Source organism: Stomoxys calcitrans, chromosome 3 (assembly GCF_963082655.1).
Source record: "Stomoxys calcitrans chromosome 3, idStoCalc2.1, whole genome shotgun sequence".
In the NCBI taxonomy this organism is placed as follows: Eukaryota; Metazoa; Arthropoda; class Insecta; order Diptera; family Muscidae; genus Stomoxys; species Stomoxys calcitrans.
The window spans coordinates 8,365,425-8,487,320 of NC_081554.1; the positions used below are offsets into that span (position 1 = coordinate 8,365,425).

At 37.7% G+C, this 121,896-nt stretch overlaps 6 protein-coding genes and 4 long non-coding RNA genes across 11 annotated transcripts; 5 read left to right on the forward strand and 5 right to left on the reverse strand.

Moving 5' to 3' along the window:
* Positions 1-34,844: 34,844 nt before the first annotated feature.
* Positions 34,845-73,915, forward strand: LOC106092207 (uncharacterized). The gene is made up of 3 exons (XM_013258998.2): positions 34,845-35,337; positions 64,321-64,392; positions 73,417-73,915. The coding sequence occupies exons 1-3, from the start codon at positions 35,056-35,058 to the stop codon at positions 73,906-73,908; spliced, it is 846 nt and encodes a 281-aa protein (XP_013114452.2). The 5' UTR covers positions 34,845-35,055; the 3' UTR covers positions 73,909-73,915.
* On the reverse strand, positions 38,687-40,806 carry LOC131996307 (uncharacterized). The gene is made up of 2 exons (XM_059365884.1): positions 40,257-40,806; positions 38,687-38,957 (listed from the first exon to the last, which is right to left on the reverse strand). Exons 1-2 carry the CDS (start codon positions 40,695-40,697, stop codon positions 38,949-38,951), a joined length of 450 nt encoding a protein of 149 aa, XP_059221867.1. The 5' UTR covers positions 40,698-40,806; the 3' UTR covers positions 38,687-38,948.
* LOC131996310 (uncharacterized) lies at positions 39,232-39,426 on the forward strand. Of its 2 annotated transcripts, none has more exons than XR_009397759.1 (2): positions 39,232-39,319; positions 39,378-39,426. It is a non-coding gene; the product is annotated as an uncharacterized LOC131996310 (long non-coding RNA). The 2 variants fall into 2 exon arrangements; XR_009397760.1 differs by having other exon boundaries at positions 39,234-39,319; positions 39,375-39,426.
* Positions 43,477-53,506, reverse strand: LOC131996306 (uncharacterized). The gene is made up of 2 exons (XM_059365883.1): positions 53,466-53,506; positions 43,477-44,322 (listed from the first exon to the last, which is right to left on the reverse strand). Exons 1-2 carry the CDS (start codon positions 53,491-53,493, stop codon positions 43,856-43,858), a joined length of 495 nt encoding a protein of 164 aa, XP_059221866.1. The 5' UTR covers positions 53,494-53,506; the 3' UTR covers positions 43,477-43,855.
* LOC131996308 (uncharacterized) lies at positions 55,943-60,953 on the reverse strand. Its single transcript, XR_009397757.1, has 6 exons — positions 60,865-60,953; positions 58,430-59,364; positions 57,951-58,273; positions 57,152-57,882; positions 56,752-56,870; positions 55,943-56,667 (listed from the first exon to the last, which is right to left on the reverse strand). It is a non-coding gene; the product is annotated as an uncharacterized LOC131996308 (long non-coding RNA).
* Positions 61,611-63,289, reverse strand: LOC131996309 (uncharacterized). Its single transcript, XR_009397758.1, has 3 exons — positions 62,820-63,289; positions 62,420-62,538; positions 61,611-62,335 (listed from the first exon to the last, which is right to left on the reverse strand). It is a non-coding gene; the product is annotated as an uncharacterized LOC131996309 (long non-coding RNA).
* Positions 64,598-65,241, forward strand: LOC131996311 (uncharacterized). The gene is made up of 3 exons (XR_009397761.1): positions 64,598-64,736; positions 64,814-64,905; positions 64,977-65,241. It is a non-coding gene; the product is annotated as an uncharacterized LOC131996311 (long non-coding RNA).
* A 59-nt stretch (positions 73,916-73,974) lies between the features above and the next one.
* LOC106092202 (carbohydrate sulfotransferase 13) lies at positions 73,975-110,950 on the forward strand. The gene is made up of 3 exons (XM_013258985.2): positions 73,975-74,753; positions 109,366-109,834; positions 109,899-110,950. The coding sequence occupies exons 1-3, from the start codon at positions 74,301-74,303 to the stop codon at positions 110,126-110,128; spliced, it is 1,152 nt and encodes a 383-aa protein (XP_013114439.2). The 5' UTR covers positions 73,975-74,300; the 3' UTR covers positions 110,129-110,950.
* A 2,660-nt stretch (positions 110,951-113,610) lies between these two features.
* On the forward strand, positions 113,611-114,137 carry LOC106091959 (NADH dehydrogenase [ubiquinone] 1 beta subcomplex subunit 2, mitochondrial-like). The gene has a single exon (XM_013258684.2). It carries the CDS (start codon positions 113,737-113,739, stop codon positions 114,025-114,027), a length of 291 nt encoding a protein of 96 aa, XP_013114138.1. The 5' UTR covers positions 113,611-113,736; the 3' UTR covers positions 114,028-114,137.
* Positions 114,138-117,407: 3,270 nt separating this feature from the next.
* LOC106091927 (electron transfer flavoprotein regulatory factor 1) lies at positions 117,408-118,222 on the reverse strand. The gene is made up of 2 exons (XM_013258636.2): positions 118,079-118,222; positions 117,408-117,934 (listed from the first exon to the last, which is right to left on the reverse strand). The coding sequence occupies exons 1-2, from the start codon at positions 118,118-118,120 to the stop codon at positions 117,722-117,724; spliced, it is 255 nt and encodes an 84-aa protein (XP_013114090.1). The 5' UTR covers positions 118,121-118,222; the 3' UTR covers positions 117,408-117,721.
* Between the last annotated feature and the right edge of the window lie 3,674 nt (positions 118,223-121,896).

The window sequence follows — 121,896 nt, forward strand, 5'->3', positions numbered from 1 at the left end:
TGTTTCAAATTTCAGTGAATTCGGTTGAAAAATAAAGCTTTTATGGTCTTCGGACACTTAATCGGCAGATCGGTCTATATGACAGCTATATCTAAATATAGTCCGATCTGTACCTTATTTTGGTCGGATATTGGGAGACTTAGAACTACTCACTGTTCCAAATTTCAGTGAAATCGGAACAGATCGGTCTACATGGCAGCTATATCTAAATATAGTCCGATCTGAACCATATTTAGGTCAGATGTCGGGAGGCTTAAAATGACACACCGTTGTAAATTTCAACGAAATCGGGTAATAAATAAAACTTTTATGGTCTTCAAACCCTTTATTGGGAGATCGGTCTATATGGTAGCTATATCTAAATATGGATCGATCTAATCCATATTTAGGCCAGATGTCGGGAGGCTTAAAATAACTCACTGTTTCTAATTTCAGCAAAATCGGATGAAAACTAAAGTTTTTATGGGCATTAGACCATTTATCGGAAAATCGGTCTATATAGCAGGTATATCAAAATATGGTCCAATTTGGCCCGTTCAAGCACTTAACAAGCGTGCATCAAAAAGACGTATCTGTGCCAAATTTCAGCTCAATATCTCAATTGTTGAAGGCTCTTGAGAGATTACAACAGACGGACGGACAGACAGACAGACACACGGACATCGTTAAATCGTCTTGGAATTTTACGACGATCCGAAATATATATTCTTTGTAGGGTCGGAAATTGATATTTCGAATGACTAAATGAATATACCCCCTATGCTACGGTAGTGGGTATAAAAAATATAACCTTGTCCGTCGATGGTGAGTAAAAAAATCTGCAAATTAGGCCGGGCCAAATCTTGGGTAACCAACGCCATAGATTTTGCAAAAGAAAAATACCCATATTTATGGTTTATATCTAATCAAATCTCGGGATAGTTTTATATAGGGGCGAAATCTACGTATAGACCAATTTGGACGAGATTTGGTAAATCTTTCTTCTCGCACAAAATTTAAGGCTTCTATGGCTAAGGCTTCATCTATTTATAGATGTTAACGGCATACCACCCAACCGATGTCATTGCTACCTGTATTACTCTACATTACTCTCATGCTTTGAATCAAAGAGCATATGGAGACCAAATATAGAGGGGGAAAATGATATCGGTTGGGTGGCATGCCATTAACTTAGACCTACCTGGATGGGAATTGGTGACCACCGTGGCGCAGAGGTTACCATGTCGGCCTAGGGCTCCGTAAGTCTGTGTTCGAATCCTGGCGCGAACATCCGAGGAAAATTTTCTGCGGTGATTGTTCCCTACTAATGCTGGCGACATTTGTGAGGTACTATGCCATGCATAGAACCCTTGTGTAAACTTCTCCCAAAGAGGTGTCGCACTGCGGTACTGTTGTTACAAATCTAATGACTATATTAGTATATATGGTGGCGGATATAAAAAGCTTTATTAAAAGTTTTTATTTCCCGTGCCTTTGGTATTATAACAACACTCAATACAAAGTTAATTGTAATTCTAAACATCGAAAGCAAGTAAAAAGTCACACACATTTTCTAAATTAATGCAGTTAAATAGATAACAAGGTTTTGCTACATGACCCCTTCAGCAAATTAACCACCTATGAGAGTCCACAATAACCACAACATAGCGAAAACAACGGGACTTGTAAACATTAGCAGCAATTCATAATTTTACAACGATTAAACACTACAAACCTATACCCACAGGCACTCTCTCTAAGCTTTTCTTGCATGAGTGTGTGTGTGTGAGTGGTCAAATGCAGTGCAGTTCCGTATGTCCTCTAAACAGAAAGCAAACCAAAACAATTTTTAAGTGATCACAAAAATCATACATACGCACATATGCTGGACGCCATACTATCGAGTAGAAATAACAACGGCGATAAAAACACAATTCTGTGGTTTTTTCGCTACAAAATTTATTGAAACAAAATACATTCAAAATAGATTTGTATAAGAGTGGGTAACTCAACTAAAATTAAAGTAAATATATTCAAGGTTATCCAATATGAACTCTTTGTTTCACCCTCAGCAGGAGATTCTACCTGTTCGATTTCAATGAATCAGAAAGTGATTCTGAGTCGATCGGTATACTTATCAATGGGCCTATCTCTCTTCCTTTTGGGTGTTACAAACTAATTAACTAAGTTATAATACCCTGTACCACAGTAGTGGTGTAGGGGAGATAAATAATCGGATTTTTTTTTAATAGTATGTATGCCGTTTATGATAAAGAACATCAGCCAAATGGCTACTTCGACTACAGAACCATACCGGGAGATTCAAAATAAAAGCAAAATGCAAATTTGCAAATTTTGCCCATGCACATTCCACTAAGGAATAGGGGCAAACTTCTAACATATCAATGAGTGCAATCCGATTCAAGTTTAATCTCAATGATAAGTGGCCATCTTTTTATAGCCGAGTCCGAACGGCGTGCCGCAGTGCGACACCTCTTTGAAGTAAAGTTTTACATGGTATAGTACCCCACAAATGTTGCCAGCATTGGTAGGGGAAAACTACCGCTGAAAATTTTTTCTGATGGTCTCGCTAGGATTCGAACCCAGGCGTTCAGCGTCATAGGAGGACATGCTTACCTCTGCGCTACGGTGGCCTCAAAATAAAACCTCTTTTTGAAAAACCCTATATGTGAATTTTGAGTATTTATAATAACGTGCTAGTTTTTACGGTTTTTACAAATATTTGTTATACCCACCACCATAGGATGGGGGTATAACCTAGTCATTCCGTTTGTAACACCTCGAAATAATGATCTGCGACCCAATAAAGTATATATATTGTGGATCGTCTCGACATTCTGATTCGATCTAGCCATGTCTGTCCGTCCATCTGTCTGTCGAACGCATAAGGCCACTAGCCGCTTGAAATTTTGCACAGACACTTAATATTAATGTAGGTCATTGGGGTTTGAAAATGGGCCATATCGGTTCAAATTTGGATATATCTCCCATATAAACCGATTTCCCAATTTGACTCAGGTCTCAATAGGCCCTGAAAACCGCAATTTTTGTCCGATTTAGCTGAAATTTTGCACTCTCTTATGACTTCCAATAACTATGCTAAGTACGGTCTACAAAGGTCTATAACCTGCTATAGCTCCCATATAAACCGATCTTCGGATTTGAATTCTTGAGCCCTTACAAGCCGCAATTTTTGTCCAATTTCGCTGAAATTTCGCAAATAGTGTCCTGTTATGACCTTCAACAACTGTGTAAAGTACGGTCCGAATCGGTCATGAACCTGATATTTCTCCCATATAAACCGATCTCCCGATTTGACTTCTTGAGCCCTGGAAGCCGCAATTTTCATCCGATCTGGCAGAAATTTTGTACGTAGTGTTCCGCTACAACTTTCAACAACTGTAGCAGATACGGTCCAAACCGTTCTATAACCTGATATAGCTCCCATGTAAACCGATCTCCCGATTTAATTTCTTGAGCACCTGGAAGCCACAAATTTCGTCCGATTTAACTGAAATTTTGCATGTAGTGCTCTGTTATGACCTCCAACCACAGTACCTAGTACGGTTCAAATCGGTGTATAACCTGATATAGCTCCCATATAAACCGATCTCCCGATTTGACTTCTTGAGCCCTTACAACCCGAAATTTTTTTCCAATTTAGCTACAAGTTTCCCTGTTTCGTAATGTAATAAATATTGGCAAATTTGTAATTCGTAGTAGAGTTAGATCAAAACCTCTGTTGGAAACCAAACCTATAACCTTGCATCGGTAATCCGAGTTGGCTAATAACTAAGCTACTGGAGCGCTTGTATTCCCAAATAACTTGAACTACAATAGAATTTTCCTTAGAGAGTTTTATTACCGTAGTTTTCTACCCATTTGGCATTGGTTTATTTTAGTTTTCCGATTATGTTTTTTCGATTCACCCTATCATTTATGAAAAATAACGCTTAAAGGTTTATAGGGTCTAGAAAAAATGCACACATATGAAATATTTTTTTCCACCACGTGACCTTTGTTAGCATGGCATTTGACTTTTATGGTGTTTTGACTTCAGCACCTCCCTCACATCAATAGAAAGCATGTGCACTTGTTTGGTTTGCCAACACCAAACGCTTTAATATCGAATATTTATTACTAAGCCCAATCATGCATAGAAAGCATGGATAATCTCTGCCTTTGGTATACGGTTTACGCTTTCCAATGAAAACAATCCAAGTAAAAATATTTGCCCTAAGGCAAATATTGACTTGTGGCTGGAAATTTATATATCTTTGTGACATCATGGTACATTGTAATATTTTTGCATTTATAGAAATCAACATCTCATTATCCTTTTTGTTTTCTTTTAGCAAAATATAAGTCATAAATTTTGTTCAACTGTTCCATGGTTGTCTTTTCAAATGCATTATTGTTTACTTAAGGACATATGAAGTAGACTTCATATGCACGCTTAGTAAATGTATCGTTACATATCTCCTTCTCTTCTTAGAAAACCCGTTTTGTTTCAGTGGGCTTTCTATTTGATACAATTGCTGCATGCTGTCATTGGGATAGTTGTGAATATTTATGTGGCGCCAAATGGCCCTGACAAGGATATCTTATGCAGCTAAAGGATTTTTGTTTAGAATCATAAAAGAATTATTTCACTGACACAACATAAATTGCTTAGCAGACACTTGGCTTCTACACAAGGGCTACTTTAATATAAAAAAATATATTAAAAAATAAAAAAACCGCAATAAGTTGGGCTTGGCCGAATTTTGGGAACTTATCACCATCGATTCTGCTAAAAATGTCCATAATTGAAATTGTTTTACGTACCAAGTTTCTGCTAATTCAGGCGCATATTCAAGATTCCTGGGAACTTAGAAGACAATTCGGGAAAAAGGTTTGTATTTGAACAATACCTACCACGGATTTTGAAAGACAAATCGGATAACTTTTTAGGCTTTCAGGAGCTCAAGAAGCTATGTCGAAGGACCACTTTATATGGGAGCGACATCCAAATCTCAACTATTATGGCCCGTTTGAAATCCCTAATGAACTACATCAGTAAAAGCTATCTCGTGATTTTGATAGACGGACATAGCTAGATCGACTTATAATGTCAAGACCACCAAGAATATAAAGGGTGATTTTTGAGAGTTATATGAGAGATTTTCAAAAAAAAAAACATAAAATTTTAATCTTTTTCGAATCGATAGTACGGTCCATATAATTTAATGTTTGAAGATTATTTCATGCAAATGTTGACCGTGACTGCGCCTCAAATGGTGCATCCGCTTAGTCCAATTATGGCATACTCTTTTCAACATTTCGGCCAGTATATCACGAATCAATGCTTCAATGTTGTCTTCCAATTCGTCAATTGAAGCGGGCTTATCTGTATAGACATGAGCTTTAATATAGCCCCACAAAGAATAGTCTAAAGGCATTAAATCGCACGATCTAGGCGGTCAATTGACCGGTTTCGAATGTGAAGTAAAATGTTCACCATTGTTACGCATGCCACAGGCAACGTCTTGTTGGAACCACATGTCATTCAAGTCAAGCTCTTGCATTTTGGGCAAAAAAAGTTGAATATCATCTCACGGTAGGGCTCACCATTTACAGTTAGGTTACGATTCGCATCATCTTTGAAGTAGTACGGTCCAATGATGCCACCAGCCCATAAACCACACCAAACTGCGACTTCTTCTGGATGCAAAGGTAGCTCTTGCAATGCTTCTGGCTGATCTTCACTCCAAAATCGACAATTCTGCTTATTTACGGACCCATTGAGCCAAAAATGAGCGCTGAAAAGAAGCGCGCGAAGAATTTTCTCAACAGAGCACGTATTTTGGTAAAAAAATTTTATAATTTGCAATAGTGGTTCGTTCGTAAGACGATTCATAGTTAATTTATTTACTTCACCGAAGATGTTTGACAGTGAAACAAAACACGAAACGTGATGTTTGACAGTGAAACAAAACACGAAACGTGCGTGAGAGGTTTAAACCAGTGTTGCCAAAAAGACATACTTGGGCTCACCGAACTTTGGACACCCACCATAATGAATATATTTATTGTTATACTATATTGTTATACTATATATTATATATATACTTATTGAGCCCCTAAAGGGCACAATTTTTATTCGAATTGGCTGAAACGACTTCTACTATGGTCTCCCACATTAATTTCAATTATGGTTAAAATCGGACGATAACTTGATATTGTAGTTCCAATATCATAGCAATTATTTCCTATTTTTTTATGTTTGCCTAAAAAGGGATACCGGGAAAAGAACTCGACAAATGCGATCCATGGTGGAGGGTATATAAGACTCGGCCCGACCGAACTTTTACTTTTACTCGTTTTATGTTAAAAAAAAATCAAGGAAATATTTTAAAGATCAAAATAAAAGAGCACAAACAGACAAATCAAACGAACCATCCCGTCGCTATACTGTAGGTCAATGGGACCTTCGCAGAAAAAAGCTCTTCCAGTGATAGTTGTTGTTGTTCTTAGCATTAATGATAAGTTTGTATCGGAATAGTACAAGGTAAGGCTTCCTTCTCTCTAGTTACGCAAAGCAGAGTTGGATGACTTATTGAGCCCTGTTTCAAAACAAAAGCGTGCTCTATACCTTACTCAATAGTCTTTGGTGCTGATGAAGTTACATGTCGTAACCGAAATCATGATACATTAGCCAGTTAGAGTGTTTTGAGTTACAATACACACTTGCTCAACTTTTATAATTTCTTTGCTATGCTATTCTTTGAATAGAAAGCATTGAATATGATCTCCAGCTGGAAGATGTTCAAAAAATCCCAAAAATACAAATTAAAAAAAAATCAATAAACGCAATTATTTTACGATTTCCTAAAACCTTTGAGAATTTTCTATAACGTAATATAATTTTAATTTTTATGAAAAAAACAAAAAACAAATTAAAATTCTTTGAAAAGTACAATTGGATATTGTCCGCCGGCAGGACACAGGGTGTTGTTGTTGTTGTAGTCATATTTTCATGTGGAGGTGATGATCCCCTTCAAGCTCCTCTAGGTGAGCAAGCTCGTTTCGTTCCAAAGGACCGAACGCCGTGGGAACAAGGTGGGTGTTGGTTATTTGAAGGTGCCAATAACTCGCCTTGTCATATCGAGCATCATAGCCACTCAGTATTTGTGAAAGTGTCGGTGCCCCCCGGCCTCTCACTGAGACTCTCCGCTCGATACCGACTTCGACCGGGGTGCCGCATAGCGACACCTCTTTGGGGCAAAGCTTTTACATGGCAAAGTAGCTCACAAATGTCGCCAGCATTAGGAGGGGATAACCACCGCTAAACAATTTTTTCTGATGTTCTCGCTAGGATTCGAACCCAGTACTTTTTATATGTAGAACTTATCTAGAAAACTAGTCAGACTTTAATTTGGATACCTCAGACTTTAATTTGTATACCCCAAATAAAACCTTGTAAGATTTTCCTACGATAGAACAACAAAATTTGGATTTCCACACATCCACAAAAAACTCACGCTAAATTTTGTAGAAATCGGGCCAAAATTGTGCCTACTATAGTTTTTAAAGTCCAAATCGGATAAAAGATATATATGGGAGATATATCTAAATCTGACCAATTTTTATGAAATTTTGCACACATATGAGGATGTTGAATAAAACACCCCATGCCAAATTTTGTAAAGATCGGACCAAAATTGTGGCTTCTACAGCCTTAAAAGGCCATATCGGTTGAAAGATATATATGGGAGATATATCTAAATCTGAACCGATTTTCATGAAATTTTGCACACATATGAAGACGTCAAATGAAACACATCACGGCAACTTTTGTAAAGATCGAACCAAAATTATGGCTTCTTCAGCCTTAAAAGGCCATATCGGATGATAGATATATATGAGAGCTATATTTAAATCTGAACCGATTTCGTTCCAAATCAAAAGCGTTCGTCCTTGAGCCGAAAAAGAGACTTGTGCAAAATACCGCAGTTTCTGCTTTGTAAACGAAAGGTTCTTAGTTCAATTCTCGGCTGCGATCAAAGGTAAACTGTAAACTTCATTTACATTTTGAATCATTCATATAAAATTAATCTGCTTCACAACAATAAAGCGATTGAGAATGTGGTAATGGGAAAGGTGCGGAGCTTTTAGAGACTAAGTAATTATTTTTTAACTTCGTTCAACTAAGATAATATCGGTCAGTATTTTTTGGAAAATTTTCTGCTTTGGCATAAGTACTTTTTGAGCTATTGGTATGTTTGTGCAGAAGTACTTTCTTCCAAGCACATCGACATGTAAAAGTAATTAGCAGCGAAGGCTAAAAATAAGTAGTTGAATATACTTACCAATCTGGTTATTAAGTAATGCGAGTTTTTGCTGCGTCCCATTACGATTACCAATATTTATGTATTAAATCGTATATGACTTCTTGAGAACATGCCTGCTGCAATTCTTACCCAGTGCAGTTCATAGAGGACTCAGTTATGGAAATTTAAATTTTTTAATGCCCCTCGCAATGGCTGATTGCTACAACAAACATTTGCATGTTCACACATCAACAATAAGCCATTATAAATAAAAGAAATAAATATTTTGGCAAACAAAAAGAAAATATTAACTAATGCCAAGATTAAAATGCCTTTTCATTCGTACGCCATTTATATGTCCGTCTTTCAATGGGTCTGTTTGTGTGTCCATCAGTCCGTCCGTCTCTATGAAATGCCAGCCAATAATTGTGAGTGAAAATTTGTAAACAAGCCCACTTTCACACTTATCATTCAATTGCCAACAACAAATGCGGTCAATGACCTCCTCTAAGGAGATGGAGGCGGAAAGGAAAGAGGCAAACCGAGGCTGCCCGCCCAGAGGAATAAAGACTTGCCAAACTAATCAAACTTGAAATTATCAAACAATAATTCTAGCATGTAATAAAAAGGAATCTCATCAGCTGTGCCATCCAAAACCACCTGTTCATTGAAGCAACTAACCAATGGCTGACCAGGCAGCCAAACATCGAGGATCATCATCATCATTAATGAACAAATGCAACAAGCTTAGGAGACGAAATCGAAAATATCCATTCATGAGCCAAGTGGGAAATACCCTCTGCAAAATGCTGGCCAAATATTTTGATGAGCCAATAACTTAGCCATAGCTATGTGCGATGGTGTTGCTGCCGCTGACGCTTTTGGCCACAGAAAAATCTGAAGATGTCGTTGTCCGCAAATAGTGGGCGCAGATTATGCCAAGAAATTTTCAAAGTGGTTGCAAAAAATGCTCGTACAAGCTAAACATCGAAATATCCCCAGACGGGGGAAGCACATCAAAAATGTGCGTCAGCAATTAAAGAGTGTTCATCACCCAAAAGAAACAACAACCAAATAATATGAGAGCTTTGATTGCCAGGCAATTGTGTCCAAGCCGTACACACCCCTCCTAACCATTGCCTCAGTGAGTAAGGCACACGAACATTATGGCACCAAGCCACATGTTTGCGAAGCTATTCAGAGACGTAGGAAGTATACAACCAACCATACTAGCAACGCATCATTGAGTTAAGTTGGTCCCTACCCCCTCCTACAAGCCATATTTTCGAGTTTTGTATATGTCTGTTGTTACATTCACACAATGCTACTCCTTTCATAATGTTTACATTAAATTTATGTTATATTATTTTGGCCAAAAGACAAAACCAAGTTAGCACAAAGCCGACAAAGTCTTTCAAATTGAAAATTTGCTATGTGCCGCATGCCATGGCCCACCATATCACAAGTCATGTCATGGCAGCAGACAAATAGGCGCTACAAATTGCAGATCTTTAATGCGGCATTGAGCAAGTGATGCATAAGGCTTTGGAAGGATGCAAAAACTTAGACGAATGGCAAAAGAATTTCCAGCCTCAAATATTTTCATGGAATTTAATCAATAAATATGACAACAAAACTATAAAGATATTATAAATATTTCAAGCAAAATTTAACGAAATTATAAATCGAATAAAAATTTACAAAAATAAAATAAAAAACAATAAAATAAAATAAATTAAAATAAAATAAAATAAAATAAAATAAAATAAAATAAAATAAAATAAAATAAAATAAAATAAAATAAAACAAAATAAAATAAAATAAAATAAAACTATTAAGGAAAGGCAAAAGCTACGAGGAGCCGAATATAATACCGAACTTTGGATACTCACCACCTCGGGTATATATATAAACCACCTTTCGTCATTATCTGGTGAAAAAATGCCCCATAGCAAAATGCAAATTTTGCCCATGAACATTCCACTAAGAAACAAGGCCAAACTTCTCACATATCAATGAGTGCAGTCCGATTCAAGTTTTAAGCTCAATAATAAGGGGCCTCCTTTTTATAGCCGAATCCGAAAGGCGTGCCGCAGTGCGACACCTCTTTTGGAGATAAGTTTTACATGGCATAGTTCCTTACAAATGTTGCCAGCATTAGGAGGGGAAAAACCACCGCCGAATATTTTTTCTCATGGTCTCGCCAGGTGTTCAGCGGACTCTGCGCCACAGTGGCCCCATAGCAGCTATATCGAAACATGTTCCGATATGGACCAAATACTAATAAGTACAAGTCATTGTTCAATTGTGTATAACAAAATATTGATCTTTTTATATCTAAAAATAAACCGATGTGAACCATATACAACACGGATGTCGAAGAACCTAACATACGTGAAATCAGATTATAAATGCGCTTCTTATGGGGCCAAGGCGTTAAATCGAGATATCGGTCTATATGGTAGCTATATCCAAATCTGGACTGATTTGGCCCACGTTGCAGAAAAATTTCGAATAGCCTAACACAACTCCATGTCCCAAATTTTGGCGAAATCGGACAATAAATGTGCCTTTTATGGGCTCAAAACCTTAAATCGAGAGATCGGTCTATATGACAGCTATATCCAAATCTTGATCGATCTACGCCAAATTAGAAAAATATGTCGAGGGGCTTAACTTAACTTACTGTCCCAAATTTCGGCGACATCGGACAATAAATGCGCTTTCATGGCCCAAAACCTTAAATTGAGAGATCATTCTATATAGCAGCTATGTTCAAATCTGGCCCAAATTGAAGAAGGATGTCGAGGGGCCTAACACATCTCACTATCGGATAATAATCGGATAATAATTGTGGCTTTTATGGGCCTAAGACCTTAAATCGGCGGGTCGGTCTATATGACAGCTATATCAAAATCTTTACCGATCTGTGCCATATTGCAGAACTATGACATCGACATCGGATAATAAATGTGCCTTTTATGGGTCTAAGACCCTAAATCGGCAGATCGGTCTATATGGCAGCTATATCCAAATCTCAACCGATCTGCGCCAAATCGAAGAAAGATGTCGAAGGGCCTAACTCAACTCTTTGTCCCATATTTCAGCAAAATCGGATAATAAATGTGGCTTTTATGGGCCTGGGAGCCTAAATCGGCGGATCGGTTTATATGGGGGCTAAATCAAAATGTAGTCCGATTTAGCCCATCTTCGAACGTAACCTGCTTATGGACAAAAAAAAGAATATGTGCAAAGTTTCAGCTCAATATCTCTATTTTTAAAGACTGTAGCGTGATTTCAACAGACGGACATGGCTAGATCGTCTAAGATTTTTACGCTGATCAAGAATATGTATATTTTATAAGGAAGGAAATGGATTTTTCGATGTGTTGCAAACGGAATAACAAAATGATTAATGGTCGGTGATGGTCATAAAATGAAGCGCTCTTTAATACTCTACAAATGGTAATTTTACTTTAATATTTTAAAAATTATTTAATTTACAAAATTGACGGCCTTATTCACTAAACTTTATGAAGCATTTAAATAGGTTTATTTGCAAAGGAAATCTGGCAAATGAACTTAAATTGCCAAATAAATATAAATTGCATTTATTCTGCGCATGTTGTTGATATAACAATGCCTCTTTCCGTACTATGTGTGGTATGAGTGATTTTCATATTTCAACAGTCATACGCTACCAAGGACAGTAATGCACCACAGTTACTGGACAGTAACGATGGTTTACTTTCTCTTTATGCTACTACTTCGACCCCCTTTTTCGATCATCGTTGTGTTTGCTTTTTAATTTATTTGTTTTTAATTCATCATCACCCACGAACGGGAGGAATAGAGATAGAGGAAGACTCATATTTTTTTGCAATTCTTTAGTTTTTATGGTCAAAATATGCAAATACGGTAAATCATTATATTTTTGTTTGTGTTTGTGTAAACTTTGGTGTCTTGGGCTACGCTGGTGAAACTTTTTAGGCGTCACAAAATTTTGCAGGCCATAAAGCAAATGTCCACAGCAATTATCACAAATTCCATTTTGACGGCGGCACAGAATTTTCAAAGAAAACCATTGGACTGCAAGTCCTTTCGACATTTACTTTGTCCATAACTTTAGCACTTGCTTTGTTTTCATGTTTTCAAGTGAATTCTGGTCAAAACAGAAAGCCATGCTTTAATGATTTACTAATGCAGTATTTAATGCCTTTTATATGTTAATCGATTGCTTTGTCATGCTGCTGTGAGAGAAAATATAAACAATGGCAGTACAAAGACTTGGAAGTTTGCAACAAATGGTCTGCAAACAATTATTATTGAAATTCTAACTCTCTCTCTCTCTCTCCACCTCCCCAATTATTGACATTGTCTGCCAAAATATAAATGTCAATTGAAGCAAACAAAACGCTGGCCTCTAGTTGTTTTTAAAATCAAAGGGAATATGCCACCACACACTTGAGAACACTCAATATGACCGCTCTGGCATATTCATATCCCAGAGACAAAGGCTAAGCATACAATTTCCAAATTTTCATCAACCAGAAAGTGGAACACTTCATTTGGTTTGGGTTATCTAGCAGTGATGGCTGTTGCAGCCCCCCATTGCAATATGCGAACTATAAGCGAACCGGCAGACATGCTTGCCCAGATGAATGTAGGATTTTAATTGCACCACCAGAACGGGAGCATTTTTATTTGATTTTGTGGTCGAGAGGAAATAGCTTCATTACATAAAAAGAAATATGGCAAAACAGATGCACATTTAAGAGCTTATGTATATATACGTTTTTTGCTTTTAATGAAGAAAAAAAAAGCAAGTACCAACTACAACTACAGCAATCATATTAATATAAAAGTCAAAATTTGAACAAATATGTACGTAACTAATTTCTCGTTCTTGTGATGATGTAGTGTAGATTTCCCCATAAGGCAGCAGAAAATAATTAAAACGAAAATATTTAAAATGTATCAAAGGCTACGATAGCTTTGTGTTTCCGTCTGTAACACTCTAAAATTTTTTGTATAAAGTAAAAATTCCAGGACGATCCATTGACTTCTAAAAACATTCTTATATAACCCCTAGCATCAGAGTATGGAGGCCACCGTGTCGCAGAGGTTAGCATGTCCGCATATGACGCCGAACGCCAGTGTTCGAATCCTGCCGGGAACATAATAAAATTTTCAGCGGTGGTTATCCCCTCCTAATGCAGGCGACATTTGGGAGGTACTGTACCATTTGGTATAACCATAGCCATGTAAAAACGTCTCCACAAAGAGGTGTCGCACGGCGGCACTCCGTTCGGACTCGGCCATAAACAGGAGGCCCCTTATCATCGAGCTTAAACTTGAATCGGACAGCATTCATTGATATGTGAGAAGTTTGCCCCTGTTTCATAATGGCGTGTTCATGGGCAAATTTGTGTTCGCATCGGGGAATAATGACTATGTCATTCCGTTTCGAACATTTTAAAAATTTTGTTCTAATCGTAACAACAATTAGAAGCTTGTTAAGTTCTGCTGGGCGGAATCTTAAATATATTCAAATCGAGAGTTCGGTTTATATAGAAGATGTATCTAGGTTTGGACTAATTCGGATTTTATATACTTGGATGAATGTTGGAAACCAAAACAGAAAACTTTGTGACAATTTTTAACCAAATCGGTGAAGAATTCCATACTCTAGAGGGACAGGCTATGGACTGATTAGGACCAAAACTGGTAAGGGAATTTTGGGTCATAGCAGAAATCGTCGAGCTTTATGAAGAAATCAAGAAACCGGTTCATATGGAAGCAATTAAGGTATTCGGATCATACTCGGCATAGAGGTTATTAAATTTCAACCAAAAATTGCGACCTATAGGGATTCAGCTTCTAGCTATGTACATTCGTTAGAAAGTTTGCGTACTAACAACAGACGAACAGACCAACGGGCATGGCTATATCGGTACAAAAATGTCATGACCATCAAGAATACATATATATTGGGTTGCCCAAAAAGTAATTGCGGATTTTTCACATAGTCGGCATTGACAAATTTTTTCACAGCTTGTGACTCTGTAATTGCATTCTTTCTTCTGTCAGTTATCAGCTGTTACTTTTAGCTTGCTTTAGAAAAAAAGTGTAAAAAAAGTATATTTGATTAAAGTTCATTCTAAGTTTTATTAAAAATGCATTTACTTTCTTTTAAAAAATCCGCAATTACTTTTTGGGCAACCCAATACTTATGGAGTCGAAGGGGATCGACAAAGTATTTACTCACCACCCCATGCTGTGATGGAAGATATAAAAATCGACATGTACAATTCTGTGTCTCCAATGTCTGCAATCATAGACTGGATATGAAAAAATTCCCCAAAGGATAAATGCGCTCTTTAGTGGAGGCTGACTACTTAAAGCAGCACCAAATAAAAAAACTTCTCTGATGTTCCCACCGGGATTTGAACCCATGCGTTCAGCGTCAAATGCTGACATTCTCACCTCTGAGCTACGATTATGCCGATATAAAGTTTTATAGATATAGTATCTTGAAAACAAGTCCCCCTATTTGGTTTCTTAATCCTTTGCAAAACCACTTTATTTCGCCACATTTTTTTTATGATTTTTTTAAGTATTCTAAATTATTTTTTTTTATATTATTTCATTATAATATCATTCACACTGTGACTGAACCTTTCATTTGACATTTCTAAATAAATCTTTCGAGATTGACACTTCAAACATGCTATAGAAATGTGTGTTTCTTGTCTCTAGACGTGTCATAAAAGACACCAGATACTTTAGTAAAGACACAAGGCAGATACCAAAAAAATACGACTCGGAAACATCAAGAATAACAATCCTTCAATGTTTGGTGATAATAGTGAAAATGAAAATAAAAACAATTTTTTGAAAGAAGAAAAAACATACAAATCTCAGAAAAAAAAACAAAAACCTACATTCGTTTGCGTAATAAAGTTTATTTCAATGGAAAAGTCTTTGAATTTGCAATAAAACTACGTATGAAGGGGTATGACACTTCCCGCCTATATGGTATTTTTAGCCCTTTATCGCTTATGTATCTCTTGATGGATAAAAGATTAAGAAGAGAGGAATTTTTCATTCATATAGACATCAGGGATGATAATTTTGATACTTTGGTACTTTTTAAACATCGAAAGTACCATGGTATCCCCACGAGTCATTTGGTACTTTTTGAAGAATAACCATTTTTCATTTTATATGTACATATATATCGAAGGCTCAAAAGATTTTGAATTCTCTAATTGGCACTTATCGGCATTGGCAAAAATAATTTCCTATTTCTAAAGTATTTCCTTAATATTAATGTTGCCGTCAAAATGTGGATCGATGGTCCCCCACGTTTGGAAGAGATATATTATTCCTAGTTTCAAAGCATGTTAATGGCCAATACGCTCTATGGGAGCTATGTTAAGCTATAGGCCGATTTCAGACTCGGCTGCTACAAGGAGGTCCCTTATCAATGAGCCGAAAATTTTAGCAGACTGCACTCATAGACATGAGAAAAGAATCCCCGGCGTTCTTTAGCGCATTAACGCCGAGTGGATAGAAAAATACCAAAAAATAAAGCAGCTTTAGATACATTTTTGTTCGAGTTTGATTAGAGGTAGCCCAATGCAGTTTAAACTGGCACAAAGTGGACGAATAAAACTAGTTTACTAAAAAGGTTTCCACCATATCAGGTCATGTTTTGGGGGAAATTGGTTTGTTTCTGGAAAATTCAATACAAAAATTTTCTTAAAATTCTTGGGAGTAACCTCTAGAAACCGTTTTAGCTTCTTGTAGCATTTGTGGAAGCCACCGTAGCGCAGAGATTAGCACGTCCGCCTGTGACGAATTCTGGCGAGAGCAACAGAAAAATTGTCTGCGGTGGTCTTACCCTCCAAATGCTGCCGATATTTGTGAGGTACTATACCATTTGGTATGGCAGCCATGAAAAAACTTTTCCGCAAGGTGTCTCCGTTTGGACCCGGCTATAAAAAGCTATCAATAAGCTTATATTTGAATCGGACAGCAATCATTGAGAAGTTTGCCCCTGTTTCTTAATGGATTTTTCATGGGCAAATTTGGAAGGGCAAATGAGCCATATAGTTTCAGATTTGGATATAGCTTCCATACAAACCGATCTCCTGATTTGACATCTCGAGCCCCTAGAAACCGATATTTTCACTCGATTTGGCTGAATTGTTTGGTTCAGACATTCAATAACCGTGTCAATAACTGCCCAAATAACCTGAATCCACCTACTGATCAATACTTAACCGGATCCAAAGGATGGCTTGTTTGTGCATCACAGCCGCACTCAGGACGACACCATCTGATACACTGAATTCAATGCTACATTTTATGGCTCTGGACATTGTGGCTACCCAAATTGCAGCGACCACTGCCTTGAGATAAAGGGAGCTTTCTCATTGGTCATGTGGCGGCTACGGACACTGCGTTATCCTTGATACAATATCCGATGTTCCAGGCAGTGTGGATTACACCATACCTGAGCCGCTCTTTGATAAAAATTACTGTACCACTATTCCTGATAGAACCGATTGGAACTACAATATCCCTGGTAACAGAAGTTACATAGACTTCTATACGGATTGTTCCAAACTAAACGACCAGGTGGGCTTTGGGGTGTACTCTCAAGATCCAGAACTGGTCATATCGAAAAGGTTACCCGACCATTGTGCAGTGTGTATCAAGCAGAGATCCTTGCAATTAATGTCATAACGACGATTGGCATAAATATCTCCTCAGACTGCCAGGCAGCCATCCAGAACTGGTCATATCGAAAAGGTTACCCGACCATTGTGCAGTGTGTATCAAGCAGAGATCCTTGCAATTAATGTCATAACGACGATTGGCATAAATATCTCCTCAGACTGCCAGGCAGCCATTAAATCCCTGGAGAACGTATTTCTGAAGACAAAAACCGCCCTCGACTGTCGCAGATCTCTTAACGAGATGGCTGAACAGTTCAAAATTCACCTGTTCTGGGTGCCGGGCCACAAAGATATCCCAGGCATTTCTATAGCAGACGAGCTTGCGAGGCTAGGAAATACGCTACACATTCCAGGGATATTGGAATCTGTGGGTATGCCTCTAGCGACATGTAAGCTAAGTTTTCAGGAACAGGCCCGAATGGCAACGAATGATAGATGGTCACAAAGAGGGGCCTGTGAGCATTCCAAAACTATGTGGCCTAATCTAGACTTGAAGAAATCTACTGCTTTGGTGTCATTGGCTAGAACAGACGTCTTAGTCATTGTGTCCGTCATGACAGTTCAATGTCTAATCGGAAAACATGCTGACAGACTAAAGGTTGTCAGCAACGACTTTTGCAGAAGCTGTGAGGTCATCGAAGAAGAAGAGGCTAAAGAACACCTTCTGTGTGTGTGTGTCCCGCACTAGCAGTTAGAAGGAGTTCCACTTTAGGTTCTCATTTCTTTGAGAACCTGTCTGATTTAGCGGATGTGAATATTCGCAAGTTATTGGGCTTTTAAAAGCGATCTGGATGGTTCAACGGTAGGAACTAGAAGGCATCTTCCTTCTTCTGTTCCTGTGGTATCACAATGGAGGAAAACGTCTAAGTGAGTCTGATGGCAGACTGCCGCTTAAACTTAACCTAACCTAATATAGCTCCAGTATAAACCTATCTCCCGAATTGAGATCTGGAGCCCCTGTAAGTCCAATTTTAATCCAATTCGAATGAAAATTGCCAGGTAGCGTTCTGTTATCACTTTCAAAAACCAAGCCAAGCACGATCCAAATCGGTCAACAACCTGATACAGATCCCATGTAAACCGATCTCCAGATAAGTCTTCTACGGCTTCCAGAAGCTTAAATTTGTGGCTGAATTGGCAGAAATTTTTTACGTAAGTACACATGTGCCTTTCAACAAAGGTCGTTTGTGTAAACTTATAGTACAATCCATGGTGATGGGTTTCCAAGATTCGGCCTGGCCGAACTTAGCACATTTTTACTTTTACGCCGTTTACACTACAACCTAAATCCACTTGATTTGAGCAAAACCGTTTACATTACATTTTTATACCCACCAACGAAGGATGGGGGTTTATTCATTTTATCATTCCGTTTGCGACACATCGATATATCCATTTTCGACCCTATAAAGTATATATATTCTGGATCAGCGTAAAAATCTAAGGCGATCTGGCCATGTCCGTCCGTATGTCTGTTGAAATCACGCTACAGCCTTTAAAAATGGAGATATTGAGCTGAAATTTTGCACAGATTATTTTTTTATCCATAAGCACGTTAAGTTCGAAGATGGGCTATATCGGACTATATCTTCATGTAGCCTCCATATAGACCGATCCGCCGATTTAGGGTCTTAGGGCCATAAATGCCACATTTACTATCCGATTTTGCTAAAATTTGGGACAGTGAGTTGTGTTAGGCCTTTCGACATATTTCTTTAATTTGGCTCTGATTGGTCCAGGTTTGGATATAGCTGCCATATAGACCGATATCTCGATTTGAAATCTTGGCAACATAAAAGGCGCATTTATAATCCGATCTTACTGAAATTTAACACAGTGACTTATGTTAGACTTTTCGACATCCGTGTCGTATATGGTTCAGATCGGTTTATTTTTAGATATAGCTACTTAAAAGACCAATGTTTTGTTATATACAATTGAACAATGACTTGTTGTATTTGATCCAAATCGGAATATATTTCGATATAGCTGCTATGGGGCAAAAGGTATGCATTTTTCACCGGTTTTTGACGAAAGGTGGTTTGGTGGTGGGTATTCAAAGTTTGGTCCGGCCGAATTTAATGTTTTTTTACTTGATTATTTTTGTGTTGTTTTATATGACGCTATTGAGTAAAAAATTTTATCTTTAAGCTACAGTAAGTACCTTTTTAACTAGTTTCAATACTATTTTGCCAATCTCATTTATCATCCCTGATAGACATTTGTCCACAAATTTGCAATGCGCACAAACTCACAGCAACAACCACATTGGTGTTCAGTGTGTCTCTAGTGTTGCTGTTTAATTTTACTGTCACTGTATTTTCGTCAAGAAAACATCAGATCACCTTTGAATCTTTCATTCGTTTATATAATCTCTCTTTCTTTGTGCCTTTGTCACTTTGACTTGTTTCTGTTGTCAAAAAGAACAGTGACAGCATCACAACATCATCCAATGACGCGCAATTGACTTTTGCCGAAATCCTAATTCCCAACAATAGCAACAACAACTACTACTGCGCCAACCATCAAACCGAAAAGAACTCATAAAAGACGACTACGGCAACGAAAGAGTTCGATGGAATTGTTGTTATTATTGTTGCAGTCCTAAGTTTGTTTTCCAAACGAAAGAAACTTACATGACAAGAGGTGTCGGGTACTTTGTAATTATTTATGTTACGTACAAATGCAAGACACTTTTTGTCTTAAAAATTACTTCATAATAAACTAAAATGTTGACCTATTGAAGTTTGAAACCAAATAAAATACATTGGCAATAAACACCAATAACAAAAATAATTAATTATAGAAAAATAAAATTATTGAGTGATTAAGCAAAATTAAAACCTGTGATGCTAAAACATCTTCTCTGAGATTCAAGCAAACTACGTTTGTTATATAGTAGTGTTCACGATAATACTATCTTCCTACCTAGGTGTTATTTGACTGATCTCTCAATTTGTATTTATAACTGAGCCATCTTCTTATTAGAACTCTCTCTCTCTCTCTTTCTTGCATTTACTATACTAGCCATAGTATTTTCGTTTCCTATGACCTGTCTGCGGATCTGGCAATGTCGACGCCGGCAATGATCGACATTAAATTAACGTACACCAAATGTTCTCGGACTATATGAGCAGATTGAAAGGAGTCTATTTTTATAAAATAAAAAAGAATTCACATAAGCCGAACAAAACGTAGAAGATTAAAGAGAAACAAGAACAAAACCAAGTGATTTGTACAAAGTGTTTTTTAAGGTTTAGTGTGTTATGTGACCATGCTATAATCATTTCGAAAATACGTTTCACAGTTGTTAGTGTTGTCCGTCTGTCGGTTGTGGCGTTGTATTTTCGGTTTATGTTTTTTTTTTTTTTTGGTGTCGCTTCATTAAAAAAATTCGAAAATTCGTTGACGACAAACAAGAAGAAGACAGGACTGCAACGATAAAAAGTACAACAGTATGGGATAAGCGTTGCGTTGCAAAATGTTTGCGTTTTTCCGTGGCTGTTATAGCAGTGCACAGTGGAACAAAATAGAAAAAATACAAATGGGTTAGATGGTTCATTAGAAGAATTTAAAGTTACCCAAACGAGTTAACCCACTACTCTACTCCTCTGCCCATTTGTTTTTAGGATTCACTATACAGCTTTTAGAACTAGAATATGGCTCGTAAGCATAAGTTTACATGCCGTGCGCCATGAGTTCTTACCAAAGGGTCGTACGGTCAATCTTTTTGTTGCTAAACTGAAGAGCCCCTTCCTTGGGGAGATTAAAATTGCATCGAGGGAGGAGCTGATTAAGATAATAAAATATTACCTTTTTAAGTGCTTCGGTGATTGGAAACCCTGTATGATTACTTTGAAGGAGACAAAATAGATATAAAAAAAATAACATAAACGCTTTCTTAAGAAATACCAAATTTGCGATATCCTTTAAAGAAATTAATACGCATGAGCTAGGTTGGGCCCTAGTTACTTAAGCCCAAAATGTTTTCGCTGCTGTTCGTCGGATTCTTACTGTACTCTCATTACCTTTAATTTGAGACCCTTATTGTTACAATCGGAATTTCGGTGGTTGGTGGGACTTTTAAGACCCGGTACTCTAATTCAAAATATCTTTGAGTCGAGAAACATATTGAGCTGGTCACTCTATGTGTGTATCCATTTTAGGGGTTTTGAGAGTTTTTGAGATCTGCCAAAATCAGTCTATATGGCAGTTATATCGTAATATAGACCGATCTTAACCAAACTCTGTACGAATGTCGAAAATCGGTAAATTCACCTTTTATGGGCCTGAAACCTTAAATCGGGAGATCGCTTTAAATAGCAGCTATACCCTAAATAGCAGTTATGTCTGTCCCGTATAGACTGAAAAGCAGCTGAACCGATTTTCTTGAAAATTTCACAGATGGTAGAGTTTGGGCCTCCGGTTAAAATAGGGTACTACATTTTTTGATATCCGGAGGCGGACCCTCCCCCTTACCCCATTTTAAAAAACACCAGATCTCGGAGATGTGATCACCAATTTAAGTGAAGCTTTGTATGTCACCTCATGGTACAACAAAAACATAAAATTGGTATAAAACGCCCCATATAGACGCCCCATCTTAAAACCCACCCGAACGGACATGTTTACCGACTAGGTCAATATGGGTTTCAAATGAAAGGTATTTAACACCGACACCCTTAGTGTCGGGGGGTCCCCCACCCCCAAGGGCAATATGGGTATCAAATGAAAGGTACTTATAAGAAGGGAGGCCACCGTAGCGCAGAGGTAAGCATGTCCGCCTATGACGCTGAACGCCTGGGTTCGAATCCTGGCGAGACCATCATAAAAAATTTTCAACGGTGGTTTTCCCCTCCTAATGCTGGCAACATTTGTGTAAAACTTCTCTCCAAAGAGGTGTCGCACTGCGGCACGCCGTTCGGACTCGGCTATAAAAAGGAGGCCCCTTATCATTGAGCTTAAAACTTGAATCGGACTGCACTCATCGATATGTGAGAAGCTTGCCTCTGTCCCTTAGTGGAATGTTCATGGACAAAATTTGCATTTTTTACTTATAAGAAGAGTACAAATCTGTGATAAAAATGTATTCCCTTATTTCCCCAAAATACCCCAGCAGATCAAATGAAAGGTATTTAAAAGTATAATAAAAAGCTGATATAAAAAATTATTCCTTAGTATTTGGGTGCCCCACCCCCAAAAACACCTCAACTGTACATATTTACCGATTGGGACAATATGGGTATTAAATGGAAGGCGTTGGGAAGTTGAGTACACATCAACTAGGGGGCCTCTCCAACCCCAAAAACCCACCAAAACGGACATAAATGTCCAACGTCACAAAATGGGTATCAAATGAAAGGTCTTTGTGTGTTGACTACGAATCTGATATACACATTTGGGACAGAGTCTGGGACGGGCCCACTCACCTAATACGCTTCAGAGGTGTAGTTCGATCGGGAAAATATGGGAATTTAACGAAAGGTCTATGGCAGTAGAGTTCGAATCTAATGTTGATATAAGAATTCAAGTATCTGGGTCACGTCCTGCAGTTCAGCCGGACAAGTAAATCGTTTTTTGGATCTTAACGTCGGGGGGACCGACCTCTCCTACTAATAAAAACACCAAACTGTCATGTAGGACGACCGAGAATATATCGTATTCAAATGAAAGGACGTGTCAGAGGGCAAACGGCCTCTCATCGTACCCCAAAATCAAAGGAATAAAAAATAATAAATTAAGGCCGAAGAAGAGTACACTTTTTACCCTCAAATTGGGATAGGCACAGGAGGACCTGCGGATTTTTAAAAATGTGGTATCCCAAGTGGTAGCTTTAAAATATGAGTTTGAATGTAGATAACCAATACAGAAAAGATTAATTAGTGTGGATCTGAACGAGACCCGTAGCCCTAAATATTTGAATCGCCACATTCAAAATGCTTGACATTATGGGGCTCAAACATTGACATTATGGGGCTCAAACATTGACATTATGGGGCCACGATGCTGATATTACTTCAGGGTCCGCCCCCTAAACTCCCTTCAAACCAGTCATGTTTGCCTACTATGGCAATAATAGGTATTTAAAAAGTACAAAATTAATTTGATAACCAATTTTGAGACTAATGCGATCCATGGTGGAGGATATATAAGATTCGGCTCGGGCGAACTTAGCACGCTTTTACTTCTTTTTTATGTATTCGTTAACTAGGCCTTGATGTATTGTTAGACGAGGGCTTAGGTTGAATGTGTGGCTGCTGGTTCATATTTTTCTTTTAAAATAAACTACTTTCTTATGTAGGTTTTTTTTTTGTTTTTTCCAATTGTCCCCCACTATGCTACGTTATAGCGAGAAAATTCATTTGAATTTCAATTCGCAACAGCCGTTGATGCCCATCAAATGTAAAGATGTGCATCGAGCGTATGTATGCAATTAGATTTATTTTAGTTTTAATTTTTATTTTGTTTTTCCTTTCCTCTTTAGATAAAAATAAATTCATTTCTGTCGCTTCTGCTATATGTTTTCATGAGTTTTTTTGTTGGGGTTTATTTTTTTTTTTACATCAATAACATCGGTTTGTTTTGGTTGTTTTTTTGCAGTTTTTGATTGAGTAATTTAAAATAAGAAGAGACACTTTTACTTAATGAACTTAATGAGATTTTTGTAATAATTAATTATTTTTATGGGGCAATGCTGTTTAGTTATTTTGGGGAATTTGGTATACCATAAAACTTATTTGTTTTAAAAAAAAAATTTTTATAACCAACACCATAGGGTCATACTGTTATTCTGTTATTTCATTTGTAACACCTTGAAGTATTATTCTAAGACACCACAAAGTAAAGATATTGTTGACCGCCTTGTCATTTTAAGTCAATATGGCTATGTATGTCCGTCCGTCTATCCGTGTTTCTGTTCTTCTTTTCGACCATATTTCTGTTCGTCTGTCCGCACAGCTGGAAAATTGGCACTTTGGATACCCACCACCTGAGATATACTTGTAAACCACCTTTCGTCAAAATCCGGTGAAAAATGCATACCTTATGCCCCATAGCAGCTAATAGGCACAATTCATTGTTCAAATGAGTATAACAAAATATTGATTTTTTTGGTAGCAAAATCTAAAAATAAATCTTTCTGAACCATATACGACACGGATGTTGAAAAGCCTAACATATGTCACTGTGTAAAATTTCAGTGAAATCGGATTATAAATGCGCCTTTATGGGGCCAAGACTTTAAATCGAGATATCGGTCTATATGGCAGCTATATCCAAATCTGGATCGATTTGAGCCTAGTTGCACAAGAATGTCGAAGAGCCTAACACTACTCAATGTCCCAAATTTCAGCGACATCGGACAATAAATGCGCCTTTTATGGGCCCGAAACCTTAAATCGAGAGATCGGTCTATATGGTAGTTATATCCAAATTTGGACCGATCTGGGCCAAATTGCAGAAAGATGTCAAGGGGCTTAACGCAACTCACTGTCCCGAATATTGGCAAAATCGGACAATAAATACGCCTTTTATGGGCCCAAAACCTTAAATCGAGAGATCGGTCAATATGACAGCTATATCCAAATCTGAACCGATCCGAGCCAAATTGAAGAAGGATGTCGAAGGGCCTAACACTACTCACTGTCCCAATTTTCGGCGTCATCGGACAATAAATGCGCCATTCATTGGCCCAAAACCTTAAATCGAGAGATCGGTCTATATGGCAGCTATATCCAAATCTGAACCGATCTGAGCCAAATTGAAGAAGAATGTCGAAGGGCTTAACACAACTCACTGTCCCAAATTTCGGCGCATCGGACAATAAATGCGCCATTCATTGGCCCAAAACCTTAAATCGAGAGATCGGTCTATATGGCAGCTATATCCAAATCTGAACCGATCTGAGCCAAATTAAAGAAGAATGTCGAAGGGCCTAACACAAATCACTGTCCCAAATGTCTGCCACATCGGACAATAAATGCGCCTTTTATGGTCGCAAGACCTTAAATCGAGAGATGGGTCTATATTGCAGCTATATCCAAATCTGGACCGATTTGGGACAAATTAATGAAAGATGTCACTGTCACAAATTTCAGCAAAATCGGATAATAAATGTGGCTTTATGGGCCTAAGACCCTAAATCGGCTTATGGACAAAAAAATAATCTGTTCAAAGTTTCAGCCCAATATCTCTTTTTTCAAAGACTGTAGTCTGATTTCAACAGACAGACGGACATGGCTAGATCGTCTTAGATTTTTACGCTGATCATTAATATATACACTGTATAGGGTCGGACATGAATATTTCGATGCGTTGCAAATGGAATGACAACATGAATATTCCCCCATTCTTCAATGGTGGGTATAAAGTGGGTATATCAGCGGTGGTTATCCCCTCTTAATGCAGGCAATATTTGTGAGGTACTTTCCCTTGTAAAAACTACACCCCAAAGATGTGTCGCACTGCGGCACGCCTTTCGTACTCGGCTATAAAAAGGAGGTCCCTTATCATTGAGCTGAAACTTGAATCGGACAGCACCCATTGATATTGGAGAAGTTTGCCCCTGTTCCTCAATGGAATATTCATAAACAAATTTTGCATTTTACACCTTATTTATATAGATCGACAGGGATTGTTAATAGGCCACGTCGGTCCAAGCCTTAAAGACCATAAAGAACAGCATTTCAATATATGTGTCGTAGCTTATGAAGTAATCATTTTCCTTCTCACTGCTTTCAAAAATTAAAAACTAACATGGAATTCATGACAATCCCCCTCTTCTAACAGCTGTTAACACTAGTTGCCCTCTTTGTAGTCATAAATCGTTATCATCCACTAACCTATGTTGTGGCATCCATAAAATCCTTATAAAAACTTCCAATTTCAACTAATAGCCACACAAGGATACCACAACATCTTTTGTCGATGAATCCATGGAAAACTTATGAAAGAAGTCAAATTCAATTATTCACATCCGTTGGTAATAAATTGGGTACAAGCAAGGAACACACACCGCCATAATTTGATTTTGTCACATATTGTAAGGAATTGTGGTATTTTGTATTCTCCCAAGATAATCGTATCCTTTCGGGCAATACAGCTATAAATCATGGAATAATTAACACCATTCTGCAACAGGATAAATGAACTTGTACAAAACTCTTAATGGTACTCCCCCTATCTTTTCCCATATCACATGATAATGATGTTGCTCTACCTCTTTATGGCCAAGTTCATTGGAAATCTATTGGCAATAGTCTAAAATTACGCAGACACCATGATGACGTCATGACAGCATTAGCAGAAACCTGACCTCAGAGAACACGTGCATAAGGCGGTCATTGAGGAATTCACTACTCACTCACTCATTCTTAGCGAGAGTTGGCAGGCAAAATGGCATTTCCAATGGCCAAGTACACCATCAAAGCCAAGGAATGTGTAAATAAGTGTGTGTGTGTGTGTGTGTGAGTGGTTACGCACAATTCTATAATCCCTTATCAAGGCAATGAGGGGTTTTCCTCAACAAACAAAATCGATCGCTAGCCAAGAATTCTTATGCTTACAACGTCATGTTGGCAACAACAAATCAAAGAAAATAACGCCAACAACAAAAACACACACGGACCCCCTTCCTTCTCATTTTGTTGGACGCTTTGGCAAAGCGTCCAGAAGCATTTATTGGCACAACTCCACGATCATAAATTATGTCATCTTATCTTTGGGCCAAGCGAAATTCTATTCCGCTAGCCAAAATGGCATCAGGCCTAAAAGCTGGCATCAGGCTTCATCCCCATGCAAATACCTTTGTGACGTTTAAATTCATTGAGATATAGAAATTTCAATATTTCATATGGGACGCAAGAAAAGTAATGTCATGCACCTCATTTGAACCAACATTTTTCCTCGAGCGTTTTTTTTTTCAACTCTACGTCACAGTTTGCAATTATTTTCTTGGCACAATTTATATAAACAACATTTTAAGCATACTCGTACACTCAGAAAAGTGGTATGTATGCATACGTTAATATGTGCATAAGTGTTTACGTAAAGGCTCTTAGTCTCACTGGGGTTGCTATTTATATTTTGAAATGTTGTTAGATAAAACAACCCACACATACAAAGAATACCATGATTATCGTGGTCTTATACTACAGGTGTAGATTTTTATTTGAAAATAATAAAATTAGAAATCGAAAAACAAGATTATGGGTTGAAGTTTGACCATACTTAGCATGCTTGTGGAAAGTCATAACAGAATAGCATTTGGCTTATTTCAGGCAAATCGGATATGAATTTGCACTCCAAAAGTCAAGGAGTCAGACATGGCTAGTTAAAATACATGAGATTTATAGGGTCTTGGACGAATATACATAGGAGGCGCAAAGGTTAACATGTCCAATTATGTAGATTAAAGCCTGGGTTCAAATCTTGGCGAGTGAACACGATGGCACTGATGATGGGGCCCTAACCAGGCACCCGAAACGTCCGCCAGTGGTTTGCTGTCTGTGTCCATTACGCCTGTATGTCTTGCAATTTCTTTTCTGGAATCAATAAAAACGTTTCATACTACTAATATTCATTTTCATGATCAACAGCTCATATCCCTCCCCTTTGGGTGATAAATGAAGAATATATGAAATCAATGACCAAGTCGTAGTAGGCAGCCAAAACGAATTAGATTTTACATTGTTCAAACTTTTATTTGCCAGTTGCACCATAGGATGAGGGTATACTAATTTCGTCATTCTGTTTGTAACTCCTCGATCTAGCCATGTCTGTCCCCCTGTCTGTCCGTCCGTCTGTCGAAAGCACCTTAACTTTCGAATGAGTAAAGCTAGCCGCTTGAAATTTTGCACAAATACTCCTTATAGGTGTAGGCCGGTTGGGATTGTAAATGGGCCATATCGGTCTATTTTTTGATATAGCTGCCATATAAACCGATCTTGGATCTTGACTTCTTGAGCCTCTAGAGGGCACAATTTTAATCCGATTTGGCTGAAATTTTGCATGAGGTGTTTATTATGACTTTCAACAACTGTGCTAGGTATGGTTGAAATCGGTCCATAACCTGATATAGTTGCCATATAAACCGATCTGGGGTCTTAACTTCTTAAGCCTCTAGAGGGAGCAAATCCTATCCGATTTGGCTGAAATTTTGCATGAGGTGTTTTTTATGACTTTCAACAACTGTGCTAGGTATGGTTGAAATCGGTCCATAGCCTGATATAGCTGTCATATAAACCGCTACTACTAGAGGACGCAATTCTTATCCGATTTGGCTGAAATTTTGCATGAGGTGTTTTTTTTTTTTTTGATTTTCAACAACTGCGCTAGGTATGGTTCAAATCGGTCCATAACCTTATATAGCTGTCATATAAATCGATTTGGGGTCTTGACTTCCTGCGCCTTAATAGGGCTCAAATCCTATCCGATTTCGCTGAAATTTTACACGAGGTGCTTCGTCGTGACTTCCAACAACTGTACAAAGAATGGTTTGAATCGGTCCATAACCTTATATATCTCCCATATAAACCGATCTGGGATCTTGACTTCGTGAGCCTCCATAGGGCGCAATTATAAGCTGATTTGGGTGAAATTATGTACAACGGTTTCTCCCATGACTTTCAACATATGTGTCAACTATGGTCTGAATCGGTCCATAGCCTAATACAGCCCCCACATAAAACGATCTCCCTATTTTACTTTTTGAGCCCCTAAAAGGCGAAATCCTTATTCGATTTGGCTAAAAATTTTTACAATGACTTCTACTGTGATCTCCAACATTCATTCCATTATGGTCCGAATCATAACTTGATATAGCTCCAATAGCATAGCAATTCTTTTCTTTTATCCTTTCCTTTCCTTTGTTTGCCTAAAAAGAGACACCGGGAAAAGAACTCGACAAATGCGATCCATGGTGGAGGTTATATAAGATTCGGCCCGGCCGAACTTAGCACGCTTTTACTAGTTTATTCTTCAAAGGGAATATCTCTCTCTTTCCTATTCTTACACCGATATCTGTTCATTAAACAAGTAAAAGCGTGCTATTTTCGACCGACCGAAACTTATATACCCTCCACTATAAATCCCATTCGTCAAGTTCTTTACCCGGTATCTTTTTATAGGCAAACAAAGGATAATGAATAAAAAATTGTATGCTATTGGAGCTGACTGGTTCTGCACCGATTAGAACGGTAATGCAACAATTAGAACTTTGTTTCTATGTTGGAGACCGTACAAAATTTCAGCCAAATCGGATAAGAATTGCGCCCTCTGTAGGCTCAAATAGTATACTCGTTAAATCGGTTTATATGGGAGTTATATCAGGTTATGAACTGATTTGGACCATACTTCTGAAAGTTGTTGGAAGTCAAAACAAAACACCTCATACAAAATTTCAGCTAAATCGGATAAGAATTGCTTCGTCTAGAGGCTCAATAAGTCAAGATATGAGATCGGTTTATATGCCAGCTATACCAAAACATGAACCGATTTGGCCCAACTGACCCAGATTAAAAAAAAAACTTCTAAAATATATGCCATTTGAGAGCTATCGAGATCATGTTTTTTACTGGATAGTAAATATCTTTACTTCTTTGGGGTATATCCGACTTTAATTTTTGTTTTTTGAATTTTGACCCAGGTGGGTTTCGTATTTTGAGATTTTTTGAAAATCAAATTGAAAAAAAATTAGGAAAAAAACGAATAGAGATAACTTAATAATTCAGTTGCAATTTTCAGATAAAAATGTCATTGAAAACCCACAAAATAAATTCTGCCCAAAATGTTTCACAAAAATTCCCATTTCGGGCAAAGATGATATGAAAACCGAAAATTTTTGGTAAATTTGCGGTGGTGGCTACAAATATTGTATGGTGCAAAAAATATTTTGCATGTGTTTAGGGGACATACATATGAAGTAAAAAAAACAGACCGAATGGGGAATCTTGATAGCACCATTTCCAATTTCAAAGAGTTATCTCTATCCGTGCTCGAATGGCATATTGTGTAAAAGTTTTTTTTATTCGATTCCACTATGTGTTGTGCCACTAGCTCCAGTGTTACGTTGTATGCTGCATTTGTAAACCCAGTAGAACACCAGCATTCCTTGTGTGGCAGTACTTTTAGTTATGACTAATGGATAAGAGTACAACACCCTGGCACAGGGTTCAAACTTTTTTCATTTCGAAGGTCCTAAAGGTCCTGTCCAAAATTTCGGCGACATCGGACAATAAATGCGCCTTTTATGGGCCTAAGACCTTAAATCGAGAGATCGGTCTAAATGGCAGCTATATCTAAATCTAGACCGATCTGAGTCATATTGCAGAAGTATATCGAGGGGCTTATCTTAACTCACTGTCCCTATTTTCGGCGACATTCGACAATAAATGCGCCTTTTAAGGGCCCAAGACCTTAAGGGCCAAACTGAAGAAGAATATCGAGTGGCCTAACACAACTCGCTACCTCTAATTTCAGCAAAATCGAATAATAAATGTGGCTTTTATGGGCCTAAGACCTTAAATCGGCAATCAATCTATATGGGGGCTATATCAAGATATAGTCCAATATAGCCCATCTTCGAACTTAACCTGCCTATGGACAACAAATTTCAACGGAAAGATGGACGAACATGGCTAGATCGCATGGGAATAAAAAAAAACTTCAAATTCTTAAAAATGTGTCCTAAAAAAGGTTAAGTTACCAAAAATTTCATTAAATCTGGATGTGCAGGCGAGTGTTAGCTGTGACAATGCCCGATTTTCGCAGATAATAGACCCCGGCTCTTGGGTGCGAATATAAAAGCCGACTTGAACCAGCTTAGGGCATAAAATGGTTAATAATTAAGGAATTTTTGAGTAGCACTCACTTCCTGGCAGATAGTGCTTCGGGGACACTTATCGAATTATGAGACCACAACAAGCCTATTGCTGGCTAAGGTGTATGTTGAGTACCAACACCACCAAGGCCTATTCGACATAATTTCTGAATAAAAGCAACAAACACAAACTATTTTTTATATATAAAATTATTTTTTAATCAATAACTTCAAAAAATAATAAATTTTTCTTATTTTCTGTTATTTTTTTTCAGCCACCAACAAACCCCTCTTAAAATCAATAACAACTATCTATTCAAACAAAAAAAGGCATGCCAGTACAAATTTCTGTGAATTCCACAAGCAAGGCAACGGTTTCCCGTTCATATTTCCTTTAGCATTGCAACAATGTTGGCAAGTGTTCGTATATAGATGATACCAGCACATGTTTACATTATATACAATGGAAAGCTTCTCATTCATTGGCCTGACCAACCAATGGTAGAAGCCCAAAGGGGAAATAAAGCTCAAACCACCACCATTGCCATCATTACCACCACCAACTATGCCTGCAATACCGGAAATGCACTGCTAGTACTCGAAGCAAAGTACAACTTCAATAGCACTTATACACACATAACAACACTCATGGCATATAAGCTCAAGAGAGAGCCATTCGCGGAAGGAGAGCAAGAGAATGATATGAGAACACACAAGATACTCATACGCCTGGTGTACGAGTGAACACTCTCATCGAAAGGAAATCAAAAGCGTAACACTACTCTCTCACACAAACACAACACATGCCTCATAATAGTTTGTTTTAGGGTTTTTGTTGGTAGCACGAGCTGTTAGAGGAAGGAGGAACTTAAAAGCAATCTTTTGATTGGTTTGAAGTGTTATATGGATGGCGTTTCGCCTGGCCAATTACCTAAAGGTCTGGGCAAAAGAATCACAAACTTCGATAAGGACTTGCCCATGCAGGACCACATGTGATGCCAAAATACATTAACCAAATGTCAAAAACGACCAAAGACAAACATTTGGCACTGATTTTGGTGTCATTTGTCCTAAATAAAAGGCAACAAAGAAACTGAAAAACTAATAAAAAAAACAGGATATGGTTAAGCCAACAGCAACATTTATGTCTAGATAAAGAGAAATAATAATTTCACTTCTTCCCAGGAAAAATGCAAATCCAATGCAATTTAAACTTTGTAAATATTATTATATAATATATAGAGCCTAAAGCAGAAAAATGTAATACTTATATATAGAAAAGCTATGTAGACATTGTTCTTTTTGAATTAGCAGTAGCCTTATGGTAATAGCCTTCCCTCTCACACACACACACACTCACACCCTAACATTTACTCTTCAGACAATTGCAGTTCTAGTAAACCATACTCACATCGACCATCCATATGTGGGACGTAAAATAAATTAAAAAAATCTAAAAATTTCCAAAATTTTCTCTTAATTATTTTTTTTTTTTTATAAATTAGAAAATCTATCATACTTCATTAAATTAATGCATAAATAAATCAAATAAATATATACCACATAAACTCTAATCAACTTTCTTGAGATCAAGCTACTCATAGTAATTCTCTCATCTAAGTTATCATTCAATATGAATACAAAATACTTTATAGAAATGTATAAAAGATACAAAATATAACAAATAAAACAACGTTTAGCTCTCTCTGCGAAACCACATAAAGGATTTTTTAATGTACAAAGGATAAAAAGTAAGTACATGTAGAGCAATAAAGACTAGAGAGCTATTTTCATCGACAGGAGCCATGGTGCATTCATATTTTAACAAGAAACTTAAAATTTAATAGTCCATAAAACTTTTTGAAATTTTACATTTGTGGAAAATGTTTTCCAATTCTAATCCTCTGAAATATCGAAGAAATTTAATAAATATAAACGGTCTTATTCACAAAACTTTATACGACAAAGCCTTAAAAGAGGTTTTTTTGACAAATCTACATTAAGTTTTCCGACCGAGCAAAAAAATTTAAATATGACAAGTTAATACCGTTAATAAATTCGACAACTGCATACCATGCATATATGCAGTTGTCGAATTTAAAATAAGCTTAAATTTCAAAAGTAGAATTTCGATCAAAATCCTTACATATTGTAGGAGCCATAGAGTAAATCGTTGTGTAAATTTTTGAATCGATCGATTGATAAAACAGAACAAATTTCTATGAAATTAATAAATCATCAGAAGAGTTATAGGAAAAACCTTCGTGCCAAATTTTGTGAAGACAGGTTAACAAATTACTAAATAATTGATTAATTTTCAACATCGGACAATAATTTGTATGGGAGCTATATCTAAATCTGAATCGATTTCTATTAAATTCAATAGGAATACCGAGAGTCATAAGGGAATCCTATGTGCCAATATTCGTGTGAAATGGGAAATGACAAATCATTGCAATACTAGTCCAAATAGGATGAACATATTTCTAAATGGGACCGAATTCTATGAAATTCACCAATAATGTCGGTTTACAAATGACAATACAATTGCTATATTAGTCCAAATCGGACAAACATATATACGGGAGCGGTATCTCGTTTGGTGGTTGTCGTAGAACAAAGCGTTATGTAAAATTTTGTGGGAACATCTCTGTTGATAAATGTGGTTGCAAAGACTCTTGAGCTACATCTAAATCTGAACCCATTTCTATGAAAATCAATATTGACACGAAATTATGTGAGAGTCGGCTTACAAATGACGATGTTATTTCAAGATTAGTCAAAATCGGACGAACATATATTTGGGAGCTATATTCAAATCTGAACCGATTTTCCAGTTTCTATAGTCTTCGTCTTTAGGCTAAAAAAGATACCCGCGCCAAATTTGAAGACGATCGGATAAAAATTGCGCCCTATAACTTCTTGGTTTGGCTCGAGGTCATCGACCAACAACACCAAAACAGGTTTGGTTTGATTTGTATTTTTAACCAATATTTGGATACCCATCATTCGGATATATATGTAAACCACCTTTTGTCAAAATCCGACGAAAAATGCATACCTTATGCCCCATAGCAGCTATATCGAAATATATTCCGATTTGGACCAAATATCAATAAGTACAAGTCATTGTTCAATTGTGTATAACGAAATATTGTCAAATTTCAGTGAAATCGGATTATAAATGCGCCTTTTAAGGAGCCAAGACTTTAAATCGAGAAATTGGTCTATATGGCAGCAGTATCCAAATCTGTACCAATCTGAGCCAAGTTACAGAAAAATATTGAAGAGCCTAACACAACTAACTGTCCTAAATTTCGGCGATATAGGAAAATAAATGCGCCTTTTATGGTCCCAAAACCTTAAATCGAGAGATCGGTCTATATGGCAGCTATATCCAAATCTGGAGCGATGTGAGCCAAATACAAGAAGGATGTCGAAGGGTCTAACACAACTCACTAGTCCAAATTTCTGCGAAATCGGATAATTTATTCGTTCAGAAATTTTTTTTTTAAATTTTATATTAATAGAAAAGTTGCCGCCTCAGTGTACTACACTGATACAACAACAACAAATTAATTAAGGAATCTAGACCATCAGTCTATAATTCTAATTGAATTAATTATTAATTGAAATGCCTAAAAGTATTGTATGACATTGAAGCAAGTTTGTGTTTATATCTTTTGAAGCAATTAATTTATTCAATGCTATTGTAGATAACATAAAGCTTATTTGTTTAAGAGACATTTATCTAATACATCTGAGAAATTATAAATTTGCCTCCTAACTGCCGAATTAATAAACTGGATTTATTGAGCAGTGTAAACGGTGTTTAATTAGTGTTTAACTCTTATTCACCCTGTGTTCATTAAGATGCTTTTTGTTGATACTATTGTGAATGCATACAAATATATATATATAAAAATCACAATAACGCAGTTTTTGTTGTTATTGGATTGGGACCAGCTGTTCATTTTTGTGATTTTCGCCATCGCACCGTCAGCTCGATTGATTATTAAAAAAAAGCTAAGTTTATACTACACAAATATATCCACAAATATATCCAAATCACTTCATAGTTTTTGTTGTTATTCGATTAAAAATCAGTTGTATTCTTTTATATACTGCGCTGCCAGCAAGTTTTTCTTTCCATTTCTTCAAGAAATCCACGTAAATTACTATGTCTACAAAAAGTGCCTTTAGGTTAAATCGCAGGAAAAGACGTCTACCATTAAATTTGGCTCGCCAATACGAAAGAGAAAGGCGCATACAAAACGGTGGTATAGGTGTAAACAGAAAAAGCAACCGTAGGAAAGTAAATAGAAGATCCAAAGATTTTGAAGTATCCGAATTGGACGCTCTAATCTACGCCAGTGAAATGCAATTGAAGGAAATATTAGAGAATGAGGAACTACTTTCCGACATACCTGTAGGATATACACCGGAAGAACTTGAGGGTGAGGTATGTACAAGATCATAAGATTTACTATTAAGTTTTTACTAAGTTCATACCTTTACCTTTTGAAGGATTTGTGAAAAGTTTTCTTATCAAATCAAAACAATTTCATATGAACAACTGTTTATATGATTATGGTGAATTGTAGTCAATTGGGGTTGCCGAGTTTTTACAAAAATTTTGTAATGGGTGGTAAGAACTTCTAACGAAATTTTAGATAGCAAACGCGTGGAAGGGGAAGAATGCACCTCCAGCGAAATGTGCATTGACCTATCCTACGCGTTACTGAAGCAGTTGCCGTAAATTTCGCTTCTAGGCAGCTCAAATGAAATTTTCTTTGTGTAACAGGGTGACATAATGGGCATTGCAAAATTTGTTCTCGCAATTAGGTATGGAAAACGTATGCAACATAAAATAAAGTTATTTTCAATTTAAAATATATATATATATAAATCGAAGTTTGTTGCCATCTTGTAGTCAGAAAGACAACTGTCTTGACAATCGAACATTTTGCTAGAGGTGCATACCCCGCTTAAAAGGCGATATGCTCCTAAAACGAAATTTTCGTTACCAAAAGTAGTAGTAGTAGTAGTAGTATTTATTGAGTCTTTTCTTTTTCGATTACATTGGAATACTGGAATGTACTTATCGATAACAATATAATATACTAAGAACTATTGTTGTTTGGTTCTAATACACGATTATTTGTCTTATTTGCTACTTGCTTAACATGAAGTTGTGTATATGAATGAAAAATCATAACAAATGAATTTTGTAAATAGAAGACTTGCTCCCGGTCCTCGCTGTCTCTAACAGAGCTTGATTGTCTGTTAAATAATAAATAATCTTACAATTAAAAAAACATCTAAAACGAAATAACAATAAGTCTGTTAATCACTATATCGAACAGATCGGAATGGTTTAACCAAATAATAAATGTAGTAAAGTATCACAGATCGTGTGTATGAACTATCGAACGTTCAAATACATATATAAGGCAAGATATATCACATTTTCGTTTTGCTATTAGAATATATTGCAGGGTGAGTAAAATTGTAATAATAATAAATTCCTATGATTTAATAAATTAATATGTAAATATATATATACATCCTCATCCTCTATGAGAGCCTGATGTTGTTGTTTGGAAAAAAATTGGTGTGTTATTGCGGATTGATCCATTGTCGGTGGCTTCATTTATGATGGCAACAGGGGATAGATAAACAGAATCAGCCCAAGATGTATGTTCTTGCAATTCAAAGATTTCTTTAATCAATTCGTTATCATGAGTGGCCAACTTTTGCACAAATGTTTTCTGGAGCTTGAACGCGTAAGAAGACAGGGGTTCAATTCCAGAATTGTCGTAGATGAAGTTATTAGAATATTTTTTTGTGCGATTTTGATAATTTTTGTTTATGCATCTGCGAAGAATTTTGCGCTCAAAAATTTCCAGTTCTTTGGCTACTGTCGGGGAGACAGTAAACCAGATGGGAAAGCCGTAGATAAGCACTGGTCTGATGGCCACCTTGTATAGCAACAACTTTGTGGATTGGGGTAAGTGTTTGTTGTTTAAAATGTAAGAAAATGCTCCTAGAATTCTTTTTGACTTCTTCAGAGTTGTCCGTGCGTGGGAGTTGAATTTCATCAGCTTGTCAAACGTGATGCCAAGATATTTGATGCTGGATTCAATTGGGATGTTAACGCCGTTGAGTATAAGTTCCAGAGATTTGCTTTGAGGAACCACGTATTTTGGGCATTTCCCAGATGCGTTTCTTATGCAGATTGCCTTTGATTTCCCTGCATTAATTTGTATGCCCCAAGTGTTATAGTAATTATTTATGATATTAAGGTGCTGCGCTGCTTTCCTGAGAGCAATTTCTGGTGAGGTGTCATGTGCATATATTAAACAATCATCGGCATATAAAATTGCTTGGGAATTTTGTGCAACATGGGGAAAGTCATGCAGGAAGTAATTAAAAAGATGCGGTGCCAACACACTTCCTTGTGGCACCCCACTACAAACGGAACCAGAATCGGATAAGGTACCCTGAATGTCAACACAAAATTTCCGATCTGTTAAAAAGCTTTTTATAGTTTTTACAAGATAAGGATCCACCTCCAAATCAATCAACTTATATAATATTCCTTTATGGCAAACTGAATCAAATGCCTTTGCAATGTCAAGGGAAATCGCTACAGTACATACTTGATTCCGTAAATTAGTGGTAATGTCGTTATGGAATTTTAACAATGCATGCTGCGTGGAGTGCGCTTTTCTGAATCCAAACTGGTAACTTGTTATTGGTTCAATAAGGAATCCATTTTCTATCTTCTGTTTCAGGACTTGCTCAAATATCTTCCCGATGTTAGACAATAAGGATATTGGACGAAAATCGGATGGGCTAATGGATTCGGTGTTTTTTTTTATTGGAAGTATTTTTGCTACCTTCCACTCAGCCGGAAAGTACCCATTATTTATGCAGTGATTAAATATGCAAGTAAGTAAATTCACGGTGGAATCAGGGAACTTTTTTACAACAAAGTTGGAGATTCCATCTAAGCCACTGGATTTTTTATTATTCATTAGCTTTATAATGGATTTAACTTTTGCAGGGTCGACGAAATGGAGGCTATCTGCATTCTGAAAGGCATTAAATTCAGCATCAAGTGTGAAAATAGAACGAGGGATGACATTTATGGTGTTTGATATTCTTGAGTGGAAATCTTCAATCGGACGTGGAGGCAAGCTTTCGCGGAAAGTATTTGAGTAAAACTCGTGGAACTGGTGAGCTATATCAGAGCTATTGGTAATTATATCGTTATTTCGGACAATTTGCTGGCAAAATGGAGACTTAGTTTTCCCTGTGATTTGATAAATTTTTTTAAAAGCGGATGGACTAGGTTTAATATCTTGCAGCCTTTTATTGAAGTAATCTGCTTGCTCAATGTTGATGCTTTCTTTTATAATTGTTTTAAGCAATTGTAACTGGTTAGATAAAAGCTTGTACTCACTAGATGTTCTATTGCCTTTCCGGTGGAATATCTTTTTAAGTTCCTTTTGCCAGAGGTGCTTGATTTTATATAGTTTTTTTGTTCTTTCTGAGAGAAGAAACTTATTGTCCTGGATTTGTATCCGTTTTGTGTGATTATCGTGAATAGTATTAAATGATGAGTTAAAATCCTTTATTAACGCGTCTATTTGTGTGTTTTCCAGGTTCATAATAGACGAGGGCATGATGCGGCAAGACGCTGAATCCATGTCTTGCTTAAAATTGCTCCAATTTGTATCCTTATATGATGTAAAGATGCGAGGGGTTCTCATAAGAAGCTCTGTTTGATCCATACGTAGGGACAATTTAATTGGAAAATGGTCTGAGAAGGATGACAAGGATGCAACTTCAAAATTTGGAAGAGTATCATTTAACAGGTGCGGACTGATGAGGAAATGGTCCAAGAATGAAGAACCGTTTGGAAATGATGGAGAAGAATCACAAATTCGGGTGACATCAAGCATGTTGTCTTCAAGCCATTTTCTCATTGTTTTACCATTCATATTTTCCAGTGTATCACCCCAGACAGGACTTTTTGAGTTTAGATCACCTCCAAGGATAAATCCATCAAAATTCCTACAAAGTTGAATGAGTTTTAATAAATCAGACTCAAACTTATGAGTCTGATAGTTACACTGGACGTAAATTGAACCAATTAGATATTTTCTGCGGACACTGTTGTCTAATAGCTCTATTTGAGCAAGGCAAGTATTTATTCCGACATCATTTAAGACAATTCGGTTGAATTGTATAGAATTTCTGACAACAATGCCAACCCCAATAGGCGAATTGTCATAAATAAAGTTGTATCCATTTAATTTAATTTTCCTGTTTCGTTTTAGATGGCATTCTTGAATAAATCCTATATCTATTTTGTCACGATGCAAGGTGTCCTTTAGCTCTATTTGTCGACTGACATCTACCAGTGACCTCACGTTGTATGTTAAAAATTTTATAACTCTATGGTTCATAATTACTTTTTACTTTATTAAGCAGGCGCAAAAATTCTATCTTGGCATCTGACTTTGTCATACTTGCATATTCAGAGAGAAATATGTGTATTTCTTGTTCCAGTGACAGTTCTTCTGGTTCCAGAAAAATAGAAGCTAATTTAAGGAATTGGTCAATTATTGGGGATTTACGTTGCATTGTATTTTCTTGTACAGAAGAACGCGGATGAAAAAGATTAGAAAATGTCTGGCCAGGAGTTCTCATCGACGACCCCACAGCCTGGTTGACATTGGCCCTTACCATAGACCTCTCTTCGATGGCCTTTGAAATCCTTTGCTGTCGGGCGACAGCATACTTTTTGTATGTTGGGCACCCCCGCCAATTAGCTGGATGACCCACCTCATTGCAATTATTGCAAAACGGATCTGAGGAGTCTTCTCTTTTGCGCAGACATTCACCTGGACCATGATTCTGGTCACATTTCACACATTTATACGCGGAATTACAATTCCGAGATATGTGCCCCCAGCGTTGACACCTATGACATTGTATGTCGGATTCCTTCTTTTTCGGCTTCTCCCAAGAAACCACTTGATTCTGTATGCCCCTGATATCAGATATATCAGTAAGCTTCTTACCGGGTAATAGCGAAACTAAAAAAAGACCAGTGTCAGCATTCTTCTTTGTTTTGTATTTTGCTATATTTGCAACTGTGTTCGGTACTTTCTCCTCCAATTCAGCTTTTACATCGCTGATTTCGGTGCTTGAGGTAAGGCCTCGTAATACAAATGACGGTTGTTTCATCTCCTTTGGGGTAAATGAGTACGAATGTACACCTTTCTGACGTAAAATGGCCATCATTGATAAATGGACGGACGGGTCCATAAAGTAGATTTTACTTTTATTTTTATTAATATTTTTTACCTTAAAAGCAGATGTCCCAATTGTATCTCTTAAGGAGTCAACTAGAGCTTTGACATTCACATTAAAAAGGAATATTGGTGGGCACCATTTTAATTTTGGTGCATTGTCATTGTTGCTATTGTTGTTGTTGCCTTTGGCAGCCTGTGTGGCTTGAGTTGATGGAGCAGATACGGAGGCAAAATCAACCTGGGTAAGAACCCCAAGTATACCAAATTGATTGTCGTCCATCTGCTTGTGTTTTTTTAATCTTTCCCTTAATTCAGAGGACTCCAAGTCCTTCAAATCTACGGTGGTTTCGAGCCGTTGTCTCTTGGTGGCATTTATGCTTGTTGTCGCTGTTGCATTGTTGGTAAATATTGCAGTCGTTGCTTGCTGTGAAGTTGATGCCTCCTCCTCCACTGCATCAGAGTCCATCTCGTTGGGAGAAAAACCAGGCATCATATTTGCAAAACCTTGCAGGTGTGATGCCTGTTTTTTTTTGATGATTCGGTAAATAATTTATGAATTCTTAATTTTTTGTTTATGTTAAAAAAAAATATACGTCTGTTTAGATTCAGTGTTGCCTACTTTTCCTCGTTACCAAAAGAAGTGCATTGACATATCCCACAGGAAATTTTCAGTTTGCTTTGTATTACGGGGTGACATTGAAAGCATAGGATATTTTTTTATTGCTTTGGTATATTTTTTCTATTGCTTTGATAATTTTTTGCACAACGTAAACAAATATTTTGGTTTCCGTAAACTTTGATTAATATTTTTTCCGATTTAAATCAGATTTGGCTAATAAAGCACATATGTACTTAATTTAAAAGTTTTTATTTGCAAATAACTTTATTTCATGTTGCATAGACCTATTTAAACAAAAAATTTTTTTCATAATTGCAAGATAAAATTCTCCAATGCCTATTACGTCACCCTGTTACGCATTAGTATTCTGGAAAAATTTCGTTTGTATTCTGGCAAAGTATAGAGTCCGTCGGATTTCGCAATAATTTCATAGCATTTTTCGCTGCAAATGATGTCAGTACTAAGCGATAGAAATGAAATTCTCGCATGAAGTTTTTCATACCGACTCACACATTTATCATGCTAAGTCAAGCTCATATAACCAATACACAATTCACGTAAAAGACCACTCACGGCAATAATCAAAACTCACACCAAATTACTACAACCCAAAAGAAATATCACGATTTGGGAGAAATAAACGACCCTCGATCCAGATCCATCATTGGTCGTTTTCTCTGATGTGCAACTGACGAATGGTGTTGTTGCAAGTTCTAGCGTTCTTTGGCTTTTCCTCATTTTAGGTGTACAGTATTGATGTCAACGTCATACGTAGGTCACTGAGATACGATGCGATCACCTATAATTCTGCTGGACCTTTCATCGTAGAAAATGTAGAGCCATCTTTTTATATCTGCCAAAATGATGAATATTTGGTATTTACCTAGCCACGGGCACCGGAACTGGATAACAATGAGAACCGCACTGAAGCTTAGAATTGTCTGGTTGGTTTTGTTGTTGTAGCAGTGTGTTGTACAATGAGGTGGCAGCCCTTGCCGATGAAAGACTCCATAGGTCCAATCCGGTACGTACAACCGACAGCCATGGACAATCCCATCCGTATGGTGCCATGCGGCACCGTCTTCTGCTTAAATGCTGAGTGACTATGATGCTCGATATGACTAGGCGAGTTATTGGCGCCTTTAAGTAACCAATGACGATCCGGCGGCTTATGCTCCTATGGACCGGAACAAGCTTGCCCACCTATGGAGCTTGACGAGTATCGCTACATCCACATCCATATATGGAGGTAATGGACAACAACACCATTTGTAAGGTTTTCAGCTATGTCCGTTCGAACTCTGCTAAAACTTAAATCGGACAGTACTTTGTGACACCTTGACAACTAAACGTGGACACATTTATTGATATAATCCGTAGCACTAAGCCGTTCATAGTTCGTGCCAAAACGATTCTTTGTTGAAATGTACCAATACACCGGCATTGCAAATGTTGACCAATCTCCTTACTTTATGGCATATATGTCTCAAAAACGGAACACAAAATTCTGCTACTGAAGTCAGTAAAGCATTCGAGGCAGCGAAATCCTACAGAGCAATTTTCAAGACACTTGAAGCGCTATTCTCTTAAGCCGTGCTGTAAAATTTTCTATTACCAATCACTTACATGGCTTTGGAAAACTGTATAGCACGACGAGGAATACAATTATATGAATTGTCTCAATCAATCTTATCAACACTCTGTTTTTAATTCCATTGATAAACTAGTTTTTTTTATGGCAACAGGTGTTCTAATCAAAACGATAGCCTTAAATTTCACAAAGTTTTTATACTCTCCACCATAGGAATGGGTATACTAATTTCGTCATTCTATTTGTAACTCCACGAAGTATTCGCCTAAGTCCCCATAAAGTATATATGTTCTCGATCGTCATGACATTTTAAGTCGATCTATTCATGTCCGTCTGTCGAAAGCACACCAACTTTCGAAGGAGTAAAGCTAGCCGTTTGAAATTTTGCACAATTACTTCTTATTAGTGTAAGTCGGTTAGAATTGTAAATACGCCATATCGGTCCATGTTTTGATATAGCTGCCATATAAACCAATCTTGGATCTTGACTTCTTGAGCCACTAGAGGGTGCAAATTTTATCCGATTTGGCTGACATTTCCCATGACATGTTTTGTTATGATTTCCAACTAATGTGCTAAGTATAGTTATAATCGGTCCATAACCTGACATAGCTGTTATATAAACCGATGGGCGGGGTCTTGACTTCTTGAGCCTCTAGAGGACGCAATTCCAATCCGATTTGGCAGAAATTTTGCATGACGTGTTTCGATATGACTTACAACAACTGCGATAAGTATGCTTTAAATCGGTCCATAACCTGATATAGCTACCATATAAACCGATCTTGGATCTTGACTTCTTAAGCCACTAGAGGGTGCAATTCTTATCCGATTTGGCTGAAATTTTGCATGAAATGTTTTCTTATGATTTCCAAGAAAAGTGTTAAGTATGGGTGTGAATAGCTTTGGGGGGGGGGGATTCCAAATATATGATGTAAAGCGAAGGTCGTAGATGAGTGGACTGTATGTAGCAGCTTGTTATTCCTCAGAGTTGGGGAATAACAAGCAAAGAAATAGAATACCCACAGCAACACCGCAAAGGAGTAAAAAGCAAAACACAAGTTTGGTTTCAGTAAAACGTTATAATATGTAAGTTTATTTAAATAGGGTTAGTGGGTTAGGTAGATGTTACGCTAGGGAAAGAGATGAAAAGAGGAGTTAGAATCTTCAAACCTTACCGATCGAACGCTGATGACCAAGTGTTTGATGGTAAGTTTCTAAAAAGGGCATGTAGTCAGGAATGTTCTAATTCCATATCATTCCTTTAGTACAAACTGACATGCCTTTTAGCATTCTATTACAATCAGAGTTGGGAAGTACAATTTAACAATTTAATTCAATTATAATTCAATGGTACAATTAAATTCAAGTATTCAAAACAAAAAACAAAATATAAAATCAAATGTTAAGGACAGGATTGTCCATGCCGCCGGCCTTGCATCTACGCAACATCTTCGCAGATAACTGTTGCCACACATTTCAGCGCCTCAGCGAGCAGCTGTTTCTGCAGCAGCTCAGACGGCTTGATTTCTGGTCGTTGGCTTCTTGTCCTCAACTTCTTGCGTCTGGGGGTGGCTTCAGTCGTCGCTTTCTTCGTGTAGCGGTTGGCAACTTTGGGGCTTACATATGCTGGTGTGAGGGCGGTAGGAGGCACCGGAATTTGTGGGTGCAGCATCGTATGGTGCTGGTAGCCGCATTTTCGACAGGTGGCGGCTGAGTGGCAGTCCTCCACCTCGTGACTCCGGGCCAGGCAGTTCATACAATATTTGTGGTTACGGACGGTCACCCTCCTATCTGCCACCGTCATGCCGCAGAAGATTCGGCAGTAGCGGAGCGAGTGCCTCTCCAAACAGATGGCGCACTCATAAATCTTGTTGAGATTCATTTGCTTTGAGCCCATTTTTTTTTCTGGAAATGAAGAAGGTAAGTAAGGTTTTTGCGGATTAGAAGAAGCCAATGAAATGAGGTGAAATGTGGGGTTAGATGAGGGTTAGATGTGGATTTAAGCGGTGATGTTAGTGTTATTTAAGGCGAGTATGAATGGGAGGAAGATTATGATAGTGATGAGTCTAATGGATCTTGGTCCAAGAGAGGTAAATAACAAAGTTTGACTATGGGACGAGTTATTGTACCAGACGATATCCGTATATCCGCGACTCGAGTATTGTCGTCGGATCCTGGATGAGTCCGGATTATTCTCCCTAAACGCCAGTCGTTAGGAGGTAGCAGGTCATCCATGACCACGACCAAATCGCCTATCTTCAAGTTCCGATCCGAACCCTTCCACTTATATCTCTTATGGAGTGCCTTAAGATAATCTTCCCTCCACCTTATAGCGAATTGGTGATGAAGGGCTTTGAGTTTTGTCCATCTGTTGACCAGGGACAACCTCTGTGAATCCTGCTCAGGAAATGCCATGATAGGGGACCCCTTAATAAAGTGGCCGGGTGTCAAAGCCGTCAAATCACTCGGATCAGCAGAAATCGCTGATATGGGTCTGGAGTTGAGAATTCCCTCAATACGGGCAAGAAGAGTAGCAAACTGCTCGAAAGTGAATCGGTGAGCCCCAGTAATTCTCTTAAAATGGTGCTTAAAGCTCTTCACTGCGGATTCCCACAATCCGCCCATATGCGGTGCGTAGGGAGGAATAAACTGCCATTCGAAGCCATGACTGGAGTACTTCTCGGCTATATCGTCTGCTGAAGTCTTCACGAAAGTCATGAATTCTCTTAGCATTTTTCGGCTGGCGCCGACGAAATTTCTACCATTATCGGAAACTACCCTCTGGGGTAGCCCCCGCCTTCCGACGAATCGTGTGAATGCAGCCTCAAATGCTGCAGAAGAGAGCTCGGAACATGGCTCTAAGTGTATTGCTTTCGTCGCGAAACAGACGAAAACGGAAGCATATCCCTTTACCATGGGGGAGCGGCGTAAAGTAGAGCTTTTAAGCTCGAAAGGCCCTGCAAAATCGACTCCAGTAATGTGAAAAGGAGGAGTCAGAGCGCATCTCGAAGGAGGTAGTGGAGCCATGATCTGAGCACATGGTCTATGCTTAAAAATGATGCACGTCCTGCATCTGTGTATGACGCCCTTTACCCTAGGCTTGAGTCTAGAAATATAAAACTCCGTTTGGACCATTCTGCACATAAGTGTGCAATCGGCATGAGCCAGGAAATGATGTAAATGGAGTAGGTACAAGTGGCATAATCGGGAATTTCCGGGTAAGATCACGGGATGTCTCTCATTATATGGAAGAGAAGAATCAGCCAGTCGTCCATCAACTCGCATGACCCCTTCGCGATCCAGAAATGGATTCAACACCTTTAGTGAACTTCTCTCGCTTATTGCCTCGGACTTGCCTAACAGGTCGTATTCATCATGATAAAATTTCCTTTGAGACAGTGAAATTAGGCGAATCTTAGCAAATTTCACTTCCTTATGCGAAAGATATAAAGAAGTATTCTTCTCGGTAGAGCGATATCTACTAAGACAGTTGCCGTAGAATCGAAAAATATAAGAGACCACCCTTAGAGACCGAGTATAAGAAGAAAACCTCTGCAATATGTCGGATTCTTCATTCGTCTCGTGAAATGTCTGTACCTTCGAACGCCTTCCCAACTCCGGCGACTCCAAGGGATTGTTCCTTGGCCATGACGAACTTGGTTGAGTCAGCCAACATGGGCCATTGAACCATAGAGGGTTCATATTCAAATACTGAGGTGTACATCCCCTCGTGCCAAGATCGGCAGGATTATCATGCGTCGGGACGTGACGCCAAACACCATTAGGGACAAGATCGTGAATCTTTGAGGTTCGATTAGCAACATATGTCTCCCAAGACCAAGGCGGCTTTGAAAGCCAGCCGAGTACTATCGAAGAGTCCGTCCATAGAGTTATGCTGCTGATCTCGTAGTCGCATGTAGATAAAACATAATCGACCAACTTGGCAAGGAGGTATGCACCATTCAGCTCCAGCCGTGGGAGACAAACAGGCTTAAGAGGCGCAACCTTGCTTTTGGCGACCAGAAGATTAGAGAAAACCACAGACTTCTCGTTCTGACATCGCATATAAACGCAAGCGCAGTATGCAGCTTGTGAAGCGTCTGAAAATCCATGGATTTCTATGACGTCGTCAGGGACAAATCTAATCCATCTGGGTATAGAAAGGCTCTCCACGTGATATAGATCGGAGACAATTGCATCCCACGCAAGCTGAGAATCCCTGCCGAGAAAGTCGTCCCATTCAAGTCCTTCTAACCACAGTTGTTGCATAAGAATCTTGGCCCTAATAATAATAGGTGTGATCCAACCAGCGGGATCAAATAGCTGGGCAATTGCAGAGAGAATTTTGCGTTTCGTCATTTCATGACTTGACTCAACGGGTTTGACGGAATAACCAAAAGTGTCAGTTAAAGCGTTCCATTTGATTCCCAGCGTCTTAGCTGAACTTGACTCCTGGAAGCGTAAAAATTCAGAATCGTAAAGATCCTCAGGTGAGAGATGAGCCAGTAGCTGATTATCGTTGGCAATAAACTTCCTAAGGGGAAATCCTGCTTGTTTCAAACCCACAAGCAGGTCCTTCTGGGCTTGGACCGCTTCGTCCACAGAGAAGCCTCCGGACAATATATCGTCGACATAGGTGTCTCGTCTGAGAATACCTGCGACATGAGGATAATCGTGTTCTGAATCTGACGCCAGTTGTAACAGTGTACGTATAGCGAGAAACGGAGCGCAATTTACGCCAAAAGTGACGGTCCTAAGTTGATAGTCCTTAACCGGACCATTCGCTTCGGGTTTAAACAATATCCGCTGGTATGGTCTGTCGTGGGGATGAACAAGAATTTGTCTGTACATTTTCTGGATGTCTCCACAGAAAACGTATCGGTACTTCCTCCAATTGAGAAGCACAGAAGTCAAATCAGACTGCAATGTGGGTCCTACGTGAAGTACATCATTCAATGAGTAGCCAGACTTTGTCCTTCGAGAAGCGTTGAAAACAACTCGGACTTTCGTCGACTTGTGCTCAGGGCGTACAACGGCGTGATGGGGTAAATAAAAAGAGTTAAATTTACCCTCCATGGATATCTCACGAGAAGACGTTTCTTCCATGTGATTAAGAGTCAGATATTCGCCTAAAACAGCGTTGTATTGAGATTCTAATTCGGGTTCTTTCGAAAGATTTTGCTCCATACGATTATACTGAGCAAGAGCCAAGAATCTAGACGATCCTAAATACAAAGAGTATGAGAATTCGTCTTTGAACGGTAACCTCACCATATAACGACCGTCCGATATTCGAGTTGTAGTTTTCCTGTAGAATTCTTCACAGAACGCATCAGAATCTGAGACGAGAGGAGACGAGGGTATTTCTTCCTGTTCCCAAAACTTCCTGAGAAGATCGCTTATTGCGGGTTCTTCTGGTTTGAGAACGTTCTCAGAGAAAGAGAATACAGTTTCAGCTCGCATTGGGCCACTGAGCACCCAACCGAATATAGTATTGTATGCTGAAGTGTCACCACAAATATTCTTCTTGATTCCTTCAATATTGATGAAACGTTCGGAATCATTGCCAAGAACTAAATCAATTTGGGCTGATTTATTAAAATGGGGATCCGCCAGATCGAGATCTTCTAAATCTGAAGGATGTGGTATTTTGAATGAGTAAGACGGTAAACGTCTGGTTAATTTTGGCAGCACAATTGCTGAAATAGTGAAACGTACATCGTGTTTTTCGGATACCACCACTAATTGACATTCTTTGTCAGAGATCTGAGTTTGTTCTCCAATACCGAAAATTTCGAATTGGGCATTAGTAGTGGGAATTTGTAATAAATTCTGAATTCGTTTTGAGATAAATGTTCGTTGAGAACCCGGGTCTATTAGGGCTCTAACAGTGAATAATTCTCCCTGATGTTCAATTTGGACTAAAGCTGTCCTTAGAAGAATCATATCGTTGTTTGAGGCAAAATTTGCTTGAACACCGGAAGGACGATTTTGTCTTGATGTAGAAGGAATATCGTCTTGTGACTGATAATTTGGTTCTGCGTCACTTGACTTCGTCTCGGAAGTTTGTGGTTGAGAGACATTATTGTTGTTATCAGTGGTTTTCCTAAGATGGAGAAGACTGTGATGTGCTTTGTGACAAATAATGCATGTATTTTTGCTTTTACAACTTGCTTTTAGATGGTTTGAAGCCAAACAATTATTGCAAATTTTATTCTTGTAGACAAAGTCTATACGCTGTTGTGCTGTAAATTTGCGAAAATCTGGGCAAGTCCTAATTGAATGTTTGGAAACACAAACAGGACATGACGAATTTAGTTTCTCTTGGGAGTGATACGTTTGAATTTTGGCAGATGAGTTATTTGGTGACTGAGTCTTGGCAGAATTTTGAGACGGGATGTTATTCTGTTGTTTCGTAGACTTAATGCTGGTGATGCGTTCTACAACCTCGAATCTGTTTATGAGGAACTCGTCAAGTTGGTTCCATGTCGGTAAATCTCGGTGGGATTTCAAAGATTGTTCCCAAAGAGAAAGAGTTTCATCTGGTAATTTCGTCGATACCAGATATATCAAAATCGGATCCCAACTTTCGACGTCAACGTCAAGTGTCTTGAGAGTACACAGACAATCATTTACTGCCGATTGGATTCTCTGAATGGAATCACTATTCTCTACTGTTGCTGTAGGAATATTAAAAAGCATCTTCAGTTGATTGTCAACAAGCACACGCTTGTTTTCGTAGCGGGATTTCAGAGCACTCCATGCTATGTCGAAATTCTCGTCACATAAGGTGTACCTTTTGACGATTGCACCAGCGGCACCTCTGGTTTTATTCCGCAAATGGTAAAGTTTCTGAGCTTTCGTTAACTTGGGGTGGTTAACATAGACTGCCGTGAACATATCACGGAATGACGGCCATTCCTCGTAGCCTCCTTTGAAAATCTCAGTGTCACAAGGCGGTACCTTAATGCAGCTGTTTGAGACTTCCAGAGACGTGTTTTGAGGAATATATTGCTGTTGTGGTATATAACTGGGGATAAGACTGTGTCTCGTAGACTGTCTAGTATTCCCGCTAGCTATTCTGAGAATATCCAGAATTTGAGATCTGGCTGTGTAATACGCCTCAGAACTGGCGTTGAAATTTATCTTCGCATTTTCCCTGAAGTCCCTGGTGTTCGAAGACCTTGGAGACAGCATAACACCTTCATAAGTTGCCTGTAGCCTTTGCCAACGGCTCTCCAAGTCCTCTAGTTTCACCTCCAAAACCGAGTCGGTTTGGTCAGAAATGTCACTTTGTTCAAATTGTGTACAAAATGAGATCAAGTGATCACAATCGAACAAAAATTTATCGTTGTTGAGGGAAGTCTCCATAGATGCACCACCTGTAATTCCGGTGGAATTACTGTGGTCAGTAGACCCCGATGTCGGATTGGTATCCATACATCCAGTGTCCCCTGTGCCGGTCTTAGCACCTTTAGTCGTCAGACTCATCTCGAAAAAAGGGAAGAACAGAACTGTACGACAATGACAAATATGATATGGATGGAGTCAGCTAGAAGAAGAATCGATATCTCGTAGGTTCACCAAAAAAAGATCTTCGCGCGAATCTGTATGGCTTTTGAACCCCAAGCGTGATGTGATCCGTTGAATGAGAAACTGTTATTTTAATTGTAAGTGCAATCAAAATGTAGAGCGATCAGGAAATGTAAGCTGCAGAGCGGGAATGCAACGAATTGCCAAAAAAATACAACTTACAAATGCCAACAATCAATGCAAAAATAGTCTCACTCAAAGCAGAATGCAAAGTCGAAGAATGTGGGCCGATCGGGGTGATGCAATGGATTGCGAAAATTCTGTGAGGTACAGAATTACCAGGAGCAAATGGAAGAACAGATCCCTTCTTCTATGCAAAGGTTTGATCCTGAAAATTGTAAGTGACTAGCGGGAATGCAACGAATTGCCAAATATGTACCTTACAATTTCAAAACCACAAGAGTTGTCGAGATTTGAAAACGTTAGGCCTTCGTAGAATCTCTCCATCAAAAGTGGAAGAATCGAAATCCCAGTCACTGAGAATTCCTGAGATAAAAAATTCATAAAAGGCAGCCAAACCCTCCGCTGCAAGAACTCTCGTGGAAATCCAATAAAGGGCTATAAACTCCTATCGAGCAAGAATTCTTGGGAAAGGTACGATAAAAAGTAGTGAAATTCTGCTGGAGTAAGAATTATCGTAGTAAAATGCAGTGAAATAGCAGAATTTCGTTCGAGTAAGAATTTCTCTGAAAAAGTCCCAATAAACGACAAAAAAAAAAAATTCTTATTGAGTACGAATTTTTGTAGAAATCCAGTCAAACGAAGAGAAATTTCCTCGAAAAATCATGTGACTTCCGATTGGGAATGAAGTTTCCAATAGAGCAAGAGATCGACGGGAAAAGACATCGACGCGAATATCCAAATCGAATCGAAAAACGTCAAAGGGTCCCAAGTCGAAATATTCTTGTCTGCAGATAAATTAGAGATTCCCAAAAAAATGTATTTCCATTTGATAGCAAATTGTATCAAATGCGGACCAATGTTTTGTGTTAGTTCAGAAATGTGTGTTGTTAGTTTTAAAATGATGAAAATAAAGATGTGTTTTAAGGTGTTTGTTATTTTATGAAGTTGTAATTTTCATTTATAATAGTTTTATTTTATTTATTTGTTTGATGATGGGAACAATTGTGCTTACGTTTCACAATTTTCCTTATAACGCTAAAATATTTAAATTTATTTTTCGTAGAATGGAATCGTTGTGTTGCTTCTTCACAATATTCCAACAGCTCGCTTTCGTTGAATAAATTTTGTTTATTGTCGTAGAACGGAAGAATTGTGTTTTAATTTCCACAATTTTCCAATAAAAAACGCTTTATATTAAAACATATTTCAATCTCTAATCATCAAAACACTTGTTTGTGAAAAGAGGGGTTCCGTTGGGCTCGTTGTAAAGATACACTGTTGACAATATGTTGGCTTTTTTTCCCTTAACTTTTATTTTTCTCAAATGAATTGTTTTGGTCTTAATATGTTGGCCTGGTGCTGTACCATATGATTTCTAAATTCTTTCTTCATGTAAATATATTTGACTATGAAAGGGCATTGACCTTATGCAGTTTGCTGTTTCTCTATTCGCAAATGATCACCGCTGTTGCCTACGACCGTCGCTGCTCATGCGAGTGGGGGAATGATATGCTGTTACGATGACTGCGTGTACAAATGGATGTATATACACACGTACCTATGTTGACGAATTTGCTTTGACTATTTTTTCCCTTTCGTTGGGCGACTCCTGCATATATACGTACATATGTTGATGAAGTAGGTTTGGATATTTTCGTTTTGTTAGGGACACCGGTACACGTGAAAAATAATACGAGTCGAGTTTAATGATTATATTATCGAACACAAAAATTTTTTATTTTACATTAAAATTTAATAAGAGCTGTTGGAGTTATTGAGAAATAATAGCTTTTCTATAATTTCGGCGAAACTATGAAAATGTTAATTCCGACAAAAAAAATCAATTTTAATTGATTAGGGATTTTATGCAACAGTTGACAATTTTAATTGTTTTTTGTTAAGACCGATGAAAATATATTTTATGTTGACAAAGTCTAAATGTTCGGCATAAACTTTCACTGTTCGAGCATTATTCTCAAGAAAAGTTGTTGTAAAATTTTAATTTTTTTTAACTTTCCGGAAAAAATTATATTGAAATCAATAAAAGCGATGCGAAAAGCCAGCACAATATTAAAACCAAACCAAATAATTTTGTATCAAGAGACGGGGTTTCAATTCATTTGAGAAAATTATCAATGCTTTTCTTTCTTATTCATGGGCATATGATTTGCATATCATGTCTAGGTGTGTTTTACTGTAGATGCAAACATCAATAGTTGATTCTCTGTGTAGCCACAACGTTGTTATTTAAAATTTCGAACGATATAACGATTTATATATTTGATTCTAACTCTTTGTCTGTTCAATTTCGATATTTACTTGTTGTTAACGATGAATAAATGTATGTGGTTTTGTATGTTTGTGATGGAGATGTTAAAACAAATCAACATAAAAATTTTCCAATATTATACGTTGTACTTTTCCTTTAAAAAAAAATTACCAACAATTTTTTCCAGTGTACTGTGATCATACGTATGTTCATAGGCTGTATTTCCAGCCTCGCTTATTGCTATTGCCGTGTGTTCTTTGTCTCTGCCAGTGGATAAGGCTGCGAGCTTTGACTGAGTGTCGATGAGTATTTATGTATACACACACGCGTGTATAACCATATATGCTTCTACTTCGTTTTGTTTTCTTTTCGTTGCTTCTAGGGCCAGGCAGTGGCCGTCGATGAACATTCAAGTATACACACACACGTGTATATTTACATACAAGAACTCTGCTTTATTTTTTTTTTTTCGTTGCTGTTAGCGGCCAGACATTGGCTTTCGTTGTACACCGATGACTTTATGTATGTACGTTCGTTTGTATATTCAAATAGGCATACATTGCTTTGGCCCTTTTTCATCACAATTGATGTTGGTTGGAATTGATTTTCTTTTTCTTATTAGGTGATCATGTACACTCGAAAAAAAATGCTTTTTGATACAATGCAATTTGATGGGTAGCTTAGTTAATTGCAAAATTTAAGCGATATGTTTATGGGAAATGATTTTAAATTGTAGTGTATGTTGTTGTATTGATTTGTTTTAATATTTTAGTGGAAATATAATTTTATGGGAAAATAATGATAATGTTTGTGTGCAATATGATAAATGAGTAAAGTGCAATAAACTGAAGATGATTAAGGGGCAGTGCAATTTTAATGATGATAGTGCAATAATTCAGGAAAATTTTTGTAAAATACGATTTTAAATAATTTTTTTTTTTTTTTTTTTTATTTTAACAAATGATGACAAAAGGAAAATGGGGGATGATTTATGATGAGGATGAAATGAATATGATGAGATGAATTTGAGGAAAAAAATTTTTTTCTTTTTTTTTTTAAATACCTTTTTGTTGTATTATATTAGCCTCCATGCACAACGAAAAAAAAAAAAAATTTTATTTTCTCCTTTTTTTTTCGAATTTCTTTTAAACAAAAACGGTTCTTTTTTTTACATGGGCTTTTCTTCTTCTATCTATTTGGATTACAGACTGGGTTTCTTCTTCTTTATTGCCTTTCCTGTACATAAGTGCACCTTATGTATTTGTATCTATATGTATATAAGACGATTCTTTCGGATTTTTGGGCACGTGTTCGACCGTTATTTTCACCGTTTTTTTTTTACCGTTATAGCAAAAATTATGGATTTTTCAAACACCCTTTCAACCGAAAAAATTTTGCACTTTGCACTTTGCACTTTTTCTTGAATTTTCTGCAGATTTTTTTGTTGAGTGTATAATTTTATTGGCACACAAACGAACATTTGCAAACAAACGAATTTTGATTGGTTTTTGGCAGTTATTATGTCAATTTTTTTTTGGCTTTTTAGGCTTTTAATTTGACCATTTTCAACTTTCAAACTAACGAAAATTAACAATTTTTAATGTCGAAACGACGAAAACAACAACTTTGCATTACAAACTGACTTTTTTTTTTTCTTTTTTTTTTTTGTTATCTTTTATCACATTTTATCACAGATTTTTCAAATTTATGGAATTTTTGAAATTTTGAGCACTTTTTATGATAATTAGTTCGATTTTCCTGTTTTCTGTACGATTTTTTTCGCGGTTGTTTGCAAATGTTTTTTCTTCAAGAGAACAAAAAATGGTTTTGCACTTACCGGTGCTTCACACAACTAACATGGGAACTTTGGGATTTTGGTTTGGTTTTACCTTCTGTTGTGTGTGTGAGTTTTTCTTGCAGTTTCCAGTGAACGGCTCGAAGGACCATGAATAGCTTTGGGGGGGGGGGATTCCAAATATATGATGTAAAGCGAAGGTCGTAGATGAGTGGACTGTATGTAGCAGCTTGTTATTCCTCAGAGTTGGGGAATAACAAGCAAAGAAATAGAATACCCACAGCAACACCGCAAAGGAGTAAAAAGCAAAACACAAGTTTGGTTTCAGTAAAACGTTATAATATGTAAGTTTATTTAAATAGGGTTAGTGGGTTAGGTAGATGTTACGCTAGGGAAAGAGATGAAAAGAGGAGTTAGAATCTTCAAACCTTACCGATCGAACGCTGATGACCAAGTGTTTGATGGTAAGTTTCTAAAAAGGGCATGTAGTCAGGAATGTTCTAATTCCATATCATTCCTTTAGTACAAACTGACATGCCTTTTAGCATTCTATTACAATCAGAGTTGGGAAGTACAATTTAACAATTTAATTCAATTATAATTCAATGGTACAATTAAATTCAAGTATTCAAAACAAAAAACAAAATATAAAATCAAATGTTAAGGACAGGATTGTCCAGGGTGTAATCGGTCCACAATCTTACATAGTTGTCGTATAAACCGATCGGGGGTCTTGACTTCTTGAGCCCCTAGAGGACCCAATTCAAAACCGATTTGGCTGAAATTTTGCATTAAATATTATGTTATGATTTCCAATATATGTGCCAAGTATGGTTTTAATCGGTTCATAACCTGACATAGCTGTCATATAAACCGATCGGGGGTCTTGACTTCTTGGTCCTCTAGAGGATGCAATTCCAGTCCGATTTGGCTGAAATTTTGCATGAAGTGTTTCGATATGACTTGAAACAACTATGCCAAGTATGGTTTAAATCGGTTCATAACCTGATATAGCTGTTATATAAACCGAGTATTATCCGATTTGGCTGAAATTTTGTGCAACGGCTTCTATGACATTCAACATACGTGTCAAATATGGTATGAATCGGTCTATAAGCTGAAATTTGGGACAATGAGTTGTGTTAGACCCTTCGACATTCTTCGTCAATTTGGTCTAGATCGGTCCAGATTTGGATATAGCTGTCATATAGACCGATCCGCCTATTTAGAGTCATTGGCCCATAAAAGCCACATTTGTTATCTGATTTCGCTGAAGTTTTTGACAATGAGTTGTGTTAGGGCCTTCGAAATTGTAGCGTGTCACCCTATGTCTGATTAGAGAAGAGCGACATCTGGGTTTGAACAGTCTGTTTTTTTTATGGCAGCTGGTGAATGCAACCCTGCGATACCAGCATATGTTACCTCCACATACAAAGGTAACTACTACAATGAAAATCGAGGAAACCATATGTTGTTTGTTTTTGCTATTTTGGAAAACAAAATTTTATGATGGTTCCTCGGTGGACATGATGGCTTGGGGGAACCATGATGGACAGTAAAGGGAAGATGACGAGTTCTTTTTGGATGGAGCCGTGCAAGCAGTAAGAGGTGGTGTACTCAAGAGTGTTGAAAGTGGTGTTTCAAAAAGAGAGAAAACTTTAAAAAAAAAGAAAAGGTTATGTTGTGTTCTACAAACCTTTGATTGTGAGCTTGACAAACAAAAGAAAAAAAAAAACAAATCAGAATATGTGATGCCAAAGGCATAAAGTTTTTTATTTAAAAGCAAATAAATGTTCCTTTTTTTTGTGAAAGGAATAAAGACTAGCTTTTGTAGTAAAAAGCTGAAGTTACTTTAGATCAACTTAAAGCTAAATAAACTTATTAGTGCTAATTAATGCTAAAGAAAAAAGATCCTGTGAAATATAAAAAGCTTTGAAAAAGAACGTTAATTTGAGCCACGAATAAAACATAGCAAAGACTAAACAGAACAACAAAAACTTTTTGTCAAATAATAAATACCCACCTCTACTGCAATTTTAACCATCGTCATCCACGGCAACGTCAACATTTCCATCCTCAACAACATCATCATCTCATCAGCATCTCCAGCTTCATCATTGGTTCCACCGCCGCCATCTGCTCCAGTGTCCCCGAGGGAATTTTGCACCAGCAGCCCGTAGGTGCCAAGGTAGGCCGATGTATGCTCCTTTTTATATGTTCAATACTTAGAACGATACACAGAGAAACTTAGCTTGACACACATCCTGGAATAAAAATATAAGAAATAAAAAAAAAAAGAAAACAGAATAACTTAGGCAGCAAACAGGGTAGACATTGGGTTTCATATCTGCAGTCCGGTGATTGAACGGACGATACAGCCTAGGAAGTAGGGTGAGCTCATTCTAGGGCACTAGGAATACACTTTAAATAAAAGACCCTTTGGTCGTTTAATGTTGTCCCTGCAGGTTGGCTAAAAGAAAAAAAAAAGAAAAACAAGAAATTATATATTTTTATTGAGGGTAAGACATTACACGAACTACCTATACATACTTACCAAGAACATAAAAAGGGAGATCCAGGGCACCTCCGCTACCAAATTGTCTTGCTATCCAGGGGAGCCGTCGTCGAAGCATTCCAGTCCGGCGATCTGACAGACGCAACAAAGGCACTTTTCTGAAAAGAAAAAAAAACAGTTATATATATATATTGTAATTTTTTTATTTTTTTTTTAAGTCCTTTTGGATTGATTTTAGAAGTTTGATTTGTTTTAATCTTTATCTAATTAATTGAATTTCTTACTTTGCATTGCCTTAAAAATTGCGTTTTTTTTTTTGTTTTTGTAAATTGCAGTAATTATAAAGCTTTCTTTAACATTTAAATATTTTGATCAATGTTAATTTAACGTATAGAATCAAAATCAGAGGATGTAACCTCTAAATAAAGCCCATACATACCTTTTATAACGTAGAAATGAAATTCCACTTGGCTTAGTATTCTCATTTCGCTATGGAAGAGTAGATCATTAAGGTAAGGAAGGGGTAGTGCACCATGCTGTAGAGGGGGAACGGGGAGACGATTCTGGGGTATCCAAAACTGTTGGACAACGGATACCATGGTTGGGGTGGGCCGTCCAGGGCACTGTAGGATGTCTCAGTGCCCCCTGAAGAGCGAATCCATAGCGGGAAGTGCGAGTAAGAAGGCGAATAACGTGCCTGCCGTAAAGTAAGTATGACCCTGTGTTGTTATCCCATCCAGAGCTGGTTTCAATTTAGTTTTTTTGTCAGCTGTCTCTGGACATGGTGTGTTGGCAAGAACCGCGCCCCAGACTGAGCCACAGCCGGAGCTCTAACGCCAACAGCCAGCGCTCGCCAGCACACTATGTCCCCTTTCTCCGCTGAGACAGTTCGGACCCTCCGGGGTCCACGACAAGAATGGCGCCCGCAACATGGGGCCCGAGTTATCGGGTTGACCGCATCATTTTATCGCCACAGCCAGCAACTGATCGGATTTCGGTTACCGGATTGAGTCCCGATCGTAAGTTTTCAAAAGCTTGGATCGCGTGCCAAACTGGTGGTGACTGGAAGCTGGTTAGATGCAGGATGTGGCACGGTGTTTTACTAATCTTTAACTCCCGTAAGTCACGAAGTTTAAGGATTTTGGTATCCGCATTTCGTTTGCGACGGGCCTGAGGAGAGAAGGAGATGCCATTATATACAATAGTTAACTGCAATAGCCCAAATTACTTTTGCTTACCTGTCCGTCCGCTTAATACAATCATACCCATGAGCCAAAGCACATGAGACGTTGTTGGGTTTATCTTTATGTTTTCAACAACAGCCGTGTGGTTATGTCCGTAGGTAGCAAACGTAATACCAATATACTACAGCATCTCAGGGTCATACAATACATTACGGCAGAGAAAGCAGTTTCCGGATACGTTTGGAGAAGTCCTATTTGGAAACTTAGAATGCTTCGCTTATCCGCTTAGATTTGCTCTTCTCTCACTTGTTCCCCACCTTATAGTAGGATATATGCACTACACTTTCTACCTTGTTTGTGAATTTTGGTTTTCATATCTGCGTTTAAAGAAGAAGACATAATTAGTGTATTTAGAGTTTGAGTTGGCTGAATTTGGTAATTTGGAATTGTCATCAAGTTTAAGCAATAGGCATAACGATGATAGATCGCTATACTACGGCGACACCTTTGATGAGGAAGTAGCAATCACTTACCTGGTTTATGGTACTTTCCAAATCCTCCTTAGGAATCCAAGGATAGTAGATGTAAGGCAATAGAATAGTAGGCTGTAGGATAAGTATTGAAATGAATTAGAATTTGAATTATCTTTTAATTTTAGATTTAAGGATACTTAGCTTTAGTTTTGGCAGGCACGCAGTTTCTGGGTTAAACTTAGATTTTTTTTTGTTCGCCTTGGGCGGCAGTTTAGGCGAAACCGTCTATAGATGGTCATTTGAATTGCTTCCATAAAATTCCTTGCAAGTTACATCCCATGGTCAACAGGCGGTGAAGGACGTGTGTGTGTGTACGATGAGTAAATGGACCTAGAGGATTGGAACTTTATACTTACCTTATACTTACCTGAATTATCCGTCGGGGACTGAGAGCGACGAAACTCGTGGTCTTACGCAGTCGCGAGTGCGGGGCCGCCAGGAGTGTTCCAGTGGTGTAATGTGCACAGGGGTTAGAACGAGGTAGTGCCATTTCTCTCTGCCTATCTGGGGTGCCTCGACCGCCGGAGAGCTCGCTGTCAACCTCGCAGTGGGTGACCCGTCTTTCTATCACTATGGCATCTTGGACATGGAGCGCGAGTTGCGGCGGAAGGCGTTTTGTCCGGACGAGAGATTGTCATCTTTCGATGCCGGCCCCAGGAGATCACTCATCCACGGTAGAGCCTCTTGACGACCTCGGTGTATGTCGGGCCGACCCGTCTTTCTATCGCTATGGCATCTTGGACATGGGGCGAGGGATGCCGTGGTGAGTGCAAGTAGGGGGCTGAGAGGAGTAATAAAGAATACGCCGTGGCGTATTATTTATTTGACAATTACCAGTTCATCTGCCCTGGGCACATTATGTCGCTGGTCCACGTCTGGTATGGTCCGTGCTCTCAAGCGAAGCGGCCGATGCGAGTTTGGTGTCGTTGCAGCATCTGGAAAGAGAACCAAGAAGAAAGTTTGTTTAGTCAAAATGCAATTTTTTTTCTAAAATTATTTATTATTTTAAGATTTTCCTTTGGTTTGATATTTTTAATTTTTTTAGAGGAATTTTTGTTTTTATTTTTTTTTGAAATTTAGAATTTTGAGGAATTTTTGCTTTTGAATCTCATTGTATTTTTATCTTTGGGAGCTTCGTAGTTTTTTTTAGATTCTTGTTTTTTTTTGTCATTTAAAATTTTTCTGATTTAAATTAGCGGCTTGTTATTTTCACTTATTTGACCAAACGAAAATAGACTTTAATTTTGTTTATATTGTTTTTTTTAACATTTTTAACTTTGGTGTATGTATTTTCACTGAAATAATTCTTTTGTTTCACATTAATTTCATTCAAACATTTTAGCTTTGGTTCCGAAAATTTTCTTTGGTAGAGTTTTTTATTTTTATTTCGAAAATTTCTAATTTTCCATTTCCTTTAATTTTTTTGTGTTTACACAATTTTTATAAATTTTCTTTTATTTTTTTTCCCGTTTTCCAAGTTGAGATTTTACCTTGATTTTACTTTAACTTTCTCACAACACTTTCACTTTGCGTTCATTGAACTTATAAATGATTCACAGCATTTCATTATCGTTCTGTTTCTTTCGATCTGTTTAAATCACAAGAAGAAGAGAGTGTTAACACCTGTTCTATGTTTGCATTACATTAGGCACATGACACACACACATTTTCCGCAATTGTTTTTGTTGGTTTCTCACACTTCACTTTTTGCGGAGTAATTTGTCTTGGCACTCAGTTTGGTTTTAGCACCCCCACCTCCATTCATGATTTGAGTGGTTTACAGATGATGGTAGGGATACCGTAAAGTAATACGCACTTAAAGTCACACACACTTGCACATCAAATTAAACCGTTTTTTTTTTGGTTGAATTTTTTTTAGTTAGTTTTTTTGTAGGTTACGTTTTGCAAACCACATATGATTTGTACATAACCACTTAAATTTATTTTTCTGCCAATTTTCACTGTTGGTTATTAAAAATTTAGGTTTTTACCTTTTTTTTTTTTCCTATTAATTCTTTGTCCGGCATTATTTACTGGCCGGTGCCTGTTATTTTAGTTTACTGCCGTTTGGTTCCATTCACACACACACAGCACCGTATAACAATTTTTATCTTATAATTCACTTTTTCATGGGAATTCCTCCACGGCCGGCATATAATTTTCTATACATTACACTTTTGTTTATTTACATTTCATTTTTATTGCGTTTTGTTAGGCAAGTAGAGTTTTTTTATTAAGTTTTTTTTGGCGTAGTTACTCGTCCATTCATTTCTATACACACACACACGCACACGCGTAAAGTTTACCGCACTTTTTTTGGTTTTTTTTGGACGCACCTTGTAATTTTTTTTATTCAAAGCATTTTTATATGCTTATTTTATTTTATTTTTTTTCGTTTTTATTTCACAATATTTAGTTTTACCACTTTTACTTACCTTTTAATTTAAATGCTTATTCAGCATATTTTTTCCGTCCGTCCGCTTTAGTGATATAATTAATTTGATCAAGGTATGTCTAAGGAAGGTATAACTGGTTAGTCGAGTACCGGATAGGTACTACTCGACTCAAGGTATACTTATAGCCCAAGGTACATTTATTGGAGAAGAATTACTTTTTCTTAAGGAGGCTACACCCACTGAGATAGGTTTGACTAATGCTACGTTCACACGTTATGTTATTATATACATGACAAAAATTTGTTTTTCCCTCCCATCCTATGACGGTGACGTCTAAAGGATGATTGGGTTTGTAGCGTGTCACCCTATGTCTGATTAGAGAAGAGCGACATCTGGGTTTGAACAGTCTGTTTTTTTTATGGCAGCTGGTGAATGCAACCCTGCGATACCAGCATATGTTACCTCCACATACAAAGGTAACTACTACAATGAAAATCGAGGAAACCATATGTTGTTTGTTTTTGCTATTTTGGAAAACAAAATTTTATGATGGTTCCTCGGTGGACATGATGGCTTGGGGGAACCATGATGGACAGTAAAGGGAAGATGACGAGTTCTTTTTGGATGGAGCCGTGCAAGCAGTAAGAGGTGGTGTACTCAAGAGTGTTGAAAGTGGTGTTTCAAAAAGAGAGAAAACTTTAAAAAAAAAGAAAAGGTTATGTTGTGTTCTACAAACCTTTGATTGTGAGCTTGACAAACAAAAGAAAAAAAAAAACAAATCAGAATATGTGATGCCAAAGGCATAAAGTTTTTTATTTAAAAGCAAATAAATGTTCCTTTTTTTTGTGAAAGGAATAAAGACTAGCTTTTGTAGTAAAAAGCTGAAGTTACTTTAGATCAACTTAAAGCTAAATAAACTTATTAGTGCTAATTAATGCTAAAGAAAAAAGATCCTGTGAAATATAAAAAGCTTTGAAAAAGAACGTTAATTTGAGCCACGAATAAAACATAGCAAAGACTAAACAGAACAACAAAAACTTTTTGTCAAATAATAAATACCCACCTCTACTGCAATTTTAACCATCGTCATCCACGGCAACGTCAACATTTCCATCCTCAACAACATCATCATCTCATCAGCATCTCCAGCTTCATCATTGGTTCCACCGCCGCCATCTGCTCCAGTGTCCCCGAGGGAATTTTGCACCAGCAGCCCGTAGGTGCCAAGGTAGGCCGATGTATGCTCCTTTTTATATGTTCAATACTTAGAACGATACACAGAGAAACTTAGCTTGACACACATCCTGGAATAAAAATATAAGAAATAAAAAAAAAAAGAAAACAGAATAACTTAGGCAGCAAACAGGGTAGACATTGGGTTTCATATCTGCAGTCCGGTGATTGAACGGACGATACAGCCTAGGAAGTAGGGTGAGCTCATTCTAGGGCACTAGGAATACACTTTAAATAAAAGACCCTTTGGTCGTTTAATGTTGTCCCTGCAGGTTGGCTAAAAGAAAAAAAAAAGAAAAACAAGAAATTATATATTTTTATTGAGGGTAAGACATTACACGAACTACCTATACATACTTACCAAGAACATAAAAAGGGAGATCCAGGGCACCTCCGCTACCAAATTGTCTTGCTATCCAGGGGAGCCGTCGTCGAAGCATTCCAGTCCGGCGATCTGACAGACGCAACAAAGGCACTTTTCTGAAAAGAAAAAAAAACAGTTATATATATATATTGTAATTTTTTTATTTTTTTTTTAAGTCCTTTTGGATTGATTTTAGAAGTTTGATTTGTTTTAATCTTTATCTAATTAATTGAATTTCTTACTTTGCATTGCCTTAAAAATTGCGTTTTTTTTTTTGTTTTTGTAAATTGCAGTAATTATAAAGCTTTCTTTAACATTTAAATATTTTGATCAATGTTAATTTAACGTATAGAATCAAAATCAGAGGATGTAACCTCTAAATAAAGCCCATACATACCTTTTATAACGTAGAAATGAAATTCCACTTGGCTTAGTATTCTCATTTCGCTATGGAAGAGTAGATCATTAAGGTAAGGAAGGGGTAGTGCACCATGCTGTAGAGGGGGAACGGGGAGACGATTCTGGGGTATCCAAAACTGTTGGACAACGGATACCATGGTTGGGGTGGGCCGTCCAGGGCACTGTAGGATGTCTCAGTGCCCCCTGAAGAGCGAATCCATAGCGGGAAGTGCGAGTAAGAAGGCGAATAACGTGCCTGCCGTAAAGTAAGTATGACCCTGTGTTGTTATCCCATCCAGAGCTGGTTTCAATTTAGTTTTTTTGTCAGCTGTCTCTGGACATGGTGTGTTGGCAAGAACCGCGCCCCAGACTGAGCCACAGCCGGAGCTCTAACGCCAACAGCCAGCGCCCGCCAGCACACTATGTCCCCTTTCTCCGCTGAGACAGTTCGGACCCTCCGGGGTCCACGACAAAATTCTTCGTCAATTTTGCTCAGATCGGTCCAGATTTGGATATAGCTGTCATATAGACCGATCCGCCGATTTGGGGTCTTAGGCCCATAAAAGCCACATTTATTATCCGATTTTGATGAAATTTGGGACAGTGAGTTGTGTTAGGCCCTTTGGCATCCTTCGTCAATTTGGCTCAGATCGGTCCAGATTTGGATATAGCTGCCATATAGACCGATCTCTCGATTTAAGGTTTTGGGGCCATAAAATGCGCATTTATCCGATGTCTTATGTCGCCGAAATTTGGGACAGTAAGTTAAGTTAAGCCCCAAGACATATTTCTGCAATTTGGCCTAGATGGATCAAGATTTGCATATGGCTGCCATATTGACCGATCTCTCGATTTAAGGTTTTGGGGCCATAAAAGGCTCGTTTACTGTCCGATGTCACCGAAATTTGGAACAGTGAGTTGTTTTAGGCTCTTCGACATTTTTCTGCAACTTGGCCCAAATCGATCCAGATTTGCATATAGCTGCCATATAGATCGATATATCGATTAAAAGTCTTGACCCCATAAAAGGCGAATTTATAATCCAATTTCTCTGAAATTTGACACAGTGACTTATGTTAGGCTTTTCGACATCCGTGTCGTATATGGTTCAGATCGGTTTATTTTTAGATATAGCTACTAAAAATATCAATATTTTGTTATACACAATTGTACAATGACTGAGTGACAATGAGTTATTAGTATTTGGTCCAAATCGGAACACATTTCGATATAGCTGCTGTGGGGCATAAGATATGCATTTTTCACGGGATTTTGACGTAAGGTGATTTACATATATACCCGAGGTGGTGGGTATCCAAAGTTCGGCCCGGCCAACTTAACGCATTTTTACTTTTTTTTTATGATAAACTTTTTTAATTTGATTTGTTTTTCATTTTTAGATATTATTTGATAAAAAGTTTGATTTCAATTGTTTTTCAATATTAAATATAATACCTCATTTCATTTGATAAACTTTTTGTTTTCCTTCTATTATTTAGATATCATTGGCTCAAGGTGGTGGTACCACAATTTATGTTGAAAGGGATGGACTTTCCACCTTAACAGTTGTGGTAAGTAAAAAATACAAAAAAAAAAAATACAATGCCATTAAGAAACATATATTCGAAACACCATAATTGATATGTACATATTCATGTGTGGATTGAAACGGAATCTCTAGTATGCCACTAATCAATCATTTGTCAATGTTTTTGTTTTTTAACCATGGAAACACTTTGTTTATATACAATTAAATTAAGGAGATGAGTAAACATAAATTTATTTACGCAAAACTTAAGTGAAAGGCTTGAATTTCCAGTGAGCAAGGAAAATAAATTGAGATGACTGTCAAGTTCAAAATTGCAATTAATGTTGGAATTTACTATTCTATGCGCATATAGATGTAATAGATCGGGTCTGTTATGTTGGATAAAAAAAGAAGCCAATAATTATTTGAAACAGAAAACATTTTTAAATTTGCTTTCGTTAAAGGTTAATAATTCATAGCATTTGGACCATCAAAGTTCATTTAGGACCATTATATTGGGTTGCCCAAAAAGTAATTGCGGATTTTTTAAAAGAAAGTAAATGCATTTTTAATAAAACTTAGAACGAACTTTAATCAAATATACTTTTTTTACACTTTTTTCTAAAGCAAGCTAAAAGTAACAGCTGATAACTGAGAGAAGAAAGAATGTAATTACAGAGTCACAAGCTGTGGAAAAATTAGTCAACGCCGACTATATGAAAAATCCGCAATTACTTTTTGGGCAACCCAATAGAACATTTCTTGCTTCATATTTTTCTAAGAACCCATCCTATGTTCCTAGCAAGCAAGAACTGTTAACGGTTCTTTGTCAATGTACCTTTTTTTTAAATTGCTTTTGTACACACAAATGATCGAATTCAGCAGTTTTGTTATAAACAGGCAAAATTTGTATTTACTTGATTTGATTTGCAATTGCTAATTGATTATGACAACAATAATTGTATCACAAGAATCGTAAATTTGTGTTAGTGGGTCAGATATTTCCGTCACTGGGTGTGTGGGCATATTTGCGACATTCCCGAAATGGAATTTATTTTAATAATTAACCCGCATTAGTAACAGGCAAATTAAAAGGGATATGCGAGTATGCCCATATACCTACCTACCATCCAACCATTCATCATTTAAGTGGACAATTAAATTGTTCATGAATCCCAAAAAACAACATTAGCATTTAGTCGTAGAAATATTCTGACAAACCTGCATTTTCACTACAGCTAGACTCATTAAAATTGCTATGCCTTTACCAGATAAAAAACTGACTTAAAATGTGTCTCGCTAAGTTTTTGTTGGCTTTTTTATATGAATTTTAAATCTACGCATTTAGGCGGTATATAATTTGATTTGAATATTTTGAGATGGAGACATAAGAGAATTGTTGGTTTTTATATCCTCCACCATAGGCTGGGGGTATACTAATTTCGTCATTGTGTTTGTAACACCTCGAAATATGCGTCTGAGACCCCATTAAGTATATATATTCTTGATCGTCATATCATTTTAAGTCGATCTAGCCATGTCCGTCCGTCCGTCTGTCTGTCGAAAGCACTCTAACTTTCGAAGGAGTAAAGCTAGCCGCTGGAAATTTTGCACAAATATTTTAATAGTGTAGGTCGGCTGGGATTGTAAATGGGCCAAATCGGTCCATGTTTTTATATAGCTGCCATATAAACCGATCTTGAGTCTTGACTTCTTGAACCTCTAGAGTGCGAAATTCTCTTCCGATTTGGCAGAAATTTTGTACAACGGCTTTTCTCATGACCTTCAATATACGAAATTTTGCATGTGGTGTTTTGGTATCACTTCCAACAACTGCGCTAAGTATGGTTCAAATTGGTCTATGTTTTGATACAGCTGCCTTATAAACCGATCTTGGGTCTTGACTTCTTGAGCCTCTAGAGGGTGCAATTCTCGTCCGATTTGACTGAAATTTTTCATGTGATGTTTTGGTATCACTTTCAACAACTGCGCTAAGTATGATTCAAATCCTTCAACGTTTTGATAAAGCTGCCAAATAAACCGATTTTGGGTCTTGACTTCTTGAGCCTCTAGAAGACGCAATTCTCATCCGATTTGGCAGAAATTTTGTACAACGGCTTCTCTCATAACCTTCAACTTACGTGTCTAATATGTTATGAATCGATCAATAGCTTGATACAGCTCCCATATAAACCCATCTACCGATTTTGCTTCTTGAGCCCCTACAAGGCGCAATTCTTACCGAATTAACTGAAATATTACACAATGACTTCTACAGTGTTCAGCATTCATGTATGGTCCGAATCGGATATAGCTCCAATAGCATAACAGTTTTGATTCATTATTCTTTGTTTGCCTAAATAGAGATACCGCGCATAGAACTCGACAAATGCGATGCATGGTGGAGGGTATATAAGATTCGGCCCGGCCGAATCCGTAGGATAGGGAGTATATTCATTTAGTAATTCCGTTTGCAACAGACCGAAATTCCAATTTCCGACCCTACAAAGTATATATATTTCGGATCGTCGTAAAATTCTAAGAAGATTTAACGATGTCTGTGTGTCTGTCCCTCTGTTTGTTGCAATCACTCTACAGACTTCAAAAATTGAGATATTGAGCTTAATTTTGGCACACATACGTCTTTTTGATGCATGCTGGTTAAGTTTTTAAACGGGTCAAATCGGACTATATTTAGATATAGTTGCCATATAGACCGATCTGTCGATAAAAGGTCTAATGCACATAAATGCTTTATTTTTTATCCGATTTTGCTGAAATTTGATAGAGTGAGAAGTTTAAGGCTTCCCGACATCTGACGCAAATATGGTTCGGATAGGACTATATATATACATAGCTGTCATATATACCGATCTGCCGATAAAGGTTCTGAAGCCCATTGAAGCTTTATTTATTACCCGATTTTGCTGAAATTTGAAACAGTGAGTAATTTTAGACCTCTCGTCGTCTGACCTAAATATGGATCAAATCGGACTATATTTAGATACAGTCATATAGATGATCCGCCCATAAAGGGTCTAAAGCCCATCAACGCTTTATTTATTACCCAATTTCACTGAAATTTGAAACAGTGGGTTATTTTAAGCCTTCCGGCATCTGACCTTAATATGGATCAAATCGGACTATATTTAGATATAGCTGCCATATTGACCGATCTCCTGATAAAGGGTCTGAAGCCTATAAAAGCTTTATTTCTTAACCGATTTCGCTGAAATTAAAAAAAGTGAGTAGTTTTACGCCTGCCATTTTAGGACCAACATATGGTTCAGATCGGACTATATCTAGATATAGCTGCCATATAGACCGATCTGCCGATAAAGGGTTTGAAGACCATGAACGCTTCGTTTATTAGCCAATTTCGTTGAAATTTGAAAAAGTGGTTAGTTTTGGATCTCTCGACAGCCGCCCAAATATGATTCGATTCGGACTAAATTTAGATATAGCTGCCATACAGACCGATCTCCCGATAAAGGGTCTGAAGCCCATAAAAGCTTTATTTTTTATCCGAAAGTTCAACAGTGACTTATATTTATTAGACCACTCAATGTCCGTGCCGAATTTGGGGGCATAAGTTATCCAATTTTCACCGGATTGTGACGAAAGGGGGTTTACATGTATACCCGAGGTGGTGGGTATCCAAAGTTCAGCCCGGCCGAACTTAATGCCTTTTTTTGCTTGTTTTTTTTTTGTCATTTTTCTCGGTTTTTTATTTTGTATTTTCAACTTGTTTGGAAATCTACACTTCTTGGCTACAAATAATTGCAACGATAATTACTTAGTTGAGGCTTTGAATGGGAACTATTAACAAATAGCTGCCATATTTGTAACTCAAGCACACTAATAGCTCAAATTTGCAATTGTTAAAAAATTCCAACAAAATTCAAACTTAATTGTATTTTTATGGCATTGCCGTAATAAGAAAATTAAATTAGAAAACTGGTTAAAAAAATAGTTATTATGCAGTTGAAGGTTATTATTCGAGAGGAGCTTAATGATCGAAGATCGTCTGAAAAAAAAGCCAGGGATCACAAGCAGCGTTACCGTTGGAAATTTTCAAATAGTGGCACAGAAAGTGTCATTTGTAAAAAAAGTGTAATTTTTTTAAAAAGTGACATTTGTTTTGGTTTTTCTAGGAGTAACGAAAAACAAAAGCATACATGCTTGTTGAAATTGGTCCAAAATTTGGCACAATATTTTTCATAAAAAAGAAAACGTGTTCAACAAAAACTAACAATTCAGTTTTTTTATACATAACTTGAAAAGGTGTATAAAAGATAAGTTCGGCCAATCCGAATCTTAGATTCCCACCACCGTAAATCAATCCTAGGTTTTCGATGGAGGCTGTTTTGGAACCAAAAAGCATAAATGTTTTGGCGAATTGCGGTGGTGGGTATTTAAATACTTAAGTAATATATATCACTAACATAAACAAACTTTTGTTTTGTTTTGTCCAGTTACTCTCGTTCAGCTCAAAAATTTTAAAATTTTCTAAAAAATTGAATATTTATATGCGATTTGTTGGACGACAAACAATAGATAATCGCTACATAGTTGTATTTTTGAACAAGTAGCTCAAATAAATGGAAAAGTGACGCAAAAATGTTAAAAGTTGGAATTGAGTATCAAAATAAAAAAGTGGCACACAAGTGGCATCGTCCAAAAAAGTGTACAATTTGATACTAAAGTGGCACAACGTTGACACTGATCACAAGACATCAACAACTGTGGGACTTTCATCAGGATTGGGGGACTCCTCAGCCACATTGGGGCCGAACATTGGTAGGTCTCACCGAATTTAAGCCTAGTACTTAGTTCATTCGTTCCGAAAATATTTGTTAATTTTTTGCCTTAAACCCCGTTTACAGAGCTTATGCTCATTAAATCCTGCTTCTACGCAATGTGTTCGCATTATCTTCATCGCCGATTTTTATAGCGCGTTTTGATAGTTGTTCGGGCGAAAAGTCGAACTCAGTACTAGCCTTAACCCCGATGTGTTAACAATGTGGGTACGACACTAACCAAGTTCTATACTTTGTCACACTAGCTTTTCTTTTTTAATGCATGTGTGTTTTCGTTGTAGTGATGGATTTTTTATCCATACAACTACAATTGCTTCCATGGTATACACATGTTATCTGTACATCTTTTGGATTTGAGTTAATGACTTCGTACGCTAGATGACTGCAACAGCTCTTGCTGTTTCTCTAAGCGTACGGTTCGAATCCCGGTCAGGTTCTGTCGAATTTCAGTTCGCCATTTTTTGCCTGCTCGTGCGAAGATAATTTATTTAATAATATTTTTTCTGAGGGAACGTAATGATGGTAACCTATAGACGTACCCGCTAACTCTCCCATGATAAAATTGAACACCACATATATCGAAGGTCAACCTTCCAATCTGTATGGTCCTTAAATTTATTACCTTTGAGTCTGATCTGTTGAATGACGAACCCAGGCAGCGCGCCATTTCTTTATAGTCAGACATGCCCAAAATTCTGTCCTTGACCAACCATACGATTTAGAGTGACCGGATATCGGTTTATCGGATCGGATATCTGTTATATACACCTCGGATATATATCTAAACCACCTTTCATCATAATCCGGCGAAAAATGCATTATTTATGCACCCATAGCAGCTATATCCTAATATGGTCCGATTTGGACCAAATTTAGTATGAACATGGAGTGGTCTAATAAAAACAAGTTCAATATTTGCTAAAATTTTCGTTCAATATTGGTCTTTTTGGCAGCTATATCCAATTATAGACCGATCTAAACCATATGGGAAACGGATGTCCAAAAGCCTAACACAAGTCACTGCATCAAATTTCAGCGCAATCGGTTAAGCCCTTTAAGCGCGAGATCGGTCTATATGGCAGCTATATTCAAGTCTGGACCGATGTGGGCCATCTTCAAGAAGAATATCGAGGGGCCTAACACAACTTAATGCCCAAATTTTCAGTGAAATCGGACAATAAATGCGCCTTTTATGAGCCCAAGACCTTAAATCATGAAATCGGGCCAAACTGAAGAAGAATGTCGAGTGGCCTAACACAACTCGCTGTCATAATTTCAGCAAAATCGGATAATAAATGTGACTTTTATGGTCCTAAGACTTTAAATCGGCAGATCGGTCTATATGGGGGCTATATCAAGATAAAGTCCCATATAACCTATCTTCGAACTTGAACTGCCTATGGACAAAAAAGCATCTGTGCAAAGTTTTAGCTCTATATCTCTATTTTTTTTTTGTTTCATTGAGGCTTATATGTCAGCTATATCAGGTTATAGACCGATTTTAAACACACTTGGCACAGTCGGTCCATGTTTTGATATAGCTGCCATGTGAACCGAATTCCCGATTTCACTTCTTGAACCTATAGAAGGCGCAGCTTTCATCCGATTAGGCTTAAATTTTGTACAATAATTTCTCTCAATATTTCTAACTGAAGTTATTAAATTCGATTCTAATCGGGCCATGCATTGATATTAAGTGTGTTCGTGTATTCAAAAACATTTGCAAATTTGCATAAATCGCGAATGGAAGACATTAGTTTGCCAGCAGAAGAGAGCAGGAGAGTGCGTAAGACCGAGCAAACTTTTGAGAGATTGGTAATTGAGAACTTGCGAATTTCTCCTACCAGCAGAAATTTGCCGCATCAAACAGTTTTTTTTTTTAAAATCAGCTGTTTAATTCAAAAAAATAGTAAAAATAGAAAATAGAAAAACCGTTAGTATCGATATTTGTTATTAGAAATACCGAAAATATCGAAAGGATAGCATTTGTCAAGTTCTTTGCCCGGCATTGCTTAATAAACATAGTTCTTTGGACGGTTTCTCTTTACAGGCAGAAACTAAACAAGTGAAAACGCAATAAGTTCCGTGTCGAACTTTTGATACCCACCACCATGGATATATATCTTACTTTACCTCCACTATATCTATATAAATATCCGATATAGACCGATCTTAATTATATTTGGTTCAGGCGCCGATAAGCCTTTTTAAAACAGTTCCAAATTTAATTTAAATCGGGTAATAAATGCGATTTTTTTTTTTTGCTTCAGACCCTAAATCATCGGCCATTTCCGACAGAGACAACGGGAGGCCTAGCCGAGCTCACTGTTCTAAATTTCAACGAAATAGAGTAATAATTGCGACATTTATTAGCTTAAGACCTTACACCGGCAGATTGGTCTATATGGCAGATATATAATAATATGGTCAGATCTGGACTATATTCGGTTCGGTTGTGGGGAGTCTTAATACGTACAGCGGTAGAGATGGGCGATAGGTAAATACCCAAAAGGTATTTTCCCGGTAAATTGGGTAAATACCCCGGTATTAACCCATTAATACCCAAAAGATGGGTATTTATAATTTTGCAGATATCTTGATATATAAAAAAAAAAATTTGCAAAAAATTTTTGATGATTTCGTATTTGTATATAAATCTGATCTTCTGAATTCATAAAATCGGGTTTTAGTCATATATATGCGCTACATAGACCGATCTCCAGACTTAAAGTCTTGAGGCAATAAATTGGTAATTTTTCATACGATTTCGATGAAATTTGGCACAGTGAGTTCTCGTAGACCCTTACTCATTTCTGTGAAGTGTGGTTCAGATCGGAGGTATATCCAAATATGGTCCGATCTGGGCGATGTTCGGAACAAATGTGTAGAGGTCTTCCAAAACCCATTGTTTAAAATTTCATCAAAATCGTATAAAAATGCTCCTTTTATGGGCGCAATACTCTATATCGGGAGATCGGTCTATATGGCAGCTATATCCAAATATGGTCCAATCTGAACGATATTCGACAAAAGGTGATACCAAAACTCGATGTGCCAAATTTCATCGAAATAGGATGAAAAATGCTCCTTTTTTTGGCTCATTACACTACATCCGGAGATCGGTCTATATGGCAGCTATATCCAAATATGGTCCGATCTGGACCACATTTAACAGGAATAGGTAGGGCTCTACCAGACCACACTGTGTCAAATTTCATCGAATTCGGGTATTAAATAGGTCATTTATGGCCTCAATACTCTATATCGGGTGATCGGGCCGTCGGTCTATGGGGCAGCTATATCCAAATACAGTACGATCTGAACCACACTTTACAGAAATGGTTAAGGTTCTACCAGAACTCATTGTGTCAAATTTCATCGAAATCGGATGACAATTACCAATTTATTACCTCAAAATTTTAAGTCTGGAGATCGGTCTATATAGGGGTCTATGTAGTGGCTATATATATAAGCAGTGTCTTGATATGACTTTCAACAACTACGCCAAGTATGTATCAAATCGGTCCATGTTTCGATATAGCTGCATATAAACCGATCTAGGGTCTTGACGTCTTGAGTTTCTAGAGGGCGCAATTCTTATTCGATTTGGCTGATATTTTGCTCGTTGCGTTTTGTTATGAATTCCAATAATTGTTCTGAGAATGGTCGAAAGTTCTCAAACTGGTATAGATCCCATATAAACCGATAACGAATCTTGACTTCATAAACCTCTAGGCTTATGAAGGCTTTGGCAGAAATTTTGAGTGAAGTGTTTTGATTTGACTTTCAACAACTTTGCCAAGTATGGTCTCAAACGGTGAATAACCTGATATATCTGCCATATAAACCGAACTCCCAAAAGAGGTATTTATTGGGTATTTACCCAATAAATACCCAAGCGTTGGGTATTTACCCGGTAGAAAACCATCTCTATACATCGTTAAATTGTCTTAGCTTTAATGAGGGAATGTCCTACAGAATGGTTTTTTGCTTCAAAATCTATTATCTAAAAAAAAGTAATCGTGGAAACATTTCTCCAAAAGTCACCCCTAAATGTCCAATTTACCAGGTAAATACCTTTTGGTTATTTAACCATTACCCTCCTCTATTGATATGCCTGTCATAAATTCTTCGTAAACAAAAGCACCATTCACATCATTTCTATTGCATTGAGAAATTAAAACTATCCACACACAAACCGCTTTCTGATTGTTGGTACCATCTGTTTTTTTTTTTTTTTTTTGTAGTTGCCCCAAGATCAGCCGACAATTGCTCAGCTGAAGAGAGCCATAGCTGTGGTTTCACGTGCCCAACTGAGAAGAGAATTAAGAGAACGACAAGAAGAGCGTATGCGAAGGCGTCAAAATGTGCTCCAACAAAGCCCCACCATTGTGGAAGGCCTAGAGGCAATGAGCAACACAAAAACTGAAGAGAAGAGTAGTAGCAGCAAGCAGAACTTCTCAAACAAAGCACCATGTATGTCAAGCAATATGGAGCCGATCAAGACTGTCCATTTAACTGGCGAGTTAGTTTGTTCCGCAACGCACAACGGTCATCAACATCGCCCCAGCGTTAGTTGGCGGTACCTTTGGCGAGCGTATGCTTTATTTAACACCGCGACAAAGTCCATGGTAGACGATGAAAACGGTCGCAAATTGTTAAGCGAATGCGGCATCGAGAACGCTCAGACACTACGATTTACAAAGCGCGAAAAATATCAAGGAAAGAAACGTCAATAATCGGAATAATTTCCCATTGAATTGTTTACAAGCGCGGGAAGCGGGCGGGCAATAGTGATTGTTTAGTTTATTTGTAAAAAAATAAGAAAAAATATTATGGAAATTTAAAAATCAAAAGCAAAGCAATTAAAATCCAAAGAAATTAGGGTAAACAAGCAACAAATGATTTTAAAACAAAGCCAACGTGCAACTTCATCAACGAAAAGAAAAGAAACAACATTCCATGTGCCAATTAACTGCCATCCAGATAAAAGGCAAAACAAGAAAATATTCACCACCAAGTTTCTTGCTCCACCACACACACCAGCAGCATCATCCCCCATACCAAAGATCTCTGAAAACTGCTGCTGCTCCTCCCATAGCAACATTCCGTTCAGCACCAAACCGAGAAGATGATGATGGCAACGAAGACAACAACGATGACGAAGAGGCTGATAAAAACAAAGCATTCTTTTTATAGCGATCTATGTTGCAGTCAAGTCTTGGCAATTAGTTCCATATCCTGCCTTTTCCCATGCATGAGGCCTTCTACGTTCATCAAGCGTTTCAGCAACTTCAAACGCCATTCAGCATTAGTGTCCATAGTTGCAATTCTATTTTTGTTTACCTTACAAATTGACCTGATTCGTGGAGCATTTGAGGATGTCAACAACAATAAGGTAAAAATGACCAAACGCAGCCTGGAGTTAACGCAAACGATCAATATGCAAAGGCAGGAGTATTTGCAAAAACAATGCGATACACTGGGTTATAGCCAGCAGGATTTGAATGATTTGACAGATGAACAAATGGAACACATGATTGTGGATAAGGAACTGAAATTCTTATACTGTTATGTACCAAAGGTGAGCGAAAGATTATGTTTTGAAGATTAAGATCCATAGGGGGATAAGAAAACGTATTTCTGGGGACAGTAAAAATTCAATGAAAAGATTCAAATTGGAAGGAAATAAATGGAGTGTATAGCTTTTTTAAAGAAATGCTTGCACATGATAAGCTTTTCAACTGTGTACTTACATTAGGTAAGTTTGAGATCTTTACTTTAAATCCCAATTGAAAAGTAAGGAATCTAAAATGGCATCATTCCTTGACATTAAAAGTGCCAGTTTGGTATCTTTTAATCTACAGAGATCGGTCGAAACTGTGACACTTCAAGGAGTTGTCTTTCCTCCCCTATATAAGCTGATGAAGTAGCCATTGCGATTAGGGGTACATCCCCAGCATTCCCAATGAGTTCCCAATGTGTAGGTACGTTCCAAGCATTCTGAGAGACTAAGGGAGTTTACCATATTGCAGCTGTATGCAGTGATGAGATTCTTCCAGGTAAATTCCCAATGTTTAGGTATTTATCCGAATTAAATATTGAATACCCACCACTTCGAAAATAAATGGTAGGTATTCAAATTGAAAAATTTAACATTAAGAACCCAGAGCAGCTATATAGAAATATGGTCCCGTCAGGACCAAACTCGGCACTCGAAGGGGTCTAACAGAACTAACTGTGCGAAATGTCAAAGTTATAAATGCGCCTTGTATGATTTCAAGACCCCAAATCGGGAGATCGGTCTTTATTACACCTGCAAATATCTAAATATATGAACCTAGAGCAACTAAATCGAAATATGGCCCGGTCAAGACCAAACTCGGCACTCGAAGGGGTCTAACAGAACAAACTATGCGAAATTTCGAACAAAGTTATAAATGCACCTTGTATGATTTCAAGACCCCAAATCGGGAAATCGGTCTATATTGCACCTACATATATCTAAATATATGATCCCAGAGCAGCTATATCGAAATAGGGTCCGGCCAGGACCAAACTCGGCACTCGAAGGGGTCTAACAGAACTAACTGTGCGAAATTTCAAACAATGTTATAAATGCGCCTTGTATGACTTCAAGACCCCAAATCGGGAAATCGGTCTATATTGCACCTGCATATATCTAAATATATGAACCCAGAGCAGCTATATCGAAATAGGGTCCGGTCAGGACCAAACTCGGCACTCGAAGGGGTCTAACAGAACTAACTATGCGAAATTTCGAACAAAGTTATAAATGCACCTTGTATGATTTCAAGACCCCAAATCGGGAAATCGGTCTATATTGCAACTACATATATCTAAATATATCCGGCCCATATTCTGTAGGGAAGTCAAGAAGATCTGTACAACTCACGCCTTTTCTGTAAATCTAAAGTTTTGTCTATAAGGCAGCTATGATCAAATATATTCCGATCTGAACCATTTTCGGTGCGGATGTCGGATGAAAATCCCTCGAAGGCATCTACATACATTCTTTTGTTCCTGTGACCTCACAATGAACTCAAATGTCTAGGTGAGTCTGGTTGCAGATTATACCAACTTCGTCATACACTGACAGATAAATCCATACCAAAAGTTGTTGTTGTTGGATAAAATATAGAACGACAAGAACCGTTAAGAATTAGATTTACCACCAAACTGGTATTGCTTTTAATACCAAACCGTTATTGGCTTTGGTACCAAAATGAGATTGTTTAGTACCAAACCGATTGGCTTTAATACCAAAACGAGTGAGACTAAAAATTGGTGGCCACCGTGGGGCAGAAGTGAGAATGTCTGCCTATGACGCCGAACGCCTGGTTTCAAATCCGGGCATGAACATCAGAAAAATTTTCAGCGGTGGTTATGCCCTTACTACATTTGTGAGTTATCCTGCCATGTTAAAACTTTTCTACCAAGTAGTGTCGCTATGGGGTACTCCGTTCGAACTCCGTATCCCCTGTTCCTTAATGGAATGTTCATGGGAAATTTAGTAGTAGTATTATTAAAAATAACTTGCCATTTGATTTTATTACGTTTGCTTGACATACGCAATATTAGAAGAAATGATGTGACATCTTAACCAAACTCAATTCATTTTATTCAGCATGTGACATTTGTGTGAATACACCAAAACAAATTAATGATCTTTTGCCACAGAAGGTACTTTATAAAATTTAATCGTATGGTATGAAAACAATACCACGTGGTATGAATCAAAGCATAAAACGATAAGTACCGTTTGGTATTAGATTTATAACCAAACAGGAACTGCTTTTAATACCCAACTGTTGTTAGATTTAATACCAAATGGTATTCAACATCTTTGCCAATAATTTAATTACGTCTCAGTAGTTAGGTGGACTGCGATGGAGAAAAAGTGCAACGTAAGAATAATACAACAGATTCAGAGCATGTTGTCTTGCATAGGCGAAGCGATGAGGACCACGCCCACTTGGGCACTGGAAACTATTCTAGATATCTGACCCATGGACGTAAAGATTAAGTGTGAGGCAGCCACTGCAGCTATGAGACTTAAGGCGATGGGAGAATAGATAAAGGGAAAGAGCAGATCATACCATCACGGTATAATCGAAGCGTCGGAAGGAAACTTGAAGGAATAGAAGAGTTTTCCGATCACAGGATCACAATCTTTGATTGACGGAACTCTTGTATTGCCATGTGGAAGATCATACTACACAGATGAATCAAAGCTAGAGGACAGAGTGGGGCTGGGGTCTACATTGAGAACCCAGGAACTGAGATTTGTTTTCGACTGCCAAACCACGAAACGTTGCTGCAGGTGGAGAACCAAGACGGTAAGGCAGTACCAAGAGATTAACGCCTTCTCTGAGGATGGCACGACCCGCATCATTTGGGTGTCACTGCGGACTAAGGGGGAATGAAAAAGCTGCAGTTTGGCGGTGAAGGCCAGAGACCTGCATTCAATAAACTTAGTTAACCCGAAGCCTTTCGGGGCGACTCAGAGTCCGAGTTAAGTGCGTGGGCGACGAACGCGCATGTAACACTGTCGACGAAAATCCTATGGGTAGAACCGGATCATGAGAAGACGAGGTTAATACTGAAAGGAAGTAAGAAGGAAGTCAGTATAACTTTCGTTATCATAACGGGACATATAGGACTATGAGCTCAATTATGCAAAATTAGTGCATGTGATAGCATGTATAGGGCATGCAGGGAAGATGATGAGACGTCGGAGCATTTCTTATGCCATTGTTCGGCTATCGCAGCTTACAGACACCGGCACTATGGTGGGGATACAATACGAGACATAAACCAACTTAGGGTCGTGATATGGAAAACAATTTAGGATTTTGTAGGTAGCCCGGAATTTTTAAAATAGATTTTTTAATTAGAGCGCACAACAAGCCGACTAATGGATTAGGTGTATCCGCACCCTCTTTTCAACCTGGAGGCTATCGTAGCGCGGGTAGCATATCCGCCTCTGACGCTGAACGCCTGGGTTCGAATCCTGGCGAAAACATCAGAAAAAAACTTAAGCGATGGTTATACTCTCCTAATGCCATGTAAAAACTTCTCCCCAAAGATGTGTCGCACTGCGGCACGCCGTTCGGACTCGGCTTTAAAAAGGAGGCCTCTTATCATTGAGCTTAAACTTGAGTCGGACAACACTCATTGATACGTGAGAAGTTTACCCCTGTGCCTAAATGAAATGTTCGTGGGCAAATTTACACTTTACCCTCTTTTCAACCTAACCTAAAAGGTATTGATAACATACCGTCTTTTTTTTATCAGTTTAGGTCTATTGTTTTCGACATGAAAAATTGTAAATAATAGTCCTTATTAGTCCCTAACCATATGTAGCTTCCATATAAACCGATTGTCCGATTTGAGTTCTTGCGCATCTACAAAGTACAGTTTTAATACAAAATGCATAAAATTTTCCATGTGAACTTTTGGTATGACACTCATATCAAATATTCATATGGAAACAAGTAAAAGCTTGCTAAGTTCGGTTGGGCCGAATCTTATATACCCTCCACCATGGATCGCATTTTTCGAGTTATTTGCTCTGTATCTCCTTTAGGCAAACAAAGCATAAAAGAAAAGAATTACTATGATATTAGAGCTATATCACCATAATTGAATTGAATGTTGATGACCATAGTAGAAGTCATTGTATAAAATTTTGGCCAATTAGAATAAGTGTGGCGCCCTCTAGGGGCTCAAGAAGTAAAATCGGCAGATCGGTTTAAATGGGTGCTGTATCAGGCTATAGATCGATTCAGACCATATTTGACATGTATGTGGAAGATCATAGAAGAAGCTGTTGTACAAAATTTCAGGCAAATCGGATAAAAATTGCGACCTCTAGAGGCTTTAGAAGTATAATCGGGAGATCGGTTTACATGGGAGCTTTCTTAGATTTTCAACCGATTTAGACCATGCTTGGCATAGCTGTTGAGAGACAAACACTTTAAGTAAAATTTCAAAACACTTTAAGTAAAATTTCAGCGAAATCGGATAATAATTGCGCCCTCTAGAGACTCAAGAAGTCTAGATCTCAGATCGGTTTATATGGCAATTGGAACCACACTTAGCACATTTGTTAGACGTCATAACATAACACTTTATACAACGGATAAGAATTGCCGAAACGGATAAGAATTGCGCTCTCCACTGGCTTAAGAAGTCAGGATCCGAGATCGGTTTAAATGGCCCATTTACAATTCCAACTGACCTGCACTAATTAGAAGTATTTGTGCAAATTTCAAGCGCATTTCGAAAGTTAGCGTGCTTTCGACAGACAGACGGACGGACATGGCTAGATCGACTTAAAATGACGATCAAGAATACATCTACTTTATGGGGTCTTAGACGAATATTTCGAGGCGTTACAAACGAAATGACGAAATTAATATACCGCCACTCTGTGGCACTCATTGATTTGTTAAAAGTTTGGCCCAGTTCCTTAATAAAATGTTCATTGGCAAATTTCCATTTTGCAATTCTGTGGTGGAGGGTATAAAAATAGGTCCTCAAAATTTGCCTGCAAGATGCAATGTGGAGGGTGTATAAAATTCGGTCCGGCCGAATTTAACTTGATTTTATTTGTTTTTGTTTTGCTTCAACTGACATGTTCTAAAATTAAATTTTGTATACGAAGCCCTTTTTTGTTGGAAGCCTGGTTTTTGGTTTTGTATTGTTTTTTGTGGCCTGCGTAGTAGATTCTTGAGAATTTCATTGGAGCATACATACATTAAAATCTGGTCAGCAGAAAACCAAGACGGACATTATGACATACAGGCAAGAAGCCACATATGTTGGGTTTCTGTTGTCTGTGTGTCATTAAAGGAAGCAAGAAGCCAAGCACATCGACCAGTAGCAGCATAACAAGCATTGACCTAAAGTTTGTTTTTTTGACCATTCACTTTACACTGGTCCACAGAAAAGAATGGATGGGACTCATTGAATAATGTGGGACACATACAAATTAGTTAGTTGGTGATAATTATTTTAAAAGATCTATTGAGCCATATTCTATGCCCGTCCAGCAGGTTCTAAATTGATGATAGTAAACATGAATAATAAAAACGAAACTTTGGGTGGATTCCAAGGTGTTGTTGGAAAGTAAATGTTAGCTTAAAGAAAATTTTGTTAGTTTCAGTTACAAAAGTGTCTGGCTTACAAACGCTAATTCTTGGGAATCAAGAGCGTGTAACCAACTATGGGGAATATTTTTTTATGTAATATAAGGCTGGAATATGAGCAATATTGCATGTATCTATGTTTTTTTGGGTTGCCCAAAAAGTAATTGCGAATTTTTCATATAGTCGGCGTTGACAAATTTTTTCACAGCTTGTGACTCTGTAATTGCATTCTTTCTTCTGTCAGTTATCAGCTGTTACTTTTAGCTTGCTTTAGAAAAAAAGTGTAAAAAAAGTATATTTGATTAAAGTTCATTCTAAGTTTTATTAAAATGCGTTTACTTTCTTTTAAAAAATCCGCAATTACTTTTTGGGCAACCCAATATTTATATTTTTTAATTACGATTCTAATAAATCTACTTTAAACCATAACAACACATGACTTGAAAAATTCTTTTGTCATAATTAGCTATTAAATTACATTTTCGTCTTTTATATCATCCTTTAACAGGGTAAATAATATTTTTTGCGATATAAGACAGCATATATAATTACCACCAACCATCTATTTTGATAAATGGTTATATTAACATACAGTCCAAAAGACAACTTAAAGTCTATGTGTAGTTGTTTCATGTAGACTTGGCTCTCAAGTTGAATTTGATCCCTCTTAAACTGCATAGGTGTTGAGTGTTCCTATTTTCGTTTTGTACTTGGTTTGCCAGAGTAAAAAATCTCATGAAACTTTGAAGCATTAAATATCATTATTATCTGGTATTTTATTTATTATTATGATTATTTTCATTTGTTTCTATATTTTATTTATATTGATTACGATTCAGTGCATGTATTTAATTACACTGACCAAAGGTCAATAGGTGCAATGCAATCATTAAGTAATTAAACTTAGAAAACATTCTTTTGGCAGAGACAACAAAAACTGAGCTATGTGTAAATAAAGAAATCATGTTTTGAAAACATCCTCAAATTTCTTTAAAAATTTCTGTTTTTTCTTGTTTCTCTCTAAAAAGTATAGAAATATCAAATTGATGTTACTCAAATATTTATTTTTCATGTTTTCGCCTTAAACAGTATACACTTATATTGGCAAACCTTTTCGCTAGACTTTCTTGCTCGGACAAGAGTTATGCTCTTAAGACGCTCAAGAAATCCAATCTGAAAATAGTTTCAGCTGCAGTTCAATTAACAGGAACTATTACACAAAATTCTATAGATCTACTGAACTCCTTAACTGACATTTGGGACTGGGAGGTGTTTGGATCTAAGTCAGGGTTATTTGAAATACCATACACCAACTGATAGAATGGTTCCCTACATATAACTCAATTTTAGCAAAAAGGTCCGAGTTTTATGCACCCACCACCACGGAAATATATTTTTTCTAAATTTCGTAGAAATCTGGTGAAAAATGCACCAATGAATTTACTGGGGAAATCGGTACATAACTTTTTAGAAACCGGTTTCCCATTATATAATCGGTCGCCCGTAGAGCGATTTCTGCGGAACCCATACTGTTGGTCGCTAAGAAGGTCTACTTACGTGGTGGCGTACCCACAGGCGACGTAACCATCCAGGTCTAGGAATCTTGATATCTCTGGGCGGTGTTTGCCTATACTGAAGAAGTTATCCTCCATCGGCAACCCAGAATAGTTGTGGCCAATACATCCGTCTTAACTTCTACAGAGCTAGGATTGATTTCAGCGTGTTGGATATGTCTCCCGATTTTATACTGGGACCACACGACACGATAATGGTTGGGATAGTATTTGCGATAGCAGTCCAGTAGATACTGCTTTTACAGCATATTGCATTCGCACGGTTAGGATCTGTGTTTCCTGACAGAGGTGGTACACATGAGACCTAAGAGTTAACTCTGTCACAAAATGCAGTGGCATGTATGAAACTCTATAAAGGTGTCAAATTCAACTATCACATCCTACTCCTAATGCATTTCCGCTGACGATGAAGAGAAAATGAGCTCAAGACCTCAAATCGTGGGATAGGTCTGTATGGCAGCTACATCCTAATATGGTCGGATGTGGATCATACTGGGCACGGGTGTCGAGAGATATAACAGAACTCATTGTTCCATATTTAAGAGAAATCGGATAATAAATTCTCTTTTATGGACTCAAGACTTCAAATCGGGAAATTGGCCGATATGGCAACTAAATCTAAATATAGTCTAATGTGGACCCTTCTCAACACGGATGTTGAGGGGTCTAGCACAACTTACTGTTCCAAATTGCAGCGAAATCAGGTAATAAATGTTCTTTTTGTGGGCTTAACCCCCTAAATCGGCATATCGATCTACATGGTAGCTATATCCAAAAAGAGGGCTAGCTCAATAAAAATTTTGCGACAGTCTATATATACCAAAAATGTTTTGAAAAAATTCTTATAAAATGGTTGTTCATCTTTGTGATCGCGGGAACCCACCACTATAGATTATACTAAAAATGTTCACAAATGAACTCAATTGAAGGGTACATGTGTAATGTGTGTTTAAGACCGGAGGCGACACGCTGATAAGGCGTATGCATCAGCTTATCTGCGCAATCTGGCTAGGAGAACGCATACACGATGATTGGAACCTCAGCATACTAAATGTCGTACACAAGAAAGGAGACAAGACGGAATGTGCCAACTACAGAGGAATAAGTCTCCTCCCCATCGCATACAAGGTACTCTCGAGCGTACTGTGTGAAAGATTAAAACCAAAAGTCAATGAGATTATTGGGCCCTATCAATGCGGCTTTAGACCTGATAAATCCACCCTGGACCAGATATTCACTCTGCGCCTAATCCTGGAAAAGACCCTTACTTACTTTAATTGGCTATGACAGAATATTTCTTCCACTAGCCGAACGTAGAATAGCGTTCCAAGCGCCTCGATCTTCTGCGCTCATTTTAAAATTTCTGATACCAAGTTTCAAGGTGTCTCCCACAACTTGATCTTTCCATCGGGCTTTTGGTCTTCCCGGTTTGCGTGTACCACCGTGTTTGCCTTTAAAAGACTTCTTTGCTGGAGCTTCTTCATCCATTCTAACAACATGACCTAGCCAACGCAGCCGTTGTATTTTGATGCGTGTAACTATGCTATCGTCGTCATATAGCTCATACAGCTCGTGGTTCATACGTCGCCTATATTCTACATTCTGGAAAAGACCCGAGAAGGACAAATCAAAACCTACCTACAATCTCTTTGTTGACTACAAAGCCGCCTTCCATACTCCATTACGTTCAAAGGTATTTCAAGCAATGTCAGAGTTTGGTATCCCTGCAAAATTAATAAGACTCTGCAGGATGACACTTGCTGATACGCGTTCCTCAGTAAGAATAGGAAAGAATCTCTCCGAACCATTTAATGCCAAACGAGGTTTCAGACAAGGAGACAGCCTATCGTGTGATCTCTTTAATATCCTGTTGAAGATTGTATGAGATGCAGATGTGAATAGATATGGCACACTAATCACAAGAGAACACATGCTACTCGCCTATGTCGACGACATCGATATCATAGGTCGGTCACCGGAAGTAGTAACTGCAGCCTTTTGAAAGAATCGAAAGAGAGTCAGTGAAAATGGGTCTGCCAGTAAATGGATATAAGGCGAAATGGATAGTTTCAACTCCCAAAAAGCCTTGCACAACCGAGCAGATAAAGAAAATAGAGAAAGTTGGGAACCACAACTTTGAGATAGTCAGTAACTTTATCTACCTCGGCACCGCGGTAACCGAAACGAATGACACCTGTTTTGAGATAAAGCGAAGAATAATACTGGCAAACGGATGCTACTTTGGACTAAGTAAACAGTTTAGAAACAAGGGCACCTCTCGACAGACGTAGGTTAAACTATACAAGACTCTGATACTACCCGTGTTATTTAATGGTTCTGAGGCATGGGTACTTGCAGATGAGGCAGTGCTTGGAGTATTTGAGAGAAAGATTCTTCCTAAAATATATGGACCAGTTTGCGTGAATGGAGAGGCGACCTATGAACCACGAGCTGTATGAGCTGTATGACGACGAGAGCATAGTTACACGCATCAAAATACAACGGCTGCGTTGGCTAGGTCATGTTGTCAGAATGGATGAAGAAGCTCCAGCAAAGAAGTCTTTTTAAGGCAAACACGGTGGTACACGCAAACCGGGAAGATCAAAAGCCCGATGGAAAGATCAAGTGTCACCTCGAAACTTGGTGTCAAAGATTTTAGAATGAGCGCTGAAGATCGAGGCGCTTGGAACGCTATTCTACGTTCGGCTAGTGGAACAAATATTCTGTCATAGCCAAATAAAAGCAAAAAAATATCAAAACAGGTGTATTTTAAATACAAAATTTCTGCCAAATCTAGCTAGATCGAGAATATATACTCTACGCGTTATGTGTAAACCCGTAGAGTATATATTTTGAGGTGTTGCAAACGAAATGGCTAGATTAGTATACCCCCACCTTATAGTGATGGTTATATTGGGTTGCCCAAAAAGTAATTGCGGATTTTTTAAAAGAAAGTAAATGCATTTTTAATAAAACTTAGAATGAACTTTAATCAAATATACTTTTTTACACTTTTTTTCTAAAGCAAACTAAAAGTAACATCTGATAACTGACAAAAGAAAGAATGCAATTACAGAGTCACAAGCTGTGAAAAAATTTGTCAACGCCGACTTTATGAAAAATCCGCAATTACTTTTGGGCAACCCAATAAAAACTAATTATATTCATATTATTGTTAATTTATTTTTCTGTCGGTCGTCCCATCCAGTTGTTAATCATTTAGCAGAAAAGCCTTCAAACTTTATTCACTCCTGGGTGTATTTACGATTGAATGGTTAATAATTCTAACATTATTTGAAATTGATAATCTAAGTTGTTTTCTTTATTGAGCCCACATGTGCATAAGTTATTGACACATGCCAATCTTTGCCATTTGTCATTTTCCATTGGAATAACAACTATAAAATTAATTTAAAACAAGTAAAAGCGTGCTAAGTTCGGCCGGGCCGAATCTTATATACCCTCCACCATGGAGCGCATTTGTCAGTTCTTTTCCCGGCATCTCTTCTTAGGCAAAAAATGATATAAGAAATGAAAGAAAGAAAAATCTGCTATTAGAGCGATATCAAGATATGATCCGGTTTAGACCACAATTAAATTATATGTTGGAGACCTGTGTAAAATGTCAGCCAATTCGAATAAGAATTGCGCCCTTTGGGGGCTCAAAAAGTAAAATAGAGAGATCGATTTATATGGGAGCTCTATCAGGATATAGACCGATTCAGACCATAATAAACACATATGTTGATGGTCATGAGAGGATCCGACGTACAAAATTTCAGGCAAATCGGATAAGAATTGCGCTCTCTATATGCCCAAGAAGTCAAGACCCAAGATCGGTTTATATGGCAGCTACATCAGGTTATGAACCGATTTGACCCATACTTGGCACAGTTGTTGGATATCATAACAAAACACGTGGTGCAAAATTTCATTCTAATCGGATAAGAATTGCGCATTCTAGAGCCTCAAGAAGTCAAGACCCAAGATCGGTTTATATGACAGCTATACTAGGTAATGGCCCGCATTGAACCATACTTAGCACAGTTGTTAGAAGTTATACTAAAACACTATGTGCAAAATTTCAGTCTAGTCGGATGAGAATTGCGCCCTCTAGAGGCTCAAGAAGTCAAGACCCAAGATCGGTTTATATGGCAGCTATATCAGGTTATAGACCGATTTGAACCACACTTGGCACAGTTATTGGATATCACAACAAAACAAAATTTCATTCCAATCGGATAGGAATTGCGCACTCTAGAGGCTCAAGAAGTCAAGACCCCAGATCGGTTTATATGGCAGCTATATCAGGTTATAAACCGATTTGAACCATACTTGGCACAGTTGTTGGATATAATAACGAAACACGTCGTGCAAATTTTCATTCCAATCGGATAAGAATTGCGCACTCTAGAGGCTCAGGAAGTCAAGACCCAAGATCGGTTTATATGGTAGCTATATCAGGTTATGGACCGATTTGAACCATACTTGGCACAGTTGTTGGTTATCATAACAAAACACGTCGTGCAAAATTTCATCCCAATCGGATAAGAATTGCGCACTCTAGAGGCTCAAGAAGTCAAGACCCAAGATCGGTTTATATGGCAGCTATATCAAAACATGGACCGATATGGCCCATTTACAATACCAACCGACCTACACTATTAAGAAGTATTTGTGCAAAATTTCAAGTGGCTAGCTTTACTCCTTCGGAAGTTAGCGTGCTTTCGACAGACAGACGGACGGACGGACGGACGGACGGACGGACAGACGGACGGACATGGCTAGATCGACATAAAATTTCACGACGATCAAGAATATATATTCTTTATAGGGTCTCAGACGAATATTTCGAGTAGTTACAATCAGAATGACGAAATTAGTATACCCCCCATCTTATGGTGGAGGGTATAATGATGAAAATATCTATTGGAGACACAAAATACCTATCTCCGTTATAAATAATGATAAGCCTTCAGGAAAATAACCCATCCCACATTATATATAGTTTTTCTAATTAATCTGACCACCTTTAATTTAATAAGGTGGAGGACGTAGAAGCAATAAAAAAAAACCCCCACTTTAATTATCATTGATTTTAGTACTCTTCCAAGTAAAGACGTCGACAAAACGCTCATTGGAAAAAAACCTTATTACGCCTGGAAAAAACAAAATCAAATCATATGCTTTATAATATAACATTATGACCCCAATTTTTGTTGTCTCTTAGATAGTCTTTTAGAGTCGTCTTTGTGGTTTTTATTTTTAGCAATTTCCTCCGGTTTCTTTTCAATTGCTATTGAGCTGAAATGATAATAATACGGCACTAATGTTTCATTATCAATTAATTTTAACTAGCACTTGATTAAAGCACATATTATGGTGATATTGATAAGATTACCACAAAATTTGACTTAGTTTTACAGCAAAACAAATTATGTTAGTCTGAGAATATGAGTAGTATTGAAAAGGGGAGTGAGAATGAGAGCGTTTCTCTACCTCTTATTGATTTTTTTAACTTTACCCCTGTTCCTTAATGCGATGTTCATGGGCTAATTTTCACAAGAACCAGGTCTCACCAGAGATGGGGTTGGTAAAATAACATAACGAAAAAGTTAAAAAGGTACTTTTTGTAGCCAAACGGTACCATTTTCTACTCTATACGGCCATAACTTCTTCTTATACCTTAAACAATTGTCTTCCAAAGACATAACAATAAACGATACTTGTAAAAATTCGGAGTTGAGGTCAGTCCGCATATACATTGACCAAGAAAATACCCTTAAAGAAAACGAAGGCTTCATGAGTACAGTCCGATTCAAGTTTTTGGCTGATTGATAAGAAACATTCTTCCTAGAGCCTGGTATAAACTCCAACTACATCTTGAGATAGCTCCCATATAAACCGATCTCCTACTTTACCTCTTGGGCCACATAAAGAGTATTTTGCATTATTAAGCCGAAAACTTCAGTCGCTAGTGTTTAGTTTTTAGTTTTCATTTAGTCATTCCGTTTGCAACACATCGAAATATCAATTCCCGACTCTACAAATCGTCGGAAATTTCGGATCGCCGTAAAATTCTAAGATGTCCCTGTGTCTGTTCGTCCTTCTGTTGTAATCACTCTACTGGCTTCAAAAATTGAGATATTGGGCTGAAATTTTGCACAGGTACGTCTTTTTGATGCACGCTGGTTAAGTTCTTGAACGAGCCTAAACGGACCATATTTGCATATAGCCACTATATAGACCGATTTTCCGATAAAGGGTCTAATGCCCTTAAAAACTTAATTTTTCATCCGATTTTCCTGAAATTTTAAACAGTAAGTAGTTTTAGGCCTCTTGACATCTGACCCAAATATGGTTCAGAGTGGACTATATTTAGATATAGTTGCCACATAAACCGATCTGCTGATAAAGAGTCTGATGCCCAATTTCGCTGAAATTTTAAACAGTGGGTGGATTTAAACAGTTAGTAGTTTCAGGCCTCTCAACTTCGAACCTAAATATGGTTCAGATCGGACTATATTTAGATATAGCTGCCATATGAAGCATTTACCCAATCGGCAACCTGTGGACGCGTCCGGTAGTTCTCAGCTAAGCTTCTCGTGACAAAAAAAAAAACACCACACAGATTGGAGCTCAAAGTTCCAGCCTGTGTGGTGCTCTTAGTTATCCCGTGTCAGGTCTATTGATGGGCAAAGCAGTTACTGCAGTTAACATCTTCGTCTATGGAGTTGTCACTTAGTGTCTGAATGAATTTCTTGGTATATTAAGTGACTTTTTACTATCATATTTTACGAGTATGTGGGCCATCATGGTTTCATATGTAGGAGTTAAAGATTTTGGACTTATTTACTCTGCATGACTGCATAATGTAACGGTTCTTTGAATTTCAATTGGGTGTAACAATTTATTAATGCACCCAGTATTGAGCACAACCTACTTTAACTTCAAAAAGCCTCCTCCATGCAATTACAACAAGGTTTAATGTTGTTTATTATCGTATTTTACGAGTATGTGGTTTATTATAAATACCTACAACAACTTATAATTGATAGCTTTAGACATTTGTGTTCTGTAAGTAATGATTAAGCAGGGACCGTAAATAACAGTTATCCAGAAAATTTTGGCTCAAAAACTCTTCATGTTAGAGTCAACGGAGACCTATACCAATAGATCCATCTCGGAAAGCTCTTTCCATGGTGATATGGGACGTATTTCGTCTTTGGTTAGAAGACTTTTTAACCATATTAGGTGTGATGGCTTCAAAGGCCGTGTGTTGGTATGTTGTATTTGAATGGCATTAAAAGCGAAAACGCATCTATGATACAATTACCACATTAACCACACTCGACAACCCTGTCTAATAGCTGTACTTTTCCAAATGCATGTATTTTTTGTGTAATGACATTCTTTCTGTGACAAATTACATTTCTTCCGTACTACACATGATTTTGTGCATCTGTTGGAAGTTGTATTGATAGCTTCGAACGCTAAGACAACGGCAATGGCTCTCGCTGTTACTCCGTGTGCCCCAGGGAGAGCCATTGTCGTTCGAAGCCCTCAACACAACTTCCAACAGATGCACAAAATCATGTGTAGTACGGAAGAAGTGTAATTTGTCACAGAAGAATGTCTGTCATTACACAAAAAATACATGCATTAGGAAAAGTACAGCTAATAGACAGGGTTGCTTTCCTTTTCCATTTGCATCTCCGACCATTGAGCTCGTCTCGAAAGAGAAACAAACAAAAATTATAAAATGTAATGTTCTGTCCTAACAGGCAAAAAATTTGAAAAATGAAAACTCTTTATTTTGCTTCAAAAGGTAAAAATTTTCTTAGGAGTTTTTTTTCCCTTCAGAAAAAAATTCTTTTCAGGAGTTTTATTTTTTCCGTCTTATATAAAACTTATATTTTTTTTTATTTTTCTTAACAGTATCTTGTTTAATTGAGCCTTTCTCATATAAAGTTTTTATTCATTATTTGTTTAATTTAACTAACATAATTTTTCCCAAATTTTCAACGGAAAGATTTGAACGCAGATCGCTCAGTAACAATTTAAGAGCAAAGAACGTTTTTTTCCACGCTTACTTGGGTTGCAGGAACACACTGTACAGTTTTTGCTAATAAATACAAATACGGATAATTTTTTTTTGCCTCCCAAAACACAAAAAGAGGTTTATCAATCGACAAGGGCCTTGGCGAAAAGTTATCGATTTCATAGAAAGCTTGTTTTTTTCTTCCTCATTATCATTTTCGTCGCTTTCTTGTTCCCTGTCTACATTTAGGGAGTTCAAAAATTGTCTCAAAAGCGATGTACCGCAAACATCCGGCAAAAATGGGAGAACATCCGGAGAAGATGCTGCCTTACTTGTCGGCGGTCGATCATTGCATTGACTGCAAAGAGAAAAACAAATAAATGGCGTTTTTGGAAAAAGATTGATTAAATATATTTTTACAACATACTTGATTCTTCAATTGCAACATCCGAATAATCACTTCTTTAAGATGTATTCGAGCACACATTAATTGTAATGGCTCCTTCGCTATGATGCGCTGAAGACGCGGATCCAAATATAAAGCTGCAAGGAGTGTTGGTTTTATTAGCAGCAATTTTTCATGCCGTTCTAATATTGTCAGAAATTCAGAGCTTGTGGGCTTCGTCTGAACGTCAAGCTTCATTTGAAGCCATATTTTAAAGAAATCGCTCTTCTTGAAGCATTTCTATGGCGACGTGTACAGGGTCCAAGAGGGCTAATAAGGCTTCCCTACTTTCCCATTCTGACTGACCTAGATTAATCACTGCATCGACATTTCTCAAGCAGAAGGATTTGTAACGCATTAAGCAGCATTTTAGCATCAAATATGTGGAATTCCATCGAGTCTGGACATCAATGAAAACTTGGGGTAAATTAAGATGACTAGTCATGTTCCTAAAATAATGTTTAACTTATCGTCTAAAAATGGCAATCATATGCATCTTGTATACAACAAACCTGTAAATAGGAGTCCCTAAGCCTTTCGCTAAATCTCGAACGTGCTTCAGTAAATCTTTATCAATTGTATCAAAGTGAACGAGCAGCACACTTCACTGATGATACTGAGAACACGGAAATTTCTTGAAAAAAGTCCCTTGAGACAGTGTTATCAGACTCGCTTTCATCATCTTCGTCGAATGATCTTACCATTTTCCGGCCATTATCCGTAGCAATGGTGGAGATTTGATTATTTTTGATGCCGAAACCCTCCAAAACATTTTCAACTTAAGCTTTTAGATACTTAGCTATAAATTTACACTACATTAAGGGAAGCTTTCTCTTGCAATGGGTAATTAATGCATTTACCTGTATGACGCTCCGTCAGCTCAATGCTGCCTAGGGTTTTTACAATATAATAAATTTCGATTTACTATTAAACTGTATGTTTATACCCAATACGCTGCGTTGAAGCTTTTTGGCCATGTCGATTTTGATATAGTATTTTCATATAATTGATAGTGATAGTTTTAGACATTTGTGTTCTGTAGATAATGACTAAGTCAAAAAGTTTAAAAAATACCCAGAAATGTTTACTTTTTGTTTTTGGTTTATTAGCACGATATTTTTCTTAAATTTTGTTTTTGTATAAAATAAATAAACAAAAACATGTTTGAAAAACGAAGTGCTTCACAATGTTGTATACACCTTTATTTTATGGAATGAGTATAAAGTGTTGAGTGTTAAATTGTGGTTTTATCTATTAAAGCAAAGACAATGAGGCAACCAATCATTTTCACACATAAAGTTGTTTAAGGGTTTCCAGGTAATCCTGGATAATCATTACCTTAATAGTTTATATGTAATGGTTCCCTATAGAAAATGTTTTGTATCCGATTCCAAGATTCACCCATCTTAATATCTTAAATTTTCCATTAGCACTTTTCCTCTCAGTCTTGTACACCTGAATGTATTTTCAAGTTGAGCAATTTTATTATTACATGTATCGTGCTTTGCGTTTGTGGCGCGTGGGCCCAAAAGATCAACCACTGTAGTAGTGCTAATACTACTATGGCTCTTTAAAACCAACGTCTATATTCTGCGTTTTGTGTGCGGTCTTTTTTTTAATGATTTCGTTTTCAGCGAAATGTTTTGGGCAAAATGTTTTATTAAAATAAACAATATGACGATGAAGAAATGTATAGCAATGCACTGAAACAAAACAAATAAGAAATTGTGGAATCATTGCCACAAAAAAAAAAATATATCACAAGAAAGTTTGATATTTATTTTTTTTAATATTTGTCTGTCCAGTTTGTTTGAAGAACTGTCGAACTGGTTTACCACAACTAGCAAAATGCTACATGAAATAAAAGCTTTATTCGCCTATAAAGCCTATGTACATGATTTTATACCGGCAAAAGTAATAACATTGTATCATCAAAATATTGTTCTACATGTTGTTCATATCTTCAATAGAATTATAAACATGGGAACTTATCAAAATATTCTCAAAATTAGCTTAGTCATTCCAATCCTTAATGCTAATAATAGCACCAAAGTTGAAAAATTCAGACCAATATCTGTGCTCCCTGTTATTAACAAGAAAAGCAATAAACCGCGAGCTTCCATTGAATATGGCTTTAGAAAAGGTCGTAGTACGGACGAAGACAACGAGCAAAACTAAGAAGTTGGCACACTTCTAATCCTGTCCTCCTGTTAGGGAGGGCAACAATCATTGTTTTAATGATTTCTGTAATTTCTCTTTTGAGATGAGCTTAATGATCGAAAATTGTATAAAATGGAAAATTGAAAGCCACAGGAAATCCATCACACCATCCATGATTTTTGACGCGTTTCGACTCCTTGGATAGGGGAGGGGTGGTCATCATCGGAAATCCTTAGATGTGAGGGCTGTAAATAGATGATGATAAGATGTATATCCTTAGCCATTCCATCACTTCTTTAATCGCAAAGATCTCCGCTTGATACACACTGCAGTGGTCGGGTATTCTTCTCGATATTACACGTAGAGTGAAACAGGGAGTTCCCCAAGGTGGTGTGATATCTCCAGCACTGTTCTACCTCTACCTATCCTCCATTCCACGCCCTCGAGACGGCATAGAGATCGTATCATATGCGGACGATTGTAGGATCATGGTATCAGCAATAATATTCAGATCTGTCAGAATGCCGCCCTCGGGCTGCGACGGGCTGTCTCCTCAGTTCTCATGTAGACCACGTCCATCAGGAGACAAAGATCCTACCAGTGTGAAGACATAACTACATGCTGTTTAAGCACAACCTTTTGGGCTGTTATCGCAGAGACCATCGAAATCATCATCTTGTGGATAGATATCCACCGCCCAGAAGCCTTAAGGTAGATCTACATGATCTGGAGCGTGAGGTTGGGCGCTACAAGAGAGAACCTCTAGATCAAGCAGCATATCAAGCAGGTCTAAATTAATATGCAGACACGTCAGCAGAAGCGGTAAATGGCTACCGGGTGAATGTAGTCCTTGGAGAACGACCGCCTCCCATTGCACCTGAAGAAATTGACCTCCCCCGGCAAACCAGAGTAGTTCTGGCTCAATTACTTTCCGGCAGCCGCCTCAACTCCTACAGAGCAAGGATTGATGCCGACGTGCAAGATGTATGTCCCGATTGTAACCAGGGACCGCACGATACACGTCACCTGTTTAACTGCCCGGCCTGACTCACTCCATCTTAGTCGCAGATTTCCTGGGTCTTGACACTCAACAGAATCAAGTAGACGAAGGATAGAACTCAATAAACTGCTGCAACAACAATAACACGTTTGATTTCTTCAGGGTACACCTCAAGCCCTCCTGGTCGTCTAGATTGGAACCATTCGTGTAGAAGTCTATGCAACTTTTATTATCAGGGATATTGTTGTTCAAATAGATTCTATCAGGAATAGCGGCACAACACTTTTTATCCATAATGCCTGCGAAATCGGGCATTGTATCAAGAATAACACAGTGTCCATAGGCGCCGGATGACCAAAGGGAAAGCTCCCTTAACCTCACAGAAGTGGTCGCAGCAATTTGTCTAGCCACGATGTATAGAGTCATTGAAGCGCCGTCCACCAGACCACAACACCATATAACATAGTTCTAACAACCGTTTTGCAGGTGTATAGTGCAAGAGTTGACTTTCTTGCCTTTTCCATAATGTTGGATTTGAAGTTAAATTTCCTATCTAGTCAAACACCCAGGTATTTTACGCTTTCAGTAAATGGAACATTATCTCCTCTCAAGGAGACAGATGCCACTCTAAGTATCTCCTGCTGAATGACTTACATCTCCACTTCTGTCTTGCACGGATTTACTCCTACACCATTTTCGATAGCCAATTTTACTGCCGCACGTAGAGGTTCCTGAAGTATATCTGTAAGAGTGCTGGGAAACTTATCCTAACCGCAATTGTCACACCATCAGCATACAATAATGTATTGGTAATGGCTATATTCCAAAGTAGAGGAGACAGTACACCCCCTTGAGGTGTTCCTCTGCTGATCCATCTTTTTAGATCTATGGATCCCAAGCCTGCCATAATCCATCCTTTTGTAAGTTACTGATAAACTTTCTTACAATAGTTTTAATGATGGAGAAAGTACAGGATATTGTGGGTGTGCTGATATCGGGGGCGACGAGGAGTGCTCCAAGAGCAGCACTGAATGCGATACTTGATCCGAGACCTTTACACGTTCGGTCGTTGCGTTGGGTACAGTCTTCGGGTTGAGAGAGTCAGGAACTCGCACTCTTCGGATTTCGGGCATTCGTTTGTTCTGCGATAGAACGATGGCATGGGACGACTACATGGCATTGACATTGCCGGACTAATCTGTTTTAGATAGTGACTTGAAGTTTGTCTTCTCGGAGAGGTAGCTTTGGGCTGGTGACGTCCTGAACTTCTCTGGTCCCTCTATATACACAGATTGGCCCAAGTTGAATGAGGGCACTGGAGCAGAGGTTTTTATTGAATTTCTAGGGATCAGAGACTTCTGGTCGCATGTAGAGTCTTTAATTTTCCTAATATCTCTACACAAAAAAATAACACTATTCTTAACGAAATTGAAACTAAAAATTTTTGTAAACAGATGATTGTCATTGTTCGCTGTATTTAATAGACATGTACATTTAAAATCTACAAAATTTGACAATGTTGCCAGCAACATGTTGAAATCATTTTGAAAAAAGAACTTCGTACTGCTTATTTGAAAAAATTTCGTAGTAATTTCACAAAAGTTATTTTATAGTGCGTTTTGACAACTGTTCGGGCGAAAACTCGAAGTCAGTACTAGTACTACAGTCATTAAAGTGCAAATCGGGCGTTACATATATATGTAATATGTATATCTAAATCTGAACCGATTTTTACCCATAAATCCCCTAAATTCTAGGGGAACTGAAATCTGTGGGGATGCATCTAGCAACATGTAAGCTAACTTTCAAAGATAAGTCCCAAATCCCAAATATAGAGGTTGTGAACGCTCCAAGATTAGGTGGCCCAATCTGATCTTGACGGGGTCCCTAATCGACTACATCATGATAGGTCACTGTCTGGTTGAAAAATATGCTGATAGACTAAAGGTTACAAATTACGATTTCTGCAAAACCTGTTAGGACGTCGAAGAAGGATAAACAATAGAACATCTTATGTGTGCTCGTCCTGTGTGATTTCAGTTCCCAATTTGCACTTTAATGACTGTAGTAACAAAAATTTTCAACCGATCTGCACAAAATTTGGCAGGGATTGTTTTGTTACTTATCTTAATATATCCGCAAGATTTCATCAAAATCGGTTCAGATTTAGATATAGCTCTCATATATATATTTATCGCCGGATTTGCACTCTAATGGCAGTAGTAACTACAATTTTCAACCGATCTCCAAAAAATTTTGGCACAGACTGTTTCGTTACTGATTTTAACGTATCTGCAAGATTTCATTTAAATCGGTTCAGATTTGGATATAGCTTCCATATATGTGTTTCACCCTATTTGCACTTAAATGGCCGTAGTAACTACAATTTTCAACCGATCTCCACAAAATTGAACACAGATTGTTTCGTTACTGATCTTAACGTAAAATCGGTTCAGATTTGCATATAGCTCTCATATATATGTATAGCCCGATTTGGACTTAAATGGCCGTAATAACTACAATTTTCAACCGATCTGCACAAAATTTGGCGCGGATTGTTATGTTACTGATCTTAACATATCACTTATGTGCCCGTAGTAACAACAATTTTCAAACGATCCGTTCGAAAAAAATCTGTTCAGATTTAGATATAGCTCTCATATACATATATCTGTTGCCCATATTTATAATTGTGGGGAAGGTGTAGGGTGTTATATAGTCAGTTCCACCCGACTTTTGCCTTTCCTTACTGGTTTTGTTATTTGATTGTGGTCGAAGGAATTGGTAACATTTCGTGTCAGCTACCCAGTTCCATAAAAATAGTAATGCAATATTTTCAAAAATAATGCCGCAAACAAACATTTGGAATCCATATGTTGTTCTTTTTTATAGCCATTGATTTCACTTAATGCATATGTTTTGGCACCATGGTGAAACAGATAAGTCTACATACCTTTTTGAAAATGGCATTTTCGTAAACTGACAGCCACGTTATGAGGATATGATATATTCCAATAAATTTTTGTCTAATTTTAATAATGATGACCATAGAGAAAAATTTTAGCAACATTCAATATTTGGCAGAAAAACTTTTTCGTATGAAATTTTCGTTTTATATAACTCATTTTTTGAATGGGGTATGTAGACTTTTCTGTGCCACTGTATGTGTCAAATTTTTTACCACAGTTAATTTGGACTTTATCAAAAATGGTGTGTGTTTTCTTGTTGATATAAAACCACACACGGCCTTTGAAACCTAATGTGAATTGTGTTTTCTCTTAATAAGTGTGAGTAATTTTTAATTAGTGTTTTGATATGATATTTTCGGAAGCATAAACCGCTTACTCAAATAAATTAGCTTTGAGATTTTGCAAATTTTTCGATTGCAGTAGTTGAGTTAAATCAATGTTAAATATTTTTATGGAATGGCAGCAATGTTCAAATCTGAACCGGTTTCTTCCAATTTTAATAGGCTCCATCTCTAGGCCAAAAAATTTAAAGACGGTGGGACGAAAATTGAGCACTCTTCCAAAAGGAAGAGAGTTAGACCCATAATAAGTATACCGATCGGCTCAGAATCATTTTCTGATACGATTTAGTCTATCTGTCTGTCCATGTTAATTTGTGTACGAAGCACAATTTTCATCCGATTGTCTTCAAATTGGGAACGGACATATTTTTGGCTTAGAGATGAAACCTCTTGAAAATGGAAAAAATCGGTTCAGATTTGCATATAGCTCCCATATATATGTTCGTCCGATTTGGACTAATACTGCACTTGTATTGCCATTTATGAACCAATTCTCACGAAATTTGGTACAAGGGAGTCTCTTATGAGGCTCGACATTACTGGTGCTTTTGATAGAAATCGGTTTCGATACAGATATAGCTACCATATATATCTATCGCCCGATTTCAACTTCTAGAGCCTTTGCAAGCGCATGTATTAACCGATCTTCTCAAAACTTTGCGCTACGCTTTCTTCTATGACTTTCTCAAAACATGCGGATTTTGGTCGAAATCTGTACAGATTTGGATATAGCTCTCATATATATACTCGTCCGATTTTAACTAATATTGCAATAAAGTGGTCATTTGTTAACCGATTAAAAGAAAATTTGGCACAAAGGATTACCTTATGACTTCCGACATTGCTGTTGAATAGAAATTGGTTCATATTCATATATAGCGCCCATACATATGTATCAACTGATTCTCACTTTTAGAGCCTATGTCAGCGTATTTCTCCACAGATTTTCTCTAAATTTTGCACAATGACTTTTTCTATGATTTTAACTATGTGTGCCGATTTCGGTTAATATCTGTTAGGATTTAGATATTGCAATAATTTGATCATTTTTTATCCGATCCTCACAAATTTATCAATAAGGTTTCTCTTATGACTTTTCTTATGAGGTTAGGATAGGTTTAAGTGGCAGTCTACCATCAGACTCACTTAGACATTTTCGTCCATTGTGATACCACAGGACTAGAAGAAGGAAGATGCCTTTTAGTTCCTACCGTTGAAACATCCAGATTGCTTTAAAAAGCCCAATAACTTGCGAATGTTCACATCCGCTAAATCAGACATGTTCTCAAAGCAATGAGAACCTAAAGTGGAACTTCTTCTGGCCGATAGTGCGGGAAACACACAGAAGGTGTTCTATAGTCACTTCTTCGATATCCTCACAGTTTCTGCAAAAGTCGTTGCTGGCAACTTTCAGTCGGTCAGCATGTTTTCCGATTAGACAGTGACTTGCCATGACGGACACAATGACAAAGACTGTTCCATGTTCAATGACAGCAAAGCAGTAGATCTCTTCAAGTCTCGATTAGGCCACATAGTTAAGTAACCATTTATCATTGGTTATCCTTCGGGCCTGGTCCTGAAAACTTAGCTTACATGTCGCTAGAGGCATATCCACAGATTACGGTACCCCTGGAATGTGAAGGGTAGTTCCTAGTCTCGCAAGCTCGTCTGGTTTACAGTTCCCTGAGATATCTCTGTGGCCCGGCACCCAGAACAGGTTATTTTTGAACTGTTCAGCCATCTTGTTGAGAGATCTGCGACAGTCGAGGGCGGTTTTTGTGTTCAGAAATACGTTCTCCAGGGATTTATGACCAGTTCTAGATCTTTAGAGTACACCCCAAAGCCCACCTGGTCGTTTAGTTTGGAACCATCCGTATAGAAGTCTATGTAACTTCTGTTACCAGGGATATCGTAATTCCAATCCGTTCAATCAGGAATAGTGGTACAGTAATTTTTATCAAAAAGCGGCTCAGTTAGGGTGTAATTCATACTGAACAGTAGATGGACTTTTGATGGACATATTGAACAGTAGAAGGACTTTTGAAGCGCCGTCGGCCAGACCACAACACCATATAGCATTATAGGTCTGACAACTGCAGTATATACCCAATGCATGACTAAAACCCCAACTTTTGCCAATTGCTCTTTTGCAGATGTATAGGGCATGAGTTGCCTTTCTTGCGCTTTCCAAAATTATCCCTGGTAAATTTCATAGAAATCTGTTCAGATTTAGATATAGCTCCCGTATACTTATATGTATCTCCCGATTTTCAATTTTAATGCCTTTGGTAATGCATTTATCAACCGATCTTCTCAATATTTTGCACAAAGATTTTTTCTATATTTCTTACTCTTCATAAATTTATCTATGCATGAATATTATACGCGTTTTTTTTTTCAATGAAATCAAACACAAACTCAACTTTTAGGTAATTAAATAGTTACCTGTTGTGTTCATTTAGTTGACCGTTTAAATGTTGCCTAAATATTTACTCGTCAGATACCAGTTTTCATAATTAAGAGGCCGGCTGGTCAGTCATTAAAGTAAACTGAAGCTTAAAATATATTCACTTTTATGACTCTGGTTGTTGGTACCAGTCCAACAAAATTGTTTTAATTACAAAATGCGTCATTGTTCACACTTCGGTATGGCATACATCAGATTTGAGAGATTACATCAGTCTTAATGCAATAACTATAAAAAAAAGTAACGAACATATAAAATGTAAACTAAAATTAAAAATTTTCATTAAGAGTGAAAAAATGAACGTTAAAGAGTAACACCGGTATTAACAAAACCCAGTGTAAATTTTAAATAATTTTATTTGACAGATTTCCTTACAGAACTATCAAATAAACCTATTTTAAGGCTTAATTAAGCTTAGTAAGAATGCGTTGCGAATACTTATTAAGTAAAAATTATGAACCCATTTTGCCCATATACAAACCCAACCGACCGATATCTATAAGAAGTGTCTATTAGAAAATTTGGAGTGTCTAGCTTTATTCGTTCGACGTGCTTTGTATAGACTGACTGTCTGTTCGTCTGTACAGTCAGACGGAATAATGGAATAGCCAGAAGGGAAAGGCAAAAGTCGGGCGTCCGACTATATAATAGTCTACATCACCGAAAATATGTATTGAAAGTATCTATACATGGAACCTATGTTGAAATCTATTCAGACTTTAATTTGGCATACCTATTGAAATATTGAATAGAACCTTGTAAGATTTTCTTACGATAGGACATAAATTGTGGCTACTACAGACTTAAAGGGCCATATCGGATGAAAGATGTTTTGTCGGAGCTATATGTAAATCTGGACCGACTTTGATGCACGCATATCGTGCTAAATTTTATAAAGATTGGATTAAAATTGTGGCTACTACAGTCTTAAAAGCCCACATTGGATGAAATATATGTGTGGGGGCAATTTTTAAATCTGAACCGTTTTTAATGGAATTTTGCACATGTGTTCGGAAAATGTCTCATGCTAAATTTTGTAAAGATCGGACCAAAATTTTGGCTTCTACAGCCTTAAAAGTCAAAATTTTGTGACAATCGGACAATAAATGCAGCATTGTACCTTGGTCACAAGAATACATCGAAAGACAGACAGACGGGCATTGCTAAATCGAATCAGGAAGTGATTCTAAGCCGATTGGTATACTTATCAATGGGTCTAGCTTTTCGCCTTTTTAGCGTTGCAAACAAATTCACAAAGTTATAACACCCTGTACCATAATGGTGGTGTAGGGTATAAAAATGGCATGGCGATATTGAATCTAGACCAATATTTCTAGACGTTAACCAGTAAGGAAAGGCAAAAGTCGGGCGGAGCCGACTATATAATACCCTACACCTACCCTACAATTATAAATTCGGGCAATACATAAATATATATGTATATGAGAGCTATATCTAAATCTGAACCGACTTTCAAACAGATCGTTTGAAAATTGTTGTTACTACGGCCATATAAGTGCAAATCCGACGATAAATATGTGTGGGTGCTACATTCAAATTTAAACCAATTTTGATTAAAGCTCGCAGATATGTAGCAAAAGAATCCGTCCCAAATTTTGTGCAGATCGGTTGAAAATTGGAGTTACTACGGCCATTTAAGTGCAAATCGGACAATACATATATATGGGACCTATATCTAAATCTGAACCGATTTTGATGAAATCTTGAAAATATATTAAGATCAGTAACAAAGCAATCGGTTCCAAAATTTGTGCAGATCGGTTGAAAATTGTAGCTACTACGGCCATTTAAGTGCAAATCGGACAATACATATACAGGGTGGCTGATGAATATTGCTACAATGATGAATATTGCTACATTTTTTTTTCGGTGTATGGAATACATTTTTCTTTTATTCATGTTAAATTAAATTATTAAATTAATTATTAAATTATTATTAATTAAATTAATTAATTAATTAATTAAATTAATTATTAAATTATTATTATTAAATAGAAAAAAAGTTATTACATTTTTTTTTGGTAGCGGCTTTCATCAGCCACCCTGTATATGGGAGCTATATCTAAATCTTTACCGATTTTGATGAAGTTTTGCAGATATGTTAAAATCAGTAACAAAACAACTCGTGCCAAATTTTGTGCAGATTGGTTAAAAATTGTAGATACTACGGCCATTAAGGTGCAAATCGGGCGATACGTATATATGGGAGCTATATCTTAATCTGAACCGATCTTAATGAAATCTTCCAAATATATTAAAATCTGTAACAAAACAATTCGTGCCAAATTTTGTGCATAGTAAAAGCTGATAACTGACAGAAGAAAGAAAGCAATTACAGAGTCACAAGCTGTGAAAAAATTTGTCAACGCCGACTATATGAAAAATCCGCAATTACTTTTTGGGCAACCCAATAATAGCGTTTGTCCTTGGGCCAAAAAAGTGATATGCGTTAAATTTCGTCATGATTGGACAACAAGTGATTCTGGGTCGATCGGTATACGTATCAATGGGTCGAGCTCTTCTTCTTCTTAGCGTTGCAAACAAATGCACCACAATGGTGTTGTAGGGTATAAAAATGCAACCATAGGCCACCAAAGCGCAGAAGTTAACATGTCCGCCCATGATTCTGAACGCTTGGGATAGACTCCTGGCGAGACCATCAGAAAACATTTTCAGCGGTGGTTTTCCCCTCCTTATGCTAGCGACATTTGTGAGGTACTGTGCCATGTAACAACTTCTCTGAATCGGACAGCACTCATTGATGTGCGAGAAGTTTGCCCCTGTCCCTTAATGGAATGTTCATGGGCAAATTTGCATTCACAAAGATACGCTTCAGAGTTTGCATAAAAGTTCACTTTCACGTTTTCCTCGATAGCATACTGGCCTAGTAAGAAACATAGAGACAACTCCCAGCAACGGTTAATCAGCTTGGATCTTAAACAAGTACCGTTTAAAACTTCCGTTGCCTAGGTAAGGTTGAAAAGAGAGTGCGGATATTTATCCGCCCCTTGTCACTATGGACATACACCTAAGCCGGTTATAGGCTTGTTGTGCGCTCTTAATACTAAAAAAATAACCTCGAAAAAGAAAATCAAAGTTAGGAATTCCGTGATACTTACAAAATCCTTAATTGTTTTCCATGCCACGCCCCTTAGTTGGTTCATGTCTGGTATTGTGCCCCCACCTAAGTGCCGGTATCTGTTAGATGCGAAAGTCGAACAATGACATAGGAAATGCTTCAACGTCTGTCTCATCATCTTGTCGCACCGCAAGTGATACCATGTATAGGGCATGCTTTTATATAGAGAGATTTTTATATTTTACTTTCGGTCGATATTCATTCATAACGCAACTTCCGCTTAAAATGCTGCACTTATTCCGCATCCTTTGGAAGATCAACTCCTTAAAGCGATCCTGTCAACCCAGTTTAAATCCTGCACATGTGACCTTAATGCTGTTACCAGCCATCACATATAGCAACCTTATAATCGTACCACTGCTGAGTACAAACAGTGGATATGCCTCAGACCCCACATACCCCCTATGAGCTATTGGCATGAATATATAGTAAACGCCTTTCTTATCCCATATTTCAGTTCAGTTTACTACTATCTAAAAATCCAAATTTTTTCCCTTGAACATTCCACAAAGAAACAGGGGCAAACTTCTCAATGAGTGCAGTCCGATTCAAGTTTAAGCTCAATGATAAGGGGCCTCCTTTTTACAGCCGAGTTCGAAAGGCGTGCCGCAGTGCGACACCTCTTTTGGAGAGAAGTTTTACATGGCATAGTACCTCACAAATGTTGCCAGCATTAGGAGGGGAAAACCACCGCTGAAAATTTTTTTTCCAGGCGTTCAGCGTCATAGGCGGACATGCTAACCTTAACGCTACGGTGGCCTCCTTCTACTAATAATACTATCTACAAACTGCTGTAAAAAAAATGTTGGACCTGAAATCCTAAAGTCACCTTCTGCAAAAACGATATTTATCAATCTATGATTTCCTAAATATGAAAGCATCCATTTCGTCATCCTAGGATTTACACAAGCCATTGTCCATGTGGCTGTTCATCTGCTAGCATCATTCGGAACTTCCGACACATTGATATTGGTATCGTTCCATCAGATGCGGCGCAATTTCACAGAAATGTTAGTTTAAACCTACGAATTTAGTTTTTTGATTGATTTTGAAATTTGTAAACCTTTTTTTGCCCGTGTGAATCAGTCTTTTTTAACACTCCACCATAGCATGGCAGTATACTAATTTCGTCATTCTGTTTGTAACACCTCGAAATAATCATCTAAGCTCCCATTAGGTATATATTGGTCATGACATTTTAAGTCGATCTTACCATGTTCGTCCGTCTGTCTGTCGAAAGCACGGTACATTCGAAGGTGTAAAGCTAGGCGCTTGAAATTTTGCACAACACTTATTTTTAGTGTAGATCGGTTGGAATTGTAAATGGGTCAAATCGGTCCATGTTTTGATTTAGTTGCCATTTAAACCGATTTAGGGTCTTGACTTCTTGAGCTTCTAGAGTGCGCAATTCCTATCCGCTTTGGCTAAAATTTAGCATGAAGTGTTTTGTTATGACTTCCAACAACTGTGCTAAGTATGGTCTAAATCAGTCCATAACCTGATATTGCTGCCTCATAAACCGATCTCCCGAATAGACTTTTTGAGTTTTAGAGTGTGCTATTCTTATACGACTTGCCTGAAATTTTCGAGGTGATATTTTTCTATCACTTGTACTGTATGACAGGTACGGTCCATATCAGTCAATTACTTCATATAGCTCAAATATATTTGAAAATGTAATTCAAAGATCTTGACAAATGCGATCCACGGTGGAGGGTATATAATATTCGGCCCGACCGAACATAGCTCGCTTTTGCTTGATTCTATGTGAATCATTCAAAGTTCTAATGGATTTAGCATCTAGGTATAACTTACTTACTTCAATTGACTATGATAGAACATTTGTCCCATTAGCAGAACTTATAATAGCATTCCAAGAGCCTCGATCTTCTTCTTAAATCTCTGACAACAAGTCTCGAGATGTCTTTCACCACTTAGTCTTTCCATCGGGCTTTTGGCGTGCCGGTTTGCGTGTACCACCGTGATCACCTTTAAAAGACTTCTTCGCTGGAGCTTCTTAATTCATTCTGACAATATGACCTAGCCAACGCAACCGTTGTATTTCGATACGTTTAACCTATATATTATACGAGGTCGATACTCTCCATCAATGCAAACTGTTCCATAAATTTTACGAAGAATCTTTCCCTCAAATACTCCAAGCACTGCCTCGAGTGCTTTCACAAGTACCCATGCCTCGGAACCATAAAACAACACGGGTAGTATAAGTCTCAGCATCTAGGTATTAACTTTGTAAAATATATTTTTGTTGTTTAGCATGTCCGTCTATGATGCTGGTTCTCCCCTCCTAATGCGGCAACATTTGTGAAGTACTATGTCATGTAAAACTTCTCTCCAAAGAGGTGTCGCAATGCGGCACGCCGCTCGGACTCGGCTATAAAAATGAAGGTCCCTTATCATTGAGCTTAAACATGATCGGACCGCACTCATTGACATGTGAGAAGTTTGCCCTTGTTCCTAAGTGGAATATTCATGAACAAAATTTGCAATTTGCAATTATCTTGTGAGGCGTTTTGAAGTCGACTTTGCTGACTTCAGTGATATTAGCAATTGAAGTGACAACCCCAAACGTGTGCAAACAAAACTATTCTCCGAATAATGACGAATTTTCGTTGGCAAAGATAAGGTAGGCATCAATGTCTCACATAGATATGTCAACTCTTTTGGAAAGGCAAATTGTTGACTTCGCATATTTGACAAGGAATTCATGTTTAATAAATGACAAATTGAGCACAATGTGCAGGTGGTTTCCAAAAAAATAAAAAACCAATCAACTTTATTTCCCAATCTCGACTATATAACACAACAAGTAAGGGAGACATTTATCAGTGGTTTGATAAATGTCTCCCTTACTTGGCTACTGGGAATACAAGCAATTCCCAGATATATATTTCCAAAAGATTAATGTGGGGCCAGAGAATTTGTCAAGCCGAAATGGGAACTTTATATGAGTATTTTGTGAATATCTAATAAAACTTTCTGATCTTACTTACAGGCATTCAACGACAATAATTGGATGGTGTTTGCTCCACCACATATTTTTGTTGTTGTTGCTGTTGCTGCTACAGCTTATGATGATGATAGTTTAGAATTAATTCACATCCTCTCCACACTTGTGGCGTTGTCTAAGGAAACCGGTATCATATGAGTAGACAGCCACACAATTCACTTAAAGCAGCATTGAGACTTAGAGACGAGTGCAATTTTAATATCCATGTCTGCGACTTGATTGAGGTGGTTTTGAACATGGAAAATTGAGCGAAGCAAAGCTTTCACCCAGTCGGTCATTCAATTACTTCCGTAATCTTTTAATAGTATGTGTGTTTCTGGCATTTGAAGGAAATTTGAAATTCATAGACATTAGCAAAAGAAAACTTGGATCGAAATTAGTTTTCACTTGCAATTGTTTTAATTTCTCAAAAGAAAATGCCTTTAATTATAATAACATTTTTATGTTATTATAATTAATATATACCATGGATGGTGATCATTCGGCTTGTAACTCCTCGAAATATATATATTCTTGATCGTCATGACATTTTAAGTCGATCTGGCCATATCCGTCCGTCCGTCTGTCTGTTGAAAGCACGCTAACTTTCGAAGGAGTAAAGCTAGCCGCTTGAAATTTTGCACAAATAATTCTTATTAGTAGTAGTAGGTCAGTGGGGATTGTAAATGGGCTATATCGGTCCACGTTTTGATATAGGTGCCATATAAACCGATCTGGGATCTTGACCCTTGAGTCGTAAGAGGGCTCAATTCTTATCCGATTTGACTGCAATTTTGCATGAGGTGTTTTATTATGACTTCCAACAACTGTGCTGAGTATAGTTCAAATCGGTCAATAACCTGATATAGCTGCCACATAAATCGATCTGGGGTCTTGACTTCTTGAGCCACTAGAGGGCGCAATTATTATTCGATTTGGCTAAAATTTTACATGAGGTGTTTTGTTATGACTTTCAACTGATGTGCTAAGTATGGTTCAAATCGGTCCATAACCTGATATAGCTGTCATATAAACGATCTTGAATCTTGACTTCTTGAGCCACCAGTGAGCGAAATTCTTATCCGATTTGGCTAAAATTTTGCATGAGGTGATTTGTTATGACTTTCAACTGATGTGCTAAGTATGGTTTAAATCGGTCCATAACCTGATATAGCTGTCATATAAACGATCTTGAATCTTGACTTCTTGAAATTCTTATCCGATTTGGCTAAATTTTGCAAGATGTCTTTTGTTGTGACTTCCAACAACTGTGTCAAATATGGTTTTAATTGGTCCATAACCTGATACAACTGCCATATAAACCGATCTGTGATCTTGACTTCTTGATACTCTAAAGGTCGCAATTATTAGCCGATTTGGCTGAAATTTTGCGTAAAGTGTTTTGTTTTGTCTCTCGTTAGCGTGCTTTCGACAGAGGGACGAACGGACGGAGGGACAAATATTTCGATGTCTTACATAAGGAATGACGCCTTTAAAGTTCCACAAAGTAGACGATCTTACACTAAAGCAAAAAAATGATAAACTAAAATAAGCAAACAAGATTCTGCTTTTGCACGAACATGGTGAATTTCCGATCATGTTTTCAGGATTGAAAATTTCTCAATTGAGCAATTTGTAAACTCCCAAAACCGAGCGCACATACGAGAATTTTAGTTTACAAACGGACCCTCGAAGTTGTGAAAATTTGCACAAATTGTTACTGGAAGTCGTTCGCGTACTTTATTTATCAGCAGAAGAGAGCGGGTAGGTCTGTTCGCGTACTTTTCCAGTAAAAATGTACAGGAGATTAAGAGCAATTTTATTCTCTTTAAAAAATGTGCAAGCAAAAGTACGCGAATGACTTCCAGTGAAAATTTGCACAAAAACAGCTGATTTTTCTTTGGTTTTTTATTTGCTTGCTTGGAAAACATTTTTTTTTAAATTAAAAAATGCTGGCGATACTTTTGAAATATTTTCCTTAGATAAACGCCAATTTATTGACCAGAGAGTGAAAAGGCTAAAAGGGTGCCGGTCCGTGCCACTGGACAGCTATCACAAATTACCGTGAAATCCCATGGCGGCAGGTTGTACGTACCGCATTGGCCCGATGGAATCTCTCATTCGCAAGGTCTACCGCCTCAGTGTAAAACAGATACAACAACCGTGCACGAAGCTACGAATGTCATCTGTGGCGCTAAGTCGCGCAAGGCACTGGCTCCACAAAGAAACTCTACACTGATGTTGAAGAATCTGGATCTGCCTGGAGTCGATTACCTTACAACTGTCCTCAGCCTATCTGAACACTTTTATAGTAGATGTAGATGCTGTCTGATCCCGCTACTGAAACCGGAAAAGGACACGAGCGAGGGGAGTCGTTCTGCTGGCAACCAAAGTACGCGAACGACTTCCAGTAAAAATTTGTTCCAATTTGCAAATTTGCAAAGTTCCCGAACACAGCTATTTTAGAAGCTGCTGGGATTTTATAAAAGTTTTCCAATTCGAGAAAACTATTATTATACCCTCCACCATAGGATGGGGGTATACAAATTTCGTCATTCTGTTTGTAACACCTCGAAATATGCGTCTGAGACCCCACAAAATGTATATATATTCTTGATCGTCATGTCATTTTAAGTCGATCTAGCCATGTCCGTCCGTCTGTCTGTCGAAAGCACGCTAACTTTAGAAGGAGTAAAGCTGGCGCTTGAAGTTTTGCACAAATGCTTTATATTAGTGTAGGGTTGGTTGGGATTGTAAATGGGCGAAATCGGTTGATGTTTTCATATAGCTGCCATATAAACCGATTTTGGGTCTTGACTTTTTGAGCCTCTAGAGAGCGCAATTCTCGTCCGATTTGATTGAAACTGTGCACGTGGTGTTTTGGCATCACTTCCAACAACTGTGCTAAGTATGCTTTAAATCGGTCCATGTTTTGATATAGCTGCCATATAAACCGATCTTGGGTCTTGACTTCTTGAGCCTCTAGAGAGCGCAATTCTCGTCCGATTTGACTGAAATTTTTCCAACAACTGTTTTAAGTATTATTCAAATCGGTTCATAATCTGGTATAGTTGTCATATAAACCGATCTTGGATCTAGACTTCTTGAGCCAATAGAGCGCGCAATTCATCCGATTTGGCTGAAATTTAGCATGAGGTGTTTTGTTATGACTTCCAATGACTGTGCCAAGTATGGCGCAAATCGGTACATAACCTGATATAGCTGCCATATAAACCGATCTGGGATCTTGACTTCTTGAGCCTGAAGCAATTCTTATGCGATTTGGCAGAACGTACAACGGCTTCTCTCATGACCTACAACATGTTCAATATGGTCTGAATCGATCAATAGTCAATCAATTAATTGCTAAATATTTTGTCGAAACTAAATTTTTGATGAAAACTTGCCGAATTTCGATTGACTTTGAAGATTTTTTAATGTGTGTTATTAAATAAAAATTGTTCAAAAACGTGTTCTCATATAAAATATTTTAAAATTTCATTTTCATATGATTCTTTGATTTTTGCAACGAAATACTTTTTTCAAATCTTCAAATGCCCAGGCAATTATGGAAAATATTCTTAGTTTTCTTTTTATTTTAATTTTTTTCTGTGTGAAGATTTTGTATATAAACTTTAAACCTTCACATCATTCACAGCAGGTATGGTTTTGTGTTTGGTTTAAGGCGAGAGGTAATCTTCTGGCTGTCCAGCAGATGATAGACATGGCCACAATGTTAACTAAACAAAAGAAATTTCTTTAAACAATTATTTCTTGTTAATTAACATGAGTGCAAAATACGATACATTAAAAATCTTAATAACAATGCATTTGCATTCCTTTATTTATTTTCAGGTAGCCTGCACAAATTGGAAACGAGTTTTAATGCTATTGAAAGGCCTCTGGCAAAATGGTACAGATCCTTTGCAGATACCCGGATATCTGGCACATTCAGAGGGCATGTTCAAAAAATTCAATAGCCTGGATGATTCGGAAAAACAACAAGTTATGTCTGAGTATACACGCTTCATTTTTGTGCGCCATCCTTTCGAAAGACTTCTATCGGCATACCGCAATAAACTGGAGGGAGAGGCTCCCAGTTCACGCTATTTCCAACAAAGAGTGGGTAGGCAAATAGTCAAGGGTATACGTGTGGATCCCAGCAATCATTCCCTGGAGTATGGTGATGATGTGACGTTTGGAGAATTCGTTCAGTATCTGTTGACGCCTTCGCTTAGTCTCAGAAACCAGTCTTCCTACAATGAACATTGGGAGACAATATCGAAGCTGTGTAATCCCTGTGTAATGAAATACAATGTGATAGGTAGGTGTAAAATGTGGGAGAGATAGAGTAATGTTTTCTAATTTCTGCTATTGTTATTTTACAGGCAAATATGAAACACTTTTCGATGACTCTGCCTTGGCTCTTTACTTAACCGGTGCTGAGAATGTCACATTTCCCTCCGGCCACAAACCTTCCAATACTCGCGCCTTTTTGCGACATTATTTTGATCCGTTGCCCATAAGTGCCATACGGCATTTATACGAAGTGTATTCGGATGATTTCAAACTGTTCGATTATGGATTGGATGATGTTTTGGGTTTTGAGTTTGGTTAATATGTTAGGCACATTTTCTCAGTAATCAGTTACACTGTATGGTTTCGATAGAAGTTATGAGAAAGATTACTACCTTTGTTATGAGGAAGATTCCCTTCTCAATTTAAGCATCTGACTATGGGTTAGTAATTTTGCCGATATCATATAACATAACAGAATATTGAGAAAGTGTCCCGATTATGGATTGAATGATGTTTTGGGTTTTGAGTTCGTTTAATATGTTAGGCACATTTTCTCAGTAATCAGTTATACTGTATGGTTTCGATAAAAGTTATGAGAAAGATTACTTCTTTGGTATGAGGAAGATTCCCTTTCTCAATTTAAGCATCTTACTATGGTTTAGTAACATTTTGCCGATATCATATAATATAACAGAATATTGAGAAAGTGCCCAAAGGTCTAGTGAAATAATTGTGTATAGTTTTTATTAAGGACAACAAAGTTTAATTTTCAAGCAATATTTTACACTTACAACAAATAGTCTATTGCCTTAGACTTTTCTCAAGTCCACATAAAATTTTATATTATGTAAAAATTGTTTAATTGTAGAACACTGTTAACATTAGTCATAAGTCGCATTTTATTATTGTAAGACAAACAATTTATGCCAAGACTTTGTTTATAGCCATCATTTCCTATATATACGTAGTTCTAGAGTAGTGATATACTAGGATATAAATTAATGTACATATTATTATTTTTTTATTAATGAACTTATAAAAGTTCTACAAATATCCCTTATACACACTACGACCATTTCGATATATATTTTATACAGGGTGACGCAAAATTGAATTCGAATTTTTGTAAGTTTAATAATAAGATCACGGCTTAAGTTTATTTTAAATTTAAATAAAAATCTTATATATAAAAAGCGATTTGTGTTTGTTGGTTTGTTTGTTTGTCTGTTCCGTGTAGGCTCTAAAACGGCTGCACCGACTTTCTTGAAATTTTCACAGATGGTGCATAATGATCCCGTGGCAAAAATAGGGTACTACATTATTTGATATCTGAAGGGAGGGGGGACTCTCCTCCTTACCCAAATTTTCAAAAACGCCATAGGAGTTTTAGCCGGTTAAGCACCGATTATGTCACTGCCTTGCGGGAGTAGATGGAGGATTATGGCTAAACGAACACTTTTTTATGTCTAAATTATTTTCAGGCACATTGTCCTTTCGCCACTCTTGACTACTATGGAAGACTGGAGGGAACTCTCTAGGCCTCATGGCAACCGTTTTTCATGCATGTTGGCTCCTTTTTTATTCTAATGCCTGACATTGTAATGACGTAAATTTTATCTGTGTTCTTCTGCGCTTTTTCAATCTTCTTGGGGCTGTTAACAGCCGGTCAGGTTTGACAGTATTAAAATGTCAGATTTTTGTTTGCATCCTCTTTGTTGTTATCTTCTTTCTGGCACATTCTCTGCTCATTTTCGCACACGTATACACACACGCACTCAAATTTCTTCGCACGTGTTAGCAAAACATCGATCAGCTTGCTGACAATATGGCGGATTGCACCATATGATTTGTGGTTTTTGTACAAATGAGACCACCTTTAATGTTTCGCCATGGGGGCGACACAGGATTCACAAATAGAAGGATAGGTGACTTGAACATCAGTAAGGATGTCAAATCTGCCGATTGAAAATGTCATCAAATAGGAGAAAACGTTATCAAAGTATGAATCAAGGCGGATTTAATAAGGTGGTCTCACGCGAGCAGCTGTTAACAGCCGGCCAGTTTTGACAGTATTAAGATGTCAGATCTTTTTTTTTACATTTTGTTTGTTGTTTTCTTCTTTCTCGCATATTCTTTAATCGTTTCGCCATGAGTGTGAATGTATAAAGAAAACAAGTTGACATCCTCAATGCCAAGTACTACTTAAAATTAAAAAAATTGTATGTCGGCTGATCGCTTGGCTTAACCTTATTTAGTGGGGGCGACACAATGATTAGAGGTTGTTAGACGTGTGCCGTGTGTGTTATATTACCCAAAATATATTCATTTACAGGTAGTGGAGTGCAGTATCTGTCAAAACCAGTAACTAGTACAACTCTGATTTTGAGTATGTTACTAGATCGCGCCATTTTCCGTTGTTTGTGTATGTATCGTTCTTAACTATAATACACACGTACAACCAAAACTCGTTGACAGATAGTGTACTTCGCGAGAAAACATTGTACTCAGCTGTTTACGGTACACTATCTGGTAGTTATGTCATTATATAACCTAAGTTTAAGTACCATAACAACAGAAAACACAAAAATCAATTTAGGTTAGGTTAGGTTGAAAAGAGGGTGCAGATATTAATCTGCGCCATGCCACTAAACACTATAGACATGCGCCTAAGCCAGTTATCGGCTTGTTGTGCGCTCTAAAAACTAACTTTTGAAAAGAAAATCTTAAGTTGGGAATTCCGTGCTACCAAAATCCATAATTGTTTTCCATACCACTCCCCAAAGTTGCTTCATGTCTGGTATCGTGTCCCCATCTAAGTACCGGTGTCTGTTAGCTCCGAAAGCCGTGCAATGGCATAATAAATGTTCCGAGGTCTCATCATCTTCCCCACTTGCCGCACCAATTTTGCACAATTGAAAAAATATTTGTTTTAAAGTTTATTTTTTTGTAGGCCGAATTCAAATATATATATACATATCAAGTTATATCATTTGGATTGGTGCGGTCACCTGATAAGCCTTGATTAGGTCTTTTGCACAAACATAAAGTGGATGGGCCCTATGAACATTAGGATAGTCAAAATCTGCCTAATTTGAATTTTAATAAATATCAGTACAAAAGCACACTGGCAAATTTCACAAGCTTAATGACGACACTCCAAAAAATTGTATGTCGGATTATCGATTGACTTAAACCCTGTTTCCACTGCGGCAGTGCAGTGTAAACAGGGTTTTAACTTTATTAAGTGAATCCTGTTAAAAACTGACATATATATAGCAAGATAAAATAAATCTCATCAACAATGCATCGTGTTGGACTCGACTGGTGTGGATGTTGCGATGTTTCCCAAAACGAAATGAGCAAAACGTGACAGTGTATATATAGCGCTAGTGAATGTTACTTAAACGAAAGGACGCATACAACGAAATTTACGGGCATACGTGTTACAAAGGGTACATAACTCCATCATCAATATGAGGTCATAAGATGGTTTCACACGAACAGCTGAAAACAGTCGGTATTAAGAAGCCAATAAGTGCAATTTTTTCCTCGTTCTCTTTGGTTGTGTTACCCTTTCTCTCATTTTACCTGCACACGTACACACACGAGCGCAAGTCTCATCTTGATGACTGATTGCACCATATGATTTGTGGTTGTTGTACAATAAATGAGACCATCTGCAATTATGAGGTCTATATATCCGATAATTCGATAATATATCTAAAAGTGTTAACCCTCCTAACTCTTTCGACAAAAATTTTGATTCTGGCAACACTCAAAAATAAAATTTGACAATTCACAATAACATAACAGCTGTTTGGAAGCTAAAAAGTGTAGCTGTTACGACACGATAGTCCACACTTGCAAACCAAAATAGGAAAATTTTACCAATATCGTTGGAGTTCTGCCTAGTTTGTCTAACTAAAGATGATCACCAAATTCCGGCCATTGTGTAAACCACTTTTGCAACATGTCATGCGAAATGCCGTCAAGGGAATTGCACCTCAATCTGTTCGTCAAAGTCATGTAGTTTCGTATCGTGTTGCTCCTCCACCACACTCTAAAGCAACAAGAATTGGAGCTGAAATGGTTGGTGCCGCTATGTGGTGGTGGGTGCTCTGGCATTTGTGGCATGAATCAGAGCACATTACAGGTGAATTTCCCTATCCCGAACCATCGGAGTGGACCAATTCTGAACTTGGAATTCCACCAGCATAAACGAAAAGAGAATGGTAGTTGAATTTGAGACATACATATTCTTTTGGATGAGGGCTATGTCGAATTAAAGGTTAATAAAATAATAATTGTAAATAAAATCATTAATTAGATATTTTATTCTACACCCATACTTAGTAGAGAGCCCGTATGCCATTGTAGACTTGGAATCGGCCAAGCTATCACTGAACTGGGTTGATATGAAAGGTTTGTATTGGAAAGTTGGGCCACCGTAGCGCAGAGGTTAGCATGTCCTCCCATGACGCTGAACGCCTGGGATCGAACCCCGTGGCGGGATAGCTGTGAGCACCACACAGTCTGGAACATTGAGTTCCAACGTGTGTGGAGTTTATTGCTGTCACGAGAAACAAGAAGCAGAGCCTCAGTGAGAGGGCGGGCGGCACTGGCTCTTGCACAAATACTGAGTGCCTATGATGCTCGATATGACAAGACGAGTTATTGGCACCTTTAAATAACTAATGACCAACCAGTTCTCTCGCCGAACGGTCCTTTGGACCGGAACGAGCTTCATCACCTACAGGAACTTGACGAGAATCACCTCCTCCACATGAAAATGTGGCTACAATAACAGACTGACTCAGACCTTAAAGGGTCAGCCTGTGTGGTGCTCACAGCTATAACGTGCCGGGATAGCCTTGATGAATTTGTGTTCAGTTTGCTGCACCTGCGAATTTTAACCTGAGTAGCTCTAAGGTTTCTAGTTAGGTCTTTCTCATCATTTGCATTGATGGTTGGCTTCAATCAAGGATTATATTCGGCTGATATGTTGTCTATGGATGTCTAGTGTGGCATAAGGCTGTGGACAACTGTGACCTCCACCGGATGATCGAGAAGATACAAGGTACAGCGGCATCTTTCCGAGCCTGGGTTCCCTGCCGGTTCTTGTCACTCTGAAATTCTGTAGCGGCCTCAATTGGCTGACTGGATCATACTGTAGCCGGTGAGTTTTTTCTAGTCTTGTGCGTTAGTTTCGTTTTTCAGTTGTTTTAGCTGTCTTGTACATTCCGTGGTATATGTTTATTTGTTTTTATGCCCACCACCATAGGATGTAAATATACTAATCTAGTCAATCCGTTTATAACACCTCAAAATATTGATCTAGGACCCCATAAAGTATTTATATTCTTGATCGTCTCGAAATTCTCATTCGAACCAGCTATGTCTGTCTGTCGAAATCACTATAGCGGTCGATCGTGTAAAGCTAGCCGCTTGAAATTTTGCACAGATACTTTATATTTATGTAGGTCGTTGGGGATATCAAATGGGCTATATCGGTTCAGATTTGGATATAGCTCCCATTTAATCTGTTCTCCCGATTTGATTTTTTGAGCCCATGGAAGCCACAATTTTTGTCCGATATGGCTGGAATTTTGCACATATTCCAACAACTGTGGCAAGCACGGTTGGAATCGGCCAAGAACCTGATATAGCCACTATATAAACCAATCTCTCGATTTGACTTCTTGAGCCCTTATAAGCCACAATTTTAGTCCGATATGGCTGAAATTTTGCACGTAGTATTCTGTTATGACTACCAACAACTGTGCTCAGTACGGTCTAAATCGGTCTATAACTTGATATAGCTCCCATAAAAACCGATCTCCCGATTGGAATTCTTGAGCCCCTGTAAGCCTCAAATTTCTTCCGATTCGGCTGAAATTTTGCATATGGTACTCCCAACAACGGAACCAAGTACTTTCCAAATCGGTCTAGAACATGATATAGCTCCCATATGAACCGATCTCCCGGTTTGACTTATTGAACCCACGGAAGAACAATTTTTGTCCGATTTGGCTGAAATTTTCCACATAGTGTTCTGTTATGACTTCTAACAATTGTGCTGAGTAGGGTCCAATTCAATTTATAACTTGATATAGATCCCAAATAAACCGATCTCCTGATTTGACTTCTTGAGCCCTTGGAAGCCTCAATTTTCTTCCGATTTGGCTGAAATTTTGCACATAGTGTTCTGTTATGACTTCCAACAATTGTGCCAAGCACGGTTCAAATCGGCCAAGAACCTGATATAGCCCCATATATAAACCGATTTCTCGATTTGACTTCTTGAGCCCATGGAAGCCACAATTTTAGACCGTTTTGGCTGAAATTTTGCACATAGTATTCTGCTATGACTCCCAACATTGGAACCAAATACGGTTCAAATCGGTCGAGAAAATGCAATAGTTACCATATAAACCGGTCGCACGATTTGACTTCTTGAGCCCTTACAAGCCACGATTTTTATCCGACTTGGCTGAAATTTTGCATATAGATTTCTGTTATGACTATCAACAACTAAAATTATATACCCTCCATGGTGGAGGGTATATAAGTTACGGCCCGGCCGAACTTTGCACGCTTTTACTTGTTTTTCTTTTTCCAATTCTCTTCTACCTTCTTTTGCGGCGAACACAATAGACAAAAGCTCCCCTAGTGAAGCAGGGAATGAATATCTTGCAAGCACTTTTTCTATTAGGAGGTCGAAAGTGGTGTGAAAATTTTGGTGATTCTCCTGACGGCAGCTCAGGAGACAGCAGATATCTTTTACTTTACGGATCTTGGTCTCCTTGTGTAGATGGTCGTTGTTTGTCATCTGTTGGTAGCTCGTAATGCACCCACATGGAGCGGTTCTAAGCACCAGAACGACCCACTCCTCACGATGGCCAGTGATAGCAGCGCCCACACACAGGTAACCAAGAATAAATTTTTTTCGCTCAGTTTTACTTTCAAGAAGCTTCCGTCTTATTCCATGGAATTTGAAAAACAACCGCTTCATTGATAATGAAACAATGCACCAAAGCTCAACACTGTGTATGTTTGCAGCAATGATTGCTTAGTGGTAGGGCAGGCTATAATAAACAAAATAAATACTAGGTATATACTGTATATTTGGGGTGATGATCTGTTATCTACCTCATCGAGGGCACAAATACGTGTTTTTTTTGCTTTTTTGAGCATAAACAAACTCGTGTAACACATTCGCCAAGGCGAATGTTTTTCTTTAGCAAAAGCGTAAATTTGCAATAACAAATAGCCACTGTGAGGTAAATAATGCGTCTCTTCTGAGATGGTTTATACATTCACACCGACTTTTTTGTATACATGTAGGGGTGTGTGTTCTACGCCCACTTTGATGTTTTGTTTTTGAAAATATAATTTGCACACAAATTACGCAGCATCCAAAATTATTGTTTTTCTTTACCTTTGTTTGATGATTGCCAATATACCAAATGTTATGTTTGTCGATAATTATATATCAATCAGAAAAGTTCCATTTAATTCTCCCGCATTTGAAGTGGTGTGGGGTTGCAGCACCACCTGACACCTTAAATATCTCCTTGAAAATACCAAACAAACTTGTATTATGGGAAATTCTATAAACCCACTTATCTCGCAAAAGTATGGAAGTTTCTTTTATTCTATACAAGCACAGCTGCTCATATTTCCACGAAATAGTGCTAAGACACTCTACATGCTACAAACAAGTCAAACATGAGAATTTTTTTATAACAACTATATATGGTATTCTAAATGGTAAAAAATATTTGACAGAAAAAATGCATAGTCTAATTACTGGCTTTCTTCCAGTCTCTCTCTCCACACAATGCCAAACGATGATGATGATGATGCAACATCACCCACATTCTCCCGTTGTTGCGCTGTTGGCCGTCTTGACTTACTCTTGGGAGTAACGCTGTTTCATGGAGCGATACTTCTTCAGTGAATACAATGCTTCAACTTCTTTGGCTACATAACGTCCTTGCGCCAGCAGTGCTTTGATTTTGTTTGGATCTTGCACATCTTTGTTTTTCATAAAGGCATCGCGTACCTGCTGGCGGAATTTCTGGGGCCCGTTGGGCCCGGGATATTCACGTCCCAAAAACTGCAACTGTTAAAAACGGAACATAGAAAAAGCAGGAAATATGATATTAGGCAACAGTCCGGTTTTTTTTGGAATATTTCCGCCTGTCTAATGACTCACAAGGTCACACGGCTTTTTGGAAACGATTTCGTTTCATCAGGGGCAACTTACATGTTTGTAAAGTTGTATAACTTTGGAGCGGAGCTCTGACATTACACGTTTAGAATTGACGAAAGGAAATTTCTTAATAATCTATTTATAAGTCGCGAAAGAGTTTTATTTCCTTCTATATTTCTGTTTTATTGCGTACTAGGGATCTAAAAGTCGACTAATCGATTTATCGAATTTTTGTGTAAAAAAGTCGATAAGCCGAAGTCGACTTTTACTGAATAAAAAAGTGGAATAATCGACTTTAAATTCAAAAAAACCGAAAAAAATCGAAAAATAGTTGAAAAAGTCGAGTCGCAGCCGACTGCTTGGGCTATTATTTTAAGTTATGGTTGCAATAGGTACAAGCGTGATCTTTGAAGGGGGAAAAACACCAAAAATTACTCCAAATGGAGCGTTTAAAGAAAGAAAGTAAAAACCCAAAACCCCAAAAACACCACCCAAAATCAAAAGTGGATCTATCGGGACAATACGGGCATTAAATGAAGGGCATTGAAGAGTAAAATACAAATATGATATTAAAACTTGGGTTCCAGTACCCATGGGGCCGGTCTAAGCCTAAACCACCTTCAAACAGACTTATTGGAGTTCATGCCAATATGGGGCTCAGATGAAAAGGTTTTGGGAAGTAGATTAAGAGTTTTATGCCCCCATCACAAAAACCCTTCAAATTAGTATATTAGTCGATAATGGCTATATGAGACTCAAAGAAAAGGTAGTTCAGAGTAGGGTACGAATATGACATTAAATTTTTAATTCAAGTATCTAGGTGGCGCTTTACCTCGTTAAATCACCTCAAATGCGATAATTGACCCTTCATGCCAATCAGGTATCCAATTTTATAGCCAATTGTTTGGGGGTACCATAACACCACCCTACGGTACATATTTACCCACAATGGCAATATGGCGCTCAAATTAAAGGTATTTGGAAGTAGAGCGAGAATTTGACATCCATATCTAAGGCACAACGTCAGAGGTGAAATTTAAAACTATTTTTTTTATTGCAAGGATACAATATTTAACAACAAGTAAGAGCGTGCTAAGTTCGGCCGGGCCGAATCTTATATACCTTACAACATGGATCGCATTTGTCGAGTTCTTTGCGCGCTATCTTTTTTTAGGCAAACAATGAATAATGAATAAGAACTGTTAGATCGACATGTATCAAGCTATAGATCGAGTTCTTCACAGTTTTTGGAAGTAATATCAAAACACCTCATGCAAAAAGTAAAGCCAAATCGAATGAGAAATGCGCCCTCCAGCGGCTCAAGATCCAATATCGGTCTACATGGCACCTATACCAGGTTATAGACCGATTTGGACCATACTACCCACAAAGGTTGGATGTGACACCAGAACACCACCATATCGGATAAGAATGGCGCCTTATAAAAGCTCAAGAAGTCAAGACCCAAGATCGGTTTATATGGCAGGTATATCCAAATATGGACCGATCTGAGCCAAATTGAAGAAGAATGTCGAAGGGCCTTACACAACTCACTGTCCAAATTTCGGCGACATCGAACAATAAATGCGCCTTTTATGGCCCTAAAACCTTAAATCGAGAGATCGGTCTATATGGCAGCTATATCCAAATCTTAACCCATCTATGCCATATTGCAGAAGCATATCCAAGGGCTAAATTTAACTCACTGTCCCATATTTCAGCGCCATCGGACAATAAATGCGCCTTTTATGGGCCCAAAAACTTAAATCGAGAGATCGGTCGATAGGGCAACTTTATTCAAATCTGGACCGATCTGAGCCAAATTGAAGAAGGATGTCGAAGGGCCTTACACATCTTACAGTCCCAAATTTTGGCAAAATCGGATAATAAATGCGTATTTTATGGGCGCATGATCTTAAATCGAGAGATCGGCCTATATGGTAGCTATATCCAAATCTGGACCGATCGGGGCCAAATTCAAGAGACATGTCGAAGGGCCTAACACAACTCTTTGTTTCGATGGCACTATCGATATTTAATTCTTTGACTAAATATCGAATGAAATTTTTCCGATGAATACTATCGCAAAGACTAAATTAATTTGCAAAACTAAACAATAATAAGCAATTCGACACTGAATGTATCCTTTAAGATATGTTGTGCCAGTAGAGGGCGCAATTTTCATCCGATTTGACAAACATGTTGTACAATGATTTGAATTTTATTACCAAAATCAGTGTTCGGTTCGAAATGTGTTCATTCACCGTTCAGCGATGAGGCTCATTTCTGGTTGAATGGCTACGTAAATAAGCAAAATTGCCGCATTTGGAGTGAAGAGCAACCAGAAGCCGTTCAAGAACTGCCCATGCATCCCGAAAAATGCACTGTTTGGTGTGGTTTGTACGCTGGTGGAATCATTGGACCGTATTTTTTCAAAGATGCTGTTGGACGCAACGTTACGGTGAATGAACACATTTCGAACCGAACACTGATTTTGGTAATAAAATTCAATGATTTGCAAGCGTTGCTCGTTAGTAAGTCTATTCATGATGAAATGTCAAAGCATACTGAGCATCTTTCTCTTTGACACCATGTCTGAAATCCCACGTGATCTGTCAAATACTAATGCATGAAAATCCTAACCTGCGTTAATTGATCCTTCATGCCAATCAGGTATCCAATTTTGTAACCAATTGTTTGGGGATACCATAACACCACCAAACGGTACATATTTACCACAATGGCAATATGGGGCTCAAATTAAAGGTATTTGGGAGTAGAGCGAGAATTTGACATCCATATCTAAGGCACAACGTCAGAGGTGAAATTTAAAACTATTTTTTTTTTATTGCAAGGATACAATATTTAACAACAAGTAAGAGTGTGCTAAGTTCGGCCGGGCCGAATCTTATATATCTTCCACCATGGATCGCATTTGTCGAGTTCTTTGCGCGCTATCTTTTTTTTGGGCAAACAATGAATAATGAATAAGAACTGTTAGATCGACATGTATCAAGCTATAGATCGAATTCTTCACAGTTTTTGGAAGTAATATCAAAACACCTCATGCAAAAAGTAAAGCCAAATCGAATGAGAAATGCGCCCTCCAGCGGCTCAAGATCCAATATCGGTCTACATGGCACCTATACCAGGTTATAGGCCGATTTGGACCATACTACCCACAAAGGTTGGATGTGACACCAGAACACCACCATATCGGATAAGAATTGCGCCTTATAAAAGCTCAAGAAGTCAAGACCCAAGATCGGTTTATATGGCAGCTATATCCAAATATGGACCGATCTGAGCCAAATTGAAGAAGAATGTCGAAGAGCCTTACACAACTCACTGTCCAAATTTCGGCGACATCGAACAATAAATGCGCCTTTTATGGCCCTAAAACCTTAAATCGAGAGATCGGTCTATATGGCAGCTATATCCAAATCTTAACCGATCTGTGCCATATTGCAGAAGCATATCCAAGGGCTAAATTTAACTCACTGTCCCAAATTTCGGCGCCATCGGAAAATAAATGCGCCTTTTATGGGCCCAAAAACTTAAATCGAGAGATCGGTCTATAGGGCAACTATATTCAAATCTGTACCGATCTGAGCCAAATTGAAGAAGAATGTCGAAGGGCCTTACACATCTTACAGTCCCAAATTTTGGCAAAGACGGATAATAAATGCGTATTTTATGGGCGCATGATCTTAAATCGAGAGATCGGCCTATATGGTAGCTATATCCAAATCTGGACCGATCGGGGCCAAATTCAAGAGACATGTCGAAGGGCCTAACACAACTCACTGTCCCAATTTTCAGCAAAATCGGATAATAGATGTGGCTTTTATGGGCCTAAGACACTAAATCGG

Bases quoted from the DNA above. Each gene is read 5' to 3' on its own strand.
- LOC106092207 (XM_013258998.2), top strand. From the start codon at position 35,056: ATGTCTACAAAAAGTGCCTTTAGGTTAAATCGCAGGAAAAGACGTCTA. The intron at 35,338-64,320 runs GTATGTACAAGA...TCTATTATTTAG, and splicing joins CGGAAGAACTTGAGGGTGAG to ATATCATTGGCTCAAGGTGG. The intron at 64,393-73,416 runs GTAAGTAAAAAA...TTTTTTTTGTAG, and splicing joins TTTCCACCTTAACAGTTGTG to TTGCCCCAAGATCAGCCGAC.
- LOC131996307 (XM_059365884.1), bottom strand. From the start codon at position 40,697: ATGATGCCTGGTTTTTCTCCCAACGAGATGGACTCTGATGCAGTGGAG.
- LOC131996306 (XM_059365883.1), bottom strand. From the start codon at position 53,493: ATGGAGGCTAATATAATACAACAAAAAG. The intron at 44,323-53,465 runs GTATTTAAAAAA...CTTCATTTCCAG, and splicing joins TAATATAATACAACAAAAAG to AAAAAAAAATGGGCTCAAAG.
- LOC106092202 (XM_013258985.2), top strand. From the start codon at position 74,301: ATGATGATGGCAACGAAGACAACAACGATGACGAAGAGGCTGATAAAA. The intron at 74,754-109,365 runs GTGAGCGAAAGA...ATTTATTTTCAG, and splicing joins TATACTGTTATGTACCAAAG to GTAGCCTGCACAAATTGGAA. The intron at 109,835-109,898 runs GTAGGTGTAAAA...GTTATTTTACAG, and splicing joins AATGAAATACAATGTGATAG to GCAAATATGAAACACTTTTC.
- LOC106091959 (XM_013258684.2), top strand. From the start codon at position 113,737: ATGATCACCAAATTCCGGCCATTGTGTAAACCACTTTTGCAACATGTC.
- LOC106091927 (XM_013258636.2), bottom strand. From the start codon at position 118,120: ATGTCAGAGCTCCGCTCCAAAGTTATACAACTTTACAAACAT. The intron at 117,935-118,078 runs GTAAGTTGCCCC...CGTTTTTAACAG, and splicing joins TTATACAACTTTACAAACAT to TTGCAGTTTTTGGGACGTGA.